This window comes from Ovis aries, chromosome Y (genome assembly GCF_016772045.2).
Source record: "Ovis aries strain OAR_USU_Benz2616 breed Rambouillet chromosome Y, ARS-UI_Ramb_v3.0, whole genome shotgun sequence".
NCBI classification, from domain to species: Eukaryota; Metazoa; Chordata; class Mammalia; order Artiodactyla; family Bovidae; genus Ovis; species Ovis aries.
Genome location: NC_082741.1, coordinates 9,084,483 through 9,228,661, shown reverse-complemented (window position 1 = coordinate 9,228,661; position 144,179 = coordinate 9,084,483). Strand labels below are relative to the sequence as shown.

At 43.0% G+C, this 144,179-nt stretch overlaps 2 pseudogenes; one reads left to right on the top strand and one right to left on the bottom strand.

Moving 5' to 3' along the window:
- Positions 1–44,785: 44,785 nt before the first annotated feature.
- On the bottom strand, positions 44,786–109,211 carry LOC132658885 (MYND-type zinc finger-containing chromatin reader ZMYND8-like; annotated as a pseudogene).
- On the top strand, positions 65,451–68,970 carry LOC132659065 (testis-specific Y-encoded protein 3-like; annotated as a pseudogene).
- Positions 109,212–144,179: the final 34,968 nt, after the last annotated feature.

Here is a 144,179-nt window from a genome sequence, read left to right as displayed (position 1 = left end):
TAAAGAAATAAGAGAAAGTCATTTATACTCAAGGGTTCCTCAGGTGGCAGTAGTGGTAAAGAATCCACCTGCTAATGCAGGAGACATGAGACACAGGTTCGATTCCTGGATCAGGAAGCTCCCCTGAAGGAGGCCATGGCAACCCACTCTGGTATTCCTGCCTGGAGAATCCCGTGGACAGAGGAACCTGGGGTCTATAGGATCACAAAGGGTTGGACATGACTGAGAACACAAATGTATTGATATTCACAATAGTGCTTGCTCCAGTAAGTAAATGTATGAGCACACAGCCTTGCACCCAAATGTGCCATCACTGAGGATTCAGCCTGGCAAATGCAGGAGGACACAAGTGTGCAGCCTCAGCCATTCACAAAGCCATCGAGGTACTGTGGCCATCATGTGATTTCCACAAACTGCAGAGCAGCCCATGGTTAGGCTCTGAATAAGAAAAAATATATACTTCTCCAGTTTACACAATAATTGCAGCCCTGGAAAACTTTTACTAAATTTAGGTGACAAAGTGCAGATAAGGGTTATTATGAACAACCCAGGTTATTATGAATGGGTTTGTACTTACTTAACTATCTGGCAGAACATTTGAAAATCATTCAAGCCTAAGGCATGTGATGAAGCAGGCACCTGCCCCCATGTGTAGTGCCCCCCATATCATGACAACAGTCAAAAATCACACCCCTAGATTTTTCACAGTCAGTCGTTCTTCAAGAACTAGGGTCGCCTAGTCTAGGGTCGCCCTCCCTTAGTGAGCCAGGAGGAGGTAGAGCTGACAGAGATGCCTCTTTATAAACTAAAGTGAAGTGGAGTGGAGTCTCTCAGTTGTGTCCGACTCTTTGTGATCCCATAGATTATACAGTGCGTGGAATTCTCCAGGCCAGAATACTGGAGGGGGTGGCCTTTCCCTTTTCCAGGGGATCTTCCCGACCTGGGCATCAAACCCAGGTCTCTAGCATTGCAGGCAGATTCTTTACCAGCTGAGCCACCAGGGAAGCCCAAGAATCCTGATGTGGGTAGCCTTTCCCTTCTCCAGGGGATCTTCCAACTCTGGAATCCTCCCAACCCAGGAACTGGCTTCTCCTGCAGTGCAGGTGGTTTCTTTACCTACTGAGTTATGAGGAAAGCCAAAAGTTCTTTTTTATTGATATCTTAGTTCTCCAACCAGAGATTGAACCCATGCCCCCTGCAGTGGAGGCACAGAGTCTTAACCACTGCACCTGCAGGGAAGTCCCGGAGGTGCCTCTTTCAATTTTATGTTTCGGGTGCCTCCCTCAGCTCACCCTACAGCCACCTGGCTCTCCCCAAAACAGGTGACCAGGAGAGCACATTTTGACCTAAATCCCTGCTCTGCCATTGTTGGCTGTGTGGCCTTCAGCCAGTGGCAGCCCTCTCTGAGCTGCCTTTTTAACTGTCACACCTTCAGAGAACAGATCCCAAGGGGGGCAGCAGAAGAACTGTGCAGAGATAGCCCTCAGTAACCCAAAGCTTGTGTGGTTAATACTCCCTGTGACTGTGGGGGATGAGGGGCTAAGGGAGAAAGCTAAATCCATCTTCAGAAGCTCAGAGGAGTGTCTCTCTCCAGGGAAGCCAGCAGAGAAAGAACACAGGAGTCTGAATTTGCACAGAACAAAGGGGAAAGTCTGAATGAGCAAAGAATCTAATTAAAAACAAAGCAAAGAAGAGGGGATTCCCCTGGTGGCTCAGTGGTAAAGAATTCACCTGCTGATGCAGGAGACACTGGTTCGATCCCTGATCCAGGAGGATCCCACATACCATGGAGCAGCTGAGCCCATGCATCACAACTACGGAGCCTGTGTTCTAGAACACCGGAGGCTTAACCACTGAGTCCACTTGGCCTGAGTCCGTGCTGGACAACAATAGAAGCCACTGCACGATAACCCTGCATGCGATACAGCAAAAGAGACACAGATGTGTAGAACAGTATTTTGGACTCTGTGGGAGAAGGCGAGGGTGGGATGATTTGAGAGAATAGCATTGAAACATGTATATTACCATATGTCAAACAGATCACCAGTCCAGGTTCGATGCATGAAACAGGGTGCTCTGGGCTGGTGCACTGGGATGACCCAGAGGGATGGGATGGGGAAGGAGGTATGAGGGGGGTTGAGGATTGGGGAGAGATGTATACCCGCGGCTGACTCATGTCAATGTATGGCAAAACCAGTACAATATTGTAAAGTAATTTGCCTCCAATTAAAATAAATGAATTTATACTTACAAAAAAGGAAGTCACTGCAATGAGAAGCCTGAACACCACAACTAAAGAGTAGCCCCTGCCACCGTTAAGTAGAGAAAAGCCTCATGGCAATGAAGACCAACACAACCAAAGATAAATACATTTTTTTTTATGGCAGAGAAGTTATAAAAGAAAACAGGAGAAATCTGACAAATAGAAAATACAAAGGAATCTAATATAAAAATAAAACCAAATTTCATACCAATATATGGGAATGAAGCAAAATTTCAAAGTCCGTGATTTTCTGATTTTTTTTCTCTTTTTTTTAAGCTGGCTGAATGTGAAAGATTCCTAGTACATAGAACAGTTGAAAAATACAGAAAAAAGTATTTATGTATATACTAACACTGAAAGTAGATACAGCAGTATTAATATCAAGGAAAAGAATTTTAAGATGAAAATCATTACTAAAAATTTGAAAGTATAAAAGTATTCATTTGAGCTAAATTTGCAAGAACCTAATAAAATACCTTAAACAAGGGGGGGAAAATGCCCACATTATGAAAACTCACCTCAATGTCTTGTATGGTCAAAGTCCACAGGAGCAGTGTATCACTGAATCCAGGCTATGGGAGTGGATGAGGTAGTCCCCAGCGAGGCCAGGTTTTGTGCAATGGAGTTTGTGTTGCCCGAGATGCTGACAATCGAGAGCTGTCTCTGTCTCATTTGCTACCCATAGAGCTGGGACAGCCCCAGGGACCTAGGCCGCTTCTGTCTTTGTTGCTCTTCCAATCCAAGTACTGCTCTTACCACACAGTCTAAGCTGCCCTCTCACCCCCTCAACCTCTGCACTCCCCCTGCACCAGGAAAGTAAAGGGGGAGGGAAGAGGGACCGACTCCTCTTCCCTTTAACAACACAGCTGACACGGGTCAACATGACTGCTGCTCAAATCCATTTGGCCAGATTGTTCAGTCAGAAAATCACACCTTGCCACAAAGGGAGCTGGAAGATGTAGATTTTATTCTCAGCCACTCCTGCCTAGCAAGGAAAGAAACAAATATGAGAGCACTTTCTGAGAGAGAAGGGAAGAACAAATGCAGGGAGCCAGTCAGCAGTCTCCATCACAGCCAGCAGACGGTGGGGTTGTAACTGCCACCCTACCTAGTCCCAGGCCTTACCCACTACTCTTTATTACTGATGTCATCATTTTATTTAATCCTCCAACCCTTCCCCCCACAAAGTGGGTACTATCCCCTTACATTTTATAGAGGACATGTTTGAGACTCAGAGAGGTTAATTAATTTAGTTAAAGTCACACAGCTGGTACATGCAAACTGCTATGTGTTTTGCTGCAAACACCTGGTAGGAAGGAGGTGGACTTAGGAATTTAAAACACTGTTGTTCCACACCCCTGGGCTGGTAAGAAGAGTGGAGTCCACTAAAGAAAACTAGGATACACCACCCTCATATGCCAAGCTCCCCTGAAAATTCCCACCAGTGTCTGAAGCAGCAGCCTCAGCCCATTAATGAGAAATTCTGGGCTCCAGCATCTCCCCTGGCCTGATGGATGGGCCTCATTAGCCCAGGCTGTGGACACCTGAGCAGAGTGAAATACCATGACAGAAAAGGGTGCTTTGGCTGTTCCAGCTGACACTGTTGTTAATATTTCCATTTTAGCAGGTTATTTGTCTCCACCTCTCCACCAGTGATAAATCCACCTGGGCTCTGTGGCCACCAGGCCTGGGAGGGAAGCTGCTGAGACAGTTCTTTCTCCCTTGCTCATTTCCTCCCAGAAAAATAAATTACATTGTTTAAACAGGGACTGGATTAGCCAGGCAGCCACCAACATCCATCCTTGCAGAGAATGAAAGGCTCAGCCAGGCTGAGGGGAAGAGAGTGGGGGAGCTGAAAGGCATGGAAGAGACGGCATCTGTTGCCCATGATGGATCATTTTCTACTTCATTTGGGCAAAAGAGAAAAAGATGTGTCCATTGAGGACTGCTTTGAGAAACTCACCTTCCCTCTTTTTCTCCCTCCCCTCCTTTTTTCATTCATTCCACAAATATTAAGTGCACACTGTGGGCCAAGAGGCATACTAGGCAGCAGTGAACATGACTTTCCAAGCTCAAACCCTCCTCAGGGGCTTTGCACTTTCTGTGCCTTCACCCTTGACTACCTCCCCCAACATTTGCATGGCCCCTGCCCTCCCATTCTCTGGGGCTTACTTAAATGTCACCCCTCCAGAGAGGCCTGCCCTGACCCAGCTATCAAAAGTATAGAGCCCCCAGAGGCAGGAAAGGGGTTTTTGTGTGTGTGTGTGCTCCTGGAACCAAAAGGACACTTGTATAGTTTCTACCCTGTAGGCATAGAACCTCACATGGCAGCAGATATACCACTGTGTATATGTGAAATATACACAAATACACCACTGCGTATACGTGGAATATACACAAATATACCACTGTGCAGATGTGGAAGTGGAGGGACTCACAGATATTCTTCAAGCACCCTCTGTTCACTCAGGAAATAATTGAAGGCCAGTGACTGTCTTGAGGAGGCTCAGTATCTTTTAGCTGTAATGAAGACTTAAACACTTGCTCACCTAACAAGATTAGAAGTGGGTGTACCTTAGGTTGTTTCAGTTGGTCCAAAAATTCACCAAATATCACTTTCCATCATTTTGCTCTACCTTTCTATACATCTTTGGCTGTTTCATTTCTGCTATATTGCCGCATGATTTCAAGCACTGCCACAGCTCCATACATCACATACTGACATGCCAGCATTCAAATGAAAAGGGAAAGTAAGGAGGAAAGAGATCTCAAGGTACTTCTGTCTAATCATGGAGGAAAATCATTTCCAAACACTCCCAGCCAACTTACTCGTTGGCTGCAATGGATCTCAAGTCAGAAGATTCAGTTCAATTCAGTTGCTCAGGCATATCCAACTCTTTGTGACCCAAAGAACCACAGCACACCAGGCCTCCCTGTTCATCACCAATTTCTGGAGTTCACCCAAACCCATGTCCATCGAGTTGGTGGTGCATTCCAAAGATCTCATCGACTGTCGTCCCCTTCTCTTCTTGCCTTCAATCTTTCCCAACAGCAGGGTCTTTTCCAATAGTCAGCTCTTCACATCAGGTGGCCAAAGTATTGGAGTTTCAGCTTCAACATCAGTCCTTCCAATGAACAGCCAGGACTGATCTCCTTTAGGATGGACTGGTTGTATCTCCTTACAGTGCAAGAAATTCTAAGGAATCTTCTCCAACATCACAGCTCAGAAGCATCAATTGTTTGGTGCTAAGCTTTTTCTATAGTCCAACTCTCACATGCTTACATGACCACCGGAAAAAAACATAGCCTTGACTAGACAGAATTTTGTGGTCAAAGTAATGTCTCTGCTTTTTAATGTAGTCTAGGTTGGTCATAACTTCCTGTCCAAGGAGTAAGCATCTTTTACTTTCATGGCTGCAATCAACATCTGCAGTGATTTTAGAGCTCCCCAAAATAAAGTCAGGCACTGTTTCCATTGTTTCCCCATCTATTTGCCATGTAGTGATGGGACCGGATGCCATGATCTTAGTTTCTTGAATGTTGAGCTTTAAGCGAAAATTTTCACTCTTCTTTTTCAGTTTCATCAAGAGGCTCTTTAGTTCTTCTTCTCTTCCTGCCATAAGAGTGGTGTCATCTGCATATCTGAGGTTATTGATATTTGTCCCAGCAATCCTGATTCCATCTTGTGCTTCCTCCAGCCCAGTGTTCTCATGATGTACTCGACATATATGTTAAATAAGCAGGGTGACAATCCACAGCCTTGACATACTTCTTTTTCTATTTGGAACCAGTCTGTTGTTTCATGTCCAGTTCTAACTGTTGCCTCCTGACCTGCATATAGGTTTCTCAAGATGCAGGTCAGGTAGTCTGGTATTCCCATCTCTTTCAAATTTTTCTGCAGTTTACTGTGATCCACACAGTCAATGGCTTTGGCATAGTTAATAAAGCAGAAGTAGATGTTTTTTTCTGAAACTCTCTTGCTTTTCTGATGACCCAGTGGATGTTGGCAATTTCACATATGGTTCCTCTGCCGTTTCTAAAGCCAGCTTGAACATTTGCACTTTCACAGTTCACGTATTGCTGAAGCCCAGCTTGGAGGAATTTAAGCAGTACTTTACTAGCATGTGAGATGAGAGCAATTGTGCTGAAGTTTCAACATTCTTTGGCATTGCCTTTCTTTGGGATTGGAATGAAAACTGACCTTTTTCAGTCCTGTAGCAATTGCTGAGTTTTCCAAATTTGCTGGCATGTTGTGTGCAGCACTTTCACAGTATCATCTTTATCATATCTTGAAATAGCTCAAATGGAATTCCATCACCTCCACTAGCTTTCTTCATTGTGATGCTTCCTAAGGCCCATTTGACTTCACACTCCAGGATGTCTGGCTCTAGGTGAGTGATCACACCATCATGATTATGTTGGTCGTGAAGATCTTTTTTTATACAGTTCTTCTGGTATTCTTGCCACCTCTTCTTAATAATCTTTTGCTTCTATTAGGTCTATACCATTTTTTGTCCTTTATTGAGCCCATCTTTGCTTGAAATATTCCCTTGGTGTCTCTAATTTTCTTGACGAGATCTCTAGTCTTCCCCATTCTATTGTTTTCCTCTATTCCTTTGCATTGATCACTGAGGAAGGCTTTCTTATCTCTCCTAGCTATCCTTAGGAATCTGCATTCAAATGGGTATATCTTTCCTTTCCCCTTCGCTTTCCACTTCCCTTCTTTACACAGATATTTGTAAGGCCTCCACAGACAGCCATTTTTGCATTTCTTTTTTCCTGGGAATGGTCTTAATTCTTATCTCCTGTACAATGTCATGAACCTCTGTCCATAGTTCTTCCATGACTCTGTCTATCAGATCTAGTCCCTTAAATCTATTTCTCACTTCCACTGTATAGTCATAAGGGATTTGCTTTAGGTCGTACCTGAGTCATCTAGTGGTTTTCCCCACTTTCTTCAATTTCAGTCTGAATTTGGCAATAAGGAGTTCATGACCTGAGCCACAGTCAGCTCCCAGCCTTGTTTATGCTGACTGTATAGAGCTTCTCCATCTTTGGCTGCAAAGAATATACTCAATCTGATTTTGGTGTCAACCATCCGATCATGTGTAGAGTCTTCTCTTGTGTTGTTGGAGAGGGTGTTTGCTATGAGCAGTGTGTTGTCTTGGCAGAACCATATTAGCCTTTGCCCTGCTTCATTCTGTACTCCAAGCCCAAATTTGCCTGCTACTCCAGGTGTTTCCTGACTTCCTACCTTCACATTCCAGTCCCCTATAGTGAAAAGAATATCTTTCTTGGGTGTTAGTTCTAGACAGCCTTGTAGATCTTCATAGAACTGTTCAACTTCAGGTTTTTCAGCATTACTGGTCAGGGCATAGACTTGGATTACCAGGATACTGAATGGTTTTCCTTGGAAATGAAGAGATCATTCTGTCATTTTTGAGATCGCATCCAAGTTCTGCCATTCATATTCTTTTGTTGACTATGATGGCTATTTCGTTTCTTCTAAGGGATTCCTGCCCACAGTAGTAGGTATAATGGTCACCTGAGTTAAATTCACCCATCCCAGTCTATCTTAGCTCGAGGATTCCTAGGATGTCAATGTTCACTCTTGTCATCTCCTGTTTGACCACTTCCAATCTGCCTAGATTCATGGACCTAGCATTCCAGGTTCCTATGGAATATTGCTCTTTACAGCATCAAACCTTGCTTCTATCTCCAGCCCTATCCACAACTGGGTGTTGTTTTTTTTTTTTTTTTTTTTTTTTTGCTTTGGCTCCATCCCTTCATTCTTTCTGGAGTGGTTTCTCTACCAATCTCCAGTAGCATATTGTGCATCTACCGACCTGAGGAGTTCATCCTTCAGTAATGTATCTTTTTGGCCTTTTCATACTGTCATAGGATTCTCAAGGCAAGAATACTGAAGTGGTTTGCCATACACTTTTCAATTCAGGAGGGATACATGACAAATCCCTGAAAAGCAGGGTTGAGGTTTCATAGCTTACTTATGTGATCATAATTCACCCCATAACTACCTCTCTGGCACAGTGCTGCCAAATTCAGGGTGCTGGAAGTAGGAAGAAGGAGGATGGCTGTTGGACAGGTAACAGCTTTAGTCAGTGGATGCATTTTCTGGTGAAGAATATGCAGTCAAATTTTTTCTCTAGAGTCACGATTTCTATGTGCCCCAGTCTCCTCATTTGTAAAACAAGATAGACATAGTATGCAGCAAGTATTGGGCGCATTTTACAGACAAGCAGCAGAGAAAATCACCCAAGGTTACCTAGCTAATAAAGGTAGATCAGAGCTTTGACAAGGGCACTCTTAAATATTTAACCTTCACTCTATGGCAGTGTTTCACAAATTTGTCCTTTCACATGAGTAATTTCTTTCCATAATCAACATGGCAATTTTTACACCAATGACAACTTCTGCTGTATCTGCATGCTGTCTGTACTATCATCTACTTTATGTGTCCCTTTAAGTCAATGCATTTATGTTTAAAATGAAAAGCTTCATTACATGACAGTAACACAGAGCAAGCATCACCTGCTGTAAAGAAAAGATAAAAACAGCCTCTGGGACCAGACCTATCTGTCCACATGGATGTTAGTGAGTGTTAAGGAGGGGTTGAAGATACAGTAGCATCTAGCCAAGACTTTCTATCTGAAATGTCATGATTGAGAACACATTTTTAAGGTGGAATAGCGTTCCTGCTGTCTGATTTGATGCCATGTTAGTGCATTGTTTCCCTGGTGGCTCAAATGGTAAAGAATCCGTCTCCAATGCAGGAGACTCAGGTTCTTTCCATGGGTCGGGAAGATCCCCTTGGATAAGGAAATCGCTACCCACTCCAGCGTTCTTGCCTGGAGAAGTTCATGGACAGAGGCGTCTGACAGGATATAGTCCATGGAGTTGCAAAGAGTCAGACACACCTGAGTGACTAACACTTTCAGCCCATGGTGTCTGCAATGGAGGGGAAAGGGGTCAGTCAGTCCACATGTCGGACAGTGCAGGATAAGCTATTAGAACAGGCTCAGAAGGAGATTTCCCTGGTGGTTCAGGGACTAAGACTCCACACTCCTAATACAGGAGGCAGAGGTTCCGTTGCTATTGGGGAACAAAGATTCCCCCGTGTCACTGGGCAAAGGCAAAAAAGAAAAAAAGAATTTAAAAAGCCTCCAAAGAAACAGAAAGGATGACCAGAACAGTAGGTACTGACCACATAGGGATTCCAGCATGATGTTTTGACTTGGTGACTTCTCCTAAGGGTCTCACCACAGGCACCAGATCCAGGGAGTCTGCAAGAGGTACCAGCACAGCTGTGACCACGTGTCTGACGTTCTATGTTCCAGCACAACATGCCTTTCTGGAGGCTTTTGCCATGAGGACCTGAAGGTGCAGAGGCACTCCCTGGAGCAGGATTACTTATAGCAGCACCCACGGCTTCACCACCTCCCATCAGAGATGCCGCCCACCAGCCCAGGCCCCTGGTTTTCCCCACCTCCCCCAGCAGATGATGGACACTAAGCAAGGTCCCTCCAGCCAAGAGGTGTCCAGTGACCATCTCAGAAATTGTTCTTTGAGCCCCAACACGGGTCCTGAGAAACAGTGCACCCAGCAGTGATTTTAGAATATTTAACTTTGGGGAAGAAGGCTGGCTTGGAGTCCAGACTTTGCTACAAGACTCACAGAAGAAAAGCAAGGAAATGCTGATCTGGGGGAGGGCTGGTTGATGAGAAGGGAACAGGCTTTGGGTTTTTTGTTTTTGTCTTTTTCCTCTTTAATATATGGACGAATCTCATTACTCTGGTATCATGCTCTTGAACCTGTGTGTTGCTTTCCTTAGCTGTAGATTTTTTCTCAGTTGGCATAGGAGTGGTACACAGTTCTAATTGAAGCGTCTCTGCTCCGAGTTGTGCTTTGGGGGGGACTAGCAAGAGAGGCAATTCGGGACTGTGGGGAAGACTGTTGCTTACTTTGCTTTTAAGGACCTAATCTGACATCATGTGAACAGTGCATGTGTCTTAGGCTGTCATCTTGTTTTCTGGGAAGAGAGGACCCTGGGGAGGAGGTGGTATTTTGCAACACAAAGCGGCATTAAAACCTTATTTACATTTTGAAATGGAGGAGGGTGTCACTACTTGATGGCTACCTTTGAGGCTTCTGAATATGTTGATCTTTTCCTCTTTCATTGCAGAAGTATAAAGTCCAACTAAAACTGGCTTAAGCAAAAAAAAAAAAAAAAAAAAAAGTGTCTCCAGGAACTTTAGTTCACATATGTCTTTAGGCATAGCTGGATCCTTGTGATCAAGTGACTTTCTCCTGGGTGGTTTTACTTCTCAGGCAGGCTCATCCTGTTGTGCCAGAAATGGCTCCAACAATCTTTCAGCAAAACAACACCAGGAGAAAGACCTGCTTCTGCCTCGAGGTTCTAACAAGAGCCTCTGGATTGTGTCTCATTGGCCAAACCTGAGTCCTGAGCTACCCATGGAGCTGAATTTAGGGTTCATTCTCTCATGAGCAGAAAGTTGGAGACTGCTGGTTCCCCAAAGGAGGAAACAGTAAGCTACTACTCAGAGAACTTGGGGGCTTGTATGGAAATAGAACTAACTTCCACGCCACTGGTAGTAGTTTAGTTTCTAGTGGATGAACCAAGAATTTGGTGTAAGAATCAGGAACGGAGCAGTTCCAAGGACATCTTGAGCTCTGTTGTTTGCTCACAGAGTTGAAAGTAGAGCATGGATCCATTTGACTGGATGCTAAGTCTAAGTATAAGCTCCTCCCTCTATTCATATTGGTAAAATCCAGGGTCTTCAATGGGTTGGCATCCATGTCAGTGGAGATGGAAAAATGACCTGATGATTGGAACCTCAGAGATAGAATCTGAAAATAGAAAGCCACCACCAATGGTGAGACAGACTCCTCGCTAGGCTCTGAGCTCCCTGGGGGCAGGTGCTATTTATTTCATCTGTGTTTTCCCCCAAATCAAGCATGGAATGATATTCTTGGAATCAATCCAGAGAATGGATACTACCAGAAATTGGAATTCCATTATAGATGGGGTTCCTATGACAAACCTACAAAGTATATTAAAAACATTACTTTGCCAACAAAGGTCCATTCAGTCAAACCTGTGGTTCTTCCAGTAGTCATGTATGGATGTGAGAGTGAAAGGTTATTGTTAAATCACGTGAAGACACCAGGATTCTTGGCCCCCAGAGGAGAAGAATTCAATCCGGGGCCAGAGATGAGGCTTGATCACTCAGAACTTTTGTGTAATAAAGTTTTATTCAAGTATAAAGGAGATAGAGAAAGCTTCTGACATAGGCATCAGAAGGGGGCAGAAAGAGTACCCCCTTGCGAGTGTTAGCAATGAAGTTATATACTCTCTAATGAATCCAAAGAATGTCTGGAGGTTGTAAAGACCTCACCAGACCTACTCCCATAATTTACATTTTAAGATAACAGAATTAGCAAGAATGTTTAATCCAGAGACTGTCCTCAGGCAGGATACATTAGTGTTATATAATCCTAAGGAATGTAGAGAAGGGGGAAAAAATTGTCCTTTCTTCCTCCTTGAGAATTCCAGACCCCTCTCTCCTTGGGGGCCCCTAGACTTCTTATCAACCTGCCTAGGAAATGACCCTCTCAAGAGTTGGGCCATGAAGAAAGCTGAGCACCGAGAATTGATGGCTCTGAACTATGGTGTTGGAGAGGACTCTTAAGAGGCCCTTGGACTGCAAGGAGATCGAACCACTCAATGCTAAACGAAATCAGTCCTGAATCTCATTGGAAGGACTGACGCTGAAGCTCCAATACTTTAGCCACCTGATGCAAAGGACTGGCTCGCTGGAAAAGACCCTGATGATTGGAAAGGTTGAAGGCAGGAGGAGAAGGGGATGACAGAGGATTAGATGGTTTGATGGCATACTCAATGAGTTTGAGCAAGATCCAGGAGTTGGTGATGGACAGTGAAGCCTGGAGTGCTGCAGTCCATGGGGTCGCAGAGTCAGACACAACTGAGTGACTGAACTGAAATATAGATGAGATAAAAGGATGATGGAAGTATCATTGAAATCAGTCAGTAAGGTAATTGGTTAGGTGAATGAGATATTTCTAAAAATGATGAATAGATGTTTAAAGATTGGGTAGGTTGATGTCTGTTTAAGTGATTAGAGAATGGGTAGATAAATGGATGCATAATTCTTGGGATGAATAGATAAATGGTTATATAGATTATGAGTGGTTGGATGATTTAATAGATAACTGAATTGATGACCAAATGGTGATATGATGAGATGGATGGATGAATGAATGCTTGTCTGGATGAGTGAATGGTTGCTTGGTGAGATGGAAAGCTGGATAGATGGTTAAGTGGGTGAATGAGTGGCTAAATGGATGGGTGGGTAATTGAGTGAGTAGTTGGATAGAATGACTAATGGTTGATGAGTGGTTGATAGTAATACTGTGATGGTTGGATATGTAGTTGCAAGAATGGTATAACAGTTAGATGGACAGATGGTTAAACGAAAGTAAAGAACCCCTAGAGTTAGCTGCCAAAAACATGGGTCCACCTCACTATAATCTGCTGAATTAGGTTTCTTCTAATGCGTGGAAGAGTTGTACTGGATGAATTGACATCTGGCTGGAGAAGAAAAAGAGACTGGAGCAGAGCCACCCAGGGAATCAGTGATGTGAATGCTCCTGAATCCTCCCTGTTTTCTCAATTGTTTGGTACCCTAGCCACTTAGGTACCCACTTGAAATCATGAGCTATCCACCCTTCTCTTCCAGCCACCATCACAACCTGCTCTCAGATAGAGAACAGAGTTGTGGTTGCCAAGGATGGAGGGGAGAGGGGTGGGCTGGAAATATGGGGTTGGTTGATGCAAACTACTATATTTACAGTGGATAAACAACAAGGTTCTAATGTATAGTACAGGGGACAATATTCAGTACCCTATGATAAACAATAATGGAAACTAATGTAAAAAAAGAATGTGTACATGTGTATAACTGAAACACTGCTGATTTGCAGACTGGGACAGCACTGTAAATCATATATATATCTATATCTATATCTATCTATCTATCTATCTATCTATCTATCTATCTATCTATCTATAAATTTTTTATTTTTACTTTATTTTACTTTAAAATATTGGTTTTGCCATACATTGGCTTGAATCCGCCACGAGTGTACGTAAGTTCCCAATCCTGAACCCCCCTCCCACCTCCTGCCCCATATCATCTCTCTGGATCATCCTTGTGCACCAGCCCCAAGCATCCTGTATCCTGTATTGAACATAGACTGGCAATTTGTTTCTTACATGATAGTATACATGTTTCAATGCCATTCTCCCAAATCATCCCATCCTCACCCTCTCCCTCAGAGTTCAAAAGTCTGTTCTATACATCTGTGTCTCTTGCTATCTCACATACAGGGTCATCATTACCATCTTTCTAAATTCCATATATCTGTGTTAGTATACTGTGTTGGTGTTTTTCTTTCTGGTTTACTTCACTCTGTATAATTGGCTCCAGTTTCATCCATCTCATTAGAACTGATTCAAATGTATTCTTTTTAATGGCTGAGTAATACTCCATTATGTATATGTACCACAGCTTTCTTATCCATTCGTCTGCTGATGGACATCTAGGTTGTTTACATGTCCTGGCTATTATAAACAGTGCTGAAATGAACATTGGGGTACAAGTGTCTCTTTCAATTCTGGTTTCCTTGGTGTGTATGCCCAGCAGTGGGATTGCTGGTCATAAGGCAGTTCTATTTGCAGTTTTTAAGGAATCTCCACACTGTTCTCCATAGTGGCTGTACTAGTTTGCATTCCCACCAACAGTGAAAGAGGGCTCCCTTTTCTCCACACCCTCTCCAGCATTTATTGCTTGCAGACTTTTGGATCACCGCCATTCTGACTGGTGTGACATGGTACCTCATTGTGGTCTTGATTTGCATTTCTCTGATAACGAGTGATGTTGAGCATCTTTTCATGTGTTTCTTAGCCATCCGTATGTCTTCTTTGGAGAAATGTCTATTTAGTTCTTTGGCCCATTTTTTGATTGGGTCGTTTATTTTTCTGGAATTGAGCTGCATAAGTTGCTTGTATATTTGTGAGATTAGTTCCTTGTCAGTTGCTTCATTTGCTATTATTTTCTCCCATTCAGAAGGCTATCTTTTCACCTTGCTTATAGTTTCCTTTGTTGTGCAGAAGCTTTTAATTTTAATTAGATCCCATTTGTTTATTTTTGCTTTTATTTCCAGTATTCTGGGAGGTGGATCATAGAGGATCCTGCTGTGATTTATGTTAGAGAGTGTTTTGCCTATGTACTCCTCTAGGAGTTTTATAGTTTCTGGTCTACATTTAGATCTTTAATGCATTTTGAGTTTATTTTTGTGTGTGGTGTTAGAAAGTGATCTAGTTTCATTCTTTTACAAGTGGTTGACCAGTTTTCCCAGCACCACTTGTTGAACAGATTGTCTTTACTCCACTGTATATTCTTGCCACCTTTGTCTAAGATAAGGTGTCTATAGGTGTGTGGATTTATCTCTGGGCTTTCTATTTTGTTCCATTGATTATTTCTGTCTTTGTGCCAGTACCATACTGTCTTGATGACTGTGTCTTTGTAGTAGAGCTTGAAGCCAGGGAGGTTGATTCCTCCAGTTCCATTCTTCTTTCTCAAGATTGCTTTGGCTATTCGAGGTTTTTTGTATTTCCATACACATCGTGAAATTATTGGTTCTAGCTCTGTGAAAATACCGCCGGTAACTTGATAGGGATTGCACTGAATCTGTAGATTACTTTGGGTACTATACTCATGTTCACTATATTGATTCTTCCGGTCCATGAACATGGTATATTTCTCCATCTATTAGTGTCCTCTTTGATTTCTTTCATCAGTAGTTTTATAGTTTTATATAGTAGTTTTATATAGTTTTATATAGTAGTTATATATATATATATATATATATATATATATATGTCTTTAGTTTCTTTAGGTAGATATATACTTAAGTATTTTATTCTAGTCGTTGCAATGGTGAATGGAATTGTTTCCTTAATTTCTCTTTCTACTTTCTCATTATTAGGGTATAGGAACACAAGGGATTTCTGAGCGTTGATTTTATATCCTGCAGCTTTACTATATTCATTGATTAGCTCTAGTTATTTTCTGGTGGAGTCTTTAGGGTTTTCTATGTAGAGGATCATGTCATCTGCAAACAGTGAGAGTTTCACTTCTTCTTTTCCAATTTGGATTCCTTTTATTTCTTTTTGCTGCTCTGATTGCTGTGGCCAAAACTTTCAGAACTATGTTGAATAGTAGCGGTGAAAGTGGACACCCTTGTCTTGTTCCTGACTTTAGGGGAAATGCTTCCAATTTTTCACCATTGAGGATAATGTTTGCTGTGGGTTTGTCATATATAGCTTTTATTATGTTGAGGTATGCTCCTTCTATTCCTGCTTTCTAGAGAGTTTTTATCATAAATGGATGTTGAATTTTGTCAAAGGCCTTCTCTGCATCTATTGAGATAATCATATGTCTTTTATTTTTCAATTTGTTAATGTGGGGAATTACATTGATTGATTTGTGGCTATTGAAGAATCTTTGCATCCCTGGGATAGAGCCCACTTGGTCATGGTGTATGATCTTTTTAATGCGTTGTTGGATTCTGATTGCTAGAATTTTGTTGAGGATTTTTGCATCTATGTTCATCAGTGATATTGGCCTGTAGTTTTCTTTTTTTATGGCATCTTTGTCAGGTTTTGGTATTAGGGTGATGGTGGCCTCATAGAATGAGTCTGGAAGTTTACCTTCCTCTGCAGTTTTCTGGAAGAGTTTGAGTAGGATAGGTGTTAGCTCTTCTCGAAATTTTTGGTAGAATTCAGCTGTGAAGCCGTCTGGACCTAGGCTTTTGTTTGCTGGAAGATTTCTGTTTGCGGTTTCCATTTCTGTGCTTGTGATGGGTATGTTAAGATTTTCTATTTCTTCCTGGTTCAGTTTTGGAAAGTCGTACTTTTCTAAGAATTTGTCCATTTCTTCCACGTTGTCCATTTTATTGGCATATAATTGCTGATAGTAGTCGCTTATGATCCTTTGTATTTCTGTGTTGTCTGTTGTGATCTCTTCATTTTCATTTCTAATTTTATTGATTTGATTTTTCTCTCTTTGTTTCTTGATGAGTCTGGCTAATGGTTTGTCAATTTTATTTATCCTTTCAAAGAACCAGGTTTTGGCTTTGTTGATTTTTGCTATGGTCTCCTTTGTTTCTTTTGCATTTATTTCTGCCCTAATTTTTAAGATTTCTTTCCTTCTACTAACTCTGGGGTTCTCCATTTCTTCCTTTTCTAGTTGCTTTAGGTGTAAGAGTTAGGTTATTTATTGGACTTTTTTCTTGTTTCTTGAGGTATGCCTGTATTGCTATGAACTTTCCTCTTAGCACTGCTTTTATAGTGTCCCACAGGTTTTGGGTTGTTGTGTTTTCATTTTCACTTGTTTCTATACATATTTTGATTTCTTCTGTGATTTCTTGGTTATTCAGAAGCGTGTTGTTAAGCCTGCATATGCCGGAGTTTTTAATAGTTTTTCTCCTGTAATCGAGATCTAATCTTAAAGCATTATGGTCAGAAAAGATGCTTGGAATGATATCGATTGTTTTGAATTTATCAAGGCTAGATTCATGGCCCAGGATGTGATCTATCGTGGAGAAGGTTCTGCGCGCACTTGAGAAAGAGGTGAAATTCATTGTTTTGGGGTGAAATGTCCTATAGATAGCAATTAGGTCTAACTGCTCTATTGTATCATTTAAAGTTTGCATTTCTTCGTTAATTTTCTGTTTAGTTGATCCATCCATGGGTGTGAGTGGGGTATTAAAGTCTCCCACTATTACTGTGTTACTGTTAATTTCCCCTTTCATACTTGTTAGCATTTGTCTTACATATTGCGGTGCTCCTATGTTGGGTGCATATATACTCATAAATGTTATATCTTCTTCTTGGATTGATCCTTTGATCATTATGTAGTGGTGTTCTTTGTCTCTTTTCACAGCCTTTGTTTTAAAGTCTATTTTATTGGACATGAGTATTGCTACTCCTGCTTTATTTTGGTCTCTATTTGAGCGGAATATCTTTTTCCAGCCCTTCACTTTCAGTCTGTATGTGTCCCTTGTTTTGAGGTGGGTCGCTTGTAGGCAGCATATATAGGGATCTTGTTTTTGTATCCATTCAGCCAGTCTTTGCCTTTTGGTTGGAGCATTCAACCCTTTTACGTTTAAGGTAATTATTGATAAGTATGATCCCGCTGCCATTTACTTTAGTGTTTTGGGTTCAGGTTTATACGCCCTTTTTGTGTTTGCTATCTAGAGAATATCCTTTAGCATTTGTTGGAGAGCTGGTTTGGTGGTGCTGAATCCTCTCAGCTTTTGCTTGTCTGTAAAGCTTTTGATTTATCCTTCATATTTGAATGAGATCCTTGCTGGGTACAATAATCTGGGCTGTAGGTTATTTTCTTTCATCACTTTAAGTATGTCTTGCCATTCCCTCCTGACCTGAAGAGTTTCTATTGAAAGATCTGCAGTTATCCTTATGGGAATCCCCTTGTGTGTTATTTGTTGTTTTATTCTTGCTGCTTGTAATATTTGTTTTCTGTGTTTGACCTTTGTTAATTTGATTAATATGTGTCTTGGGGTGTTTCACCTTGGGTTTATCCCATTTGGAACTCTCTGCGTTTCTTGGACTTGGGAGATTATTTCCTTCCTCATTTTAGGGAAATTTTCAACTATTATCTCCTCAAGTATTTGCTCATGGTCTTTCTTTTTGTCTTTTCTTCTGTGACTCCTATAATTCGAATATTGGAGCATTTCATATTTCCCTGGAGGTCTCTGAAATTGTCCTCATTTCTTTTAATTCATTTTTATTTTTTCCTCTCTGATTCATTTATTTCTACCATTCTATCTTCTGTTTCACTAATCCTATCTTCTGCCTCCGTCATTCTACTATTTGTTGCCTCCAGAGTGTTTCTGATCTCATTTATTGCATTATTCATTATATATTGACTCTTAAAATTTCTTCTAGGTCCTTGTTAAACCTTTCTTGCATCTTCTCAATCCTTGTCTCCAGGCTATTTATCTGTGATTCCATTTTGATTTCAAGATTTTGGATCATTTTCACTATCAATATTCGGAATTCTTTCTCAGGTAGATTCCTTATCTCTTTCTCTTTGGTTTGGTTTGGTGGGCAACTCTCCTGTTCCTTTACCTGCTGGGTATTCCTCTGTCTCTTCACCTTGGTTATATTGCTGCGTTTGGGGTGGCCTTTCTATATTCTGGGAATTTGTGGAGTTCTCTTTATTATGGAATTTCCTCACTGTGGGTGGGATGTATCAGTGGCTTGTCAAGGTTTCTTGGTTAGGGAGGTTGTGTTGGAGTGCTGGTGTGTGGAGCTGGATTTCTTCTCTCTGGAGTGCAATGAAGTGGCCAGTAATGGATTATGAGACGTCAGTGGTTTTGGAGTAACTTTGAACTGCCTGTATATTGAAGCTCAGGGGTGTGTACCTGTGTTGCTGGAGAATTTGCTTGGTATGTCTTGCTCTGGAACTTGTTGGCCCTTGGGTGGTGCTTGGTTTAAGTGTAGGTATAGAGGCATTTGGTGAGCTCCTATCGATTAATGTTCCCTGGATTCAGGAGTTCTCTGATGTTCTCAGGATTTGGACTTAAGCCTCTTGCTTCTGGTTTTCAGTTTTATTTTTACAGTAGCCTCAAGACTTCTCCATCTATACAGCACTGATGATAAAACATCTTGGTTAAAGATGAAGAGTTTCTTTACATTGAGGGACACCCAGAGTGGTCCACTGAGTTACACGGAGAAGAGAAGAGGAAGAGGGTAGTTAGAGGTGACTGGAACAAGAAGAGGTGGGATCAAAAGAAGAGAGAGCAAGCTAATATGTAGTCACTTCCTTATGTGCACTCCTCAGTCTGGACTGCTCAGAGGTGTTCACGGAGTTATACAAGGAAGAAGAGAGGGAGGAAGTAGACAGAGGTGGCCAGGAGGATAACAGAGGGAAATGAAAAGGAGAGAGACAGATCCAGCCAGTAACCAGTTCCCTAAGTGTTCTCCACTGTCTGGAACACATAGAGATTCACAGAGTTGGGTAGAGAAGAGAAGGAGGAGGGAAGAGACAGAGGCCACCTGGAGGAGAAAAAGGAGAGTCCAAAGGAGAAGAGAGTGGTCAGCCAGTAATCTCACTCTCAGATAAAACTGGGTACTGAAGTTTGGGTTTTTAAATGTACAAAATTGACAACAAATAACAAAAAACAAAGATTAAAAATCTAGAGTAGAGGTTGGATTTAAAAAAATACAATATTAAAGAAAAGAAGAAGGAGAAGAAAAAAAAGCCACAAGAATTATTAAACAACAACAACAACAACAAACATAAAGTGCATATACAGCGTTTGCTTTAACACTAGGGTGTTTTGGTTTTTTTTTTTTTTTTTTTTTTGCAAAGTAATAGTAGGTTATAAAAATAAAAATTAAAGGAGAAATAGAGGATTAAAAAATTTAAAAAGGTTAAAAAAAGAGGAAAAAGAAAAGAAAAGACAATCACACAACAATATAAAAAAAAGATCGTAAAAATAGTAAAGATATATCTGGCCCTTTCTCTGCTGTGGTGGGCAGTGTGGGGTCACTTCCAAGGTGGTTCCCTCTGTTTTACTTCTTCTGTTTGCTGGTCTCTTCAGTGTCTGACTTCTACTCTGTCACGGGGAGCGGGGGGGCAGTAGTGGACAGGTTTTTTTTCTTTTTCTTAGGCTTACTTGTTTAGTTACGCTGTGGGGAGGGAGGGATGCTGCAAACAAGTAACACTGGTACGTGCTTGCAGTGTCTCAGTCCCGCGGGGCCTGCCCCTGCTCATAGCGCATGCCACTCAGGCTCTACATTGCTCTGCCGGGACCCATCTGAGGCCGGCCCTAGGCTGCATGCACCTCCCCGGTCTAAGCCGCTCAGGCTTGGCACTCAGGTAGCCCTCAGAGGCACAGATTCGGCTGGACCTGTGTTTTGTGCCCTTCCGACGTCTGAGTAGCTCAGGTGTTTGGCGAGAACAGTCGCTGTGACTTATTGCCTTTCCCATCTCTGCTGCTCAGTTTTCTGGGTGTATCGCTGGCGTCCCTTCTCCGGTGGCTGATAACTGTCTAGAACTCAAAGAAGTCTTAGTTAGCAAAGAAACCTGCTTGCATTTTGGTAGGTAAATGTCTCTCTTGGGCTGCAATTGCCCCCTTCCAGCACTTATGGCTCTGGCTGCCTGTCACAGGAGGGGGGTGGTCTGCAGCCAGCTATTTCTGTTCCGTCCTTTGTTCTGTGTGCAGTCCTGGCGGTGTCTTATGTTCGAGCTTTTCGAGTGGTAGCTATCCCACAGTCTGGTTTACTAGCCCAAGTTAGTCCGCTCTGGTTACACACAGGGCGTTTGGGCCCAAATCTTACAAAGCACTGCAGCCTGCGCCTCCCGCGCCTCTCTGCCCAGCCCGCACTTGCTAGTAGTGAATGCAGGCATCTGCGCTGCTTTTCCATTGGAGGAGTTACTGTTAATCTGTTGGTTTTAATTATTTATTTATTTTTCCTTCCTGTTATATTGCCCTCTGTGCTTCGAAGGCTTGCCACAGACTCGGCAGCAAGAGTGTTTCCCGGTGTTTGGAAACCTCTCTTCTTAAGATTCTCTTCCTGGAACAGAGCTCCCTACCTCCTTTGTTTCCTTTTTTGCCTTTTATATTTTTTCCTACCCGTTTTTGAAGACAATGATCTGCTTTTCTGGGTGTCTGATGTCCTCTACCAGCATTCAGAAGTTGTTTTGTGGAATTTACTCAGCGTTGAAATGTTCTTTTGATGAATTTGTGAGAGAGAAAGTGGTCTCCTCTTCCTATTCCTCTGCCATCTTAGGACTGCCCCTCCAAGAAATTTTATTTTAAAAGGCTTCCTTTAGTCGCACTAGTAGTGGATTCTTTCAGCTGTCTACAAAGAAAGAGGTTTGGGGTGAAACAGACTTGTCTCTTAATCCTGAAATTAACTACCCAGGTCGTCAACTACTTTTCTATTGTGATGACTATATGTTGAAGGCTGGTGCTGATAGTCCAGTCTGTAAATGTTTCATTCTGAATTCTGGATGACTTGGAGCTCTCCGTGGGTAAAGATACTATCTTTCTCATTCTGTAAGAGAGAGCAACTAATAAATGTTGGATGATAGATCCATGGATGAATGGATGGTGGATGGACTGGTGGATGGTGGGTAGATGGATGGATAAATGGACACATGGATGGATGGGTAATTAAGATTCATTTTTTCCAGGATTCTTGCCTTCACTGTTTATCCAAAAGTATCTTTCAGCCCTCTGGAACCCTCTTAGAAGTAGAGTAGCTGGACTATGCAATACTCCCAAAGAAAAACCCTTTGGCCTTCTAGGCGTCTGAGCATGACACCAGAACTTCCTGGGCAGCTCAGGAGAAGGACAGAAAATCGAAGAAGTCTTCAGGTCAACCTCCAGGGCTGACGGTATTTGTTTCACAAGGGACTTAGAAGTCACAGAACTAACATGGGAATTTGTCAGTTGCAAATAGCATAAATACCACCAAAATGGCTTATAAGGAAAAAAAAAAAAAAGATATTTGGCCTACTTGACTGAAAGGTTCAGAAATGAGTGATCTCACACCCCACGACCACCAACACCCCAGGTGCAGAATTCAACAAATATCTTTAAATTCAGTCTCTGTCTCTATCCCTGCATATTGTTTCCTCTAACTTGGCTTCATTTGTAGACAATAATCCACATGGGGTAAAAAATATGGCAGGAGTGATTCAACAAAGATTTCTATTGATTGAACATTGGTTAATTCTTAGAAGGATAATTGCTTAGAAAGATTGGTTAAATTTATTATATGAGATTAAAATGTCCTTATGGTTGAAATATCTTGAGTTCCTTCTTCCTTAGTTATTCACAGCCAAATGCATCTCAGCATATATAGCACATAACAAACCATAGTCATGGTATTATACCACGTGGACTCAGATATCTACTCAGGAAATCAATCATTTAAGTTGAATGGATATTTTTTCCATCAGATATTACTTGAGCATGTATAATGCACTGGCAGTGTCCCAGGCACAACAGACACATATTTGAATAAGACACGGTGCTTGCAAAACAAACAAACAAATGAGAAATTTGACCACCTTAAAAAACTTACTAAAAAACACAAGTAAGTCTTCCCTGGTGGCTCAGTGGTAAAGAAGCTGCCTGCACTTCTTTCCTGCCTGCAGTAAATGCCAATTCAATACCTGGTTTAGGAAGTTACTACATGTCGAGGGACAACTAGATCCATGTACTATAACTTACTGATCCTGTGTTCAGAGCCCAGGAGCCCCAACTACTGAAGCCCACTTGCCCTACAGCCTGTGCTCCACAACAAGAAAAGCCACATGCACCACAACTAGAGAGGAGGCCCACTCTCCACAACTAGAGATAAGCCCTGGCAGCAATGAAGACCCAGTACAGCCATAAATAGATACTTATTGTAAAAATAAAAACATGAGACAAAAGTCAAATTGAAATTCAAATCACAGACAACAGTAAATGTTAATCCCTCTTGATATATAAAAACCTCTTAGAAATAAATAACAGACCAACAACACAAATAAAAACGATCAAAGGGCATGAACAGACATCTTAATATACATATTTCTAAGTGCAACTCATTCTTAAACATATACAAAGATGTTCAAGTTCCCTCATAGTAAGAGAAATGCAAATATATTGAGATATCACTTTTTGCATCAGATTGACAAAAGCTTGAATGTATTACTTGTGAAGGCCGAAATTGGCACAGCTCCTAAGGAGAGAAAGTGGGCAATATTTACCCAATTTGTAAGTTTGACTCAATAATTCCACTTCTGAGAATCTATCTACAAATATATTTATGTAAGCATGCATGTTCTGTATAGAGTTATTTTTTACAATACTGTCTGTAATAGCAAAGAATGAAAACAAACAGAATATCCATCAGTAGAGGGCTGATATTTACTGGCTGTGGGACTTTTTATTCCATTGGATGTTGGATCTTATTTGAAATCCAGTGAGAAGACGCCAAACAGTTTCAAGCAGGAGAAGGGCATAATCTGGCTTCTATTTTTAAGAATCATGCTGATCTGGGCGATGGGTACCCAAGTATAATCATCTGTAAGAAAATATCATGATGCACATTTGAGCTTTGTTCAGTAAACTGTGTGTAGGTTATGAAATGAGAAAATACCTTCACAATCATGAGAATGCCCATGACCAGCTGTTTTGGACCAGACACCCTGCCTCCATCCCTCTGGCTGGAAACCATTCTCCCCGAAGCAGATGAGGAGGGACAGCATCCCCAGGTCCCCTAAAGGGCCCTCATGGTCCTTCTTCACCTCTCCCCAGCCTTTCACCTCTCTCCTGATTTCGGTCCCCTCAGGTCTCCAAGCTCCTATAAATGGACCCACACAGAATGTAGCTTGGCCTCTCTACGCACAAGGATTTGGGTAGAGAGACAGTTCATTCCGGGTAAAGGGAAATCTGAGTTCAGAGCGCTCAGGCGTTCTTCCACAGCGCACACAACACCGACAGTGTTGCAGGCTCAGCACCCGTGAAGCTGTGCTCGCCAGTGACCACCTGAGGGCAGTGCGACACCGCCATTGGCCTGAACTTACAGGAATTCAGTTCAGTTCAGTTCAAGTTCAGTCACTCAGGCCTGTCTGATTCTTTGCGACCCCAAGAACCGCAGCACGCCAGGGCTCCCTGTCCATCACCAGCTCCAGAATCCATCCAAACCCATGTCTATTGAGTTGGTGGTGCCAACCATCTTATCCTCTGCCATCCCCTTCTCCTGCTGCCCTCAATCTTTCCCAGCATCAGGGTCTTTTCCAATGAGTCAGCTCTCCGCATCAGGTGGCCAAAATATTGGAGTTTCAGCCTCAACATCAGTCTTTCCAATGAACACCCAGGACTGATCTCTAGGATGGACTGTTGGATTTCCTAGCAGTCCAAGCGACTAGCGTCTATTAATATCATGGCTGCCGTCACCATTTGCAGTGATTTTGGAGCCCATAAAAAAAAAGTCTGACACTGTTTCCCCATCTAATTGCTGTGAAGTGACAGGACCAGATTCCATGATCGTAGTTTCCTGAATATTGAGCTTTGAGCCAACTTTTCCACCCTCCTCTTTCACTTTCATCAAGAGGCTCTCTAGTTCTTCTTCACTTTTGCCATAAGGGTGATGTCATCTGCATGTCTGAAGTTATTGATATTTCTCTCGGCAATCTTTATTCCAGCTTGTGCTTCCTCCAGCCCAGCATTCCTCATGATGTACTCTGCGTTGAAGTTAAATAAGCAGGGTGACAATACACAGCCTTGACGCACTCCTTTTCCTATTTGGAACCAGTCTCTTGTTCCATGTCCAGTTCTAACTGTTGCTTCCTGACCTGCATACAGGCTTCTCAACAGGTAGGTCAGGCAGTCTGGTATTCCCGTCTCTTTCAGAATTTTCCACAGTTTATTGTGATTCACACAGTCAAAGGCTTTGACATAGTCAATAAAGCCAAAGTATATGTTTTTCTGGAACTCTCTTGCATTTTCGATGATCCAGTGGATGTTGGCAATTTGATCTCTGGTTCCTCTGCCTTTTCTAAAACCAGCTTGAACAACTGAAAGTTCACCATTCAGGCATTGCTTAAGACTGGCTTGGAGAATTTTGAGCATTACTTTTCTAGCATGTGAGATGAGTGCAATTGTGCAATACTCTGAGCTTTCTTTGGTATTGCCTTTCTTTGGGATTGGAATGAAAACTGACCTTTTCCAGTCCTGTGGCCACTGCTGAGTTTTCCAAATTTGCTGGCCTATTGAGTGTAGCACTTTGAGGCTTGGGGTCAGAGCCCAGCTATTTCTTTTCCTGTTTGTGGGACCCTCACTCTCGGGACTTCAGCTTTCTCACCTGCAAAATGGTATTGAAGAGAAAAGCCACCTCAACGACAAGTTTCCATCATTGAATGCATTCAGATGTGAACAACACTTTGTTTGAAAGCTTCCTTTTCAGTCTCTCTGTATAAGAAATGCCTACTCCATCAAGACCCAGTTTAACACAGATATATGTATGTGTGCATATTATGTGTGTAAAACTAAAATATGTTCCACAAAGCAATGCTGACCTATAATACTATGACACATCCTCTTATTTTCCATCCTGTCCTGTTTTCTATTTGAAAGATGCACATTGACTCCATGACCCACTGTTTAGAAAATATTGGTTTAGTAAAAGGCTCTGCAGACCATGTTGTTCTCAGAAGTACCATTTTACAGCAGGGGAAACTGAGGCTCAGACAGTGTCATTTGCTTGTCTGTGACCCCCACCTGCTGGAAGGTAGCAGAACCCAGCCCCCAACCCAGGCTCACTGATGCCTAAATTAAGGCTCTTCCACACAAGATGCAAACTGGCAGCTCACAGGCCAGAACTGACCCACAGAGAAGTTTGACTATTTTTTACAATACGTTTGCAAATTTACTACAACTATATAAAACATAGTTGGAAGACATAACACAAAATATGAATTTTCAACTTATCACTAAAAGTGGGCAATCTGGCAACACAGGCACCTAAGTATGTACCTGACCAGCAGGTGCCACACCAGAGCTGCCACTTTGAGCTGCTCTCCAGGTTCATTAGTTTGCCCCAGTCCCCACCATGCATGGAAAGAGGAGCCTGGTAAGTTACAGACTCAGAGTCAGACATGAGTCTCAGAGTCGGGTCTCAGAGTCAGACACGACTTAGCAACTAAAAAATAACAATCACCATGCCATTTTGTGACCCAGACATGGAAACAAACCATCAATTGTCATAGTCTGTGCTTTTTATCAGAATGGAGAAATATTTTCAGAATGGAGGGGAAAAAAGGAAAAACAGGACTTCCCTGGTGGCTCAGTGGTTAAGAATCTGCCTACCAATATAGGGGACACAGGTTTGATCACCAATCTGGGAAGATTCCACATGATCTGGGACAACTAAGCCTTTGAAAACTACTGAATTTGCATTCTAGAGCTCATACTCTGGAACAAAAGAAGCTACCACAAGCACTGCAACTAGAGAAAGCTCTCTCATAGCTACAAAGATCCTGCACAGTCCAAAATAAATATATTTTTCGAAAAAGGCAAAACAAAAACTAAGGCAAGGGACCTACATTTACAAAAAATAGATGCACAGATCTTTTCCCTCATATTGAAATACAAAGAAAACACAGCAACATCAGCTTAAGCCCAAATCTGTTTCACTTGTTCTATTCCCTGACTTTTTTAGAGTTTACAACCCTCACCTTAACCAAAACCCTCTATCTATCTCCATGTGTTTTGCCCACCATCATGTCCCCAGCACCTGAAACTGCTCAGCCAAGAAAAAGTGCCTAATTAAGAATGAGTGGCTTTTATACAAAAACTTCCCCCAATATTAGCAGATATACAGTTATGGTGAGGAGCAGGCATTCTTTGGTCAACAGGATAGCTCAAGTCCAGCTTCTGCCAGAAGTAGCTGTGTGACCTCAGGCAGCTTCCTCAGTCTCTCTGGGCCTGATGTGTCCTCAGCTGCAAGATGTAGGTCATGAGGCACCATGTACATAAGTGACCAGCAATGTGAAAAATGCTGGATAAATGAAGTTCCCTTATCCTCCTTCATTTCATCAAGTTGAACCAAGGTCTGTAGTCGATCATGTTAACAAGTCATCTGGTGATCAGTTAGCCTGGCCTTGGGTTATCTGCAGGGCTAGAAAGGCAACTGTCTCCCGTTAACATCATGGCCTGTAAAGGAAGCCCTGGGCCAGATGGCAACATCAAAGATTCCATCCCCAGGCACAACTCTGGGTGAGAACTGGCTTTTCAACACCCAAGCATTCCTCTTGCTGCTCACCCTCTTGAACTGAAGAGGCCAGAGAGCTGAAAATTCCATTTCCCAGACTCCCTTGCAGCCAGGGATCGGAAGCCTTTAAGGACCCACTCATCAGCTGTGTCCACGAGACACCTGTACTTATGCAGAGTTAACAAAGGAAAAGGGGCTGGGCAGAGGACACTGGCCTACAAATGAGGAGGGCCTGCTGATCCTGTGGCAGTGGTCCCTTGGGGCCCAGTCCTACAGTGTGGCTTCCTCAGCCCTCCTGTGATTCTGTAAATACTCATACTGTTATCAGTCATACCCCAGGAAATTTGAACAAACTCAGGGACCAAGTGGAGGAGAAAGGAGGCTGAGGTGCTGTAGTCCACTGGAGTGCAAAGAACTGAAGAGACTTAGTGACTGAAGGTGGAGAAGGCAATGGCACCCCACTCCAGTACACTTGCCTGGAAAATCCCATGGACAGAGGAGCCTGGTAGGCTGCAGTCCATGCGATTGCTAAGAGTCAGACACAACTGAGTGACTTCACTTTCATTTTTCTCTTTTATGCATTGGAGATGGAAACGGCAACCCACTCCATTGTTCTTGCCTGGAGAATCCCAGGGACAGGGGAGCCTGGTGGGCTGCCATCTATGGGATCACAGAGAGTCGGACATGACTGAAGCAACTTAAGAGCGGCAGCAGTGACTGAAGGAAAATCAGTCTCACGCAATTATGGGAGCAGCTAGATCCAGCCCATGTGTTTGGGGTATGATATTAGCGATGAAGAAGCTGCGTGCAGAAGATGCAAAAGATGTGAGTTCAATCCCTGTGTGGAGAAGATTCGCTGGAGGAGGATAGACATGGCAACCCACTGCAGTATTCTTTCCTGGAGAATCCTATGGCCAGAGGAAGCTTGGCGGGCTACAGTCCCTAGGGGCGCACAGAGTCAAACATGACTGAAGCGACTTAGGACACACACATGCATGCACAATTTATTATGGGAATTATTAATAGGCCTCATAGGTCAGCTGTGGGAGGAGGTTGAGAAGTGAGGTCTGAAAAGGGAACTACCAACCAGGTAAACTGAGAGGCCATAGGGTCTAACTAGTCACCAAAGTGAAGCTGCCGAGGGTCAACAGTAGAGAAATGGATAGGGAACCACTGCCTCTGCAGCCAAGCGTCCAGTGACAGGCCAGGTGCTGATGCCCAGGAGCCAGGAGGAACTTTTGCATCCCAGAGGACAGTAAGGACACACCGGAACCTGCAGGCATGTCTGCAGCTACTTGTCACCACACAGAAACCTTGCAAGAGGAGAGACTGCTGCTCCCTTTCCACTTCCAAACTCTCTCCCAAGTTACCCTTTTGGTCAGTTCTACCTCGGAACTTTTTCATACTTTTCACGGGGTTCTCAGGGCAAGAATACTGAAGTAGTTTGCAATTCCCTTCTCCAGCAGAGATCACATTTTGTAGAACCCCATGAACAGTATGAAAAGGCAAATAATAATAGTAGGACAGTGAACTATGAACTCCTCAGGTCACTAGGTGCCCAACCTGTTACTAGAGATCAGTGGAGCAATTATTCCAAAAGAATGAAGGGAAGAATCCAAAGTGAATACAACATCCAGTTGTGGATATGACTGGTGATGGAAGTAATGTCCAATGTTGTAAAGAGCAATATTGTGTAGGAGCCTGGAACGTTAGGTCCACGAGTCAAGGCAAATAGGAAATGGTCAAACAGGAGATGGCAAGAGTGAACACCAACACTTTAGGAATCAGAAAACTAAAATGGACCTGAATGGGTGAATTTAACTCAGATGACTATTATATCTACTTCTGCGGGCGAGAATCCCTTAGAAGAAATGGAGTAGCCATCATAGTCAACAAAGGAGTCCAAAATGCAGTACTAGGATGCAGTCTCTGAAAGGACCAATAGACCTCTGTTCGTTTCCAAGGCAAACTATTCAATATCATGATAATCTGAGTCTGTGCCCCAACCAATAACGCTGAAGAAGCTGAAGTTGAACAGTTCTATGAAGACCTACAAGATCTTCTAGAATTAACACCCTCAAAGATGTCTTTTTCATTATAGGGGACTGGAATGCAAAAGTAGGCGGTCAAAAGAAGTCCATGGAGTAACAGGCAAAGTTGGCCTTAGAGTACAGAACGAAGCAGGGCAAAGGCTAATCGAGTCTTGCCAGAAGATTGCACTGGTCATAGCAGATACCCTCTTGCAGCAACACAAGGGAAGACTCTACACTACAGATAGTTAATAGTGAAATCAGATTGATTATATTCTTTGCAGCCAACGAGGGAGAAGCTTTATATAGTCAACAGAAACAAGACCTGGAGCTGACTGTGACTCAGATCATGAATTCCTTATTACCAAATTCAGACTTAAATTGAAGAAAGTAGGGAAAACCACTACACCATTCAGGTAGGACCTAAATAAAATTTCTTGTGATTATACAGTGGAAGTGAAAAATAGTTTCAAATGATTAGATCTGAAAGAGAGCCTGTAAAACTATGAACAGGGGTTCATGACATTGCACAGGAGGTAGCAATCACGACCATCCCCAATGAAAGGAAATGCAAAAAAGCAAAATGGTTGTCTGAGGAGGCCTTACAAATAGCTATGAAAGTAGGAAAGGAAAGATGTACTCATTCGAATGCAGAGTTCCAAAGAATAACAAGGAGCGATAAGAAAGCCTTCCTCAGGGATCAATGCAAAGAAATAGTGGACAACAATAGAATGGGAAAGACTAAAGTTTTTTTCAAGAAAATTAGAGATAGCAACTTTGCATGCAGGAACTTTTTATGCAAAGATGGGCACAATAAAGGACAGAAATGGCATGGACCTAACAGAATCAGAGGATTCTAAGAAGTGGCAAGAATACAGAGATTAATACCCAAAAGATCTTCATGACACAGATAATCATGATGTTGTGATCACTCATCTAGACTCAGTCATCCTGGAATGTGAAGTCGAGTGGGCCTTAGGAAGCATCACTACAAACAAAGCTAGTGGAGGTGATGGAATTCTAGTTGAATTATTTCAGATCCTAAAAGATGATGCTGTGAACATGCTGTACTCAGTAGGCCAGCAAATTTTTCCACGGGACTGGAAAAGACCAGATTTCATTCCAGTCCCAAATAAGGGTAATGCCAAAGAATGTTCAAAATACTGCACAATTGCCACTCATCTCTCACGCTAGTAAAGTAATGTTCAAAATTCTCCAAGCCAGGCATCAACAGTATGTGAGCCATGAACTTCCAGATGTTAAGCTGGATTTTGAGAAGGCAGAAGAACGAGATCAAATTTCCAACATCCATTGGATCATCGAAAAAGCAAGAGAGTTGCAGGAAAACATCTGCTTCTGCTTTATTGACTATGCCAAAGCCTTCGTGTGGATCACAACAAACTGTGGAAAATAAACCAAGAGAGAGGAATACCAGACCAGCTGGCCTGCCTCCTGGGAAACCTGTATGCAGGTCAAGACGCAACAGTTAGAACATGGAACTGGAACAGTTAGAACTGGACATGGAATAACAGGCTGGTTCCAAACAGGAAAAAGGGTGTTTAAGGCTGTATATTGACATTATATACATTATATATACATTATATATACATTAAGGCTGTATATTGACATCCTGCTTATTTAACATATATGCAGAGTACATCATGAGAAACACTGGTCTGGGTGAAGCACAAGCTGGATCAAGATTTCCAGGAGAAATATCAATGAGCTCTGATATTCAGATGACACCACCCTTATGGCAGAAAGCAAGAACAAAAGAGCATCTTGATGAAAGTGAAAGAGGAGATTGGAAAAAGTTGGCTTAAAACTCAAATTCAGAAAACTAAGATTATGGTGTCTGGTCCCATCACTTCATGACAAGTAGATGGGGAAACAACAGGAACAGTGACAAATTATAGTTTGGGCACAAAAATCAATGCAGACCATGACAGCAGCCCTGAAATTAAAAGATCTTGCCCCTTGGAATAAAACTTATGACCTGTCTAGATGGCTTATTAAAAAGCAGAGACATTACTTTGCCAACAAAAGTCCACCTAGTCAAAGCTTTGGTTTCTCCAGTAGCCATGTGTGGATGTCAGAGCTGGAGTATAAAGAAAGCTGAACACCAAAGAATCAATGTTTCTCAACTGTGGTGTTGGAGAAGACTCTCGAGAGTCCCTTGGATTGCAAGCAGATCCAACCAGTCCATCCTAAAGAACATTGATCCTGAATATTCATTGGAAGGATTGATGCTGAAGTTGAAACTTCAATGCTTTGGCTACCTGATGCGAAAGACTGACAGATTAGAAAAGACCCCGATGCTGGGAAAGATTGAAGATGGGAAGAGAAGAGGACAGCAGAGCGTGAGATGGTTGGATGGCATCATCGACTCAATGGAAATGAGTGTGAGTAAACTCCGGGTGTTGGTAATGGATAGGGAGGCCTGACTTGCAGCAGTCCATGAGGTTGCAAAGAATTGGACACAACGAAGCCACTGAGTAGACTGGCTGAACTCGAAATCAAAGAAAGGGGTTCTGGGAAATGTAGTCCCAGCCTAGCCAAATTAACACAGTGGAGCACAGACCACTTGACTTACTAACTCTTCTGGTTTCATTAGTAGGGTGAATTTACCTTTGGAAAACTGACCCGACTGATAAACAGATTTTGGACAAGTCTGCAGTGAGTAGTGTGTTGGGGCTTGCCTGGTAGCTTAGAGGATAAAGCGTCTGCCTGAGAGCGTTCCAGAAAAAAACATCTATTTCTGCTTTATTGACTATGCCAAAGCCTTTTGACTGTGTGGATCACAATAAACTGTGGAAAATTCCGAGAGAGATCGGAATACCAGACCACTTGACCTGCCTCTTGAGAAATCTATATGCAGGCCAGGAAACAACAGTTAGAACTGGACATGGAACAACAGACTGGTTCCAAATAGGAAAAGGAATACCTCAAGGCGGTATATTGTCACTCTGCTTATTTACCGTCTACACAGAATACATCATGAGAAACGTGGGGCTGGAAGAAGCACAAGCTGAAATTAAGTTTGCCGGGAGAAATATCAATACCCTCAGATATGCAGATGACACCACCCTTATGGCAGAAAGTGAAGAGGAGCTGAAAAGCCTCTTGATGGAAGTGAAAGACGAGAGTGGAAAAGTTGGCTTCAAGCACAACATTCAGGAAATGAAGATCATGGCATCTGGTCCCATCAATTCATGGGAAATAGATGGGGAAACAGTGGAAACAGTGTCAGACTTTATTTTGGGGGGCTCCAAAATCACTGCAGATGGTGAATGCAGCCAAGCTTACTCCTTGGAAGACAAGTTATGACCAACCGAGATAGCATATTGACAAGCAGAGATATTACTTTGCCAACAAAGTCCCGTCTAGTCAAGGCGATGGTTTTTCCAGTGGTCATGTATGTGAGAGTTGGACTGTAAAGAATTGATGCTTTTGAACTGCGGTGATGGAGAAGACTCTTGAGAGTCCCTTGGACTGTAAGGATATCAAACCAGTCCATTCTAAAGGAGATCATCCCTGGGTATTCTTTGGAAGGAATGATGCTGAAGCTGAAACTCCAGTACTATGGCCACCTCATGCGAAGAGTTGACTCATTGGAAAAGACTCTGATGCTGGGAGGGATTAGGGGCAGGAGGAAAAGAGGGAGACAGAGGATGAGATGGCTGGATGGCATCACTGACTCTATGGACGTGAGTCTGAGTGAACTCCAGGAGATAGTGATACAGGGAGGTGTGGTGTGCTGTGATTCATGGGGTCACAGAGTCAGTCATGACTGAGCCACTGAAGTGACTGACTGACTGACTGATGGCAGTTCTATTTCCAGTGTTTTGTTTGTTTTGAAGGAATCTCGAAATGATCTCCATAGTGGCTGTACTAATTTGCATTCCCATCAACAGTGTAAGACAGTTCCCTTTTCTCCACACCCTCTCCAGCATTTATTGTTTCGAGAGTTTTGGATAGTAGCCATCTGACCAGTGTGAGATGGTACCTCACTGTAGTTTTCATTTGCATTTTTCTGACAATGAGAGATGTTGAGCAATTTTCATGTGTTTGTTAGCCATCTGTATGTCTATTTTGGAAAAATGTCTGTTTAGTTGTTTGGCCCACTTTTTGATTGGGTCATTTATTTTTCTGGAATTGAGCTGCAGGTGTTGCTTGTATATTTTTGAGATTAATTCTTTGTCAGTTGCTTCATTTGCTATAATTTTCTCCCACTCTGATGGCTGTCTTTTTCGCTTTGCTTATAGTTTCCTTCGTTCTGAGAAAGCTTTTAAGTTTAATGAGGTCCCATTTGTTTATTTTTGCTTTTATTTCCCCTACTCTGAGAGGCGGGTCATGGAGGATCCTGCTGTGATTTACGTCAGAGAGTGTTTTGCCTATATTTTCCTCTAAGAGTTTGATAATTTATGGTCTTACATTTAGATATTTATTTCATTTTGAGTTTATTTTTGTGTATGGTGTTAGACAGTGTTCTAGTTTCATTCTTTTATGAGTTGGTTGAGCAGTTTTCCCAGCACCACTTTTTAAAGGCATTGTGATTTCTCCATTTATATTGTTGCCTCCTTTGTGAAAGGTAAGGTGTCCATAGTTGCATGGATTTATCTCTGGGCTTTCTATTTTGTTCCACTGATCTATGTTTCTGTCTTTGTGCCAGTTCCATACTGTTTTGATGACTGTAGCTTTGAGATATAGCCTGAAGTCAGGCAGGTTGATAGCTCCAGTTCTATTCTTCTTTCTCAAGAATTCTTTGGTTATTCGAGGGTTTTAGTAGTTCCATACAAATTGTGAAATTATTGGTTCTAGTTCTCTGAAAAATACCGTTGGTAGCTTGATATGGATTGTATAGACTCTTTAGATTGTTTTGGGTAGTATACTCATTTTCACTATATTGATTCTTCCAACCCATGAACATGGTATATTTCTCCATCTATTTGTGTCCTCTCTGATTTCCTTCATCAATGTTTTATTGTTTCCTACGTATAGGTCTTTTGTTTCTTAAGGGAGATATATTCCTAAGTATTTTATTCTTTTCGCTGCAATGATGAATGGAATTGTTTCCTTAATTTCTCTTTCTTTTTTTCTCATTGTTAGTGCATAGGAATGCAAGGGATTTCTGGGTGTTAATTTTATACCCTGAAAATTTGCTATACTAATTGATTAGCTCTAGAAATTTTCTGGTGGAGTCTTTAGGGTTTTCTATGTAGAGGATCATGTCGTCTGCAAACTGAAAGTTCTACTTCTTTTCCAACCTGGATTGCTTTTATTTCTTTTTCGGCTCTGATTACTGTCACCATAACTTCCATAACTATGTTTAATAGTAGTGTTGAGAGTGGGCACCCTTGTCTTGTTCTACTTTAAGGGAAATGCTTTCAAGGTTTCACCATTGAGGATAATGTCGCTGTGGGTTTGTCATATATAGCTTTTACTATGCTGAGGTGTGTTCCTTCTATTCCTGATTTCTGGAGGGTTTTTATCGTAAATGGATGTTCAATTTTGTCAAAGGCTTTTTCTGCATCTATTGAGATAATCATATGCGTTTTATTCTTCAATTTGTTACTATGCTGTATTATGTTCATTGATTTGTGCATACGAAGAAGCCTTGCCTCCCTGGGATAAGGCACACCTGCTCATGATGCGTGATCTTTTTAATATGTTGTTGGATTCTGTTGGCTAGAATTTTGTTAAGGATTTTTGCATCTATGTTCATCAGTGATGTTGGCCTGTAGTTTTCTATTTTGTGTGGCATCTCTGTCTGATTTTGGTATCAGGGTGATGGTGGCCTCATAGAACGAGTTTGGAAGTTTACCTTCCTCTGTAATTTTCTGGAAATGTTTGAGGAGGATAGGAGTTAGCTCTTGTCTACATTTTTGGTAGAATTCAGCTGTGAAGCCGTCTGGTTCTGGGCTTTTGTTTGCTGGAAGATTTCTGATTACAGTTTCAATTTCCGTGTTTGTGATGGGTCTTTCAAGATTTTCTATTTCTTCCTGGTTCAGTTTTGGAAAGCTGTACTTTTCTAAGAATTTGTTCATTTCTTCCAAGTTGTCCTTTTTATTGGCATATAGTTGCTGATAGTAGTCTCTTTTCACCCTTTGTATTTCTGTGTTGTCTGTTGATTTTTCTCCACTTTTATTTCTAATTTTGTTGACTTGAATATTCTCCCTTTTTTTTCTCGATGAGTCTGGCTAATGGTTTGTTAATTTAATTTATCTTCTCACAGAACCAGCTTTTAGCTTTGTTGATTTTTGCTATGCTCTCTTCTGTTCCTTTTGCATTTATTTTTGCCCTAATTTTTATGATTTCTTACCTTCGCCTAACCCTAGGGTTCTTCATTTCTTCATTTTCTAGTTGCTTTATGTGTAAAGCTAGGTTATTTATTTGACTTTTTTCTTGTTTCTTGAGGTAAGCCTGTATTGCTATGAACTTTCCCCCTAGCATTACTTTTACAGCATCCCATAGGTTTTAGGCTGTTGTGTTTTCATTTTCATTCACTTCTACACATATTTTTATTTCTTTTTAAATTTATTCTGTGATTTGTTGGTTATTCAGAAGCGTGCTGTTCAGCCTCCATATGTTGGATTTTTAAAATAGTTTTTCTCCTGTAATTGACATCGACTCTTACTGCATTGTGGTCAGAAAAGATGCTTGGAATGATTTCAATCTTTTTTAATTTACCAAGGCTAGATTTATGGCTCGGGATGTGATCTCTCCTGGAGAACGTTCCATGTCCACTTGAGAAAAAGATGAAATGCATTGTTTTGGGGGTGAATTATCCTATAGATATCAGCTAGGTCTAACTGGTCCATTATATCATTTAAAGTTTGTGTTTCCTTGTTAATTTTCTGTTTCATTGAACTATTCATAGGTATGAGTGGGGTATTAAAGTCTCCCACTGTTCTTGTGCTATTGTTAATTTTCCCTTTCATACTTGTTAGCATTTGCTTTACATATGGTGGTGCTCCTATGGTGGGCGCATATATATTTATAATTGTTATATCTTCTTCTCATATCGATCCTTTGATCATCGTGTAGTGACATTTTTTGTCTCTTTTCATGGACTAGATTTTAAGGTCTATTTTTATCTGATATGAGTACTGCTACTCCTGCTTTCTTTTGGTCTCTATTGGCATGGAATATCTTTTCCAGCCCTTCCCTTTCAGTCTGTATTAGTCCGTTGTTTTGAGGTGGGTCTCTTGCAGAGAACATGTATAGGGGTCTAGTTTTCGTATCAGTTCACCAGTCTTTGTCTTTCAATTGGGGCATTCAACCCACTTCCATTTAAGTTAATTATTGATAAGTATGATCCCATTGCCATTTAGTTTGCTGTTTTGGGTTTATACACCCTTTCTGTGTTTCCTGTCTAGAGAAGATCCTTAGCGTTTGTTGAAGAGCTGGTTTGGTGGTGCTGAATTCTCTCAGCTTTTACTTGTCTGTAAAGCTTTTAATTTCTCCTTCATATCTGAATGAGGTCCTTGCTGGGTACAGTAATCTGGGTTGTAGGTTTTTCTCTTTCATCACTTTAACCATGTCCTGCCATTCCCTTCTGGCCTGAAGAGTTTCTAGTGAAAGACCAGCTGGTTTCCTTATGGAAATCCCCTTGTGTGTTATTTCTTGTTTTTCTCTTGCTGCTTTTAATATTTATATATTTTTTGTGTTTGATCATGTTAATTTGATTAATGTATGCTTTGGGGTGTCTCACCTTGGGTTTATCCTGTTTGGGACTCTGGGTTTCTTGGACTTCAGTGACTATTCCCCTCCCCATTTTAGGGGTGTTATCCTATTATCTCCTCAAGAATTTTCTCATGGCCTCTGTCTTTTTTTCTGGGACTCCTTTCATTTGAATGCTGGGGCATTTAACAGTGTCCCAGAGTTCTCTGAAGTTGTCCTCACTTTAAAAAAATTTTTTTTTCTTTTTTCCTCTCTACTTCATTTATTTCTATCATTTTGTATTTGACCTCACTTATCCTATCTTTTGCCTCCTTTGTTATAATGTTGATTCCCTCCAGAGTGTGTTTGATCTCATTGATTGCATTATTCATTATTGATTGATTCCTTTTTATGTCTTCTAGGTCCTTGTTAAACATTTTTTACCTCTTCTCAATCCTTGTCACCAGGCTATTTATCTGTAACTCCATTTTATTTTCAAGATTCTTTATTTCTGAGTTATTTTTCAGGTGGACTCCCTATCTCCTCTTTTGTCTGGTTCGATGGGCATTTATCATGTTCCTTTACCTGCTGATTTACATGTTTTAAGCCCAGCTTTGACTAATGTCAGTGAATCACACACTTAAAAAGTGATGAAAGGAACAATTTTTGATACATCCCATTTATCACATTAAAAATAAAATAGAAACTACCCGAAACGATTATACCCTTTAAATACTATCTCAATACAGGTTTTTTAAAATGCCAACCATCCTGGCTTCCCAGTTTCTTCGGATCATAATTCAACACCCATACTCCTCAACTGCTCTTCATTCTCTGATCTCATCACCCCCATCTCCAATGCCAAATCTCTCATTCTGGCCTCAGTAACCTTTCTCCTCTTCTTTGAAGATCCAGACGGCCCCTCAGGTCTTTTTTATTTGTTCTCCCTTCTACCTGGGACGTTCTTCCAATCAGGGTACAGGCTCTGAGATCTAGCTGCCCAGCAGAATCACCTGATGGGCTTATGGATGCCCCAGCCCCACCTCAGAGAGTCAGATACCATTATTTGGGAAGAGAGGGTGGCACCTGGACATTTATTGTTGATTTAAAACTAGCCAGGTACTTCTAACATTCATCCAGCATTAGAAATCACTGCCCAAGACATCATGCTCAGTCCCCACCATCTTTAGGTTTCATTTCAAAGGCCAGTTCTGCAAGAGGCTGTCTCCAATCACACCGTCTACCTCCCTTCCATCCTCTACTTATTTGATTCTATCCCATCTAGGATTCTATCATATACAGATCTGCTTTCCCAGTAAGAATGTCAGATGGATGGAGGCAGAGGCTGTGTCCTCAGTGCTCGGCTCACAAAGATGCTCAGCACACAGCTGTTGCCTGAAGGAATCTCCACTGGTGCCCTCCTGGGTCTAGATCCAGCTTTAAGGGCTGGAGTTCTCCATGAAGACCATGAGGTGGAGATAGTGCCTGGCTGCATTAAAGGTCATCCCTAGACCCACCCCTGTGCAGGGCTGGGCAGTGGGGCCAAGGTGGGGGAGTGGACAGTAGTGGTATCAGGTAGTTGTGGGTGCCCATCCTGCCCTGCACCAAGCCATTGTTCAGGGACAGGTGCAAGAACCATGGCAGGAGCAAGAACCATGGCAGACAGCATAGTGGCCTCCCTCTTCCCCTCATTTCTAGACTCTGAGCCACTGAGCCCTGAAAACACCCAACTCAGACTAAAATCAGAAGGAGAAGGTCCTGCCCCACAGTCGGGAACCTCCAAGCCCTTCCCCTCTTACCTGGCAAGTCCCTGAGCCCTAGAAATAACCTCCTGGGATGAATCCCACAGACCTCTCACCTAGCTCATTACTTGCACACAAGGCTGGTATGCTGGCTGTCGCTGGTGTCTGCAGGCAACTTGAATATCCATCATCTGGGGGCTGTGACACGACCTGTCACCTTCTACGTGGCAGGCTCCCATACACAGAAAGGAACAGGGAAGCTCTTGTAAAGTCCTCTCTCAATCAGTCTCATTCCATTCCTTTCACAGCACTAGCCAGGGATGGCCTGAGGGGCCTATGCCCTGCTTTTGTCCAGCCATGGAGCTGAAGGGTGTTCACATATTTAAATGATTGGAAAAAAAAAAAAGCACTTTGACCCATGAAGATGAAATGAAAAGTGTGTGCCTGGGCAGAGTCAAGGTCACATGTTGCCCACAGAGCTCCTTTTAGCCCAAGCTGCCATCTTGGCCACTGAGAGACAAATTCACTCCTTCCCAGTGTTCTTCAGCGAGTGACCCAGGATTTACCTTCTGTCTCCATCTCTGTCAGAAAATCCCCAAGAACTGGACTTCCCAGGAAAGCTCCCAGTGGGGGCCGTTATTTATAAGGTGGAGAAAATTGTTCCTGACCTCTTGTGGCCCCATCTCCATCTTTGGTCCAAACCTGATACAGCCATCCCGACCAAATGGAGAACTGCACATTCGACGATGACCAAGGCATTTTTTCTAAAACAGTTTAATTTAAATAAGGTGAAGAATCTGAAAAAATTAGGGCATGGAGAGAACCCAAAAGAGCATACCACGTGAATCCACTGGTTCAGTCACAAAGAAATACCATCATCAAAGAAGATATTTAAGTTTAATACAAATGTTATATGAAGAAAATAAATGCTAAAAGCAATTACGCTTCACAAATAAGGCCAGCTAGGCTAGTTTTTTTGTTTGTTTGTTTTTTGGTTCTTTTGACAACTGCAGTTGACAGATGTTCTTTCCTGTTTCCTCCTAGTACTTTCTTTTCTTAATTTCTTTCCTAATATGAATAACTAGCTGGAAACTGTAGAGTTCACATCCTCTTATCAATAATGAAGAGAAAGGAAACAAAACTAAAATGTACAACACAATGTACTGGAATGATATTGGACAATTAATTTTTCTCATATACATACATCACCCTTTTGCTTTGTTCAATGCTTCTTGTTTTACACAACACACAAAATGGTTCTACAGCACATGTAATGTAACAGCACAGTGGCGGTCTCCTTCCTGTCAAACTGCCTTTGTTTCATGCCGACATGAAACCATAAAATTCCACCATATAAATATTACATACATGCTTCATCTCAGGCTCAAATGTCCTCTGCATGTGTCTCGCCTTGACTTCTCACTTCTGTGAAGCATGGTCATCTCTTACCAAGAAATTGTGAGTGTCTTTAAAGTATCCACAAAGCAAAGAACAACTGTTTCACAGCTTCTCACTTGAATACTTTCTAAGGTCTTCTCTTCTGCAAACTGAGCTGAGTGGGGCTTGCTTCTAGTTAATCATCTGTAAACAAGGGTCGAGTGTTTTTGTTTTTTCTTTTTTCCCTTTTATTGGAGTGCAGTCATCATGGAAATCACATCAAATTAATGAGCTCCTCCATGTACCCTTCCGGTGCAGAGAGCTTCCCTTTTATAGCATGGTAACATAGTATTTCAAAGGGGCCAATGGGTACATGTGATGTGTCCATAGCAGCACTGAACTCTGTGCTGGAAATTCATGATCCTAATATGCTGTGTACAGCCATACAGATGGAAACAGCTCATGGGGCATCATAGAGGAGGAGCTGTGCATTTCAAAGTGACCCTGGTGCCCTCTTGGTACCCCTGTGACAGATGGCTGGCTGGCCATCCTTTCTCCAGTATCCAAACATTCTCTTTGTTGTTGGGTGTGTTTTTTGTTTCTTATTCTCTCTCTCTCCCTTTCTCTCTCTCTCTCTCTCTCTCTCTCTCTCTCCCTCTCTCTCTCTCTCTCTCTCATAAGTTAAAGTTAATACAAATGTGAAAAGGGGAAAGTACTCTAGGCTCGATGACATTCACAAATTATAAATTTATTTAGTCAGTTTAGTTTAGTTTACTCGCTCATTGTGTTTGACTCTTTGTGACCCCATGAATCGCAGCACACCAGGCCTCCCTGTTCATCACCATCTCCCAGAGTTCACTCAGACTCACGTCCATCGAGTCCGTGATGGCACCCAGCCAGCTCATCCTTGGTCATTCCCTTCTCATCCTGCCCCCAATCCCTCCCAGCATGAGAGTCTTTTCCAATGAGTCAACTCTTCTCATGAGGTGCTCAAAGTACTGGAGTTTCAGCTTTAGCATCATTCCTTCCAAAGAAATCCCAGGGTTGATTCCTTCAGAATGGACTGGTTGGATCTCCTTGCAGTCCAAGGAACTCTCAAGAGTCTTCTCAACACCACAGTTCAAAACCATCAATTCTTTGGCGCTCAGCTTTCTTCACAGTCCAGCTCTCACATCCCTACATGACCACAGGAAAAACCATAGCCTTGACTAGACGGACCTTAGTCGGCAAAGTAACGTCTCTGCTTTTGAATATACTATCTAGGTTGCTCATAACCTTTATTCCAAGGAGTAAGCGTCTTTTAATTTCATGGCTGCAATCACCATCTGCAGTGACTTTGGAGCCCCCCCAAATAAAGTCCGACACTGTTTCCCCATCTATTTTCCAAGAAGTGATGGGACCGGATGCCATGATCTTCGTTTCCTGAATGTTGAGCTTTAAGCCAACTTTTTCACTCTCCTCTTTCACTTTCATCAGGAGGCTTTTTAGTTCCTCTTCACTTTCTCCCATAAGGTTGGTATCATCTGCATATCTGAGGTTATTGATATTTCTCCCGGCAATCTTGATTCCAGCTTTTGTTTCTTCCAGTCCAGCGTTTCTCATGATGTACTCTGCATAGAAGCTAAATAAGCAGGGTGACAATATACAGCCTTGAGGTATTCCTTTTCTTATTTGGAAACAGTGTTGTTCCATGTCCAGTTCTAACTGTTGCTTCCAGATTTCTCAAGAGGCAGGTTAGGTGATCTGGTATTCCCATCTGTTGAAGAATTCTCCACAGTTTATTGTGATTCACACAGCCAATGGCTTTAGCATAGTCAATAAAGCAGAAATAGATGTTTTTCTGGAACTCTTGCTTTTTCCATGATCCAGCGGATGTTGGCAATTTGATCTCTGGTTCCTCTGCTTTTTCTAAAACCAGCTTGAACATCAGGAAGTTCACGGTTCACGTATTGCTAAAGCCTGGCTTGGAGAATTTTAAGCATTACTTTACTAGTATGTGAGATGAATGCAATTGTGTGGTAGTTTCAGCATTCTTTGGCATTGCCTTTCTTTGGGATTAGAATAAAACTGACCTTTTCCAGTCCTGTGGCCACTGCTGAGTTTTCCAAATTTGTAGGCATATTGGGTGCAGCACATTCACAGCATCATTTTTTTTTAAGGATTTGATACAGCTCAATAGGAATTCCATCACCTCCACCAGCTTTGTTCGTAGTGATGCTTTCTAAGGCCCACTTGACTTCACATTCCAGGGTGTCTAGCTCTAGATGAGTGATCACACCATAATCATTATCCAGGTCATGAAGATCTTTTCTGTACAGTTCTGTGTATTCTTGCCACCTCTTCTTAATATCTTCTGCCTCTGTTAGGTCCATACCATTTCTGTCCTCTATTGAGCCCATCTTTGCAAGAAATGTTCCCTTGGTATCTCTTAATTTTCTTGAAGAGATCTCTAGTCTTTCCCATTCTTTTCCTCTATTTATTTGCATTGATTGCTAAAGAAGGCTTTCTTATCTCTTCTTGCTATTCTTTGGAACTCTGCATTCAGATGCTTATATCTTTCCTATACAGTCACCCCCAATTATGAAAAACTACAATAAAAACGGGGGGTGGGGAGATTGTCAGGGTATGTTCACTTTAAGGGATCCAGTATGTTTTCTTCCTTTGCGTGCCATTTCTCAAGTACTCTCTGTCCCTTATCAGTCCCTGGAAAACAGGAATGAGTAGAGCTGCAGGCAGTTCTCAGGACTGAGATCATGGGAAAAAGCACCTGCTTGGACTCCCTTCAGTGACTCCCCTCAGGCACTCTCTTCAGTGACCTTTTATTTAAAGGACTATCCATTTTGAACTGTGGTGTTGGAGATGACTTTTGAGAGTCCCTTGGACTGCAAGGAGATCTAATCAATGCATTCTGAAGGAGATCAGCTCTGGGATTTCTTTGGAAGGAATGATGCTGAAGATGAAACTCCAGTACTTTGGCCACCTCATGCGAAGGTTGACTTTTGGAAAAGACTCTTATGCTGGCAGGGACTGGGGGCAAGAGGAGAAGGGGACCACAAAGGATGAGATGGCTGGATGGCATCACTGCCTCGATGGACATGAGTCTGAGTGAACTCCAGGAGTTGGTGATGGACAGAGAGCCTTGGCGTGCGGCAATTCACAGGGTCGCAAAGAGTCGGACACAACTGAGCGACTGAACTGAACTGATCCATTTTGTTGCCAAGGGTGCAATTCCATTCTTTTTAATGGCTGAGTAATCATTTTTTTTTGAAGATATATAAGCATGCGTTTCTGCAAATAAAGTATCCTTGTTTCACTTGAGACTTGGGTCCCCTCTGTCACTTTTCTTGTCGAACCCAGCCCCCAGGTCCCTGTCCATGAAGACCCTGACACTCATGCACCTCATAACTGGGAGATGCTGTATCTCCCAACCACATTCCTACATGCAAGCCTCCTTGTCCCACCAGATTCCATACCCGACAGCATCACCAATCCTCATCTTCCTATGTGATGACATCACTTTGCTAATCCAAAACTTCAACAGCGCTCTCTGCCTGCAGCAGTGTTTTCCCAACTTGAACCTTTCCCCAGGTCAACCACCTCGGTGGCTTTGAACATCCAAAATCCCCCTATGTATGCCTCAGCTGATGTTTATAAAGTCACTTTGCACTTAAAGCAAACAGAAAGTCATATCATCACCAAAAGCAGGAAAGCATAATACCTGCCATACACAGACAGCGACTCTACAAATCAACATAATGAAAACCAAACTGTAGCAGGAAACTTGAGGTGGGTGCTATGCTGCTGCTGAAGTCTCAGGTCTGCTCTGCCTTTGTCAAAAAGAGAAGCTAGAAGAAGGGATGAGGAAGATGCCTCAGCTCCAAAATCAATGTGTGCTCAAGATGCAATCATAAGACCTAGCGAGAGTGAGAAGGGAATTGACAGGCAATTCAGTTATAATTCCATGCCTATTCCTATTCCTATTCCTCCTAAAGTCAGCTCATGTCACTCTCCCTTCATGTCTCCTGAACCTAAATCCCAGTTCCAGTGCCACTGGGAAACCTCCAGCCACTGAAACAAGGGGCATCATTTCTTCCTCCATGTACTCAATATGCAGAATTGGAGAGGGAAAAAAAAAAAGTTTGGTTTTCAGCGGAAGAAAATGAAAGAGAAAGATCCTGGAGCTGAAGGACCCTGAAAAAGCATAATTCTGCAGATAAACTGTTTTGGAATGCCCTAAGACTGGTGTGAGAGCATGCAAGGGAAAGCCCATTGGGCTAGGAAAGAAGACAGCATAAACTCCACAGAAGATGAAAACTAGAAAAGTTAGCGCCACCCGAAACAGGCTGCCAGGTTATCCCTTGAGAGGAAAGATTTTTACAGAAAGATCACTTACCTAGAAATGCTTTTTTCCTCTGAAGGCCTCCAAGGAATGTGGGTGCTGGGACCTCAGGGACAGTTTCACACAGTTTCATTCACTACAGTCATTTCTGAGGGCAGAAGAACTGCCCGAACCAAATGTATCTTCTACCTCACCCAAGGTCAGCAAAGAATCTGTCTTCTTTGATTCAAAACTCAAAAAAAAAAAAAAAATTCAAATAAGGTAAATACTGATCCCTTTGGAGAAATGCCACAAAGCTGCTTGCCCAGCCATCTGTCACCTCTACTGACTGGCCCAGGGTGCCCCGAATGATTCCTAGGGAGCCACAGTTTGAAAACCACTGACCTTAAACCTTCAGGCTTTCCCTGAGGACATGGCTCCCCTCTACCCTGGCAAAACATAAGAGTACATTCACCCATTAGGGGGCAACATATCAGAGCCTAGGTTGGAGCCTAAGAGAAAGGAGAGGGCATCTTCCTGGAGCCAGAGAGGTCAAGGGTGTAAAATACAGAAAGAGAGAGATGTAGGCAAGGCACTGTGGGAAACAGAGCCACCCTCCTTCCCCCACCCCCATCCCCACCCCCCCAAACTTCCCCCGCCCACCACTCAACCGACGGAAATCCAGGGATCCATGGACATGGCTCCAATGACACCGTCATGCCCCCTGTCTGGCATGCTCAGAGAGGGAAGGCCAGGACAGCCAGGGTGGCCTTAACCCTGTGCCCCTTTTTGCTCTGTCTCCCTGGACACAGAAATAGGGAGGCCCCTTACTCAACTATAGAGCCTCACCTTCAAGAACACTGTTCCTCAAGTCCCCCCCTCTCATATCTACTGCTTCTCTGGATTTCTACTTTATCTCAAAAGGAAATGCAGCCATCCCTTAGTACCCAAGATGGAATGGTTCCAGGAGCCCCCAAGGATACTAAAATCCAAGGATGTGCAAATTCCTTCTATAAAATGGCCTAGAAGGATGAACACAACTGTGCCTTTGTATCTGAGGGTTTCACATTCACAGATTCAACCAAACACAGAGGGAAATTTGGTTGGTTGCCTCTACAGGTGAGAAATCCATGGATAGCGAAGGCTGTCTATATATTATATCATATTACATTGATTCACTTTTATTTCACAATAACCTCTTCCTAGGCAATGATATCAATGAAGTCAAAGACGTTTGACTTCTGGGATGACTTGATGTTTTTCCAATACACATGAAGTAAAATCATAATGACTGCAAAAGTCAAATATGACCAATGTGTCCTCTAAAATACTGTCTGCATACTATCCATATACCACACCCTTGGAATATAAGAGATTCGATCTCTGGGTCCAATATGGCAGTCACCAGCTACCCATGGCTACTGTATTTAAAATAATTCTTATTAAATTAATTTAATAACATCTGAAATCCAGGTTCTGGGTCACACTAGCCCCAGTTCAAAGGCTCACAGTTCAAGTGCCGAAAGAGGCCAGCTGTTGAACACCTGGGGAGAAGACCTGCAGAGACTCTGTCACCTCTACCTGTAGCCTGAAGACAGACAATCTCCCACAGCATAGGAATCGCCATGGAGCTGGGAGGGGTACAGGTCTGAGATTCTGCTTGGCCCCAAGGTGTGTGGGATGGATCCTCACTGGGCCACTGTCCTTGCTTCTCTCAGCTGGTGTCCCCTTCTCATTCAAGGCACTGGTTTCCAGGGGTTGCTGCCTGAGTATTGGAGGAGGTGCCCTGGGATGACTTATTTAGTGTTTCTGTGTTCACCTCAGGGTCTATGTCCTGCTGACGGGTGGTAGCTGAGTGCAGAGGGGGACGGAAGCCACATATAAGCCGAGCATAATAGCTCCCAGGACTACAGGGAACCCTGCTCTGTGCAAACCACGTGTTAAGAGATGACACACAGCCCCACCAAGGTTACAGCAAGAGCCCAGAATAATTGGATCAAAGCCTTCCCAGACATAGGAATTCCAGACTGTGTGTGAAGATATGTTCATTTTTAACAAACTGTGATTTAAGTTTTATTAAATCATTCTGGAGAGAAAAGAATGTTCCTGAAGCAAACAGTATGGCTGTTCCAATTTCCTAATTTCCAAATGTAGGCCAGTGTTCACCCCAGTGCACTTGCTTTCACCCTGTAACAACATAGTTGAGAAGTTTTGACAGACCACAGGGACCACAAATCCTAAAACATTCATTCTCTGGACCTTTATAAAAAAAGCTTACCAACCCCAGCCTAGAGCTTCTCAAACTTGGGTCATTCATCTACCACCTTTGAAAAATGTGGCAATCTATTGACACATTCCCTTGCCACATTATTTATGTTATTTGTATTTAAATAAATTCTTTGAAGTGGATGCTTTTACTTCTAAACACAGAAATCTAATATTGGCCATAAATAGGCACTAACTATAAAATATTACAAATACATATTATTAATAAATTCTAACTAGATGTTGTTTCCAGCTAGAGTTTCCTGGCCTGGGATCTGCTTGCTGTCCATTAGAAAGAGATTTTAAAGACAGATTGGTTCCAAATCAACACTTTGCCCTTCACAAAAGAACTGGTGATTGTTTATAGCCTTGAGTCCAAGATGAGCTCCATGGCTTATGCACTGTACAATGTGCATTGTAGAATGGGGTAGAAGATGCATTTAATTTGTGTGTGTGTGTGTGTGTGTGTGTCTGTGTGTGTATGTGTGTATGTGTCTGCTTAGTCATTCAGTCATGTCCGAATCTTTGCAACCCCATGAACTACAGCCTGCCAGGCTCCTCTGCCTGTGGGAGTCTCCAGGCAAGAATGCTGGCAAGGGTTGCCATTTCCTTCTTCATGGGATCTTCTCAACCTAGGGATTGAACCCAGGGATCTTCTCAACCTAGGGATTGAACTCAGGTCTCCTGCATTGCAGGCAGATTCTTTACCATGTTAGCTACGAGGGATGCCAACACTGGTTTGGGCAGAAACAAATACTGTCCCCAGTAGAGAACCACAGCAAACCACATGAAACTAAAGTCATCTGGGCTATCATTACAAGCTCCATTCACAGTGAATGCTGCCAAGGAAACCAGAGGGTGGAGACAATGGTGCCTGGAGACTCACCTGTGTCTGCCTGCTGCTCTCATGTATGTAGGAGTCATTGGTGGTGAGTGAGTGTGGCAAGTGCTCTGCGGTCCAGGGGGAGCCAAGGACCCATCCACCACAGTCTGGGCCAGGGGGCACTCCTAAGGCCCTACCTGACTGGGTGCAAGACTTCATGTGCTAGGGCCAGTGGGCCTGGTGGCAGGGGTAGTCACAGTAGCTGGTGTTCCAGCAGCAGTAGGACATGGCCTCCTTCTTGCAGTTGGCACACCTCTGCTACTTCTTGGTCTCATCCACTGCCTGCCACTTCTCCAGTTCCAGTTGCTTCTTCACCTCAGCAATGAGCTGACCCTGCTCCTGCTCGAGGCTTGACCACATCTCTGCATGGTTAGCTCTGCCAGGGGCGGGGAGAAAGAGGATGCCAACTTCATCCTCATCACAGGCCATGGGATTGTTCACACCAGGTCAGAAGGTGAATCCTAAACGGGGGGAACCCCAGGGTCTCAGATGCCCTGGTCACGTGAGCCAGTGCAGAGAGTCACCCAGCTTCCCTGAACTCCAACATCTTCATCTGTAAAATGGCCATCCACCCTGCTCACCATGAATGTCAGCATGATTATGAATGTCAGGTTCCTGAGGATACTGACAATGGGGCCCTGTGGTGATTCTGCAGGAAGTGCTCACATAAATCCTCAGAAAAATTTCCACTCAATTCACTTCAAAATTTACCATTTGTATAAGCTTTTTTCTCTATTAAAAACTTATACAGCGCCTATGATTGGTACGCACTGTTGTAAACACTTTATAAAGAGGAACTCTTTTAATCCTTACTCTAATCTTAAGGAGGTGAATACTACTATAATACCCATTTCACAGATGAGGAAACTGAGACACACAGCTAAGATGAACAGAGCTGGGACAACAACTTAGATATACTTCCTTCTTGAAGTGTTTAGTGGCAGCAGATCTAATCTGCCAGACAGGGCATCAGGCCGGATCCTTAGGCTGACGGGACAATTATCAAGCCGCTCAGACTGCTGAGATCTCTCTCAATTTTACAACAGGTCAGAGCTCACAAGCAGGAGCAGCTACCACAGCTGTTGTGTTGCATTTGTTGCTGATGTTGGTATTTGGAAGAGAGGAAAAGGGGTTCCTGCCACCTCTTGCTTCATACCTGGTTTCTCCAGGTTAGACTCCCCAGGATGCTGTGTTCTCCCAAGGAGTGGTAAGTCGCCCCAAGCCTACTTTTGACTCAGTTCACATCTGGGCCCAACTCTAGACATGCCAAGAAGTTCCTATCCAGAACCTTTGTCAGTGCAGGCCAGGTCAGCAGCACTTACCCAAGTTGTATTTCATGTCCGAGAACTGTTGGTACAGCCACTGGAGATTTTGTAGCTCTGTAGACCTGTAAGGAGACAGAAAGACTCACAAAGTGCATCTGGGTGCCTGTTGCCAATAAATAGGGCTCGGAAGCTCCAGCTATCACTATGGGGTTATTGTCACGTGCTGAGTCAAAGGGTGGGAAGCCTGCTCTCTCCTGGCCTCCCCCAGATGGTTGCCAGTAAGTTAATTCAAATTCATGAGAAATTCTGCTTAAGAAAAACAAATACAAATGCTCCATCTTTTCTAACAGATGCTCCAGTAAAAGCCATTTAAGGTGAAAAAGAAGAGCAGATTTTCAAAATAACTAGTACAGAGCATGTTCATAAGTCCAGTTTGTTTGTTTGTATAAGTCCAACAAATTTACGCTAAGCGACCAACTAACACAATCAGCTATACAGTATCATACCAGCGACATCACCGCTGCTTTAATGCTTGATTCTGGACATCCTGGGTTTGAAATAAAGATACTGTAATACTGGACTTTATACAGTAAAGCACACAAAGCACAACCACTTGTAGAGGATGTATATGGGTGACAAGGTAAACAAGAGATGTGAACTAACTTACATGATTAGACATGGAAACATTCACGTCTTTCAAAATTTAAGTCTGAATTTGGCAATAAGGAGTTCATGATCTGAGCCACAGTCAGCTCCTGGTCTTGTTTTCGTTGACTATATAGAGCTTCTCCATCTTTGGCTGCATAGAATATAATCAATCTGATTTCAGTGTTGACCATCTGGTGATGTCCATGTGTACATTCTTCTCTTGTGTTATTGGAAGACGGTGTTTGCTATGACCAGTGCATGTTCTGGGCAAAACTCTATTAGTCTTTGCCCTGCTTCATTCTGCATTCCAAGGCCAAATCTGCCTGTTACTCCAGGTGTTTCTTGACTTCCTACTTTTGCATTCCAGCCCCCTATAATGAAAAGGACATCTTTTTTGGGTGTTAGTTCTAAAAGGTCATGTAGGTCTTCATAAAACCGTTCAACGTCAGCTTCTTCAGCATTACTGGTTGGGGCATAGACTTGGATAACTGTGATATTGAATGGTTTGCCTTGGAGACAAACAGAGATCATTCTATTGTTTTTGAGATTGCATCCATGTAGTGCATTTCCTATTGAGTACATACATTTATTTACATCTTAAGTAAAGTTTCCATATGGGTGGAACAGTCTTCATCAAGGTTAAAGCCAGACATGAGACCGTGTGGCCTGCCCTGCATACCAGGTGCAGAGGCCAAGCATGAGGGTGGCGGTCCTCCTGTCTCACGTCTTTTTGCTGGTTCCAGTTTCTCTGGTGTCTGGGTTGTTTCTCTCCACAAGATGGGTGATTGTGTCCCAGTATGTCCTGAGTCTCAGAACGTGTCCCGATGGTACTCTTTTGGGATGAGGCTCTTTGAGCTGGTACTAGTGTTATGCTCAGAGCAGGTTGACCCTTGCTTCTCCTCACTGCCTCTCCAACAACAGGATTTACTGCTTCGGGAATGGTCTGGGCAGGAGGGAAGGCAAGGGGAAAGGGGGTTTTAGCATTCCTGACCATCCCTGGCCATTGCTGCCCACCCCCTTCTACTTGATCTGTACCTGCTCCCCCAGGAAGCCACCTTCCTCTCCCGACTCCCCCCAACACACAGGGGAAAAATCCTGCCACCATTTACTGAACTGAACTTTGGGGTCTTTAAGGATTTAACAAGAGCTGGTTGGAAAAAAAACAGAAGGGCATCATGCTCAGAGGAAATAAAGATTAGTGGGGAAAGGTACTAACTTATTAAGGAAGATGTTTCTTATGCAGTACTTGGGTTTAGGCACCCTTGCTGCATGAGCAGACATCAAGTACCCCAGGCCATTGTTATGTTCAAACTTGGGCACTAAAAAAGGCACTGAGATTTGGCGTTCTCTACTTACTTCTGTTAATGGAGTTTCTTTCATCACTGTATAGGCAACTTGAAAACAGACTTATACCTAAACCAGCCAAAGGAAAAGGAGGGAGGACCAGAATGGTTAAACCCAGCTGGTTTAATGGTTAAGATCTACTGGCTCCCGGTAAGGAAAAGCTACAGGGCCAACTGAAGGATGAAAGAAACAGAGTAAGACCTTGGGGAGCTACAAAGACATGTGCGTTGTAAGGAGCTACACTGTGGATGAGTAAGATGTGACAACACTGAAGGAAGAGCCAGACGAGTTTTCTGTCCAGCTGGGAGATGACCCAGCCTGCAGGCTCAGTGGGGTGGCTGACTCTGAGACCCATCAGCACATCACTAAGATCCCATCATACCTTAGATCATTTACCAAGTTTAGACAGATTGGGACAAAACATTTTTTAACTTCTTGAGGTGGGATGATAATATTTGAACAAAAGAAGTTGGCTTCATTGACTATACCAAAGCCTTTGACTGTGTGGATCACAATAAACTGTGGAAAATTCTGAAAGAGATGGGAGTACCAGACCACCTGACCTGCCTCTTGCGAAGCCTGTATGCAGGACAGGAAGCAAGCATTAGAACTCGACATGGAACAACAGACTGGTTCTAAATAGGAAAAGGAGTATGTCAAAGTTGTATATTGTCACCCTGCTTATTTAACTTCTATGCAGCATACATCATGAGAAACGCTGGGCTGGAAGAAGCACAAGCTGGAACCAGGATTGCTGGGAGAAATATTAATAACCTCAAATATGCAGACGACACCACCCTTAAGGCAGAAAGTGAAGAGGAACTAAAAAGCCTCTTGAAGAAAGTGAAAGAGGTGAGTGAAAAAGTTGGCTTAAAGCTCAATATTCAGAAAATGAAGATCATGGCATCTGGTTCCATCACTTCCTGTGAAGTAGGTGAGGAAACAGTGGAATCAGTGTCGGATTTTATTTTTTTGGACTCCAAAATCATTGCCGATGGTGACTGCAGCCATGCAATTAAAAGATGCTTACTCCTTGGAATAAAGGTTATGACCAACCTAGACAGCATACTGAAAAACAGAGACATTACTTTGCCAACAAAGGTCCGTCTAGTCAAGGGTATGGTTTTTCCAGTGGTAATGTATGGATGTGAGAGTTGGACTATGAAGAAAACTGAATGGCGAAGAATTGATGTTTTTACACTCTGGTGTTGGAGAAAATGCTTGAGTGTGCCTTGGACTGCAAGGAGATCCAACCAGTCCATTCTGAAGATGAGCCCTGGGATTCCTTTGGAAGGAATGATGTTAAAGCTGAAACTCCAGTACTTTGGCCACCTCATGCGAAGGGTTGACTCATTGGAAAAGGCTCTGATGCTGGGAGAGATTGGGGTCAGGAGGAGAAGGGGACGACAGAGGATGAGATGCCTGGATGGCATCACGGACTCAATGCACGTGAGTTTGAGTGAAATCCAGGAATTAGTGATGGACAGGGAGGCCTGGCCTGCTGCAATTCATGGGGTCACAGAGAGTTGGACATGTCTGAGCGACTGAACTGAACTGACTGAACTGTGAAGCTTAGAGACAGAATCAGAGTGAGGCAGTAAGGGACCAGACCATCACCTAGCAGGGTGACTACTCTTATCATCACCTAGTGATAGGCAGGCATGGTGATTTCCTGAGCTCCGGTTCTGGAAGAGAAGAAGCAAAGACAGTGATAAGGACCTCCCAAGTTATATAATCACTCAGGAGAGAACGCTTCCTCATCACTTCCATCTGGGACCCAAAGCAGGTGTTATTGTGGAGGGCACAGCTGGGGTCCGCAATCAAGCTCTCTTATGGTTCTTGTCCACCTCTTCTTACACATTCCTCCCTACTCATGACACCCACACTGTTAGTCCTCTGGAAGGTCAGTGATGCAGCTGGTCATCACGACATGGAAACTCTGACAAAAATGCAGTGAAGTTACATTCAGTCTCCCCAGTTCTGTTGAAGGCAGAGACCAGCTAGGCAGCAGGGCTTAGCTTACTTAGCACAGAAGCCGCACCCCAGAGCCAGGCTGGCCACCTGAGTAACTGAAGAACCTGACCTCTCCCACGGACAGGACAGGACACGCGGGCTGGTTCAGCCAGTCACTGTGGAGGACAGTGGGTGTTACTCCAGGGCGCATCATGAAAAGAGCAAGGACGGAGCTCCTTCAAGAAGCCAGATCAGGAATCCCCTGGTTAGGGGAATCGGTGCTGGTTTGGACTTGGTGCTTTCAACCAGGTGCAAGTCCTGGTTAGGATTTGGTGCTTCCACTGCCAAGGGTACAGGTTTACAGGTTCAATCTATGCGTGGGGAACTGAGATCCCATGAGCTGCTGAGCGTGGTCAAAAAGAAAAAAAGAGAGAGAGAGAGAAACCAGACCATCCGTCCTCACTCTCTCATTATCTACTGCAGCTTCCAGTGGCCATGAGAGGCACAGCAAGGAAGAAACCAGGCAAAGCCAAGACCCATCACTCAGGAAAAGACACACCCATAAAGGAAACACACACAGAGACACTCACAAGGAGAGCTCTTTGGCTGCTGGGAAAAGTTCCCTGTTGGCTGCCATGAGGTGGGTTCATACTCATACTTCTGGGCTGGGTAGTTTCGTCGAGGCGGGTCGTCCATAGTGATTGGGACAGAGGTACGTTGTGTGTCACACCTGTTGCTAACTGGAGATAGTACAGCATCCTCAGAGACTGGCAGAGAGCTACAGTCTGGAAGAGAGCTTGAGTCTGTGCAACCCCATCAGCTCACTATCCTGACCTCCAATAGGCTACTGATCTTAGCACTGGAGAGCTGGTGGGTCAATGTCGCCATTTTCCAACTTAAGGCATTTAAAGAAAACTAACGCTTTTAAAAATGCATACTAAACCATGAACAGGATCACTGGACACTGCACTAGATTACAGGTGGGAGTAAGGCAACAGTTCAGTTCAGTCGCTCAGCCATGGTGCAGAGGGTGGAGTGGGGAGAAGAACATCCCAAGGAGCCTGATAAATCGGGTGAGGGGCGTGGGGGAGGGAAAGATCCTGAACTGTCAGTATTAGCGAGTGCTGCAGTATTACTCTAGAGTGTGAGCTGAGTTGGAGTTCCCTCGAGGCCTGACCAGGACTGTGAGCTCAAGCCTTATCATTTCCCCCCTGGTTGCACTCCACAGCCATCTAGCTGAAGGGTTGTGTCAAAGCAGACAGACCAGCTCATGTCTGACTCTCTAGGTCATCCCAGTGCACCAGCCCTGAGCACCCTGTCTCATGCATCAAACTTGGAAAGGTACCCAAATTGGAGGGGAAGGGGTTAGAGGATTAAATAAAATGATGACATCAGTAACAAAGAGTAGTAGGTAAGGCCTGGGATTAGGTAGGGTGTCAGTTACAGCCCCATCACCTGCTGCTGCGATGGAGACTGCTGGCTGGCTTGCTGCATTCCATAGGTCACTAGGTGTGAAATATGCTTGGAATTACAGATAGAGGTTTGTAACACTGTATGGGAGGAAGTGGTGAAAACCATCCCCAAGAAGAACTGCAAAAAGGCAGTGGTCTGAGAAGGCCTTTCAACTAGCTGAGTGCAGAAGAGAAGTGAAAAGCAAAGGAGAAAAGGAAAGATATATCCATCTGAATGCAGAGTTCTGAGGCATAGCAAAGAGAGAGAAGATAGCCTTCCTAAGGATTCAATGCAAAGAAATAGAGGAAAATCATAGACTGAGAAAGACTAGAGATCACTTCAAGAAAGTCAGACATACCAAGGGAACATTTCATGCAAAGAGGGGCACAATAAAGGACACAAGTGGTATGGACCTAATGGAAGCAGACAATACTAAGAAGAGGTGCCCAGAATACACAGAAGAACTATTGATAATGACTGGGATAACCACGATGGTGCACTCACTCAGCTAGAGCCAGATTTCCTGAAGCAAGAAGTCAACTGGGCCTTAGCAACTACCACTATGAACAAAGCTAGTGGAGGTGACGGGATTCTGGCTGAACTATGTCAAATCCTAAATGATGAGGCTATGAAGGTGCTGTACTCAATACCCAAGCAAATTTGGAAATCTCAGCAGTGGCCACAGTACTGAAAAAGGTCAGTTTTCATTCCTATCTCAAAGAAACGGCATGTCAAAGAATGTTCTGACTACCAACAATTGCACTCATCTCACACACTAGCAAAGGAATGCTCAAAGTCTCCAAGTCTTCAACAGAAAGTGAACCAAGAACTTCTAGATGATCAAGAGGGATGTAGAAAAGGCAGAGGATCCAGAGAGTATACAGCCAACAACCGCTGGATCACAGAAGAAGCAAGAGAATTCGAGAAAAACATGCAGTTCTGCTTCACTGAGTATGCTAGAGCTTTGGACTGTGTGGAAAATGCTTAAGCAAATACCAACGCTAGAACAACTTACCAGCCCCTGAGAAATGTGTATGCAGGTCAAGAACCAACAGTTAGAATCAACATGGAACAATGCACTGGTTCCAAATTGGAGGAAAGGAGTATGTCACGGCTGTCTATTGCCACTTTGCTTAGTTAACTTCTATGCAAAGTACATCAAAGGAAAGGTCGGATTCGATAAAGCTCAAGCTGGAATCAAGATAGCCGGGAGAAACATCAACCTCAGATATGTAGATATGCATATTTCAAATGTGTAGATGACAACCTCAGATATGCAGATGACACCGTTTGTCAGAAAGCAAGGAGGAACTAAAGTCTATACTGATGAAAGTCAAAGTGGGCAGTGAAAAATCTGGCTTAGAACTCAACATTCAAAAAACGAAGGTCATGGCATCCGCTCCCATCACTTCATGCTGAATAGAAAGGCACACAGTGGAAACACTGACAGACTGTACTTTCCTCAACTCCAAAATCACTTCAGATGCTGAATGCAGCCATGGAATTCAAGGACACTTGCTCCTTGGAAGAAAAGCTATGGCAAACCAAGACAGCACATTAAAAAGCGGAGACATTAGTCTACTGACAAAGGTCCATCCAGTCAAAGCTATGGCGTTTCCCGTAGTCATGGATGGGTGTGCGAACTGGACCATAAAGAAAGCTGAACGCCAAAGAATGGGTTGATGCTTTTGAATAGTGGTGTTGGAGAAGACTCTTGAGAGTCCCCTGGGTTTCCAGAAGATCAGCCAGTCAATCTGAAAGAAAATCAGTCCTGAATATTCACTGGCCGGACTGATGCTGAAGCTCCAACAGTGTGGCTCCCTGATGCGAAGAACTGACACACTGGAAAAGATGCTAACCCTGGGAAAGACTGAAGGCAGGAGGACAAGGGGATGACACAGGATGAGATGGTTGGATGGCATCACTGACTCAACGCACACAAGGCTGAGCAAGCTCGGGGCAGCTGGCGAGGAACAGGGAAGCTTGGTGTGCTGTAGTCCATGAGGTCACAAAGAGTCGGTCACGACTGAGTGACTCAACTGAACTGAATAATGCTTATGAGAACCGTCCACTATAGCTGAGTCCTGGCTCCAGCTCTATGAAATATTCAAGGTTTTGGAACAAGTCTGATACAGCAAATCTCCAGGAAGTTCCAACAACCCCAGAAATACCTGCATATTTCAGATGTTCATATGACAACCTCAGATATGCAGATGACACCACCCTTTGTCAGAAAGCGAGGAGGAACTGAAGAGTCTGTACTGATGAAAGTGAAAGTGGACAGTGAAAAAGCTGGCTTAGAACTCAACCTTCAAAAACTAAGCTCATGGCATCCAGTCCCATCACTTCATGCTGAATAGAAAGGCTAACAGAAATATGTCCTGAATTTCTAAGTGGTGACACTGCACTTAGTCTAGTCTGGCATCAGTTCAGTTCAGTTCAGTCGCTCAGTCGTGTCCGGCTCTTTGCGAGCCCATGAATCGCAGCACACCAGGCCTCCCTGTCCATCACCAACTCCTGGAGTTCAGTCAGACTCACGTCCATCGAGTCTGGTATGCTGAGGCACTAAAACCATAAAAGCTCGGAGGGCAGTGGCTACATTTCTTTAATAAATTTGGTAATAAGTCCCCAAGCCCTCCAAACATGTCTGAAGCAGCTCCCACCACCTCAGGAAGTCAGATCGTAGCTCAGAAATCTCCCTTTCGTTCTCCTTTCCAACTTCCTCCATGAAATCACCTACCTGTAGCATTTTCTGTCCCTGGCCTGGGAAAGATTCTCTGTTCTTAGAGTCTTCACTGAATTCCATGAGTGCCCATCCATTGTCCATATTTTGAGCTGCCTATAGACTGACTGGAAACATTGAGGAGTGGAAATGAGAGGCTGAAGGCAGGCCTGCACTGCGATTAATTAAGTTCCGTAGCGAGAAACTGCACTTCCTTTTAGCTAAGCTGAGTATTGTTAGTGATTTGATCATCTGGGAGATGAGCAGTTTCTCTCTGAAACTGACATTAAAGGCTTCTATATGGCTTCACTTTGGGTGTTCGTCTTCTCCAAGGCCTACTCTACCTTACTGTTACCTCCAGTGTTCTTATTTGAGCATGCCTTGGTCCTGATGTGCTGCAGTAGAGACTCCTCCAGGCATGGCTAACGTGGATGGTGGAGAAGTCTTGCTAGCAGTTTCTCGAGCTGGTAGAGGACTTGAAGTCTATACTCTTTATCAATCCTGGGGATGTGTCCCTGGCATGGCTAAAAGTGTTAATGGTGAGCTTGCCTGGAGCTGTGGTTTTGCTGCTCACAGTGGCCCTTGTTGGGGTTGAGGACTATGTACTTCTCCAGGGGTTGTGGCCTTCAGTCTGGAGTAGATTGTATTCCTGTCTTTTTTTTTTTTTCCCCCAGACATGTAGTTAGGAAGCTAGAATGGTGGCCTCTCTGGGGTCTCAGGAATCCAGAGGACTGGAGAGAAGAGCGCCGGCCATAGACAACAAACTCTGTTGTGGACAAGGTGACACCAACACACCCACCTGGCCAACTGTGTGGAGCAGGCCCAGGCAGCTCCAATGGTTTGAGAGGGCTTGAGATCCTCTAGGCTGCCTCATGGCTAATGCAGCCTAGAGTCTTGGTGAGGGGAGGTTTAGGGAGGCCTAGACCTCCCTCCTTACCATGATGTCATGGTGACCATGACATCACAATTGTGTGATTTCACTACAGCAATGGGCAGCGATGCCTTGGTCACTACCATTCGCCTCCTCAGATTTAAAAGGAGAGGACTGTGTCTTTTTAATGAGGTCAGACTGCCTTCCTGATGTGCTTATTTTCATCTACCACTGCCTGTGAATTATGCTCACTCTAATAGATCAACTTGACCCATGAAAGAGAAGTACATTCTAGCCCAGCTGAATCTCTAAAGAGACAGTGAAAGCTCTTAGGGAGCATGAGGAATCTGTGAGGATTATCAGTTGATTGGAAAAAGAGCTCTTTAGGATTTTCCATTCCCTGAAAATATATGTATGACAAAGTCAATATAATATTTTAAAGTAATTAACCTCTGATTAAAATAAATAAACTTTTTTAAAAAGTAAGAAAAGGATGCCTGTTTTGGAACTGACAGCTTCGTTTCCAGAGAAACTCCATGTACTGCTTTCCTAGTGTTGTCATAACAAAGGGGCCCATACCAGGTAGCTTCAATGAATATCTTCTCCAAACCCTCGGGATCAAGTCAGCAATCAAAGGGTAGGCAGACGTTCTTCTGATGTCTCTTTTGGATTGTGACTGGCCATTTTTTGCCTTTATCTTCACATAGTAATGTCTCTGTGTTGATTGTGACTGATCTCCTGCTCTTATAAAGTCTGCAAGCAATAAATGCTGGAGAGGGTGTGGAGAAAAGGGAACCCTCCTATACTGTTGGTGGGAATGCAAACTAGTACAGCCACTATGGAGAACAGTGTGGAGATTCTTTAAAAAATTGCAAATAGAACTGCCTTATGACCCAGCAATCCCACCTCTGGGCATACACACCGAGGAGACCAGAATTGAAAGGGACACATGTACCCCAGTGTTCATCCAAGCACTGTTTATAATAGCCAGGACATGGGAACAACCTAGATGTCCATCAGCAGATGAACGGATAAGAAAGCTGTGGTACATATAGACAATGGAGTATTACTCAGCCATTAAAAAGAATACATTTGAATCAGTTCTAATGAGATGGATGAAACTGGAGCCAATTATACAGAGAGAAGTAAGCCAGAAAGAAAAACACCAATACAGTACACTCACACAGATATATGGAATTTATAAAGATGGCAATGATGACCCTGTATGCAAGACAGCACAAGAAACACAGATGTGTAGAGCGGACTTTTGGATTCAGAGGGAGAGGGGGAGGGTGGGATGAGTTAGGAGAATGGCTTTGAAACATGTATACTATCATGTAAGAACCGAATAGCCAGTCTATGTCTGATCCAGGATACAGCATGCTTGGGGCTGGTGCACGGGGATGACCCAGAGAGATGTTATGGGGAGGGAGGTGGGAGGGGAGTTCAAGTTTGGGAACGCATGTACACCCGTGGTGGATTCATGTCAATGCATGGCCTAACCAATACAGTATTGTAAAGTAAAATAAAGTAAAAATAAAAATTTAAAAATATAGGAGGAAAAAAAGTGCCAGTCTTATTAACCCAACTACCTATATAGAGACCCTATTTCCAAAAGGGGTCAGAAATAAATACGGATGAAGACAAATTTCAGAATTTATAACCAATCTAGAAATCCTCTCCTCAAAGACATAATGGAAGGAAAGCATTTCTATTTTGGAGTAAGTATTAAAATATAATTTGATGCACATAATAAGCAAACTACTAAAAGACTGACAAGACAAAAGATATACTCTACATATGCATCCTAGAAAATCAGCTCATTACAAAATTTTCAAAAGAGTAAGTAGTCTTTGAGTAAGACTGGATGACAACCTTTGTCACACTTGGTCTAAATTCACCTGGTAACTGGGGGAGCTATCAGTCTCTGCTAATTTGCTTTATACAGAAGGAAAAACTGCTCATACTTTTCTGAGTGTATTTGGTTTAGAACTGAGTCATTCTCTCAGAGAGTCTGTTACCCTGCATAGACTTGAAAGATAACTTGCTTCTGTAACAAAATACCCATGCAACCAACATCTTTAGGTCAAGCGATATTGAAACACTGGAGTTTAAAGCAGAGAGATGCTTTGTTGCAGAGCCATGCAAGGAGATGGATGGCTTATGCCTTTAAAAATCACAATCTACCTACAGAAACAAAAGACCTACATATAGAAAACTATAAAACACTGATGAATGACAACAGTAGATGGAGAAATAGACAGTGTTCATGGAATGGAAGGACTAATATAGTGAAAATGAATATATTATCCACAGCAATCTATAGCTTGAATGCAATCCCTATTTAGATACCAAGGGTATTTTTCAGAGAACTAGAACCAATACTTTCACAGTTTGTATGGAAATCCAAAAAACCTCCAATAGCCAAAGCAATCTTGATAAGGAAGAATGAAAGTGCAGGAATCAGCCTGCCTGATTTCAGGCTATACTACAAAGCAACAGTCATTGACAGTACGGTACTGGCACAAAGACAAAAATATAGATCTACGGGACAAAATAAAAAGCCCAGAGTGAAATCCATGCAGCTATGGACACCTTATCTTTGACAAAGGAGGCAAGAATATACAATGGAGGGAAGCCAATCTCTTCAATAATTGATGCTGGGAAAACTGGTCACCCACACATAACAACAAAACTAGAACACTTTCCAACACCATGCACAAAAAATAAACTCAAAATGGATCAAAGGTCTAAACGTAAGACTACAAATTATAACACTCCTACAGGAAAACATAGGCAAAACATTGTCTGATGTAAATCACAGTAGGATCCTCTATGGCCTACCTCCCAGAATAATGGGAATAAAAGCAAAAATAAAACAAATGGGACCTAATTAAACTTAAAAGCTTTTGCACAATGAAGGAAACTATAAGCAAAGTGAAAAGACAGCATTCAGAATGGGAAAAAAATAATAGCAAATGAAGCAACAGAAAAATAACTAACCTAAAAAATATACAAGCAACTCCTGCACTCAATTCCAGAAAAGTAAGCGACCCAACCAAAAAATGGGCCAAAGAACTAAACAGACATTTCTCCAAGAAACACATGCAGATGGCTATCAAATACAGGAAAAGATGCTCAACACAACTTATGATCAGAGAAATGCAAATCAAAACCACAATGAGGTACCATATCAGGCAGGTCAGAAAGGCTGCTATCCAAAAGTCTACAAACAATAAATGTTTGAGAGGGTGGGGAGAAAAAGGAACCCTCTCACACTGTCAGTGTGAATTGAAACTAGTACAGCTACTACGGAGAACAATGTAAAGATTCCTCAAAAACCTGGAAATATAACTGCAATTCTTCTGCTGGGCATACACACCAAAGAAACCAGAAATTAAAAGACACGTGTGCCCCAATGTTCATTGCAGCTCTGTTTACAACAGATAGGACATGGAAGCAACCTAGATGTCTATCGGCAGACAAATGGAGATGAAATTTGTGGTATATATAGACAGTAGAATATTACTCAGCTATTAAAAAGAATGCATTTGCATCAGTTCTAATGAGGTGGATGAAAGTGGAGCCTATTATGCAGAGAAAAGTAAGTCAGAAAGAAAAATTAACGCATATGTATGGAAGTAACAATGACCCTATATGTGAGACAGCAAAAGAGACACAGATGTAAAGAACAGACTTTAGCATTCTGTGGGAGAAGGCAAGGGTGCGATGGTTTGAGAGAATAGCATTGAAATATGTATATTATCATATATGAAACAGATCTCGCCAGTCCAGGTTCGATGCATGAGACAGGGTGCTCAGGGCTGGTGCACGGGGACAACCCTGAAAGACGGGATGGGGAGGGAGGTGGGTGGGAGAATCAGGATGGGGAAACCCATGTGATTCATGTGAACTTATGGCAAAAACCACCACAATAATGTAATTAACCTCCAATTAAAATAAAATTTTTAAATGAGGTAAAAAATAAAGATTAGAAAATATTGCAACTGGGAATAAAACCACAGCATATCAGAATTTGTGAGATGCATATCTAGAAGTGCTTATAATTTAAAATGCTTGTATTAAAAAAGAATAAAAGCCTAAGTCAATGCAAAGAAAAATCGCAAACTCCCTCAAAGCTTTCAGCAAAGGCCACATATAGGAAACATGAGGGAGGGGTGTGATTAGCTGTTGCAAACTTCTTGTTGTCAGATCTTGCGTTCTTGAGGTAAGGAGGTGGTCAGCTAACTGTGTCCTATAATCCTCAATGGAAACAAATATTATTCCCTATGCCCTGAAAGGAGATTCCAAAGATTCACTTTTACCTTCCAAGGTCCTGGTTGCAAGGAGGGGGTCCCTGTATACCCTGATTATCCTGTCTGAGAACATTCATCTAGCACCCAATCTTGTTAATTCCAGCAGTGCCCAGTCCCAGCTGGAAGACGCAGATCTCAGTTCTCTGTGCCCTTCCCTTACCAAGGCCCCCACACACTGCCCAGCCACCTTCAATGAGGGAACCAGGTACCCAGCATGCAGCTGACCCTCAGCCTCCTCAGTCTACCCAAATGGGGAGATGGGTCCTGTACACTGTGACCCATGGAGACTGCCACAACCATTCAGACACAGAGGTGGGGATGGGACATGTTGGCCATTGTTTTGAAACCTGGGCCAGGCCAGTGAGTGGATCCAGCAAGGGCTCCAGGACTCTGCAGGACACAGCCTGTCTTCAAGCTTGTCCAAGCTCCACAGTTCATTACCCAGCCCAAGGCCCAAGGGCCTGGAGGGCTCTGTGGGAAGGCTGTAATATATCTTTCAGTACATTCTGCTGAGAGGCTTTCTGTTGGTGGTGTTGGGTTTTGTAACTTCCCTAATGGTCTTGGGCTGTTTTCCATCCTGCCTCTATTACACTATCTTCCTTGATGAGCTTATTGAACCCGTGAGTAAAAGTTGGTAACTTGGGCCATCATGGGCCATTTCCACTAGCCTGACGACCACATTGTACTCTGTTTCTGTAACGCAGGGATATGAACTTCACAATGTCATGTGATGTAAAGGCTTTTGTCTGCCTCTAACTGAACTATTTAACTTAGCATAATGCCCTCAAGGACATATATGGGGCTACCATTTATTTATTCACTGCTGGAATTGTAGTTGACATGTAAAGTGTTTCTAACAATTATATTTGGACTACAGATGCATAACAGTGTTGCTTTAGTTTCTGCTGTACGTATGTCACACTGAATCAATTTTAGGTGTACATCAGTTCAGTTCAGTTCAGATGCTCAGTCGTGTCCGATTCTTTGTGACCCCATGAATTGCAGCACGCCAGGCCTCCCTGTCCATCACCAACTCCCGGAGGTCACTCAGACTCACGTCTCTCGAGTCAGGGATGCCATCCAGCCTTCTCATCCTCAGTCGTCCCCTTCTCCTCCTGCCCCCAATCCCTCCCAGCATCAGAGTCTTTTCCAATGAGTCAACTCTTCGCATGAGGTGGCCAAAGTACTGGAGTTTCAGCTTTAGCATCATTCCTTCCAAAGAAATCCCAGGTCTGATCTCCTTTAGAATGGACTGGTTGGATCTCCTTGCAGTCCAAGGGACTCTCAAGAGTCTTCTCCAGCACCAGAGTTCAAAAGCATCAATTCATCGGTGCTCAGCCTTCTTCACAGTCCAACTCTCACATCCATACATACGTCCCGTCAATTTTGGGTTTCCTTCCCATTTATGCCACCATAGAGCAGTTGAGTCCCTCTCTTCTTTTACTTTTCTCAAAACATACTAGTTTTAAAAATTTAACTGGGGGTTAATTACAATACAATATTGTGATGGTTTCTGTCATGCATCAACATTAATAAGCCATAAGTGCACAGGTGTCCCACCCATCCTGGAGCCGCCCCCACATCCCTTCCTACGCTATTCTTCTGGGTTGTTCCAGACTCCTTGCTTCGCATGCCCTGCTTCATGCAGATGAAAACGTGGATGATGATTTATCTACACAAAATATGTAATTTTCTCTATTTCACATGTGAGAAAATGGGTGCAGATGTTTCTACCTGAAATAGGAAACTGGCATTTCACATTTGAAAATCTACTTGTGTAATTTTCTTCATCATATGTGGAATCTTGTCTGTTTCCCAGAGGTACACCTGTGCACATGTTTTCCTACACGAATGGGGAATTCTATATATTTTAGATATGAAAAGTTGAGCATATACTTCCCTTCTTGAATTCTGAAACTGTATACATTTCCTATATGAAAATATCAATGAAATTTTACTGACATGAAGTGTGTAATTAAGATCTGGGGAAGCGATATGGAATTGAAATTATCTCTATTTCATAAACAAAATTCTGGGCACCACCATTTCCTTGTGAAATACTTAATCCTTTGTATTTCTAATGTATAAAACAAGGACTGTCCACCATGAAATATGGAGTTCTCTATATTTCCTGTATCAAAATCTAGGCATTCTTCTCCTTCATGAAAGTTGGACTTCTCTATATTTCATATCTGAAGACCAGAACGAACATTTTCCTGTTAGAAATAAAGAAATCTATGCATTTCATAGATTTCAGGAACCACTGGTTCTTCAGTCTCTGAAACACCTGTTAGCATTTGTGTCTCTGTGTGTTGCACGTGTGTGTGTATGTGTGTACTTGTATCACCTGTTTGTGTGTGTGGGTCTGTGAGTGTGTCAGGTCTAAGGTAGGTGCTCAGTGTGAAACACCAGACATCCTAGGAGACAGAGTGTGAGCAGTGGAAACTGTCCAGGCACTTAACCTGAGTGTGCCCACCTTAACTATGGGGTCTGGAGGTAGAGTAACTAATGCTCAGGAGGGGCACTTTGGGCCACTTGAAACACTTACAGGAATACCTCTGTTCCTCTGGGAAGTGCATCCCCAGGTGCACATCCTTAACTAGCCAGGTGCCTCCTCTAAGCCGCAGGCCGGGGGTAAATGCCAAGAGCTGACAGACAGTAGGCCAGGGGCTCCAGGGGGGCTAGGCTAGGGGTTGCACTGTGGGGCTCAGACAGCTGGCCGAGGAAAGTGCACTGCTTCTTCCTCAGAGGATGGCTGCATTCTTGACACTGCTCAAGCCTAAGGCACAAGTTTACGGATGACTCTAAAGCATGTGCACATCCGTGAGGTTGGCATAAGCCCTCCCCCAACCCGCCCACCTTCCCCCACCCCCTCCACCGTGCACTCCCCTCCCAACCCCCCAACCCTGCCCGCTTCCGTCCTACTCCACCCACCCCCAACCCGTGGCTTGCAGTTTGGATCGGAAGTGAGCAACTCTGGACCTGAGGTACCCGGGAAACCTGTCTGACCTGTGTGGATCCCTGAGCACACGGAGTAGCCCACTGCCCCAGGGGTACCCAGGAAACCTGTCTGACCTGTGTGGATCCCTGAGCACACGGAGTCGCCCACTGCCCCAGGGGCAATTTCAAGCTTGAGGATGATTGCAGCGGCAGGTGCCCTGGCTCTCCCAGTCGCTCCTCAGGCACTGCTACATTGTTAGGCAGGCAAACGGCTTGCGAGGACACGCCCCGTTTGCACTGGACCGGGTGTGGCCGCTCTTCACCTGCTGCCAGAAGGCCCAGAATTCCAAAGGGCGTGTCCAAAGAGCTAACGCCTTTAGGCTCCATTTGATTGGTTCTGTGATGAGGTCTGGAGGTCAGGGTGGAGAGTTCAACCCCTTCCCGCCGCCATATTAGACGTGCGCGGCGGCACAGGGTTCTGCGCATGCGTCTCTTCCTTTCCCTGTTCGTTGGCTGTGGGCAAGTAACCCGTTGAAGTACCACGTATACTGCGGCGGGTGGGCGGACTGTGCGGGCTGTCTGCTGTGGTCTAGTGTCCAGCTTGTTTGCAGCTTGGGGCTACGGCGAGAACAACATGGAGAGTGAGACGGGGCCAGAGGAAGGCGGCAGCACTCCAGGATCCCGGATCTTAGTTGTGAGCCTGGGTCTTCACGAGGGAGGGGCCCTGGGGCCTACCAGCCTGGTGGGGGCGGCAGAGGCGATGCAGGCCCTTGGTGGTGTGCCAGGCAAGGAGGCCGCCCTTTTCTGGGTGGAGGAAGGTGCGGCCCTGGAGGAGGGAGACGTGGGGGGAATCAGGCAGGAATTAGACAGGATTCGCTGGTGTAAGACATCATGGAGGACACGGAGGTGGTCGTGTACCAGGAGCAGAAACAGGTGTCCTCGGAGGAGCAAGGCCAGAAACATCCAAGGCCCGGAGACCCGAGTGACCGGCTTGCGCTGGAGGCACTGGTGGCCCTGCAGCTGGAGTTGGATCCCGTGAATAAGAAAGCCCAAAGGGCGCATGCTCGCCTGAAACATAAGACCTGCCAGAGGCGGAGGGTGCATCTAGAACACAGAAGTGCCATCATCCAGGGAATCCCTGGCTTCTGGGTCGAAGTTGTATCCCTTGGTGTGGTGCTTGTGAATTTATTTATTTATTTTTTTAACCTGGGCTACTGCAGGAGCAGTTTACAGATCTGGCACTTCTGGTACAAAATTTACTTTTTTGGATAATGTGTATTGGTTACCGTCCTGCATATCTGTTGCTGAAAGTAGGTGTGATGTCCTTGCGTTCTGGTTAGCACAACCTATACTTGGGCTTTATTTGCAGAGGTCTCAATCAGAATTGTCATTAGCACCAGGGACTCTTCAGAGAAAAGGCTTGTCTGGAATCCAGTTCTCCGAAAAGCTGAGTGAATTTGGGGGTGAGGTTGTGATGAGTAAGTGGTCATACCTGTTCTAGCTAGGAGTGCTTGTTTTGCACAAGTAAGCTAACTTTCAAGGGGCTGCGATGAAGCTTATGCTGTTAGGAAGAGAACCTCCAGATAGTGCATGCATAGGCACAGCCTTGGACCTTATTCAGCATTCATACAGTTTGTGTCAACAGAAATGTGACGAGTTAACTAGTAGCAAGTTGAAGTCAAACAGTGCCATTCTACTCTTTAGGCTAGCTTTGTTTTTCCAGCACTTTTCCCTCTAGCATCTAGAGGCTCCTTGACTTAAAGCAGTTTATGAACCACCCCCAAATGTCAATTTTGATGAGCAAACAAGATGAGGACATGCTTCACTTCATGACCAACTTGAAGGTCAGGCAGGGGACACTGATGATTGTGGAGGGGAGGTGACTGGGCGGGGACATGGTTTATCCCTAAAACGTGGAAGGACAGCTCTTCTGTAAAGAGGTTGCCCACCTACCCCACCCCCAGCTCCCCACACTTTGTCCTGGCAGGTGGAGGATTTCAGGCACCCCACCCATCACTGCAAGATCACATTGTCCTTTCGGAGGAATAGGTATTTCCAGAATGAAGTGATTGTTAAGGAGTATCTGATTAACATCACTGGTAAGAAGCAGCTCCCTGGATTTGGGAGGTGGGGGCAGAAAAGTGTAGGTTGAATTGGAAAGTGATTTAGATCTTTCTCCCATATGCCTTTTCCTGCAGGATATCAGGCATCTTGTTCAACTCCAGTTCAGTGGTACCAGGGGTTTGAACGTAAGGCATACAGCCGCAGGCACCATGACAGCAGCGTTAACTTCTTCAACTGGTTCTTTGACCACAACTTCTCAGGGTCTGACTGGATTGCTGAGGTGGGGTCCCATGTAGCCACTGGGCCAGAACTGGTGATAAATGTTGGGAGTTGGTGGTGGTACATGGGAGGGCTCATGGTCTGGCCAGCCCTGTGCTGACCTTGCTCATTTCCCTGGCAGATCATCATAAAGGATCTGTGGCCCAATCCTTTGCAGTACTATGTGAAGAGGAAGGCTCCACCACAAGAGGTACTGGAAGGACAAGAGGTGAGGCACCCAGGGTCTGAGCACTGGCATATGTGTTGTCCGGGAACTTGGGTCGTTTATTTCACTTGTGGAGAAACTGAGACTCCGTGGAATACACAGTGACACCAGGGCATGAAGGAATCACCAAGAGACAGGACTGTAGTGAAGAAGGGGTTCTAACTAGAGAAGCTTGAGGCAGAGGAAGTGGCCTGGCCAGGCCAAAGTCACTCCAGTTTAAGTCAGCTGCACATCTCTGAATTGTCATTCCGTGGCCAACAAGTCCACCCTCAGGCTCCTCTTAAATTGGGACCCACCTGCTATTCCTCATGAAGTCCACTTTCCAAAAAGGTCTGTGAGTCTCCTTTGTGCAAGGCGGTTCCCCCACTGACCCATCATTTGATTCCATTTTGATCATCACACTTGTTATGTGTTTTAAATTTCTTTCACACCTTTTTCATCTGCCACCCTCATTCTGAGAATACTGACCACTGTGCTGGATTATGGAGAACAGTCTTTTATTTATTTTAACTGGAGGATAATTATTTTACAATACCATGACAGGTTTTGCTCTGCATTGGCCAACATGTGTCCCCCCAAATGCTGAACCCATCACCCACCGACCTGCCCTACCTGTCTTTCTGGGTTGTCCCACAGCATGACTTTGGTTGCCTTACTTCATGCATCAAACTTGGCACTGGTCATCTGTTTTACATAAGCTAATGTAAAGTTTTAGGGCTATTTTCTCATATTAACCCACCATCACCGTCTCCCACTGAGTTGAAAGTCTGTTCTTTATATGTCTCTGTCTTACTTACTGCCCTGCATGTTGGATGTTCGGTATCACTTACAAGGTCCTCAACTCCATATATTTGTGTTAACGTACAGTGTTTGTTTTTCTCTTTCTGACTTACTACACTCAGTGTAATAGGCACCACACTCATTCCATTTCATTAGAACTGACCTAGATTTGTTCCTTTTTAGAGCTGAGTAACACACCATTGTGTATCTGTACTCCAACTTCCTTATCCCTTCATGTACCCATGGACATGTAGGTTGCTTCCATGTCCTAGCTGTTGTAAATAGTCCTATGGTGAAGACTGGGATGTGTGTGTTTTTTACTCTGTGCTTAGAGGAAATGTAAAAGTTCACAGACACTCTTCCCTGGAAACTGACTTGAAAGATTCAAGGTGTCTTTAGTGTTTTAAGAGAGGATAGGTTTACATATTTCTTTCTCCTATGTTTTGAAAGGAACCCGCTCCCCCCAGATTTTGAGAAACTTGCAATGGAGTGTCCTCATTTACCTAAAATAGAAAACCAAAGAAGCTGCTTCACATGAAGATCAATGGCCAGCATAGTTCTCTTGGATGGGAAATTGATGAAGAGTGGTCTGGTGCTGAAATGGATTGAGCGGGAGACACAAATAAACCTGAAATAATTGTGAAGGATAAATAAAAAGCATCTACTGCCTGTGTCTGCGCATTGTTTGGGCAGGATTTCAGGACAAACACTTCAGCTGCATGTAGGATTCTCAGTTTACTGCGCGTGAATTACCATCCATGGAGATTTGTAGAGGGGGTTAAGTCATATGTTGGGGTTGTGTCGGGGACGCAGTTCTTCCTATGGGGAGGGGGTTGGGGAGGATGGAGAAAGAAGATGAAGGGTCCATTAATTGTGTGTATGGAAGTTTTACAAGAGAAATGTGGATGTTCATGGAGAGGGTCTGGTGAACAAGGACCAGAGATTGAAACAGTGGAACACAAAATTTTGTTGGAAGGTGGTGCCCCAGGTAGCTTCTCTGTCGCATATCATCAGACATTTTAAGAGTACAGGACAAAGAAAAGGCCTTCACATTCAACTCACTATGAACCTAGAAGGCCATATGTATATGAGCATGTATATGAGTGCACAGTCAGCTTTGCTGAGAGTCTGCTTCCCAGAGCTAGGTTTCCAGGTAACATCTTAGGGAATCAGGTATAAAGTATATGGTGAGGGGCTGTGGCCTAGGGAGAAAGTGAGGGGTGGGAAGGCAGTGAGGATATTAGTTTCTGGTAAAAGTGACCAGGGGAAAAGATAAATTGCAAGGAGTCAGATAAAGGAAAACTAATCCCGTCATAGATGTTTGAGGTCATGTGAACTCTTGTTTTTTCCAGGAACTCAGTTTAGGTACAAAGTGTGCAGGGGTAGAAGTGAGGGGAGTGAGGATGTTAGTGCCAACCTACCCAGCCATGTGCTCTGTGTCCCATGCTGCTGCTGCCATGGCTCGGGTAAATATTCCTTTTTCAAGGAAAGCTTAAGCTATTTGCCCAAGGGCCTCTATCAGGCCAAGGTGTAGAAATAACATTTTTCTCACGAGCCCTCTGGTGACAGTTTCCCTTCCTTGCTGAATGGCTCAGCACAGAATGTTTTCAACCACAACGGACCTGTCTTTCATCTAGGGCTTTGTCGCTACTCTGTTCAAGGGCCAATGGGAACACCTGAAGCATATGGAGCTCACTGAAGGACTGCTCAGCACTTAGGGTGGTCCTTCTGAAGTAGCTGACTGCTTTCCAGAATTGTGTCCACGTCTGGATTGGGCAAAGGACAGACTGGCACAAGTAGGGTAGGGAGAGTTCAACATCTGTACCCCAAGTGTTGCCCTCTCATCCCAGATAGAATGGCTCCAACATGGGCATGCCTGAGGGTGATGTCCCACATGAAGTTCTGTGCCACATGAAGTTCTCACTCTACAGCTTTTCTCCCTGAAGCAGCATCTCTTCTAAGGGCAAAGGGTAAATGTTGAACATCAAAGTTCACAGGTTTATGGATGTCCACTTCAAGATGCCCTGAATGAGATTCCTGCTCAGGACCAGCTTTTCCATTTGAATATCTACACCCCAGCTTTGCTCCTACAGAGATGCATCTGCAGCTCTAGAAGGCAAGGCATGGCCTTCTCTGGGTGATTTCTGAACAAGCGGCCCAGGAGACACTGGAAACATGTCTTCTTACTTTCTTAATCTGTAAACTTCAAAGAATCCTTGGGGCTCTGGCAGGCTGGTACCTGTCTTTCTTAGTGCTAGTTCAAAAACAAAGCAGAAACAGTGGTGTAGTAACTCTACAGCAGGTGTGAGATAGCATATTGGGGCATGGATTTCGGGACCTTAGACTGGGTCATTCTAGGGACTGCATGGCATTTATCCACATTCAGAAGTTTTAAGCATTGCAAAGAAGACAGAGACAAGAAAAGTTTAGGACAGTGTCCCCCAGCGCCTAATATTTCCTACCAGTGCTTCAGGACCAGGGGTGACTTTAGCTCTAACCTGTCCTGCAGTGAAGTGCAGAGATAATCATGGATCGGTTAGTAAATCCGAACTGTGGATGGTTGACTGGATAGTCATTCTCTGGAAACTTGCCATGACTTGTGTCCCAGACTCCTTAAGGCTTTCACTTGGGCCCTAAAGTCTAGGTGCTATTAGATTTGACTGCACACTCGGATGTGTTGTGTAAGGTTTTCTTCCACTGCATATCAATGCATGTGAGATTTGGTGGATTAGTGATGAATGCATGAGCATTCTGGCTCAATCAGCCTGAGCTGCGTTTGCTTCCTGTGCCCTGGATGTGTTCATGTTTTTCTATGTTTAGAATGAAGACTGGGTGTGTCCATTGTGTTTGCCCATGATTGTGAGTTGATATTTCTTCCTGTGAGTCTGCCTGTGCCTTCTGTCTTCTTTCATGTTGCACCCATGCTTGTGCCATTATGCACAGCTCTGCTGCTGTATCTGTCTTGCACGTTCCTATTCAACATATATGCATTCTATTGCTCATATTTACTCCTTTTTTTTAAGTTTGTGTATCTTTGTTAGACTGCATGTGAATTTGACCTATTCTTCATTCCTGGATCAAATGCTTCCAACATCTTGAATTGTGACTTGTTTAAAGACTTCCATGATATTTGTACACATCAAGAAATTCTTTATCACAGGGACAGTTAACAGTGATCCACATGTGGAAACAAGAATACCCATACACTTACAGTAATGCCTGATGGGCAAGAATATCACTCGTTGAAGTGAGAATATTAATTAGGATCACAGAGGGCAAAGATGTTGCTGGAATGCATCTGTCAGGAAATATTTTATCTGTCAGGAAAGATTTGGGGTTGACTTGTTAAGTGTTCTAAAAACACTACTGCAGGACTGAAATACATTGACTTTTACCCCTACCCATGTATTCTTGCCTTGATCGTTAAACTGACATTACCCACACAGAATTTCTTCATGATTGTCAGTAAATCATCACACACATGAGAGGAATTGGGGCTTGCCTTTCTGTAAAGAGAAAGTTGTTAAGGAATACTTGTCCCAGGGAAAAGGCGTGCATGATCAATTTCAAGTTCAAAGTCCCTTGCCATTTCTGTTGTGTTTCTGGAAGGAAAGCACAGGGAATGGAACCACACCAACCTGATTGGCACTGTGAACCAGTCTAAGGCGACAGAAGTAGAGAACACAGGCACAGGTCACTCAGCTGTCCACAGTGAGGACTTCCGACCCTGCCACATCCTTGCATGTCCATCCCCCTCATGAGCAGATCCCATTCACCTTCCAGAATATATCATAGAAGTAGAAGAGGACACTGACTTGCTCAACTAGCGAGTGAAAAATTAACCGGGGCCAAAAAGAGAGTGGTGCTTACCAAAGTCCGTTATACTGAATAAGTAAACCAATAGTTCTGCATGTCTGCAGGTTTCTTTTCAGAATTCTTTGTGAGTGTGTGTGTGTGTGTGTGTGTGTGTGTGTGTGTGCATACACACAGGCACATGCACACATGTGTGCTTGCCAAAATGAGTGTGTGAACTCTCTGAACTGGTTTGGCTGAGGGATGGAAGAATGGACACTGAAAACATGAAAGAGCTTGTGTAAGGTACAGAGATCTTGGGGCAGCAGAAACATTGATGCCCTGGAGAAAAGCCCAAGGATGTCACTCACAGAGCAAGCCATACATGTAAACAGGCGTGTAACTGTAAACATGTATCAGAAAGGAGAGGCAGAAAGGAGAGGCAGGCCAAAGGCACCTAGGGGCAGTCACAGAGGATGCGAAGAAGCAGAGGCAGAGAGGGCCAGATTCCCAGACACAGAAGAGGGGCTACACACGCCCCAAGACACCCGGCTACAAAGGGTTTTCTGTTCTCAAGTGAAGGAGCATTCTTTCCATGACAAGACCAGCAATATGAACACAGCTTGCTGTTTTCTGTAAGGTTTGGGGAACTGATGGTCTGTAGCATAAGCAGCTGCTACATTCAGAGTTTGCCAGTTTGAAATATCACTCCTTAAAAGGGTGTCTTCGGTTGATCCTGTCACCCCTCCCTGTCCTACAGGCCTGGGCTGATGGGGTAGGCTGGGGTGTGTTCTCACCTGGAGGCTGGATGAGAACAGAACTACTTTGAAAGGGCCTCTGCACAATAAGTGGGCAGACTTCAATTCCTCTGGTACTGGTGAGCCATGGCTCTTAGTGGGACACTCTTCTTAGCATCTCTGTATTTAGAGATGTTTCATCTGAAAATCTCTCTCTACACAGAGAATTTGTGTCACATTTTGACATGTGCCCAAATGTGTTCTTTTGAAGCACGGAACTCTATTTCACGTAAGAATACACGCATTAAGTTTTCTTGAATGAAATATGGAATTCTCTATATTTCACCTGTGAAAATCTCACCACAAAGCTTCCAAAACTAAAATGAAATTCTTTATATTTATATAAAAATGTATGCACATGTTATTTTCCTACATGAAGGTTGGAATTCTATGTACTTCACATATGAAAAACTGGGTGCTGACTCTTCCACATGAAATCTGGAATTTTGTTTATTTTGCTTATGAACACCAGGCCACTGATTTTAGTACAAAAAATATGGCATTTTGGTGATTTTATGTATGTAATTTGAGGCAGTGATTTTCCTCTATTGAGTACGGATTTCCTTATATTTCACATAAGAAAATCTTGGCAGAGACTTATTCCATGAGATAATGAACTTTTATATTTCATTTAGGAAAATCTGGGTCTTGATTTTCCTACATGAAATCTGCAGTTGTCTGCATTTAATGAATGAAAATCTGGGCACTGATTTTCCTACCTGAAATTTGGATTTCTGTACTTTGGCATTTGAACATCTAGGCACAGAGCTTTTTCCTATGAAATATGACATTCTTCTATTTCACATTGCATTGGGGATAAACAAGGTAACATGAAATATGGAATTTTTCAGATATCTCATTTGAAAATCTGTGTGCTGACTTTCCTTCATGAAGTACAGAATACTGTATATTTAACAATGGAAAGAATTGGCATTGATTTTCCTACAATAAATATAGAATTTTCTATTTCATACATAAAGTGATTTTCACGCTTAAGGTATGAATTCACTATAAATTAAAATATGAAGTCAATGCTAATTCAAGGTGATGAACAGGCAAGTAAAAATCCTTGAGGATGCGACCACACCTAATAGTTGAACCCTTCCTGTTCTGAAACTCAGAGACTTGATAAAAATTCTTCTTTTATTCAAAATGGGGGATGGAAATACTAAATAAGAGACATACCCCTAAGACTTGGAACTTATCTCTTCAGCCACACTGACTCTTCAGAGGAGTTGCTCTAAAAAGCCACATGTAAGAATAATCAGTTTGTGGACACCCAAGAGCTGTGGTCAGCAGGCCTGGTGTGAATTCAGAAGTGAGCTCAAAGCCAGGTCAAGAGGGTATTCTAGATCCTGGCTGCTACCATTCAAATGCCAATTAGACATCCACGGATTATGTGACCTTGGAAAAGCTGTTTGACCTGGCCAGATCTCAGTGTGCTCATCTATAACATGGGTGTGAGGACGTCCGTGAAACTCCAGTGGTTGAGACCTTGCCTTCCAATGTGGGGGATACAGCTTTGATTTCCTAGTCAGGGAGATAAGAGTCCACAAGCCTTGTAGTCAAAAAACAAAAACGTTTCCAAAGAAGGAAAATAAAGCAATATTACAACAAATTCAATAAAGACTTTAAAAATTGTGCACATTGGTGAATGGAATTGTTTCCTTAATTTCTTTTTCTACTTTCTCATTATTCGTGTATAGGAATGCAAGAGATTTCTGTGTGTTGATTTTATATCCTGCAACTTTACTATATTCATTGATTAGCTCTGGTAATTTTCTAGTGGAGTCTTTAGGGTTTTCCATGTAGAGGATCATGTCATCTGCAAACAGTGAGAGTTTTACTTCTTCTTTTCCAATTTGGATTCCTTTTACTTCTTTTTCTGCTCTGATTGCTGTGGCCAAAACTTCCAGAACTATGTTGAATAGTAGCGGTGAAAGTGGACACCCTTGTCTTGTTCCTGACTTTAGGGGAAATGCTTTCAATTTTTCACCATTGAGGATAATGTTTGCTGTGGGTTTGTCATAGATAGCTTTTATTATGTTGAGATATGTTCCTTCTATTCCTGCTTTCTGGAGAGTTTTTATCATAAATGGATGTTGAATTTTGTCAAAGGCCTTCTCTGCATCTATTGAGATAATCATATGGTTTTTATTTTTCAATTTGTTAATGTGGTGAATTACATTGATTGATTTGCGGATATTGAAGAAATATTCCTAAGTATTTTATTCTTTTCGTTGCAATGGTGAATGGAAACAATTCCATTCACCATTGCAATGAAAAGAATAAAATACTTAGGAATATATCTACCTAAAGAAACTAAAGACCTATATATAGAAAACTATAAAACACTGATGAAAGAAATCAAAGAGGACACTAATAGATGGAGAAATATACCATGTTCATGGATTGGAAGAATCAATATAGTGAAAATGAGTATACTACCCAAAGCAATTTACAAATTCAATGCAATCCCTATCAAGCTACCAGCCACATTTTTCACAGAACTAGAACAAATAATTTCAAGATTTGTATGGAAATACAAAAAACCTCGAATAGCCAAAGCAATCTTGAGAAAGAAGAATGGAACTGGAGGAATCAACTTGCCTGACTTCAGGCTCTACTACAAAGCCACAGTCATCAAGACAGTATGGTACTGGCACAAAGACAGACATATAGATCAATGGAACAAAATAGAAAGCCCAGAGATAAATCCACACACATATGGACACCTTATCTTTGACAAAGGAGGCAAGAATATACAATGGAGTAAAGACAATCTCTTTAACAAGTGGTGCTGGGAAAACTGGTCAACCACTTGTAAAAGAATGAAACTAGATCACTTTCTAACACCGCACACAAAAATAAACTCAAAATGGATTAAAGATCTAAATGTAAGATCAGAAACTATAAAACTCCTAGAGGAGAACATAGGCAAAACACTCTCAGACATAAATCACAGCAGGATCCTCTATGATCCACCTCCCAGAATACTGGAAATAAAAGCAAAAATAAACAAATGGGATCTAATTAAAATTAAAAGCTTCTGCACAACAAAGGAAAATATAAGCAAGGTGAAAAGACAGCCTTCTGAATGGGAGAAAATCATAGCAAATGAAGCAACTGACAAACAACTAATCTCAAAAATATACAAGCAACTTATGCAGCTCAATTCCAGAAAAATAAACGACCCAATCAAAAAATGGGCCAAAGAACTAAATAGACATTTCTCCAAAGAAGACATACGGATGGCTAACAAACACATGAAAAGATGCTCAACATCACTCATTATTAGAGAAATGCAAATCAAAAACACAATGAGGTACCACTTCACACCAGTCAGAATGGCTGCGATCCAAAAATCTGCAAGCAATAAATGCTGGAGAGGGTGTGGAGAAAAGGGAACCCTCCTACACTGTTGGTGGGAATGCAAACTAGTACAGCCACTATGGAGAACAGTGTGGAGATTCCTTAAAAAATTGCAAATAGAACTACCTTATGACCCAGCAATCCCACTTCTGGGCATACACACCGAGGAAACCAGAATTGAAAGAGACACATGTACCCCAATGTTCATCGCAGCACTGTTTATAATAGCCAGGACATGGAAACAACCTAGATGTCCATCAGCAGATGAATGGATAAGAAAGCTGTGGTACATATACACAATGGAGTATTACTCAGCCGTTAAAAAGAATTCATTTGAATCAGTTCTGATGAGATGGATGAAACTGGAGCCGATTATACAGAGTGAAGTAAGCCAGAAAGAAAAACACCAATACAGTATACTAACACATATATATGGAATTTAGGAAGATGGCAATGACGACCCTGTATGCAAGACAGGGAAAGAGACACAGATGTGTATAACGGACTTTTGGACTCAGAGGGAGAGGGAGAGGGTGGGATGATTTGGGAGAATGACATTCTAACATGTATACTATCATGTGAATTGAATCGCCAGTCTATGTCTGACGCAGGATGCAGCATGCTTGGGGCTGGTGCATGGGGATGACCCAGAAAGATGTTATGGGGAGGGAGGTGGGAGGGGGGTTCATGTTTGGGAATGCATGTAAGAATTAAAGATTTTAAAATTTAAAAAATAAAAAACTAAAAAAAAAAATAAAATAAAAATAAAAATAATAAATAAAAATAAAAATAAAAAAAATAAAAAAAAATTGTGCACATTAAACAAGAATGTTACTGGTAAGAAGCCCAATGAGATATTAGACTTTCATGCAAAAGACATTAGATTTTCATTCAAAAACCTGCTTTCATTCTACAACTATGTAGCAATTACTGTTCTAGGCCCCAGTAGGAGGCAGAAGGGATTTCCCAGAGACTTGCGATTCTGGTGGTGATTTTCACTCCTTGGGTTCTACAGACTTGAATCTGCAACTCACTGCAGAGCACTCTCATCCGACAGCAAGGAGATCTGCAAGCTTCACTTGCCCAGATTAAACAGTGAGCATAAAAGCACTTGGCAAATAAGAGAGAAGTAGAGAGGAGGGCTGGGGTGGTGGATGGGACACTTTGGGAATCTGGGAGTAGCAGATGCAAACTATGATGTATAAAACAAACAACAAGGTCCTTCTGTATAGCACAGGGAACTACAATCAATATCCTGTGATAAACCATAATGGAAAGGAATATGAAAAACTATGTGTGTATATAACTGAATTATTTTCTTATATAGTCAAAGTTAATACAACATGGTACATCACCTATAGTTCAATAAAATAAATTTTAAAAGACAGAAGACAGAACCTAAATGGAGAGTGTGCCCACAAGTGAACATAGAGCAGGTAAGCCTGCCCACCACATCCCTAACAAGGACCATGCCAAGAGAACAGGCAAGTTGGAGATGGATTCCACCACTCCCCGGTCCCCTTTAATTCCTGGAAAGATCCAAGGTTGGCCCTCCCCTATGCAACCACTGGCACTCACATTGCTAGTGTACTTGGCAGTGTCTGCAGCGACATCAGCTGAAGCAGTAGTGATGGGTGGGCTGACCGAAGAAGCAAGGGTGCTCATGGATACTGAGCTGGTCACCAGGGGTGAGGAATAGGTGCTGGTCACCAGGGTGATTGTGGAGGTGAATGGGTTCTGTGTGATCTCTTTCTGCTGGTCACCAGAAAAAGCAAAGTTCCTTGGTCACCCACCACCTGGGGAAGGCTGTCCCATCTGGAAGTTATGGTGGGAGCAGGGCCCAATCCACACTCTTCAAGTTTCTCTGTTTTCAAGGGACAAAGGTTGTCACATTGGCCAAATTTGAGCAAGGCTCCACGGAGCCATTACTCAGTAAGTCCTCCACCTGGGTCTTTAAGTTTCCAACAGCTCAAGGCTGCCTCTTAGGATGACCTCCCTACCCCTTTAAAGTCCCCACCTAAGAAAACTCAAGGCTGCCAATAGAACTGACTATTTGCTCCAGTCAACACTTAAGGATAGGGCCCATTGCCCAGTCTCTATGGGAGGGCAGAAGCCTACCTTTAAGAGGTACCAGAGTTACCAAACCCAGATATTTCACATGGACCAACACCCCCTTCCCACTTTGTGTAAAAGTGTCACTTTGTGACTCTATAGAGTTCCCATGATTCCCCCTGCCTATTCCCAGATTCTCCCTTTAAAACCCCAGTCCCCTGTGTACACATTTGGGGTTGATGTCAGTTCATGCTGGACATTTTGCCCTACTGCGATAGTAAATAGCAGATTAAGATCTATCCTAACTACCTCAACTAGTTTTGAACAGTTTTGTTTATGTTTAACAGCACAACCTGGGAATTAGGAACCATACTATCAGTGAGCTCCTTCTTGCCAGCTCCCGAGTTCCCCTGGAAGGCTCATTATACTTAAGTGTTATGAATTCAGGAGCCTGGAACTGCCCATCCCAGTCTGAAAGATCCCAGACCCTGTTCAGTCATAGCAAAACTGCGGACAGCAGGATCAATCCGGCTGTATTCCCATACTCTGTGTTCAATCTTTGGGTCTTCCTCCACCCCAAGTTTGAAGAGTTTCACTGGGAGCCAGTTCCATATCTGGCTACTCTTTCATTTCACAACGTGCTGAAACTCTTACCAGTTCTCCTCCTGATGGTGCACTCAGTATGTGAGAGTTTCAATCCAAGAGCCCAATAATGAAGAATCTCAATGCAGGGTTCCCCATGAAACAAGACCAATATCAGTCCTCATGAGAGCCAGACAAACTAGTCCCCATCAGATCAGCACTTTGTTCCGCTTTCGTACACCCACAAAGAAACTCCAGCTGGGAGCTGTCATTCGTCACTTTGGCAATGGTTCTTGACACTGGCTCTTCTTGTACTGGGTGGCAGGTGCTAATCCCTTGGTATTAAGGTATCCTTTATCATCCACTTCACACACTCTACTCTTTCAAAAATAATGCCCAGGGGTTCGTCAACATGCACAAAGATACTTATACAAAGATATTTATTGTAGCAATGCTTACAACAGATAAAAACTGGAAGCAACCGAAATGTCTATCTGTAGGCAAATATTTTATTAAGTAAACTGTGGAATATTACACACCAGTCCAAAAGAAAAAGAGAGTTATATATGCACTCAAATGGATTGACTTCCAAAACATGCTGATGGGTGGGGGGAATAAAAGGCAAGGATAGTACAATTTTTACGTTTTCAAAGGGAATAAAAGGCAAGGATATTACAATTTTTACGTTTTCAAAGAGAAAAACAGTAATAACTTTATGAAGTCATTTATGTATATATATATGCATACATGTATATATATATGTGTGTGTGTATATATATGCACAGGTAGATAAATATATATGCATACATGAATTAGAAAAAGATCTCATGGTTAAAAATACCTCTGAGAAAGGGTGCGGAAAGAAACAGAGAGTCAATAAAGACAACAGATTTTTATGTGTCTAGGCATCCATTTCACCCCATTTTAAGAAGATGTGTATATACTGTATATCAAATGAAAATGAAAAAGAAAAAATGCAAGCTGCAAAATAATCTTTAAACATAATGCCAAATGGAATGCGTCAGGCCTCCAGGATACAGTGGACATGTAAACAAGGGGAACTAAGCAAATTAAACAAGGACTATTTTTCTTCTGACCATGTGGCAAAAAAGAGGAGGGTACCATGGAGAACAGAGCAGGGAGGCTTGGCACCTTTCACAGCCTGTCTCTTCCGATATCTTGTCCCCTGGGAAGACTGAGGCTGCTGCTGCTGCCGCTATATTCTGCACATGCCACTTTTAGGAGGGCTTTGGAAACCTACTTGATGGGTTCCACATAGCCTGCTGCTTGGCCAGGGCCGTCTCCTTCGGTAAAAGTGGCCTCAGCCTTTTCACCGGGCTTCCCATGGTGCTGGTGGAAGCACCAGCGGCTGCCGTGACTGTGCAGGTGGTGATGGTGCTGGCCGTGACCCCAGCCGCGGGATTTTGGGAGGATGAACGGGTGAGGACCAGCATTTCACGGGGCGACTGGCTGCCCGCTGTTGTGGATGGTGGAGCGTTACTACGACTGAAGCCAATACATGAAAACACAAAACAGAAAGTAGACGGGACTCAGACGGACCTGCAGGGTCGCCGTGCCACTGAGTTCTATGTAACCATCCCAGGCTGCCATGCCAAAGACTTCCACATGAATGAGAACATTCTCACTTTATATCCTTAGGCCACTTCTGCAGCATGTTCTACCTTAAAACATCAGCTTCCTTGGGTCAGGTGCTTGTTCACATTTGAGATACTTGCCAAAACCTCTGAGGTTCTGAGGCCAACTGACCCAGCCCCTGGCCTGGAGTTGCCCACCTGCTAGCTGATGACCCAGTGGATGAACAGAATCATTGAAAGTACCTTGTTTTACAAAGATAGAGTCCAGTAAGCACTGAGAAGGACTAACCAAAGTCCATCTGGACATTAACAGGAATGCTTTCCTTGGCCAGGAAACCTACAGAGCATGTACCCCAAGGAAATTGACAGCCTCCCAATGCCCAAAGCACTGAATAACACTTCATCACCGAGAAAGAAGGGCATTGTTTTCATCTCTTCTAATTCCTTCCAGAATAGTCTCAGCATGGTCCTGGCACCTTGACCCCTAAACTCAAGGCAACTCACACCAGGAACAGAACAATCCCCAGCAAAATGATATTTATGGAGAATTTAGAAGAGTTGCTTTTGTTTTGACTGCAGTTATCCACATTGCATCTTTTATTCCGAGCAAAAATACTGTATTAACCTACTGTCAGGTAGTCAAGTTTATGTCCAAAATTGAAATCATTCTTTTTTTCTTTTTCAAAAGAGCTGCTGCTTCAGATAAAAAATATATGATGGCAGTAATTGCATGATCAGGTCTTGGGAATGACAAAAATAATAAATACAAGTGACTAGAGTTTGAACAACACTGCCCTTCAGAGTGTATATACTGTGAGGAAATGGGCTATGAGTGTGGACAGCAGGATTTCAACAGGTAACAGGGCAAATTTGGAGGAGAACTGTTTTAGACAAGACATGCCCAGGAATAGGCAGAATTTTGGTGAACGAGGACAGACAGTGAGCAGGGCTGGCCAGAATGCAAGTTAGAGCCAGAATCATTGAGCAGTGGAGAAGGGGTGACCACAAGAATATTCATCTGTGAGGGGAAGAAGGCCAGCTCTGACTGCAGGGGCTCCAGTAACTGGAGAGATGACCATGCATCCCCAGAGAGGATCCTCTTGTGTTCACACATTTTTAAAAAGGACTGAAAGTGAAGTCACTAAGTCATGTCCAACTCTTTTCCAACCTCATGGACTGTAGCCTGCCAGGCTCCTCTGTCCATGGGATTTCCTAGGCAAGCATGCTGGAGTGGGTTGCTATTTCCTTCCCCAGGGGATCTTCCTGACCCAGGAAAGAAACCTGGGCCTCCAGGACTGCACGCACATCCTTTACTATCTGAGTCACCAAGGAAGCCCTTAACACCTCTTTTAGGGCCCAGCATGTTTCTGCTGCATGACTCCATGCCTGTCATCTTTAGATTTCTATCACCCAGAAAAGACAGGAGTTCTTGATTACTCTAGGGGAAAGTTTCAGTTAACTGTGGGACCATGACAACCAAGGAGTGTGAAAGGAAAAGTGTGCTGACAGGCTGATTTTTCTGCCTGGGGCTGGGGTTATCTTGGTCGTTACACAACTGACTCGCCCTCTTGCTCCTCTGGGGAAGAATTCAGCCAACGTCCTGGGCAGGAACACAGATCTGGGGGCTGGGAGCAGATCTCTACCTAGAGTGAGGAGTCCCCATCCTTGCCTAGGACGAGCTTTTGGATATCAGTCACAGCCACTGCCCCTTCCCCTTGCAGGGGCAGAAGTGGCTTTGAGCTTGGCCCTTCTGAAAGGCAGAGCTCCCACAGGCAAGGCTTCTAACCTGCAAAAGCAACTTTAGTGCCTCTCATTTCGGTCATGTGATTAAATAATATTCTATCTTTGTTGTTATGCTAGCCCGATAGCTCCATAGGCAAAGGGCAACCATGAAAAGATCCTTTTCCTCCCTCATCTTGCAAAAGCAAATAGCTGGCTTTCTGGCATGTTTACCACTCTGATAGAGTCCCACTGGAACTCTTTCCAATTAAAGCAAATAAACAAACAACAACAGAAACAGAAGTATGCAATCTGAAAACATTCCAGGCTTGACACACCCTTGGGCAGTTTTAATTTAAACACTAAAACATTTTAATTTCTGAAGGATACTTGCAAACTTCTTGTCCTAGAGTTTTATTGTGTTTCCCTGTAAACCAAGTTATTCAGCATCTTTTCTCCACTAAATTTTCCTACTATACTGTTCCTTCTTAATCTCTTTTATATTTCTAATTAAATAAATAAGCTTTCCTCACCTACGCCGTTCACCCTTCAAATTTCCCTGGATCCACCAGGGCTGGACCCCTGCTAGTGGCACTGGGAACAGGCTATTCGAAGGCAGGTTCTTCGGAGCAAATGCTCCCCCCAGAGCACTCTCTGTTGCTCCCCGTGGAGTGATTAAGTCACTCCCCCCGGAGTACTTTCGGTTACTCCCCCAGTGTTGAGTTTTCGGGATGACTAGGACCCCACTCAGGGTGCTGAAGACCCCCCTGTAGTATAGACAGGGTGAGTAGGAGTGGGAAGTGTTGAAGGGTTTAAGAGAAACCTGGTTTTGTAGAGGTTGAACGAAATCTGCTTTCTTTGGGTTGAAAAGAAAACCCACCTAGCCAAAGTAAAACCCTTGACGAGGCAGATTTTTCTATAAGGCTTAATTTTATGACATGGGTAACAGTGAATCAAAAGAAAGACAGCTTTTTATAGGAGTAATCTTGCAGTTGCTAACTAAATGAGGAATTAAAGTTAAGAAATCCAATATTCTTTTTTTTTTTTTTTTTTCATTTGTACAAGAACAATGTCCTTGGTTTCCAGAAGAGGGCACTGTTAACTTAGACACTTGGGAGAGCATAGGGAAACAATTAAAAACTTACCATGCTGAACATGGCTCAGAAAAGGTGCCTACTGAGGCCTTTTCCTTATGGAACATAATTAGGGACGCTCTAGACCCTGCCCCTGAATCTGAAAAAGCACATCTTAAAGAGGAAAGTGCAGACGAAAAGGTATCTATCAAAGAGGAGGGTGAGGAAAAGGAGGCTATACCTAGCCATCGGCAGTTGAACAAAATGTTAGCTGCAATGACTGCTCAGAAAAAGGCAGAAGATAGAGATGAGAAAAAAAGATCAGGTTTTTGATGATGAAGACTTCGAAGAAAAAGTAACTCAATACCATTGTAATGAGGATTGGCCTTTGTTAAATAAAGATGCTCCAAGGAGTTTAAGGGAAACATCCCCTATCAGACTAACCGCTCCTAGAAATTCAAGAGAAACTTCCCAATTAGGCCTGCTCTCAGGAGCTCAAGAGAAACGTCTCCTATTAAGTCATATGCCCCTAGGAGCTTAAGGGAGATATCTTCAGTTAATACATCCATAAGATCTAAACATCAGACAGTTTGAAGATCTTTGAAATACAAAGACAAAGTTATGGCATATTTTGGCCCTCTTCTGCCCCCCCTCCCTCTAGGGGCAAAGGGGCCCCCACTAGAAGTTCCCAGGAGAAGTGTCCTTTGTAGCCCTAACGATGATTTTGATCCTCATCTGGAAGCTTGCTTTCCTGTAACATTTGATAGCAAGCAAGGGGAAAGGGCAGGAGCCATCCAATGGGAACCCATTCAAATGAAAATGGTCAAAGAATCAAAACATGCCTGTGCTTCGTATGGGCCTATGGCCCCATACACTTTACAATTATTAGAAATTTTAGCAGCCAGCTGGATGACACCCTATGATTGGAAGGCAGTTGTTAAAGCTTGCTTATCTGGAACACAATTCATACTTTGGAGAACTGAATATGAGGACCTAGCCCCCAAAAAGGCTGGTAGCAACCTAATATAGGGTCCAAATATATGGTCCTAATGTATGGTCCAAAACATATTGTAAAAAATATATTGATAGGGAATAATGAATATGCCTTACTTACAGAACAAACGAAACTAGATAAAATGACCCTGCAACAAGTAGCCGCCTGCGCTACTGCGACTTGGTGATCATTGCCTGAAGGAAATGAATCAACCTCCTCCTCCTTCTCTAATATCAAACAAAAACCTGAAGAGCCATATGAGGATTTTCTCTCATGGCTCACAGAGGCGGTAAACAGAGTAATTTCTAATTCTGAGGCAGCTAATATAGTGACAAAACAACTGGCATTTGAAAACGCTAACTCTACCTGCCAGGCTATTTTACATCCTGTAAAGAAAACTGGAACTCTAAAAGATTATATCAGGCAATGTGAAGACATAGGACCCTCAATGATGCAGGGCGTTGCCATAGCCGCAGCAATGAAAGGAAATTCTTATCAGCAGACAGTACAATCCTTCTTTACAAATAAAAATGACCAAGTGCAGAGTAATTTCAGTAACCAACGTAGAGATACCTTCCCCAAAGCCTGTTTTTCCTGTGGCCCAGAGGGACATGTCTTCCATAACTGTCCTCAAAAAAAAAAAAAAAAAATCAGCTCTTATCAGGCAAAGACCGCCCCACCAGCTGTTTCCACTTTGCAAAATTTTCCCGTCCCCAAATCTCCTTGTCCTCATTGTCAAATAGGATATCATTGGGCAAAAGAATGAAGGTCACAATTCCATAGAAAAGGAGCCTTTTGGGGCCTTAACCAGCAGTCGGGAAACGGATTGAGGGGCCAGCCTCAGGCCCCAGCGACAATTGGGGCAGCCTCACTGAACCCATTCATTCCCTTCGTCCCGTCACAGAACTCATCAGAGCAACCCCAGGCAGCGCAGGACTAGACCTCAGTTCCATCACCTCAACAATATTAACACCAGATAGCCCCACTATAAAAGTCCCTACAGGAGTTAAAGGCCCATTACTGGCAGGTTTAATGGGAATTATATTAGGCAGAAGTTCCTTAGCTATGCAAGGTCTCACAATTATCCCTGCCGTAATTGACTCAGATTATACAGGAGAAAATCAGATAATGATTTCACCCCCAACTAAAACTTTCCAAATCCATCAGGGACAAAGAATAGCACAGCTTTTACTTTTGCCTTGCCACGCTGCCATATGGCACACTACTACTCAGAGCGAAAGGCAAAAGAAAGGATTAACAGAAATTACTCAGAAACGTCCTATGAAAACTATCCTGACTAATGGCAAGTCTATTGTGAGGTTATTTGACACAGAAGCGGATGTTTCTTGCAGCTCAGGAAAAAACTGGCCCAGCTCCTGGCCCACACATACTACTGAAAATGACTTGGTGGGGATAGGAAGAGCCCCCAGAGTAGCTAAAAGTGCAAACACTTTAGACTGGCAATTTCAGGATACCTGTGGACCTTTGCAACCTTATGTCATTCCTTCACTCCCCTTTATCCTGTGGGGGAGGGACATGCTGCCTCAAATGGGAGTGTTACTTTTCAGCCCTGATGATAAAGTGTCTTCTCAAATGGTGCAAATGGGCTATGATCCATCGAAAGCATTAGGTAAACAACAGACAGGAATAATTGAGTCAATTTGCCCAACTCCTCGACAGTTACGTACTGGATTGGGCTATCCAAATTTATCATGGAGTCCATTGTTTTTGCTGCTGACCCCATTACATGGAAATCTCAAAATCCAGTGTGGGTAGAACAATGGCCTCTGCCTAAAGAAAAATTACTGGCAGCTAAAGTGTTAATCTTTGAACGACTAGAATTGGGACATATTGAGCCCTCCAGTAGCCCCCGGAACACTCCTATTTTTGTTATTAAGAAAAAATTGGCAAATGGCGGCTTTTACAGGATTTAAGAGCAATTAGCGCCATCATGGAAGACATGGGAGCCTTACAACCTGGGCTCCCTTCCCCAGTAGCCATTCCAGAGGGATATAATATAATTGTGCTTGATTTACAAGATTGTTTTTTGAATATTGCCCTAAGCCCTGAGGATAAAAAGTGACTTGCCTTTAGTCTGCCGTCAGAAAATCTTAAACAGCCTTACTTCCGGTTTCAGTAGAAGGTTTTGCCTCAGGGAATGAAAAATAGCCCCACCCTATGCCAGAAATTTGTTAATGCTGCTCTAGAAGATACTAGGATTAAATATGAACAGGTATATATGATTGAATATAGGGATGATATTTTAATAGCTTATCCTGATAGAGCTCATTTGCAATCTGTCCTCTAAGATTTGACCCAGGCATTGACAGATAAAGGTCTAAAAATTGCCCCAGAAAAAATTCAAATCAATCTGCCTGTAACTTACTTAGGAAGAGTCATAAATTCAGAAATAGTGACTCAGGCCCCGCTACAACTGAGAAAAGACCATCTTATTACTTTAAATGATTATCAAAAACTCTTAGGTGAAAGAAATTGGATTAGGCCATATTCAAAATTAGCCACTGCCAAATTGAAACATCTTTTTAACATTTTACGCGGTGATCCCGATCCAACCTCTAAAAGACAATTAACTGCTGAGGCTCGAGAGGCCCTAGGCAAAGTAGAAGCAGCCTTATCGAATAGTTATGTAAAAAGGATTGATTTGACGGTGACTTGGCAGTTCCTCTGTCTAGCTACTCCAACGGCACCTATGGGAGTTCTGTGGCAAAGCGGCCCTCTAGAATGGGTCCATCTTCCCGCCCAAGCTAAAAAAAGTTGTAGCTTCTTATCCCTGTCTAATTGCCACATTAATACTAAAGGAAGGAAGCAGAGCATTGAATTGTTTGGTAAAGAGCCATCAGAGATTGTAATTCCATATAATAAGGAGCAGCTTGATGCTCTTCCAATGTTTGATCAAGACTGGCAGATTGCTATAGGGAATTATTGTGGTCAAATTTTGCATCATTTACCCTCACATGTTTTTCTAAACTTTATGTCCAAACATCCAGTTATTTTTCCTGTTAGGTGTAAACAGTTCCCTATTCCAGATGCTCAAATAGCCTTCACTGATGGGTCAGCAAATAGCAAAGCCTCCATAGTTACAAGAAATCATCAGAAAGCTTGGGAAACACAAGAAACTTCAGCTCAAAGAGCTGAAATCACAGCTCTTATAGAGGCCTTTTTATGTTTGCAGAGGAGGAATTTAACCTTTACTCTGACTCTCAGTATGTGGTCAGGCTGTTTCCACACATTGAGACTGCAGTTCCAGCCAAAAACAAAACTGCTATCTTTCTTTTGTTAACTAGATTACAGCAGCAAATTTGGGAAAGAAATCGACCATTTTTTATCGGCCACATTCGGGCTCATCCCGGTCAGCCTGGCCCTTTAAACGCTTTCAATGAATTGGCAGATTCACTAACCAGGATTTCAGTGTCTTCTGTTTTCCAAGAAGCCCGAGCTTCTCACTCACTTCATCATCAGAATGTCAATGCCTTAGGATACCAGTTTCAAATTCCTCGAGAATCTGCCCAAGAGATTGTTTGTTCTTGTTCACATTGTCCTACTACCATGAATACTTTGCCCCTGGGAGTTAACCCTTGTGGTCTCAAACATAATGCACTCTGGCAAATGAATGTAACTCATGTCTCTTCATTTGGAAAATTGTCTTTTGTTCATGTAACTGTGGATACCTTTTCTCATGTTATTATTGCAACTGCTCATACAGGGGAAGCAGTTAAAGATGTAATACAACATCTTTTTACATGTTTTTCATATCTGGGCCTGCCAAAAGCTATAAAAACTGATAATGGTCCTGCTTACACTTCTAAATCTTTTCAGCAATTTTGTACAAAGTTTCAAGTTAAACATAACACGGGCATCCCTTATAATCCACAGGGACGAGCCATTGTGGAAAGAGCACATCAAACACTAAAGATCCATATTCAAAAACTAAAAGAAGGGGAAATTAAATACAGTTCCCCCCGTCAGATTTTGCAACATGCTCTTTTCATAATAAATAACTTAAATGCTGACTCATCCGGAAACACTGCAATGCTTTGCCATTGGTGCCCAGAGCAATCGAATGCAAAACCACTAGTAAAATGGAGGGACCTATCTGGACAATGGAAAGGTCCTGAGCCTTTATTAACCAGGGGTCGAGGGTATGCTTGTATTTTTTCACAGGACGCAGGCTCTCCGATTTGGGTTCCAGAAAGACTGATTCGCCATGTCTCAGCTCCCCAGATACCAGATTCCCCCACTACCACGATCTCTAAAAAGGAAGAAGCCACCTTTGCCCCCTCTCCCTCTGCCAGCACAGGACATGCTGCTGACCCTGGGACAGCAGACATCAGAGATTCCAGATGAGCAAGGAATGGAGCCACCCACTAGACAGATGTCACAACTTCATATACGGGATATTGCTCCCCCTAATTCTTTGCCTCGCAGGAAATCACCAGGACGCCCAGCTCAGTCTACCCAACTAGCCTCCGTACCCACCTGGGGACAGATTAGGGAGCTCTGTCACCAGGCACAGGGGATAGTTTCCCTACAGGGGTCTTCAGTCTCTCCTGAAAAGGTGTTTATCGCCATGCTTGCTTTGCTCTCTTGCCAGGTAAGCACCTCTCCCATTCCAACCAAATATTGGGTGTTTCTCCTGGATCCTCCAACTTTCCAAGTTGTTACTTGGAACAGTGACCCCATACAGGTTAATACAGACCAATCGTGCCTTTTGGGAGGATCTTATACTTTCTATATAAAAGACCAATACCCTATTAATTTCAATTATACCTTTAAGAGACTAGCAGATGATTTTCTTGTTTACTTTAATTTTCCTTCTGGCCATACAGGAAACTTTGTTACCAAGAAAGGATGTGTTGGAGCCTCTAAAAGAGCAGTTATGACAGACTCCCCAACCTCTAAATTTGCATCTAAAGGGGAGTGGTCTCTTTAGATATTACAAGCTCCTATGCCTGGGGTCCTTGACCCCTATAAATCCTTGTTTCTCAAAGCTCCATCAGAATATCCAAATTGTGACGATGTTGCTCCCTCAGATATCATATGGAAAACTATAGATGATCATTTAGGATATCCTACTTGGAAATCTTGTGCTTATAATTCGAGAATTGATCACAGAATACCGGAGGAAGAAATTATACAATTCAGGACTGGAGCAACCCAATTCCAGGTCAGGACCCAGTGTCTGACGATGACTTTATCAATAGATTGGACAATTGGAAAGAATATTCAGTTTCTTGGCCATTAGATGCCACTAGATGACATCATAATCAATTCGTTCCCTCTATGCTATCTTATACTGCTAAAGGCAAAACCTTTCGGCAGCCAGAAACTTGGAGAGCCCTTGCCGCTACAGCCCCTATTACTTTAACCAGACCAGAAAATAACTCTATTTACTCTATTTTAACTTGTCCACCCTCCCCTTATGTTTTTCTTTATGCTAATGACTCTGGGTTACTTAATATATGACTGAATTATGCAGGAGGATTCAATGTACTGTCTTGTGAACAATGTATGCTATCTTGTTTAACTCCTCAATATAATGTCTGTTCTTTTGTGATTTAAAAACGTCCACCCTATCTCATGGTGCCTGTAACTGTAAGCATGTTTTGGTATGATAACCATGGCCTTTCTGTACTGCAACAGCTACAAGATTTAATGCGGACATGACAGTTTGTGGGCTTACTTATATTGGGAATATCAGCTTTGATAACTGCAATTACTTCTGGTACTGTGGCAGCAATAACAAGCACTCAACAAGTGCACACTGGCCAATATGTGGATACTGTGTCCCAAAAATGTTTCTTTAATGCTGGCAACACAGGAAGTTATAAATAGGAAACTAGAAATGAGAGTTGATGGCCTAGAAGAACCAATAATGCATATTGGGACTGAATTACAGAATCTAAAAGTAAAAATGGCCCTTTCATGTCATGCTGACTACTGGTGGACATGTGTTATGTCCCTGAAAGTAAATGAGGAAGATTTTGAATGGGAAAGAATCAAAAATCATATTTTGGGTGTTTGGAACAGCTCAGATATTAGTTTAGACTTAGGGAAATTTCATAGTCAGACACAGACCTTGGAACACTCCCGATTAGATTTTACTGCCACAGGAGAAGCCAATGACTTTTCCCACACCTTCTCTAACTTCATTTCTGGAAAGACTATTCTGTCTACTGTTTTCAGCTATGTTGCTGTGGGTGCTCTAATCTTGCTCCTCATAATCATTCTTCCTTGTATTGTCAGGATTCTTTGGCAGAGCGTTCAGAATCTCACAACTGTACTGCACCTGACTGTTTTTAAAAAATAAAAAAGGGGAAGATGCTGGGAGCCAGCACGGGAGATCCCGCCCATGATAAGTTCATGTGGAGAGGCCTGATGGGCAAGGCGATTCAGGCCTCAGGGGTTCCCCATGGATTTTCTGAGCATCTACCCCACAAAAACCAGACTTTGCCTGCCTTATTGTACTGTGCTTTTCCACTCTTTTGACACTCTCTGGAAAAAGTTAACTTAGGGCTTCAGACTTCTGCCTTTGAAAGGAATGTTTCAGCTCAAACCCTCTCTGATGTCTCTCTAACTTGCCTAACAGGTTTCCTGGACAGTTTTTACAACTTGTGAATTGTTCACAGGCCCCCAACAGCGAGAGGCACGAAGCTTAAAGCATCTTAAAGATACAGAGCCTTTTCTAAAGAGCTAAAAATCATATTTTAGCTTTTCACTTTTCACTTTTGAGTCAATGACTGCTGCCAGGCCTCCATAATTTTTATCTTTTAGGCACCTGAAGGATATTAATAAATGTAATGGGGATATAGAAATAGGAATAGTTTTGATGTTAGCAACACTAGACTTTTGAGTAAACTACTATTCTTTGTTGTAAATCACTGTACTCCGTTTACTTGTTATAAATTGTTGTACCTTTGCTATGTAAGAATGTAACTTTATTTAGTGCTTTCTGAGAGTGGCACCAAACTTTGTGAAGAACAACATAAATAAGTCTGGTTCACTCATTCAGTTCAGTTCAGATGCTCAGTCGTGTCCGACTCATGAATCTTGAGACCTTGAGACCTCATGAATCTTAGCACACAGGCCTCCATGTGCATCACCATCTCACGGAGTCACTCAGATTCACGTCCATTGAGTCCTTGATGCCATCCAGCCATCTCATCCTCAGTCGTCCCCTTCTCCTCCTGACCCCAATCCCTCCCAGCATCAGAGTATTTTCCAATGAGTCAACTTTTTGCATGAAGCGGCCAAAGTACTGGAGTTTCAGCTTTAGCATCATTCCTTCTAAAGATATCCTAGGTTTGATCTCCTTCAGAATGGCTTGGTTGGATCTCCTTGCAGTCCAAGGGACTCTCAAGAGTCTTCTCCAACACCACAGTTCAAAACCATCAATTCTTCGGCACTCAGCCTTCTTCGCAGTCCAACTCTCACATCCATACATGACTACGGGAAAAACCATAGCCTTGACTAGATGGACCTTGGTTGGCAAAGTAATGTCTCTGCTTTTGAATATGCTATGTAGGTTGTTCATAACTGTTCTTCCAAGGAGTAAGCATCTTTTAATTTCATGGCTGCAGTCACCATCTGCGGTGATTTTGGAGCCCCCCCCCCCCCAAAATAAATTCTGACATTGTTTCTACTGTTTCCCCATCTATTTCCCATGACGTGATGGGACCAGATGCCATGATCTTCGTTTTCTGAATGTTGAACTTTAAGCCAACTTTTTCGCTCCCCTCTTTCACTTTCATCAAGAGGCTTTTTAGCTCCTCTTCACTTTCTGCCATAAAGATGCTGTCATCTGTATATCTCAGGTTATTGATATTTCTCCCGGCATTTTTGATTCCAGCTTGTGTTATTTCCAGTCCAGCGTTTCTCATGATGTACTCTGCATAGAAGTTAAATAAGCAGGGTGACAATGTACAGTCTTGACATACTCCTTTTCCTATTTGAAACCAGTCTGTTGTTCCATGTCCAGTTCTAACTGTTGCTTCCTGACCTGCATACAGATTTCCAAGAGGCAGGTTAGGCGGTCTGGTATTCCCATCTCTTTCAGAATTTTCCACAGTTTATTGTGATCCACACAGTCAAAGGCTTTGGCATAGTCAATAAAGCAGAAATAGATGTTTTTCTGGAACTCTCTTGCTGTTTCCATGATCAGCAAATGTTGGCAATTTGATCTCTGATTCCTCTGCCTTTTGTAAAACGAGCTTGAACATCAGGGAGTTCATGGTTCACGTATTGCTGTAGTCTGGCTGAGAATTTTGAGCGTTACTAACTAGCTTGTGAGATGAGTGTAATTGTGTGGTATTTTGAGCATTCTTCTGCATTGCTTTTCTTTGGGATTGGAATGAAAACTGACTTTTTCCAGTCCTGTGGCCACTGCTGAGTTTTCCAAATTTTCTGGCATATTGAGTGCAGCACTTTCACAGCCTCATCTTTCAGGAGTTCAAATAGCTCAACTGGAATTCCATCACCTCCACTACCTTTGTTTGTAGTGATGCTTTCTAAGGCTAACTTCACATTCCAAGATATCTGGCTTTAGATTAGTGATCACATCATCATGATTATCTGGGTCATGAAGATCTTTTTGTACAGTTCTTCCGTGTATTCTTACCACTTCTTCTTAATATCTTCTACTTCTGTTAGGTCCACACCATTTCTGTCCTTTATAGAGCCCATCTTGGCATGGAATATTCCCTTGATATCTCTAATTTTCTTGAAGAGTTCTCTAGTCTTTCCCATTCTGATCTTTTCCTCTATTTCTTTGCATAGATCGCTGAAGAAGGCTTTCTTATCTCTTCTTGCTATTCTTTGGAACTTTGCATTCAGATGCTTATATCTTTCCTTTTCTCCTTTGCTTTTCACCTCTCTTCTTTCCACAGCTATATGTAAGACCTTCCCAGACAGCCATTCTGCTTTTTTTCATTTCTTTTCCATCGCAATGGTCTTGATCCCTGTCTCCTGTACAATGTCACGAACCTCATTCCATAGTTCATCAGGCACTCTATCTATCAAATCTAGGCCCTTAAATCTATTTCTCACTTCCACTGTATAATCATAAGGGATTCTATTTAGGTCATACCTGGTTGTCTAGAGGTTTTCCCTACTTTCTTCAGTTTAAGTCTGAATTTGTCAATAAGGAGTTCATGATCTGAGCCACAGTCATTTTTTGTTGACTGTATAGAGCTTCTCCTTCTTTGGCTGCAAAGAATATAATCAATCTGATTTCAGTGTTGACCATCTGGTGATGTCCATGTGTAGAGTGTTCTCTTGTGTTGTTGGAAGAGGGTGTTTGCTATGACCAGTGCATGTTCTTGGAAAAACTCTGTTAGTCTTTGCCCTGCTTCATTCTGCATTCCAAGGTGAAATCTGGCTGTTACTCCAGGTGTTTCTTGACTTCCTACTTTTGCATTCCAGTCCCCTATAATGAAAAGGACATCTTTTTGGGGTCTTAGTTCTAAAAGATCTTGTAGGTCTTCATAAAACAGTTCAACTTCAGTTTCTTCAGCATTACTGGTTGGGGCATAGACTTGGATAACTCTGATATTGAATGGTTTGCCTTGGAGATGAACAGAGATCATTTTGTCATTTTTGAGGTTGCATCCAAGTACTGCATTTCAGACTCTTTTGTTGACCATGATGGCTACTCCATTTCTTCTGAGGGATTCCTGCCTGCAGTAGTAGACATAATGGCAAACCCTTATCAGAGAAAAGGCTGTAAAATGCTAATTGGCTCTCTGTCCAGAAGATGATGTAAATCACCTAACACTTGTGTATACAAATAGGTATGCAGAGAGAAAAGCTTGGTTTTGATAAGAGTCAGGCCTGTTGATGCTGTGTAACTTTGTATTACCCATTGATCTCCATGTACAATGAAAAGTATAAAAAGCTTTCTGAACAGTAAAGGATGGACCAGTTTCTTGGACTAGTCTCTCAAACTAGTTTCTTGGAAATCTGGTTTCCCCCGTGTTTTGCTCTCTCTCTTTCTTTCTCTCTCTCCCTTCCTCTCCTTTTCTGGCTGAATTCCCATCTGGAGCAGGGAGGCTCACCACGTCTACTAGCTTGCCCTGGCTTTTAAGTCCCATGAGAGAGGGAGCCCAAGGCGGGGCTCCCTCTGCTATTGAAACGAGTGCCAGTGCCCTAATGTATGTGATGCAAACTTCTTGTCCAGGAGTTTTATTGGCTTTCCCCATAAACCAAGTTATTCAGCCTCTTTTCTCCTCTAAACTTTCCTACTATACTATTTCTTCTTAATTTCTTTTATATTTCTAATTAAATAAATAACTTTTCCTTGCCTACGCTGTTCACCCTTCGAATTTCCCTGGATCCACTGGGGCTGGACCCTGGCAGATACTGATGGTTTACTGGGGGCAGTGGTGGGGGGTCAGGGGGTGGGGGGAAGGAAAGGCCATGTAAAGTTTCATTTGTCCTGAAACTTTAGGGGTATATATCACTGCAGATGGTGACTGCTGCCATGAAATTAAAAGATGCTTACTCCTTGAAATAAAAGTTATGACCAACCTAGAAAGCATATTCAAAAGCAGAGACATTACTTTGCTGACTAAGTTCCGTCTAGTCAAGGCTATGGTTTTTCCAGTGGTCATGTATGGATATGAGAGTTGGACTGTGAAGAAGGCTGAGTGCCAAAGAATTGATGGTTTTGAACTGTGGTGTTGGAGAAGACTCTTGAGAGTCCCTTGGACTGCCAGGAGATCCAACCAGTCCATTATAATGGAGATTAGCCCTGGGATTTCTTTGGAAGGAATGATGCTAAAACTGAAATTCCTGTACTTTGGCCACCTCATGCGAAGAGTTAACTCTTTGGAAAAGACTTTGATGCTGGGAGGGATTGGGGGAAAGAGGAGAAGGGGACGGCAAAGGATGAGATGACTGGATGGCATCAATGACTCGATGGACATGAGTCTGAGTGAACTCCGGGAGATGGTGATGGACAGGGAGGCCTGGTGTGCTGCAATTCACAGGGTTGCAAAGATCAGACATGACTGAGCGACTGAACTGGACTGAACTGAACTGAATCACCTGTAGTCTCATAAAGAAGTGAACCTCTTAAACCTCAACACTCCAAAGTGATCCCACCCAACTACCCTACTTATATTAGATTTAGGTAACTGTCTTGTACATTAATTAAGGACTTTTAAAGAGAAGGCTGGAAATGACAGATGTGATACAGGTTAAGTGTAGTCACGGTCCTGAAGTGAGCTCACTTAACCTCTGCTCTGGGATCTCTAGCAAGAAAAGCCATCTTTCTATTTGAGGATTCTGATTCTGTGTATAAACTGCACTTAACTGAAGATCAGTTGGAGGTTACCAAGCACTCTCCAAAACACTCATCACTTAATAAACTTATGAGTCAAAGCATACCTTTGAAAAGATGCTCAACTGCATTCTGACATGAAGTCTGTTCTTTAAGACTGAACTCATACTCATGTTGCTCTGGATTTCAACCTGTGCGAAGTTCCTCTATCTGAGTTATTGTTTCAAAATCATGCGTTGCTTAAAAGCCCCACTCAGAGGTTTCTAGAGAAACTTCAGTCAGCCACCAGTGAAAGAAAAAGCTCAACTTCATTTTATCAACTGGAGTACTTTTCTATTTAGGGTGTGAAACGAGCACTATTCATGCACTCATATGTTTTTCCATTTTCACTTTGACTGCCAGGAAGCTCGGAGCCAAATGGAAGCCTGACGGTGCTAATTCTGAAGGCTGAAATAGTTATTCTCGTGTACAAACATTCCCCCAGATCTCTCACTATTCTATTTTCATCTTTCTCACTGTCTTGATTTTCATTTTATCAGTGTATCACAAATCCTTTCTGGAAGGGGTGAAAGCAACCACTAAACAAAACACCTATTTGAGAAAGAGAGGAATAGTATAAATGAATCATTCATAGGAACACCGTCACGGGCTGCTGCTGCTGCTGCTGCTAAGTTGTATCATTCGTGTCCAACTCTGTGCGACCACCAGCAGCCCACCAGGCTACTCTGTCTCTGGGATTCTCCAGGCAAGACTCCTGGAGTGGGTAGCCATTTCCTTCTCCAGTGCATGAAAGTGAAAGTGAAGTTGCTTAGTCATGTCCGACTCGTACTGACCCCAGGACTGCAGCCTACCAGGCTGCTCCATCCATGGGATTTTCCAGGCAAGAGTACTGGAGTGGGTCGCCATTGCCTTTGGGACACAACAATTCCACAAACTTCATGGAACAAATGCCACCCCTGTTGCTTTCTACAACATCAGATGTGGTCCCTCAAACCCCAATCCACACAGAATTGGATGTTTCAGATGCCATTCATAATTTTAATGGATGGGGTGGTGATCCATCCTTCCTGACTGACTCAACTGCCTCTCTCTCTTGCTGCCCTGTGTCACTGAGAGATATTCCATCCTCTTTCAATGAACTGCTGAACTGAGGTTCTGGAACAGTTCACAATGATACAAACACAGAGGAAAAAATGCTCAAAACCCATCCCCCCTCTTGCTTTAAGCAGCCAGACTAGGAAAGCCCCAGGGAACACAAAACTGAGAAGATAGCTCCTGTCAGAAGTTGTATGTTGTCTGTTTAGTCATTAAGTCGTGTCCAACTCTTTGGTGACCCCAGAGACTATAAAGCCCACCAGACTCCTCTGTTCATGGAATTCTCCAGGCAACACCACTGGAGTAGGTTGCCATTCCCTTCTCCAGGAGATCTTGCTGATCCAAGGATCAAATTCGTGTCTCCTGCATTGGCAGATGGAGTCTTTACCACTGAGCCACATAATGAAACCTGACTATCCCTGTACATAACTCACAAAATACAAGAGGTTTTATGGCTATAATCGCCAATTTGTCCTTAAGCCATGTCCCTTTGGGTCCTTAATTAATTCTTATCTTTCTTGGGCATACCATCTCCCGCTTGCCAAGCCAGCTGAGAAATTCACTGATTGCTTCGCCAATGGGCCAAATATCCTTCAAATATTCCTGTTCTGTGGGGGGTCTGCCTGCATGCCTGGGGTGTGGCAGGTTTGAGAGTAGTCACTGCTGATTCAGTCCCTAACAGCAGCAAAGGGGAAACTGCTAAGACTCAGGCAGCAGTTCACAGCTAGGGGAGATTTTGCTTTGTCAAGACAATTTTGCAGGCCACCACTGGGTAGATGCTACTGATATCCAGTTGGTAAAGGCCAGAGATACTGCTAAAGGTCCTTCAATACACAGGACAAAGAATTATCTATAATAAAAAGTCAATAGCGCTAAGGTTGAGAAACATCAGGCCCATGTTAGTTACATGAAAATATGGCAGACCATGGGCACACACGGTCCCTTGGATTTCTAGAGGCCTAAAGAACTCAGAAGTCTGGTCCCACCGACCCGAAAGGGCTTATAGTCTAGTAAGAAAATGTATTTTGAGATGCCTGGGCAGTGTGAGGGGAGGTAAGGTAGAATAAATTCATCGAGGTCTTTGACCTGAACACTTTCACCAGTGTCAGTCTTGTCCAGTGTCTTAACATTGACAAACTCTTTAGGCATGTATGTGAACATACTGGAAAAAGAAACTGCTTAGGTTCAAAATGACTTGACTGCTAGAAGCAACTGTTCCTTTCTAACAGACTTCTTTTCCGGTGCTCAAAATCAACCACATTGGGTATCAAAAAGGTAAAAGGTAGGCAGGCCCAGCTTAAGTCCTTGTCCTGCTCAGTAACTAGCTAGGTGACCAGGAGCTAACCCAAGCTTTGTTGTGCCACACTTTATGATGTCAGAGGGTGACATGATATGTAACACTACAAATGGCAAGGTGACATCCTCAGACCAAATCAAGAAGCCAGAAACTGGTACAGTCACTCACCCTCCTCATTGGGAGACAGTTCTTTGGCTTCCTTCCTAGATTTTCGACCCTCCTACACCGAATGGTCTTTTCCTAAATCTATTTGAATCAGAATCCAGGCCCAAATGCACTGTTGGGGATTCCATTTCACCTTTTCCCTTCAGTGTATCCTTTGTGGGATGAGGCAAGGGTTTTGCTTTGTCCGAAAAGTCCTTCTCAAGCTGGGGGCTCGTCTTCTCCTAGACTGCTCTTGGGTCCACTTTCTCACTGGCTGGTGACATGCTTTCAGCTCCTCTTCCATCTCCACTGGGTTCAGCAATTTGGTGTTTTTTTCTTGACAGCACATGGCTTTTTGTACATCTGAGCCCCCTCTTTTCTTCAGCATCTTCTGGCTGAGACCTCTGCTCCTTATCACTCATAGCGTCATTTCAATTACTATCTGACTTCTCAGAATCCCTTGAATTGCTATGGTCGACAGGCATATAAACATCTGCTGAGGTTTCATGTATGCCTAAGCAAACAGACAGATAAACCTGGGGGGAAAAAAACAACAACAAAACACAAAAACAACAGCATGTGGTGTAGTCACAGAATAAAGAGCAGGACCAAAACCCCACAAATATTTTCCATGCTCACTGCTGGAATTAAAAGGAATATACATGGCATCATACTGGCCTGGTGAGGTTAGCAGTACACTTAAGTTGCAGCTGACTACAGGGAACAAATGGAACTTGCCGGGAGAGCGTCATTTACTGACATTCAAAGATGACATAGGACCAGACCAAATGAATTTCTGATTTATCCAGAGCTCAATCTTGCCCACCTATGTAACACACCGGGACACAGAGAATGGGAGGTGTGGAAGCAAATGCTACATAGAAGTTGTTAAAACTCATTTAACATTTAACTGGACATTTTCAGTTCAGTTCATTTCAGTTGCTCAGTTGTGTCTGACTCCTTGAGATCCAATGAACTGCAGCACATCCAACTGCTTTTCTATTTGTAATTGAGTCCGGAGGAAAGCACCCATTTCCATGCCTCAAGCAAAAGGAAAAATGATAAAACAGTAGGAGTTTCCTACATATACAAGCAAAAATGGGAAAATCTCTTTTCTAACGAGAATTTCATTTAACCCATGCGGGGGGCACTCCGCAGAAAAAGAGGCAGTGGAACTTCCCTCAGCAAAGCTGAGGGGTCCCGAGGAGAGGTGAGCCTACTGTCCGCTAACCCAGCCCCTCTGAGCAAGAGACAATCGGACATCACACGGGTTCCATCTGAGCAGTTCCACTTTATTGCCACAAAGTCTTGGTTTATATAGGCAAGCATGGGGGTTCTGTGAGGGACTTCCCATAGTTGCACCAATCACGTTAAAGGTCAAATTATAATATGCCATAGTTACACCAATCACGTTAAAGGTCAAATTATAATATGCATATAAGGTCAAGTCAAGAGCTTAACAGGAGTCTATGGCAATCACACACTGTCCACGTGTACAGAAGTCAAGAGAGCCAATCAAACACTTTAACATAGACCACGCCCCTATCTCTTCTGCTGGACGCCATCTTGGCTTCCAACCGCAAAAGCTAGCCCCTTTTTTTAAGGTTTCCCATGTAGGGCCCCTCATTTCCTCTTTTGTTATTTTATTTAAGCCCTCAAGAAATTTGTATTGATGTTCTGTAGAGCAAGGTGTAGAGCTGTAGGTGGCTAACCTCCAGCCTCACCAGCCCCTCTCACGGCTGTGCCTGTCTTAGGTTGCCCTCCTCTGAGGGTCTTACCCGTCATTGGCTATCCAGCCACCTTTTGGGGGCTAGGTGGAATCTCTCTAGATGATGGGTATCTAGAACTCTATTTATCTGTCTCAGTTAATCTCTTGAAGGGCTAAATTAATCCAGGGGTTTTGTGGGTACCTAACATGGGGCTCCTTTTCCATGACCTGGGCAAGCATAACTATTTTTTACTGTAAGTGCCTATTGCGGGCTGTGAGTTTTACGTTTAACATTACAACAAACAGAATAACAAAAACAAGCAAATAGAAGGCATTTTTAAACTAGGTAAATGGACTTTGTACCCAGTCCCATAGGTCCATTGCTCCCTTTTTCACCTGTTAGAGTCTCATTTAACACTGGAAAAGCTGTCAGACAAAAGCTGGGGTATCTCACATCGCAGTCTATGTCCACCAAGACACTCAACGTCTCAATCGCTCTGGCGTGGAGATCAAGCTGTTGTTGGAATCCCATTATGGTGAATCTCAGGTGTTCAAGCTGGTTTGAAATCCTTGAGCAGAGACAGTGGATATATTGTTTATAAGCTCGATGGTCTGAGCTTGTTGAACTCTCAGCACGGATGCTGACACTGTTGTACCCTCATGGTTGATGGCCTTGTGTGTCGTTAAACCCAGACTTTAAAGATTCTAAAAACTGTTGCACAGCCATGGCAATGACGAAGGTCAGCAAGGAGAGGATATGTAATCCGACAATCGCCAGGAGCAGTGTCCACCAGGGTCGCCGCATCGATGATCTGAAAGGAGAGAAAAGATCGCCTCAGAACTTTTTGTTCTTGGGCTCAATATGTGAGTGTCTCTTTAATCTGTCAGATTTTGAGATTTGACCCCTCTCTTGTGGTGTAAATTTAAGATTCCTTGCTGACACCCATATAGGGCTGGGGTCCCCAATGGGGAATATGCATCCGAATCCTCTTCCCATTGTAAGGAGTGGATGGGGCCCCTTCCACTGGCCAGTGATAGGACCTTTCCATCTCACTTGTATTTCAGGTTTTGTTTCTTGGTTAGACCAATGCTTTTGAAAACATGGTATCGGTTCATTTTTTGAAAAATTTAAAATGTTTAGAATAAAGAGTGCCAATTCCAAGTTGCCGGTGAGGGCTTATTCCCCCTTTTTGTTTTTGTAATTGAGCCTTTAAATTTTGATGGTGCCACTCAATTATGGCTTGGCTTGTCCCTGGGGGTTATGTGGGATTCTGGTGTTATGACGAATGTGCCATTGTTGGAAGAATTTCTGTAACCTCTGGCTGATGAAGCGAGGGCCATTATCTGTTTTTATTTGATGGGGAAGGCCCAAGGTCACAAAACATTGTAAAAAATGGCTTTGAGCATGTTTTGCTTTTTCTCCTGTGTGGGCAGTAGCCCAGCAGGCATGAGAGTAAGTGTCAATAGACACAAAAAGATACTTAAGTTTTCCAAAAGGAGAATAATGGGTCACATCAGTTTGCCACAGCACATTGGGTTTTAGCCCTCAAGGGTTTACTCCTGGGGGATGTAAAGGTGGTACTTGTAGATAAGGAAGACAGGATTTACAAGTATGTATAATTTTCTTTAATTCTCTAATAGGGATCTATGGAAACCTTTTATGTAGCCCTCTCCAATTTATATGAGTAAGATCATGAAGATCATAGGCATCTTGTAAGTTACAAGCTTGGATTGTAAGGGAGGCTGCTCTATCGGCCAGGGAATTTCCCATTGAAAGCAATCCAGGTAAATGTTGATGACCCCTAAGATGGTGTACATAAATGGGGTTAACTCGTTCAAGTAACAGGGTACATGCTTGTATCATAAGGGGAGTAATAGGATTGTTATCTAGCTGTATGTGAGAATTTAGCAATCCTGGAAGCAAGTTTAAGACTGTCAGAAAACAGATTCATGGGTTCAGGGACTTTTGTGAGCACCATGACAACAGCCAAAAAATTCTTTAAACTGTGCAGACCCCTCACAAGGCCCAAAATACTCTCGTATATGTTCATCTGGCTGTTGTGATTGCTGTGGTGGCTGGAACACGATGACTGCTGCACCATTCTTTGCTCCATCAGAAAAAACTTTGAAGATATCTGGTATAGGCTTAAAGAGAAATAGTTGGGGCGCCTTCCAATCTAGGCGACCGAAAGAAGTAACCCATTTGTGTGGCCCATAATGACAGTCAAGGATGCCTAGGTACCCCTCCAGGGCTAAAGCTATTCTCCCATTGTTTCTTTGAATCCATTCAAAATCTGATAGTCTATGTGGGATAACAATCTTATCAGGTTCATGTGCATGGCATCAGACTGCGATACCTCTTCCCTTTTGTATTAAGTCAGCCATTTGATCTGTACAGGTATAGACTCGGGGAGTTCCCCCCAAGGATATGTGAACCCATTGTAGAGGCTTCCTCCCCGCCCCCCAGACCAAGGCTGCCATAATTAAGGACGGACTAGGCAGGACCCACAATTGTAGATTCTCTTCAGGTGTATACCTGGTAAGCTGGGCCACACTGAGGGCCTTTTGTCTTGAAAGATCTTTTTATGGGAAGGTAGAAGGGCTGTCTCATCATTGGGCAGTCTATCTTTTAATAGATAAAGAGGGGCAAGAGTTGACCTGTCGAAACAGGGGTCTGGCGTCATAGCCAATTGAGTTCTCCCAAGACCCGTTGTAGGCCAGTCAGGGAGTAGGAATCTTGGATGTATAGCTGAGGTTTTAGGGGGATCACACCTTCTAGGGACAGCTGAGATCCAAGAATCTTAAAAGGCGGGACAACCTGGACTTTGTCAGAGGATATATGGAGTCTCCCTTTTGATAGACACTTTCATAAAATTTCATATGCTGCTGACATCTGTTCAGCAGTAGGGGCACCCAAGATGATATCCTCCATGTAAACATACAATTTAATACATGTCAGACTTCTAACTGTCTGGAGAAGATCTTTTACATAATTTTGACAATAAGCAGGGGTGTTTGCCATTCCCTGTGGTAAAACTGTCTATTCAAAACGCTCATCAGTCCCCTCGAAGTTAGTGGAGGGTACTGAAAAACCAAACTTTTCACAATCTTGGGATTGTAGAGGTATAGAAAAGAAACAGCCTTTAATAGCTATTACCATAAGACATAAATTACATGGATTACTAGATTATTACATAGATAGCTGGTATCCAGGGTAAACCCCTTAGTGGTGTCCCTTGGATGATCATTCTGTCATTGATCTTTCTAAGATCTTGTAACATCCTCCATTTTCTCGAGGATTTCTTAATTACAAATATCGGGGTATTCCAAGGGCTAGTAGAAGGGCGGATATGTCCCAAATTTAGTTGTTCAGAGATGATTTCTCTAAGGTCTTGTAGCTTAGTGGATGGAAGTGGCCACTGCTCTACCCATACTGGGGGTCCAGGTTTCCATTGTATAGGAGGGACCTGGGGGACAGTGGCCCTTAGGATTGGGGGGGGGGCACCTTCCATTGGGTTAGAGGCTCTCCCTTGTGAAGTTCATCAAATTCAGGATCTCTCCTACAGTTTGGTATGGGAGACTGTTTATAATGTTGATATTTTTCCTCATTAAGGTCATCATAAAAGCCCTTATAATCAGTGGTAACTTATACATCTGCTTGTCCCAAAATATCCTGGCCAAGCAGATTTGCATTCAATCAGAAGCTATCAGGGGCCAAACCTCTCCTGTAGAACCATCAATATCTCTCCAGGGGAGCTACTCAGCAGTCTCCTTAGATTGAGTATTCCCCCCAACGCCCAATAATTGAGGCCCAGGGACCAATTTCCAACTAGGTGGGACCTCCTCTGCCCTGAGGATGGCCCGATCAGCTCCTGTGTCGATCAGACATTGAAATCTCTTTCCTCCCATGGTAATATCCATTTTAGGCCTTAATCCAGGCACAATAGGCACAGTCCATTAGGCTCTGGGGGGCTCTTTGGCCTTAGTGATCCCCATTAGCCCTGTAGGGGGTTGGAGCGAGCTGCATCTAGGGAAGGGTTTTTGAAGGAACTTCTGAATATAATCTGGAGAGAAATGAGGTCCCCTTTTGGATGATGGGGCTGGGGGTTGCCCCTCATCTAGTTTAGAGGCTTGCCTTCGTTCTCAAATTTAGATTTGCACTCTGCCCTCCAGTGATATCCCTTCCTACATCGCAGGCATGGAGTAGTGGGGGGTCTCCGACCAGCAGGCCCTCTCCCGCCTTGAGGGCACTCCCTCTTAAAGTGTCCCTCTTGTCCGCAACCAAAGCATTGACCCAATTTTGGGGGGACTAGGGGGTCCCTTAGATGTGGTCCCCCCAGAGGCTGTCATAGTGGAGAGGGCCTTGGTCATCACCTCGGCAAGAGCTTCAGTCTGAGCCTGAAGGGCAGTCGAAATAGAACGGGGGTGATGGCTCTGTGTCCCCACGTCTTTGGTGGCTACAATCCATCACTCCATAGAGTGGTCTTTCTGTCCTGTGCAAGCCAACTTATGGTATGAGTTCATCCCTTCCCAGACTAATAGCCCAACAAACTGATCTCTCAGGGGCCCCGGAGGGAATTTCCTCTGTATACTCTTTTCCACCCGATTTATGAAGTGGAGAGGTCTTCATTATTTTTTTTGAGTGATGCCCGATATAGGGGGCTCACTGGGGCCCTCTGCAAGCTTTTTTCAGGCGGCCAGGCATATGAACGGCACCTGATCTGTATAAGGAGCAGGAATGGTGGCCAGTTGAGGTCCCATACTCCATTGATCTGCCATCCCTGACAGCATCCCAAATGTCACTGGGATAGCAGGGTTGGCAGCTTGATTTCTTTTTGCCTGAGCATGACACTCTTCCTTGAGAAAGGCACACCATTTGATATAGGTGTTCCTGGGGAGCACTGCCTTACATAGCATCTTCCAGTCCTGGGTCATACAAGGTTGATGAGCCAGGCCCTGGAGAATAGTTTCTGCCCACGGGGAGTTCGGGCCATCCTCTGCCACTGCCTTTTTGAGCTCTTTTAAATCATTGGCCTCCCGGAGGTACCAGGCTGCCAGCCTATTCCACCCCAGGTTAACATTTACAGGAAAGGCTTGAGTCGGGCCAGTAAAGGGCAGTGAGCATCTCCAAGGGTTCCTGGGATAGGTCCTCCCTTTCCAAAGTGACCTCATTGTCTTTCCCACCCAAGGTGCTCCCAGAATTTCCTCAAATGGGGGAGGCAGGGAGGGGCACCGATCTCTCCCCTGGGCTCCCGGTCTCGGGACATCAGAGGGGTCTCTATTTTCTTTCACCCCTTTATCATCCCCAAAAGGCTCCCATGGCCCACTATTCGCTCTAGAGTATTTATTCCCTACAGTCTCTTTTGCTATATTTTGGTCGGACATGACTCGTTCCTCGTCTAACTTTTCCCATTGTTTTTCTGATTTTGAATTGGGGGTACCCGTATCAGTGGCATGCTCCTCACCCCGTGAAAAGCAGAGCTTGCAGGCCGAATGGTCAAACAGAATCCTAAGGGGGGCTCCTCACAGTTTTGAACCTCTCGCTGCATGGCAAGTGTTTGTACTCGATACCAAGTGTCCCAAGAGAACAGATTGGCCGAAGCAACCCAGGGGGCTAACTGTACAATGGTCCCCCAGACCTTAATGGCCTGGGCTTCAGAAATCTCAAGTCCCCTGCTTATGAGCATATATCTCAGTGCCCTGAGTGCAGGCTCATCAGATTTCCCGATATTATTTCCCATGCTGCCAAAAGAGAATGGAAAGAAAAGTCACTGAAGACAACTACCAAAAATCCTACCGGGAGTGGTGGCGGCCAGAAAGCTGGGTTTGTGGTATGCTTTTGAAACTGTTTATGTACCTGCATTGTTGCACGGAAGTTTTCTTGCTGGGGTGGGCACCCTAGAGGTTTCTAGCCCATTCCGTGACCCCCTTATCCTGTCATGGGAGTCTTCAAGTGGCAGGCGCCCTAATGGCCTTTAAGTGCCTGACCCGTGCCCAGGGAAGATTCTAGGACATGTCCTCAGTTAAGAAAGATTAAAGGGGAGTTTCACCCGGTTGGGCTCTAGTTACTGAGGCTCACTTGTTGCAGGGCCTTCAAAGTCTGCCAGAGTGTGGCCCTAGCCAGGACTTATCAATTGCCTCCACAACTGTTTGCCTGTTCACTGAAACTCCAGAAAAAGGAATTAAGGACAGATCAGAAAAACAAGAAAAGACAGAAAATAAGTCAGGAGAGTTTTTTGCCACTTCCCTCAAAGGAAAAGGGGGACTCACCTTGAAATCCGGATTACCTTGGGTGATACTCCTCTAAAGGGGAGCTCCGCGCTGCGACAAGCCTAGGGTCCTTCGTCGCTCCTCTATCAGAGCTGCACTGTGACACCACCTCCATCCATCCGCTTCACATGCCCCACGTTGGGAGCCAGTTTCTGTGGGGGGTGGGGGGCGCTCCACAGAAAGAGAGAGGCAGTGGAACTTCCCTCAGCAAAGCCAAGGGGTCCCGAGGAGAGGTGAGCCTGCTGTCTGCCAACCCAGCCCCTCAGCAAGTGAGAGACAATCAGATGTGACAGGGGTTCCATCTGAGCAGTTCCGCTTTATTGCCACAAACTCTTGGTTTATATAGGCAAGCAAGGGGGTTCTGTGAGGGACCTCCCATAGTTGCACCAATCATGTTAAAGGTCAAATTATAATATGCCATAGTTACACCAATCATGTTAAAGGTCAAATTATATAATATTTATATAAGGTCAAGTCGTCATGACCTTAACAGGAGTCTATGGTAATCATGCACTGTCCATGTGTACGGAAGTCAAGAGAGCCAATCAAAAACTTTAACATAGACCAAGCCCCTATCTCTTCCGCTGGACACCATCTTGGCTTCCAACCGCAAAAGCTAGCCCCCTTTTTTTGAGGTTTCCTACGTAGGGCCACACAAACACATTTATGTTTTCTGCTCCTGGTAGTGAGTCTCATCCATCTGTAGGTAAATAATCCGATACCCTTCAATTTTGAAAAGAAGTCCCCATCAACTCTGTATTGTCTTCATTCTAGAGCAATGGTTACCCGCTGTGGGATCACCGAAGAGAAAACCATAAAAGGGTAAGAACCACAAACAGCCCAGCAGGATCAGGAGTGAACGATATCCACCTCCTCCAGGACTCAAATGGAAAGAATCTAAAAACCAAATCTGGTTTAATTTCTGGATCTCAGGGCTGGTGCAATTAGTAACTAAAGGTTGGCTAACAGAATGACAAGCATGGCCACACATGCTTGGATACTGGAGCCCAAAGTAGGTGAATTCAGATCCTGCTCCTCTACTTCTATTAGTTGTGTGACCCTGAATGAGTAAACTACCTGTCTGAGCCTTTGTCCCTTCCCCTGGATAATAGGTTTGATAATAGTATCAACCTTCCAGGACAATCTACACACAGTTCAAGGGGCATAGGAAGTCCTCTGTAAATCCTTAATAACAATAACAAAATGAGGACCTAGACAAGCTGCCTGCAAGGACCCAAGACACACACCTCACTGTGTTTTGCAACTCGCTATATCTTGTCGAGATTTGGCTGGAATCTGCTGTGAATCTGCCCCTTGGGAGAGAGGAGAAGAAAAAGGAGCAGACTGCTGCTGGACAGACTCACTCACCTCCATCAGGTCCAACTCAGTCTTGCTTTGATCTTGAAGACACCACCACGCTCTTGTGAGATCAGGAACTGGAGGGAAATAGCAAATAACACTCATCACTTGGCTTCTTCTCGAAAACACATTCTTGCATTCAGGAGGAAAAAACTTTAAATACCTCCATCGTTTATCCCAACAATATTATCTACTCGACCTCCTGGGGTGACTTGGACATAAGAGGCTGAGAGAACATTTGGCAGGTTTCTACTGAACTATCACCTGGGTTGCTTTCAATACGGAAAATGCACTACTCCAGCCAGATGGTTGGTTTCCATGAAGCTCAGCAACATTGTGGATCCTCCAAAGTCAAAGAGTACACTATTTTCAACCTCAACAACAGCTAAAAATGTGATACTGAGTCTGGCCACTTTGCTTTGAATTTCAAGCCCAGATCAGCATGGGTTTGTAACCTAAAGCAGTGCTGAGCCTCACAGAGAATATGCTGATAAAAGATGGGGAGCTCAGCTCATTTACCCAGAGACTTTGTTCTTCGTCAACCTGGTCTGAAGCTCAATATAGAAAGAAAGGGAAAATAGGAATTTCCCTGGTGGTACAGACGTTAAGACTCCATACTCCCAAAGCAGGGGACCCCGGTTTGATCTCTAGTCAGGGAACTAGATTCCATAGGCCATGGCTAAGAATTTGCATGCCACCATTGATGGTCAAACATCCCGCGTCTCACAAATAAGACCCTGCCTAACCAAATAAATATTTAAAGAAAGGGTAAATAGAAGACAGGCACACACTCCAGCTGGTATGCTGTACCTCCTTTTGGCTCCTGGTATCTATCTGAGGAATGCGGACCGATTAGCCTTGGACAGGAAACTGTGTCTTCCTGCTCAGGAAAGATGTCAACTCCTCCTCAAACCAGGCATGGGCAAAGGCCTCTACTTAATGACTCAGGTCCAAAAGCCCTGCCTGCCCCTACCACCACCCCAACCCCCGCATGTCTGCTGTGGATCCTTGTTTGACCAAGCTGGCCCAGAGTCCCAAGGATCCATGAGCATGCATTTCCTGAATTTCTTCTGCACATCCTCTGCCGCTGCCTCTGCTGCTGCTGCTCCTAAGTCACTTCAGTCGTGTCCGACTCTCTGCAACCCCATAGACGGCAGCCCACCAGGCTCCACCGTCCCTGGGATTCTCCAGGCAAGAACACTGGAGTGGGTTGCCATTTCCTTCCTCCAATGCATGAAAGTGAAAAGTGAAAGTGAAGTCACTCAGTCGTGTCTGACTCGTAGTGACCCCATGGACTGCAGCCTACCAGGCTCCTTCGTCCATGGGACTTGCCAGACAAGAGTACTGGAGTGGGCTGCCATTGCCTCTCAGTTCAGTTCAGTCGCTCAGTCGTGTCCAACTCTTTGCAACACCATGAATGGCAGCACGCCAGGCCTCCCTGTCCATCACCAACTCCCAAGTTCACTCAGAGTCACGTCCATCTAGTGACCCCCAAAACATAAAAAGGGGACAAAATGGTGAAAGCAGCAAGCCCCAGAAAACAGTGAGAGACTCTGCAGGCAGGAAGCATGGGCTTTCATCCTGACATCCCCTCCAATAGACCCGAATGCACTTGGGGTCTGATAAGGTGTGCCAAGTTCCTCTGACTGATCCCTGAAAGCAGGTCAGGAAGGATGTGGGATCCCTCCAGGATCCATCAAGGACAAAGATGAGCCATCTCTGAGCTAGGTCCACTGGCTATGAACTCATTACCTGCTTCTTCCATCTCTTTGCTACCCCCACCCAGAATGTCACCTCCAACCACCAACCTGGTACAAAGACCAAGATACAGACTGAGTGCTGGACTGCAGGGCTCATCCAAAGCCTTCATTCTCCCCCTTAACAGGACCCTTGCACTGTGCCCAGCACCCAAGAAGGGGGGATGCTCCTAATACCACACATCAGAGATTTACCCTCTTAAGGGGCCACAGGTAGTCACCCCAAAGCCACACCCAACCCACTCATAGAAGACTGGAGCCACAAATCGCTCCAACTTCATTCATCACCATAACGAGGGAAGATTAGGAAGGGCCCTGCCCCAAGGACACACTTGGGTTTGGCCACCAGGGAGATTCCAAAAGTGAGCTTTCAGAGCACACTGGGACAGCATCCTTGTCAGTAAAGAAATGGCTCTAAAAACCCTGAACCAAGGGTGCACGTGTGCATGCATGTGTTTGTCTGGTGTGTGTGTGCACATGCTGATCGCGGGCCTTTCAGAGAGCCTCTCAGGGCTAGGACTGAAGATGCTTGCAAGGAGAATGGCTGAATGCACAACTCCTTTTGAGGGAAAAGAATATTCATTCAATTTTACTGGAGAGGCATCTTACAAAGTGAATAGACAGCATGAAAGAGGGGAAAAAAGAGTAAAAGAAGAAGGAGGAGGAGGAGGACTGAAGAACATGGAAAAGAGGAAGGTCCAACTAAACAGCTGCATGATTAGGACTTCAACAGCTGAACTGACAATATGACAGTAAAAGGGGGGAAACAGGAGGCCCATCTCATTATTTCTGCTCTCAGAAATGAGGAACCACTGCATTCCAAAGGGAAAACACAGGCAGACTTTTCATGCAAAATGTTGGAAAAGAATTATCTCACAAAAATACTTCCCATGAAGCAGAGTAGCAGCAGATAGTGGTGCTGTCCATGTTAGAGGAGGACATCCTGCTCTCTACAACATTCCTATGTGGTTAACAGATTCCAAACAGCTGTCACCAAAAAACACAAATGACCATATCAGGTAGGGGTCAATCAATTTTTTCCATAAAGAGCCACAGAATAAGTGAATTTTTTCAGGAGTATAGGCTCTACTCCAAAAGTGCCATAATTTAATGCGTGAAATGAATGTGGTTGCATTCCAATAAAGTTTTATTTACAAAAACAAGTTGGGGGCCAGATTTCGTCCACAGGCTGGAAACTGTGCCAGCCCCTGACTGCTAACCTTGGCTTAACATTGAAATCACTCCCTGTCCAGTCCAGAGGTTTAGAAGAATAACCCTGACTGCTTGAGCACACTCCAAGAGACTAAATTCACTGGCAAGTGGGAAGGCCTAAGCATTGTCCATATAAACATTCCTCAGGTGTTTACAACTGGCAGGTAAGGCTGTAAGCCCCTGTATTGGACCAATGTTGTCTGTGAGTAAAGACAATGCCTCATGATTTGTGTTAACCCTTGTGCACCTTGTGTAAAACCTTCGGGTTCATACAAACAGATCTACACATCACCATAATAATCAAGTATGAGCATGTGTGTGTAGCTGTGTGTGTCTACGCTGCATTTTTAGTTTGTTTTTGCTCTTATTTTGGCCTGTGTGCTCAGTCATGTCTGATTCTTTGAAACCGCATGGACTGCAGCCCACCAGGCTCCTCTGTCCATGAGATTTCCCAGGCTGGAATATTGGAATGGATTGTCATTTGCTTCTCCAGGGGATCTTCTTGACCCAGCGATCGAAACCACGTCTTCTGAATTTGCAGGTGGATTCTTTACCATGAAGCCACCTGGGAAGCCTAAAATGCATGTTGCCGCCCCGTGTGTGTCTACACTAAGTGCAGTCTCTTAATTTTAGCCTAAAAACTGAATATTCATAATCAAGGGGAATGAAAAACAAAGCACTTCTTTTCACAATATATGGGGTCAATGAGCTATTGTAATGTTTATCCTAATGAGAAACCACCAAAAGCCAGGGAGGCAACTTTTCTAGGGTCGCTGGGAGTGGACCTTTAGGAGTTAAGTGTCTCAAACTTTCCACTGTGTATGGACTCAACTGTCCTCCACAGAAAGAAAAACGTGAGTTTATCAGGACTTGTCAGAAAATTAGCTTATCAAGACTCCTTCTACCTCTGCCCTTCTATATCTGGAATATCTGCAGAATCCAACCTGGCTGTCAACATTTGAACTTCTCAGCTGATAGGAAGACAGCTTAGGCTATAAATGCAAATCAGGGATTAAAAGAGAAAGAAAGAAACACATCCACATTAGAGAAATGAGGCATGAATCTTACATTGCTGAAGGGAACATAAATCGGAACCACCCCTGAGAGGGCAATCTGGCAATATCTCTCCCAATAGCAGCAGCACAGAGCCTGTGACCCGCAGCTCCACTTCTAGGAACATATCCTGTGGATTCACTCTCACCTGGGAGGTAGGGTCGCCATCGAAGATGTTTCCAACAGAAAAATGGGAAACTACTGAATAACTAAAGTGTCAGGATGTATAAGTGACTGTTCACCTTTAAAAGGAATAAAATACAACCACTAAAATAACACCGTGATAGCTCTGTGTGCGGTGATATGGAAAGTCCATCTGTTTAAGGAAAATAGTAAAGGACATTAGCGCTGGAGTGGGGGAGAAAAGGAAGAAAGGAAATGCAGAAATATTCTTGATCTTCTTATGTGGACATTTGGGCCTAGCTGCTCTGTGCAACCCCATAGACGGCAGCCCACCTGGTCCCTGGGATTTTTCAGGCGAGAACACTGGAGTGGGTTGCCATTTCGTTCTCCAATGCATGATGAAGTGAAAAGTGAAAGTGAAGTCGCTCAGTCGTGTCTGACTATGAGCGACTGATAGACTGCAGCCTACCAGGCTCCTCCATCCATGGGATTTTCCAGGCAAGAGTACTGGAGTGGGGTGCCATTGCCTTCTCTGTGGGTGGGGGTAAAGGGCCAGGAGCAGTTCTGGCATGAAAAATGTTTGACAGCAATCCTGACCTCCACCCACTAGATGGAAGTAGCACTTACATCCCAGCTGGGACAATGAAAAGGGCTCCAGGGGATTCCCTGGCGGTCCAGTGGGTAAGACTCCATATTGCAACTCTGAAAGCGCAGGTTTGATCCTGGGAACTAACGTCCCACATGAGGCACACAGTGCAGCCCTCCCCTGGACTCTCTGCTTCAAAAGTGTCTGCATCCTTGTTCAGTCATGTCCAACTCTTGGCGACCCTATGGACTGTAGTACACCAAGCTCCTCTCTCCATGGGGTTCTCCAGGCAAGAATACTGGAATGGGTTGCTAGTCCCTCCTCCAGAGGATACCTCAAAAGTATCTAAACATTGCTAAATGGGGGCCAGATCACACAGACTGAGGCTGAAAAGAACTCCATAAGGAGGCTAACTAGAGCCAACAGGGACAGAGGATGGACAGGTTAAAAAAAATAATAAAAAAAAAAGACCCAACACTGGTCACTCTATTTTTTCCCACAGGCTGGGGCGGGGGAGGGGGTGGTGATAAAGCGGAACAAATGGTCAGAGGTTACAGGTATAGACTGGCTTTTCATTAATCGTCTTTCTGTACTTTGGCTTGGAGAAGGGGATGGCAATCTACTCCAGTCTTCTTGCCTTAAGAATTCCATGGACAGAAGAGTATCGTGGACTACAGACCTTAGGATCGAATTTTGACTGCTTGTTCCCTTGTGCATTCAAAGCATATAAAAACATGCTTTTTGTTCAATTATGTGATTCCACAAAAATCAGAACACACTACCGAACAGCCAATTCATCCTTGTGGTGTCTCTGTAGAAGAGAACCTAAGGCTCCAGCCATAAGAGGAACAGTGGTTAAGACCTTGCTTTCACTACAGGTGGCACAGGTTCCATCTCTGGTCAGGGAACTAAGATTCTGCATGCCATGAGTCATGCCACACCTGCAAAAACGTTTTACAACAAAAATATAGGCACTTCTTTTTAAGTTAAAAAAAGAAGAAGAGAAAAAAGAAACCACACTTCTGAGAACTCAGAGTGCACCTGAGGGTACCAACGGGTCCTTGCATGTTCAAATAAGGAGTTCCCACCAGGTAACCTGAGTTGGAGCTCCTCAAGCCACTGTCCCATCACTTCTAGGCTGCAAGACCAGGTGACTGTGATAAACGAGGGCTCAGCCTCTGTGGGGAGAGAGACTTGCTCCAGCTCCACCACCTCTGCTTCTGCAGTCCCATCATTGGGGCCTCCTCTCCAGTCCTCAGTTCCTCCATCTGAAAATGGCATCCCAGGACAAGATGAGCCCAGAGGGCAATGACCACCAGAGTCTGTGGCTTCAGGCTGGTTCACTCTATCCATCCCGGTGGCTTCCCGTTCATCCCTAAAACCTGGTATATTCAAAGGGCTCCAGATAACACACCCCCAAGTGTTTCTTCTCTGCTTGTCTCCTGTTCCTTTCTCAGCCTCCTCTGCTCATGTTTCCTAGTGCCTACATGCACAACTCAGCTGCCTGATGGCAAAGAACCCTTCTGCTAAAGCAAGAGACACAGGTTCAATCCCTGGGTCAGGAAGGTCCCTGGGAGATGGAAATGGTGACCCACTCCAGTATTCTTGCCTAGAAAATCCCATGGACAGAGGAAACTAGGGGCTACAATCCATGGGGTTGCAAAGAGTCACACAGTACTGAGCAACAAAACAACAACAACATGGGCAACTGGCTCAGTCCTTTCACTTTCCCTTTATGCTCTGGGCCAGGGTCTCTGAACGTTAGCACCACTGCCATCACGGCAGCATAATTCTCCGTCATGGGGACTGTTCCATGCACTGCAGAAATTTAGCAGCATCCCTGGTCAGCAATCACTGCCAGCAGCATCCTTCATTCCCCACTTCCCCTAAGTTATGAGACCTACTGCTTTGAATCCAATCCCATGAATAAATCTATATTCTCAGAATTACATGTTCTGCCCTGACCTGGCCTGATTCAAGACTCCAACTGCCCTCATGTCCTCTCCAACTAGGAATCTAGCAGGCAGCTCAAACTTGCAAAATTGAAAGCTGAACCCATGGCCATTTCTTGTGCCAAACCAAATCTGTCAACCCAGGCATGATGCAGCAAATCTCTGTTGCAGGGCCTGCTCCAGATGTAGCAACAGCCTCTTCACCAGGCAGCAACAATGACTCCAGCAATCATAAAGTGGCTGGACCAAAACAGAAATGAAGCTCCACCAGGGATGTATCTGGAGATCAATGTAAAGATCTGACGCTGTAAAGAACGGCATCGTATAGGAACCTGGAATCAGATGTACATGAATCAAGGTAAGAAGGATGGGGTCAACAGGAGAGAACAAGAGTAAACCTCAACATCTTAGGTTTCAAGGAACTAAAATTGATTGGGATGTGCGACGTGCAGGTAAATAACCCAGATAAGTATGATGGTGTGATCCTTCACCCAGAGCCAGCCATTGCGAAGTTTGAAATCAAGGGAGGTGATGGAATTCCAGCAGAGCTACTTAAAATCCTAAAAGACAATGGTATCATGGTGGTGCTGCACTCAAGACATCAGCAAATCTGGAAAACCTAACAATGGCCTGGAAAAGATCAATTCTTTCCCCATTTCCCAAGAAGGGTAGGACTAAAGAACATTGAAACCACCGCACTATTGTGCTTGTCTCCCATGATAATAAAATTATCCTCAAAATCCTTCAGCTAGGCTTCAGCTTTACATGAACTGAGAAATTCCACATGTTCAAGGTAGGTTTAGCAACATCAGAGGAACCAGAGGTCAAGTTGTCACCATTTGCTGGATCACAGAAATAGCAAATTAATTCCAGAGAAAGATCTACCTCCTTTTCACTGCCCACTCGATAAAGTCTTTGGTTGTGTGAAGTATAACAAATTATGGAAAACTCTTCAACAGGTGAGAATCCAGGACCATCTTTACCTGGACCCTCAGAGATCTGTAGGCAGGTCAAGAAGTAACAGTTAGAACCAGCTATGGAGCAACTGACTGGTTCAAGATTGAAAAAAGATGACAAGACTGTTGATTGTCACCTTGCTAATTTAACTTAAGTGCATAGCACATCATGAGAAATGCCAGGCTGGATGAGTTACACCTAGAATCATGATTGTGGGGAGAAATGTCAACCACCTAAGATATGCATATGAATACCACTCTAATGATGGAAAACGAAGAGGGACTAAAGTACTTCTTGATGAGGGTAAAAGAGGACAGTGCAAAAGCAAGCATAAAACTCATTATAAAAACACATACACACACACACACACACATAAAACCCAAAAAAACAACCAAACAAAAAAAATCACAATATCCGATTCCATCACTTCATGGCAAACAGAAGGGGGGAAAGGGAAAGCTGTGCCAGATTTCCTCTTCCTGGGCTCTCAAAGTGCTGCAGATGGTGGCTGCAGCCATGATATTAGAAAACAAATGCTCATTGGCAGGAAAGCTATGACAAACCTAGACAGTATGTAAAAGAGCAAAGCTATCACTTTGCTGAAAAAGGTCCATACAGTTGAGGCTATGGTCTTTCTACAGGTTACATATGGTTGTGAGAGATGGGTCATAAAGGAGGCAGAACACCAAAGAAATGAAGCTTTCTGAACTGTGGGGCTGGAGAAGACCCTTGAGAGTTCCTTGGACAGCAAAGAGAACAAACCAGTCAATCTTGAAGGAAATCAACCCTGAATAGCCATTGGAAGGACTGCTGCTGAAGCTGAAGCTCTAATACTTTGGCCACCTCCTGTGAAGAGCCAACTCACTGGAAAAGACCCTGATGCTGGGAAAGAAGGAAGGCAGAATGAGAAGCCAGAGACAAGGATGAGAAGGTTGGATGGCATCACCGAGGCAGTGGATATGAATCTGGCAGACTCTGGGAGATGGTGGAGGACAGAGAGAACTAGCCTGCTGCCATCCATAGCTACACGAAGTGTCATACACGACTTGGCCACTGGACAACTAGAAGGGAGTGACATAATTTCATTCTTTTACCTCTAGCTGTCAAGATTTTCCAGCATCACTTATAAAAGAGCTTATCTTTTCTCCATTGCACATTGCTGCCTCCTTTGTCATAGATGAGGGGGCCATTTCGGCATGAATTTATCTCTGGGCTTTCTATTGTGTTCCATTGGTCCGTATTCCTGTTTCTGTTTCAGTTCCATGCTGCATTGATTACTATAGCTCTGTAGTAAAGACTGAAGTCAGGGAGTCTGAATCCTCCATCTCTTATTTTTCTCTCTCAAGACAGCATACTTCTTTAAGGTCTTCTCTATTTCCATACAAGTTGTAAAAAATTTTTTTTTCTATTATCCGTGAAAAATGCCATTGGTACTTTCATAGGACTGGCACTGAATCTGTAAACTGCATTTTGTAGTGTAGCCATTATCACAATATTTGATTCCTCTAGTACATGAGAATTGTATCTCTCTCCATCTCTTTGTGTCACCTTTGTTTCATCCATGCCTTATTCTTTTCTGTGCACCAGTCTCTTCCCAGCCTAGGTAGGTTTATTCCCAGGAATTTTACCCTTCTTTTTGCCATGGTGAATGGGACTGCTTCCTTAGCTTCTATTTTTGATTTTTTTTTAATTGTAGAGGAAAGCAAGAGTTTCTGTTTGTTAATTTCATATCCAGCAACCTCCCTAAAGTCCTTGATTAGTTCTAGTCATTTCCCATTAGCATCTTTGGATTATCTGGGCATAGTATCACGTCATGTGCAAACAGTGACAGTGTCACCTCTTCTTTTCCACTTTGTCTGAAAATTGTTTCCTTCTTCTCCTCTGATTCCTGTCACTCGGAGTCCCAAGTCTATACTGAATAACAATGGTGAGAGTGGGCATCTTTGGCTTATTCAGAACCTTAGGAGACATGCTCTTAGTTTCTTACCATTGGGAATCATGTTTACAGTGGATTTATCCATATGTGGCAGCCTTTATTAAGAAGATTGAAGATTTCCTCTGATCCCACTGCCTGTCCAGGTTTTCCCATACACCCATCAGAAATGGGTGTTGAATTTTGTCAAAAGTGTTTTCTGCATTTTTATCCTAAACAGTTTCAGGACCTCTCCTTGGAAAACTTAGTTATCTTTCAGTGTTCTTTCTTCCTTTTATTCCCTAATGCAAAGAGCTGACTCGTTTGAAAATGCCCTGATGCTGGGAAAGATTGAAGGTAAAAGGAGAAGCGGTCAGCAGAGGATGAGATGGTTAGATAACAACATCCACCCTATGAAGATGAATCTGAACAAATTCTGGGAGACAGGGAAGGGACGTCTGGCAGGCTAGAGCCCATGGGACTCCAGAGTGTTGGGTATGACTTACTGACTGAACAACAGCACAAATTCTCTCATTCTGTGATTCACACTAGTATTTATTCTTGACTACTTCCTTTTCTAACCCACTTCACCCTATCCATATCTCAGTTATGTTTAATTTTATTACTTTTCATGCATGAAGATTCAGCCACAAACCACTGTCTTTATTGCCACCCACCTGGCCCCAAATGTGTGGGTTTCTCAACTGGAGATGACTCAGTGGTCTCCTGTCCATTCTCTAGCATCTACATATGTTTCTGGCACACTGTCTACCTTGCTACAATCACCAGCTAAGCCATATGGCAGAAATCAGGATCTTGAGAAGAGCCTATGAAGACTCTGAATTATATCTTACTCTCAATCTTCACACTGTTCCTTTCACTCTATTCTGCAATCACAGTGACCTTCCAGTCTGTGCTCTGTTCTTCTTGGTCTCACTGTCTTCTATGCCATTTGTTCGGCTTCTCTTGCTTTTTCGTTTTTGTTAATGCCTATGGGATCACTGCAAATGGTGACTGCAGCCATGAAATTAAAAGACGCTTACTCTTTGGAAGGAAAGTTATGACCAAACTTGATAGCATATTGAAAACCAGAGAATTTACTTTGCCAACAAAGGTCTGTCTAGTCAAGGCTATGGTTTTTCCAGTGGTCATGTATGGATGTGAGAGTTGGACTATGAAGAAAGCTGAGTGCCAAAGAATTGATGCTTTTCAACTTTGTTGTTGGAAAAGATACTTGAGAGTCCCATGGACTGTAAGGAGATCCAACCAGTCCATTCTGAAGGAGATCAGCCCTGGGATTTCTTTGGAAGGAATGATGCTAAAGCTGAAACTCCAGTACTTTGGCCACCTCATGGGAAGAGTTGACTCATTGGAAAAGACTCTGATGCTGGGAGGGATTGGGGGCAGGAGGAGAAGGGGACAACAGAGGATGAGATGGCTGGATGGCATCACTGACTCGATGGACAAGAGTCTGAGTGAACTCCAGGAGTTGGAGATGGACAGGGAGGCCTGGTGTGCTGCAGTTCATGGGGTCGCAGAATCCAACACAACTGAGCGACTGAATTGAACTGAATTGATGAGATCTTATTTTAACTTCCTCATCAGCTTTTTCTGACTTTACAGTTTGTTATTAGATTACTGTTTTAGATTGACCTGTTCTATGTGCTTTGATAACTGCCTTCCCTGACTGGAGCAGTCAATCAACTCCCAAATCTATTTTGCTTCAGATTTTATTCCATCCTCTTCGGGAGTAGAGGTCTGTATTTGAAACTTACAACCTACATAATGGAATCGATAAGAAACATGTTTGTTTAATTTGCTAATCTAAGAAACTTAATAAACTCTGGAGTCACAGACAGATTATTGAGATCCTATCCCCCCAAAAAAGAAGAAGAAGAACTATTGCCAGGGTCCAGCCCCGGTGGATCCAGGGAATTCGAAGGGTGGATGGCGTTGGCGTGAGAAAACTTATTTATTGATTGATATAAGAAATATACAATTAGATTAGGAAGACATAGTATAGTAGGAAGATTAAGTGGAGAAAGAGGGCTGAATAGCTTGGATTACACGGAAGACCAATAAAATTCCAGATAAGGAATTGGCACCATCTAAGTTGGGCCACCGGTGCTCACTTGAATATCTAAGGGTACCTCGCCTTAGGCTCCCTTTTGCGTGGGTCTTAACAGCCAGGGCAAGTAAGTAGACCTGGCGAGCCTCCGTGCCCCAGATGGAAATTCAGCCTGAAATTAAAGTGAAGAACAGAGGGAGGGAAAGGGAGAGAAGAAGAGAGAGAGAGACACGGGGGAAACCAGTCCAGCGACTGCCTCCGTCCTCTATTGTTCAGAAGGCCTTTTATACTTTTGATAAAACATGGAGATCAATGGGTAACACAAAGTTATGCAGCGTTAGCAGTCCAGACTCTTATCAAAACCAGGCTTTTCTCTCTGCATACCTAATTGTATACACAAGTCTTAGGTAATTTACATCATCTTCCAGCCAAAAGAGCCAATTAACATTTTACAGCCTCTTTTCTGTTAAGGGTTTGTCAACCAGAAGACTTATTTGTGTTGATCTTCCCAAGGTCTGGTGCCACTCTCAGAAAGCGGGAAATAAAGTTACATTCTTACACAGCAAAGATACAGCAACTTATAACAAGTAGAGGGAGTGCAGTGATTTAGAGAAAAAGAGAAGCAGTTAACTCAAAAGTCTAGTGTTGCTAACATCAAAACTACTATGTATCTTTTTCTAAATCCTGCTTACATTGAGTAACATCCTTCCAGGTGCCTAAAAGATAAAGAATATGGAGGCCTGGCAGCAGTCATTGAGTCAACAGTGAAAACCCTCTACCAATATAATTTTTAACTCTTTAGAAAAGGCTCTGCATCTTTAAGATGCTTTCAAGCTTTGTGCCTCTCACAGTTGGGGGGCTGTAAGCAATTCACAAGCTGTAAGAGGTCCCAGGAACCTGTTAGGCAACCTAGAGAGCAATCAGAAGGGGTTAACTGAAACATCCCTTTGCAAATGCAGAAGACTAAAGCCCTGAATTGACTTTTTTCCAGAGAATATCAGAAGAGTGGAAAAGTAGGCAGATTCTTATTTTTTGGGGGGTGGATGCTCAGGAAATTCCAGGGGGAAAACCTGAGGTCTGATTAGCCTTGCCATCAGAGCTCTTGCCGCATGACCTTGTCACAAGTGGAATTCCTCACGCTGGCTCCTGGCAAACTATATTGTTTAGAAGTTAAAACAACCAAATTTGGGTGTCTATCCCAAGATCAGCTAAAAAGAAATATCATCAGATTCCAAGAAAAGCGTATCTTTCCATGACCTGTGACCAAGGAACATCAAAAAGGCTGAAAAAAAAAAAAAGTAGTATCAGAGGCCTGTATCAAGGATAGTAAATAGCAGCAAACAGTGGCATTTCACCTTAAGAAAAATTGAAACCAGAGCATGAATATGTTTCATTTTCCTTTTCTTGGCAAATGGTAGTAGCTCTTCTGTGGTGGGAATGGTTTCCATCGAATTCCCTATAAGAAGAGTCCATGTTTGCTACTCACAGGACTAAATGGTGAGAGTCTTCAGGAGAAATGGAATGAGGGAAGCAAGATGTAGCACTGGGGAAAAATCTAATCTCAAGCAGAAACCAAGCTGCACCATGCTTTGTCTCACTTTGTATTACATCACTTGCTTCCATGTCACAATGGGTCAAAATTTCACCCATAGATGTGGGATTTTCACCTCTGGGATGAGGAGGCTTTCATGTGACCAAAGGCAATTTTCCATAACAGGGAACTTTTCAGAAAGATTTGTGGCCAGGATGTAAAGTTGACGGATGCCTAGTCAAAGGGACCTGGGTGGTGCACTAAAAGAGGTATAGTCTGGTGCAGTCTTCCCAGCAGGCCACACTGGCTCTCTTTTTTACCACTGATCTTCCTACTTATCGTATGCCTGATTCAGAGGCTACCTCTGACTCTTGGACCACTAGAATTTGCCATGAAGCAATTCTCTAATCCAGGCTTCTGCAATATGTGTACCATGAACTTCCAGATGTTCAAGGTGGTTTTAGAAAAGGCAGAGGAACCAGAGATCAAATAGCCAACATCCACTGGATCATCAAAATAGCAAGAGAGTTCCAGAAAAACATCTGTTTCTGCTTTATTGACTATGTGGATCACATTGACTGTGTGGGCTTTATTGACTATGTGGATCACATTGACTGTGTGGATCACAATAAACTGTGGAAAAGTCTGGAAGAGAGGGGAATACCAGATTACCTGAGCTGCCTCCTGAGAAATCTGTATGCAGATCAGGAAACAACAGTTAGAGGTGGACATGGAACAACAGACTGGTTCCAAAGAGGAAAAGAAGTACGTCTAGGCTGTATACTGTCACCCTGCTCATTTAACTTAGATGCAGAGTACATCACAAGAAATGCTGGGCTGCAGAAAACACTAGCTGGAATCAAGACTGCTGAGAGAAATATCAATAACCTCAGATATGCAGATGACACCACCCTTATGGCAAAAAGTGAAGAACTAGAGAGCCTCTTGATGAAAGTGAAAGACATGAGTGAAAATGTTGGCTTAAAGCTCAACATTCAGAAAAATAAAAGCATGGCATATGGTTCCGTCACTTCATGGCAACAGATCGGGAAACAGAGGAAACAGTGAGAAACTTTGTCAGGGAATCCTGGCAAAGGGATCAAACCTGGCTCTCCCACGTTGTAGGCAGATATCCTACTTTCTGAGCCGTGCACATCAAGGACAATGGAATACCGTGAATTTCACCGACTAACGGCCATGTTCAATGTCCAGGTCCTGGGTCCAATTGTCCTATTGAATGGTTCCTTTAATGGCTGCTACTAGTAATCCAGGCTCTAAAGTGAAAGTGAAAGATGTTCAGTAGTGTCTGAGTCTTTGCGACCTCATGGATTCAGCAGTCCATAGAATCCTCTAGGCCACAATACTGGTCTGGGTAACCTATCGCTTCTCCAGCCGATCTTCCCAATTCAGGAAGTCTCCTGCACTGCAGGCAGATTCTTTACCAACTGAGCTATCAGGGAAGCCCATTCTAGGCAGTGAGGACAACCTCTAAAATGCATCCCCTATGCAAAGCATTGCACACAGAATTAGATACTTATGAGTAAGAAGGCTTCTAAGGAAGAAAATAGCCAAGTGCTTGGTATTGAAAATATCTATATATGAAAGAGTTTAGAGGTTCCAGGGGGATGCCTTGATTATGAAGCTTGCAGGGAAAGGAAAAATTAGAAGACAGAGATTTGCAGGCCCACATTCATTCCACAATTCAGCTTCAACAGCTAAAATATTATTGATTGTATACACTGTCCTCTGAGGCAGAAAAAGTTAAAGCTTAGAGTTGCATTATTGCTAACCTGATCCAGTATCTTAATTACATAGATGAACAAATAGACATACAGGGATGTTGCTTGTTTAAGCCCAGTAAGTTATTAGTATGAATCTTCCTAAGACAAGTTCGACCTGAGAAAAATTGCAGCAAATCTCCAAGCTACTGTAAGGCTTATGTTTCCATAAGGCTGGACAAGGGAGTACCCTAAGCAATCTGATACTATATATAAGCCACTATTATCATTGTCATCATTTTCCATATCATTACTATTTTTTTTTTCTCCTCAGCAGCAGTAACTGGCAGTTACATGCTATTGATCACACTCCGATTAGGCAGAGCTTTTCAACAGTAGTCCAGGGCTCTTGATGTCTTGATGTCTCTTGATTTCTTGGATGAATATGTCAAAGATGAGCAGTAAGTTATAGGTCAGATTTTTGTCCTACCTGAGGCTATTCATCAGAAAGAGAGAACCTATGTATAACTATGTCAGGAATTTGTAAGTGCTATGAATAAATACGCTCAAGTGCTCTTCACACTATTAACAGCTTAGTCTAAATAGAAAGGATAGTGAAAAATGACTGTAATGAGTATACAGACCCCAGCCAGACTATAGGTCGTGATGTATTTGTTGAAGCTTCTAGATGTTTCTGTAAACTTCTGAATATGAAATTACATGTGATTTACACCTGTAAATATGATCAGGATTTGGTAGCAGAGACAGGAAAAGAATGGAAGGGCAATTCAGGCACAAGGAAGAATATTGACATGGTACAGAATAGGGAAATAATAAACCATGGAGACTCAGGGCACCTGAATGACAGGTTATGTCTGGACATGTGCAATGGGCAGGGACAGCAAAAGAGATTTAGAAACATCATAATATGTAGGTAGTGAAACTCATTAGAAAAGCTTCCGTGGAGGAGTGATGTTATGATATCTCTTCTGTGGAGTAGCGATAATAACAAACGGACTTTTCAGGACCCACTGCTCTTTCATCTCAGAATGCTGTACCTTCAACGTGCCTAAATTAGCAGTAACAATGGAAGAGACTGATGGTTGGCCTAGTCCCTAATTCAGGACATAACAGCAGCTCCAGCTGCAGGGCAGCAAACTAGTGGAATTTTCTCCTCCCTGAACATTTCTCGAAAGGTTAGGATATAAGATGGAATAGGTGTTAGGACCTAGTGAGGGAACATTTTGCAGCCATTCTTGAAATTCTGCATCAGCAGCCATAGTTCTGCATAGTTCTAGCAGCATGATTAAAAGCATATTTACTTCCTTCAGCTGTTCACTACTGGAATTTGACACCAACAGCCCCTGTAAGACTTCCTCATGGGCACTGGTGCTTCTAGATACACACCAGCCCCTCTCCAACCCAGCACCAAGCTGCATTTATTATTTTAACTGTAGGTACAGAGACTACCACTGTGTCTCATACCTATTGGTCTTGTTGCAGACCATGTCCAGGGAAGGTAAGTTCTAAAAACTTCTTAATCTGCAGTTGGTTCTGTATGCTTATGGGTTCTGTGTTCATTTGAGACTTGCCAATACATGGTCTCTAGAATCTACGACAAAGAACATAAACCCTAGACGTATTGGCTTATGCCTGGAACCCTAAGGGGATATCAGTGCCATTAGCTCATGGGCCTGATACTACCATCCCCAAGGCAACACAAGATCTGCAGCATCATTATCTTTGTGTGGAAGTTTTGGGAGATGAAGTCTAGAAAAAAGAAATATGAAAACATAAAAAATTAATTGTGTTGGACACAGAAATTCACATTCCTCTTCTCTGCACCCTACTCCATCTATCTGCCTATTTCTCCTCCTTCAGGAATTGGATGATGGGAAAGAATGGATTTTTCTGTTTGTTGGTGTGTTGTTTCCACCCCCCCCTTTTTTTTTTTAAATGCGACTCAATGAATTGAGAGGTAAGCCAGATTTCTAGAGTTTAAGCTTTTTTTCAATCTGTCCCTCTATGCTTTGACTCATCCCAGTCCACAAGATCATAAAATTATCTCATTCACAAGTGTACCTCTGGAATTTCAGAAAGATTCTCTGTAGCAAAGAGATTGTACAGGTTACTTTGTCTTGAAAGAGATGCAGGAAAATACATGGGTTAAAGTTTTCTTTAGCTCTAAATATCTAACTTAATAGAGTAGGGAATAGCAAACCACTCCTGTTTTCTTGCCTGGAAAATCCCATGGACAGAGTAGCCAAGCAGCTTACATTCCATGGGGTTGCACAGTCAAACATGACTGAACAAGCATGCACACACACACACACACACACACACACACACACAGACAGACATCTAATTTACATTAAGATACGAAACTGTCCCGTTTTAGAAAGTATTACATTCAGTTCACATTGATGGATGAAGCCTTTTCTCTAAATTATCTCTGTTCCTTTTTTACGGACTGCTGTCTGTTTCCTTTCCTTGAAGAGAAAGAATAAAAAAAAAATTTTCTTCCTACGTGGAGAGACTTTTGCTTTATTTCCTGTATAAACATTTTGGAATTTCTTTCCTGTTACCTGAAATAAGGATTTCTACCTTGTCTTGGCTTTAGGGGCTCTGGTCCATTCGTACATTTCTATTCGGATCTGTGAATAATGACGTCTAATGTAATGTTTCCTGTGTCTAGAGCAATAGGGAGTGAAATGGAAGGCTCTGCAACTGAGACGCAATGGTAACCTTAAGAACCCCATATATCTTCCTCATCTAGGAGCAGCAGGCTACTTTACAACTTGAACAGATCTCTCAAAGCACTAGAGAGCCACAAGAACTCATCTCCCAAGTGTATGTTGCTCTGTTTCCTGTTTTTGCCATGCTGTCGTGCCTACTTTTATGTCACAAGTAAAAGAAGTTTTTGATTCCATTGTATTCCACAATTATTTCCATAGCAAGAATGTGAATCTCCCACATATTCCTTTCTCCAAGCTAATATACCCTGTCCAAGAATGTATCAAGAAGGCTGAAAGTCCATTCTCTGAAGGAGTTCCAGAGTGTTAGTGAGGTTTTCACAGGCTTTTCACATATTTGCCTATTTCATACGGTAATAAGATTCATAAGAAGTCATGAGGTCACGATTGTCTCCAAGAGAAACACATCAGAAGTACTTCTTGAGGTATCTGGGTGCTCAGGAGAAGCTGACGTTAGCAAGATGAAAGCATGGACTCCACAGTGACATATGTGAAGGTGTCAGAAGCAATGGGCTAGACTGATTGATAGTTATAGTAAAACAAAAAGGGATGGCCAGTAAGATTAAAAGTGATCCTGTCAAGAGTCTAAGCAAGAAGTTGAAATCTGTGGTTTCCATTTGAGAGCAAGCAGGATCGTCATATGCAGGCAGTGAGGGGGAAGACTTAACAAGAATTAACTGAAAGGAATAGGATCTTATTGATATCTATGACAAATGAACTATGTATAAGGGTTGCTGATTTCTCCTCAGAGCTTACCTCACACGGTTAAGCCAATCAGCAAACTCACAGCCCACTCTCCCATGGCCTTTCTTTATTTACAACAGTCCTCAGAAGCTTAGCATGTCTGGACTTCTGCCTTTTACCTCCCTTTACATTCACTCGTGCACGTCTGATATGGTAGGAGGAGTTACTATAAAATGGTCCATGTTTAGTGGCAGGAAGTCATTCAGCACAATCGTTTCAGATGGAGAACTGAGAGAAAAGTCCTAACACAAAAATGTGGCTTCCAAGTTAGTGTTATCTTCATTTTGTGTAAGGAGAGATGTATTCAAAGATAAAGGAAGAGAAATCCCAGATAGGTGTTTATATGATCTCGTAATTGAAATGTCATGAGGATGCTCCAACAAACCTCTCATCCTTATGTACTGGGAAACAGGTGGAATGGAAACCACAGTTACAGAAAACTAACCATACTGAAAACTTGAGTCTTAGCCTTGTCTAACTCAGTGAAACTGTGAGCCAGGCCGAGCCAGGCCATGTAGACATTCAAAAGGAACTGGTCGTGGTGGAAAGTTCTGACAAAATGTGGCCTACTGGAAAAGGGAATGGCAAACCACTTCAGTATTCTTGCCTTGAGAACCTCAGGAATCATCTGAAAAGGCAAAAAGATAGGACACTGAAAGATGAACTCCTTCGATCACTAAGTGCCTAATATGCTTGGAACAAAGACAGAGGTTCATAACATTGTACAGGAGGCAGTGATGAAAAGCATCCCAAGAAGAACTGTAAAAAGGGAAATTTTTGTCACTCAATAGCTGAGTGAAGAGAGAATGAAAAGCAATAGAGAAAAGGAAAGATATATCCACCAGAGTGCAGAGTTCCAAAGCATATCAAGGAGAGAGAAGATAGACTTCCTAAGCATTGAATGCAAAGAAATAAAGGAAAACCATAGACTGAGAAAGACTAGCAATCTCTTCAAGAAAGTTAGACATACCAAGGGAACATTTCATGCAAAGAGGGGCACAATAAAGCACAAAAATGGTACAGACCTAACGGAAGAAGATATGAAGAAGAGGTGCCAAGAATACACAGAAATATTGATAATGACTGAGATAACCACGATGGTGTGCTCCCTCACCTAGAGCCAGACTTTCTGGAGCAAGAAGTCAATTCGTCCTTAGGAACCACCACTATGAACAAAGCAAGTGGAGGTGATGGAATTCCGGTGGAACTATGTCAAATCCTAAATGATGAGGCTATGAAAGTGCTGTACTCAATACCCCAGCAAACTTGGAAAACTCAGCAGTGGCCACAGTATTGGAAAAGATCAGTTTTCATTCCTATCCCAAAGAAACGGCACATCAAAGAATGTTCCGACGACCAACAATTGCACTCATCTCACACACTAGCAAAGGAATGCTCAAAGTCTCCAAGTCTTCAACAGCAAGTGAACCAAGAACTTCTAGATGCTCATGAGGGATTTAGAAAAGACAGAGGTTCCAGAAAGCAAATTGTCAACATCTGCTGGATCACAGAAAAAGCAAGAGAATTCCAGAGAAACATGAAGTTCCCCTTTACTGAGTATGCTAGAGCCTTGGACTGCAAGGATCACAAAAAAAACCCTGAAAATGCTTAAGAAATTGCCAACACCAAAACATCTTACCTGCCACCTGAGAAATCTGTATGCAGGTTAAGAGGCAACAGTTAGAATTGGACGTGGAAGAATGGACTGATCCCTAATTGGGGGAAAGGAGTACGTCAAGGCTGTCTATTGCCACTTTGCTTATTTAACTTGAAAGCAGAGTACATCATACGAAAGGCCAGACTCAATGAAGCACAACCTGGAGCCAAGATAGCAGGAAGGAGCATCAACCTCAGATATTCAGATATGCATAACTCAGATGTGCATATGACAACCTCAGATATGATTATGACACCGCCATTTGTCAGAAAGCGAGGAGGAACTGAAGAGTCTGTACTATGAAAGTCAAAGTGGACAGTGAAAAAGCTGGCTTAGAACTCAACATTCAAAAAACATGGGGATGATCCAGAGAGACAATATGGGGTGGGAGGTGGGAGGGGGATTCAGGATTGGGAGCTCATATACACCCGTGGTGGATTCATGTCAATGTATGGCAAAACCAATACAGTATTGTTAAGTAAAATGAAGTAAAAAAAAAAGAAAAGAAAAGAAAAAAAAAAGATTAAAAAAAACCCCAAAACACCTAAGGTCATGGCATCCGGTCCCATCACTTCATGCTGAATAGAAAGGCACACAGTGGAAACACTGACAGACTTTACTTTCCTCCACTCCAAAATCATTCCAGATGCTGAATGCAGCCATGGAATTCAAAGGCGCTTGCTCCTTGGAAGAAAAGCTATAACAAACCTAGGCAACATATTAAAAAGCAGAGACACTAATCTACCAACAAAGATCCGTCCAGTCAAAGCTATGGCTTTTCCTGTAGTAATGGATGGGTGTGAGAAGGCCATAAAGAAACCTGAATGACAAAGAACTGATGTTTTTGAACTGTGCTGTTGGAGAAGACTCTTGAGAGTCTCCTGGATTGCCAGAAGATCACCCAGTCAATCCTAAAGAAATCAGTCCTGAATATTCATTGGAAGAAGTGATGCTGAAGCTCCAACAGTGTGGCTACCTGATGCGAAGAACTGACTCACTGGAAAAGATGCTAACACTGGGAAAGACTGAAGGCAGAAGGACAAGGGGATGACACAAGATGAGATGGTTGGATGTTATCACTGTTTCAATGCACACGAGTATGAACAAGCTAGGGGGAGCTGGTGATGAATAAGCAAGCTTGGCATGCTGTAGTCAATGGGTCACAAAGAGTCGCACACGACTGAGTGACTCAACTGAACTGAATGGAATAATGCTCATGAGAACCGTCCACTATATGGCTATGAAGTAGATCAAGTGTGGGAACAAGTCTGATATAAAACGTCTCCACAAGTGCCGCTGCTGCCGCTGCTGCTAAGTCGCTTCAGTCGTGTCTGACTCTGTGTGACCCCATAGACAGCAGCCCACCAAGCTCCACCGTCCCTGAGATTCTCCAGGCAAGAATATTGGAGTGGGTTGCCATTTTCTTCTCCAATGCATGAAAGTGAAAAGTGAAAGTGAAGTCGCTAAGTCATGTCTGAATCTGTGCGACCCCATGGACTGCAGCCTTCCAGGCTCCACTGTCCATGGGATTTTCCAGGCAAGAGTATTACACTGGGGTGCCATTGCCTTCTCCAACAAGTTCCACAGCACCCCCCAAATAGCTCTTGAATTACTAAGTGGTGACACTGCACTTGGTCTACTCTAGTACGCTGAGGCATTAATATTGTAAAAGCTCGGACACCATATGTCCATATGTCCATGCTTCAGGCATGTCTGAAGCAGCTCCCACCCTCAAGAAGTCAGACCGTAGCTCAGAAATCTCCTCTTCATTCTCCTTTCCAACTTACTACATATCACCCACCAGTAGCATTCTCTGTCCCTGGCCTGGGAAAGATTCTCTGTTCTTGCAGCCTTCACTGAATTCCACAAGTACCCATGCATTGTTCATATTTTGAGCTGCCTGCTGACTGACTGGAAACATTTGAGGAATGGAAATGAGAGGCTGGAAACAGGTCTACAGTGAAATTTATTAAGTTCCATAGAGGGCACCTGTACTTCTTTTCAGCTAAGCTGAGTGCTGTTAGTGATTTGAATCCTATTAACCTCATCATCGAGGAGATGATCATTTTCTCTCTGAAACTGGTACTAAAGGCTTATAAATGGCTTCACTTTTGGTGTCCCTCTTCTCCAAAGGCCTACTCTACGTGTACTGTTATGTCCAGATATTCTCAGTTGAGTATGCCTTGGGCCTGATGTGCTGCAGTACAAAGTCTTTCAGGTGTGACTAAGGTGGATGGTGGAGAGGTCTTGCTAGCACAGTTTCTCAAGTTGGTAGATGACTTGAAGTCTATAGTCTTTATCAGTCCTGGGGACGTGTCCCTGGCATGGCTGAATGTGTTGATGTTGAGCTTGCCCGCAGCTGTGCTTTTGCTGCTCACAGTGGCCCTTGTTGGGGTTGAGGACCATGTACCTCTACATGGGTTGGGACCCTTCAGTCTGGACTGGATTGTATTCCTGTTTTCTTTTCTTATTTTCCAGATATGTAGTTAGGAAGCTAGAATGGTGGCCTCTTCGGGGTCTCAGGAATCCAGAGGACTGGAGAGAGGCATGGCAGCCATAGACAACAAACTCTGCATGGACAAGGTGACACCAACACGCCCACCTGGCCAACTGTGTGGGGGGCAGGCCCAGGCGGCTCCAGTGGTTTGAGAGGGCTTGAGATCCTCTAGGCTGCCTCATGGCTACTGCAGCCTAGAGTCTTGGTGAAGGGAGGTTTAGGGAGGCCTAGACCTCCCTCCTTACCATGATGTCATGGTGATCATGACATCACAGCTTTGTGATTTCACTACAGCAATGGGCAGCAATGCCTTGGTCACTACCATTTGCCTCCTCGGATTTAAAAAGAGATGTATGGGAAGGATAAAAGGAACAGACTCTATCTTTTTAACGAGGTCAGACTGCCTTCCTGATGTGTTTATTTTCTTCTGCCACTGCCTGTGAAATATGCTCATTCTAATATTTCCTAGGTCAAATTCACCCATGAAATAGGATTACGTTCTAGCCCAGCTAAATCTCTAAAGAGACAGTGAAAGCTTTTAAGGAGGATGAGGAATCTGTGAGGATTATCAGTTGATGGGAAAGCAAGCTCTTTACCATTCTCCATCCCCTGAAAATATGTGTAAGAAAAGGATGCCTCTTTTGGAACGGACAGCTTCTTTTCAAGAAAAAGTGCATGTACTGGTTTGCTAGGGTTGCCATAACAAAGTGCCCCATACCAGGTAGCTTCAATAAATGTTTTCTCCAACTCCTGGGGATCAAGTCAGTAATCAAAGGGTCAGCATATCTGTCTTCTTCTGACGTCTCTTTTGGATTGGGACTGGCCCTTGTTTGCCGTTATCTTCACATAATAATGTCTCTGTGTTGTTTGCAACTGATCTTTTCCTATAAAGTGCCAGTCATATTAATCCAAATACCTATGTAGAGGCCCTATTTCCAAAAAAGCTCAGAAAGAAATTATGTCTTTTGGAGTTTTACTACATATAAAGTATGGAAATCCAAAATACCTCGAATAGTCAAAGCAATCTTGAGAAAGAAGAATGGAACTGGAGCAATCAGCCTGCCTGACTTCATGCTCTACTACAAAGCAATAGTCATCAATACAGTATGGTACTGGCACAAAGACAGAAACATAGATCAATGGAACAAAACAGAAAGCCCAGAGATAAATCCATGCACCTATGGACATCTTATCTTTGTCAAATGAGGCAAGAATATACAATGGAGAAAAGACATCTCTTCAACAAGTGGTGCTGGGAAAACTAGCCAACCACTCACAAAAGAATGAAACTAGAACACTTTCTAACATCATACACACAAAAAAATTCAAGATGAATTGAAGATCTAAATGTAAGACTACAAATTATAACACTCCTACAGGAAAACATAGGCAAAACACTCTTTGATGTAAATCACAGCAGGATCTTCTATGACCCACCTCCCAGAATAATGGGAATATAAGCAAAAATAAAACAAATGGGACCTTATTAAACCTAAAAACGTTTGCACAACGAAGGAAACTATAAGCAAGGTGAAAAGACAGCATTCAGAATGAGAGAAAATAATAGCAACTGAAAACAGTTCCTGACAGCAGTTGAAAATGAAGCAACTGACAAGTTAATCTGAAAAATATAAAGCAACTCCTGCAGCTCAATTCCAGAAAAGTAAGTGATGCAATTAAAAAATGGTCCAAAGTACTAAACAGACATTTCTCCAAAGAAGACATACAGATGACTAACAAATACATGAAACGATGATCAACATCACTTAGTATCAGAGAATTGTAAATCAAAACCACAATGAAGTACCATCTATTCATTGTCACAAACATCTGTTTTTACCACAAATATCTATTTATTTAATGTTTATTACCAAACCTCTATTTATTACCACAATGAGGTACCATCTATTTTTTGTCTACAAACAATAAATGCTGGAGAGGGTGAGAAGAAAAAGGAATCCTCTCACACTGTTGGTGTGAATGCAAACTAGTACAGCCACTATGGAGAACAACATAAAGATTCCTTAAAAACTGGGAACTAGAACTGCCATATGACCCAGCAATCCCTCTTCTGGGGATACACACCGAGGAAACCAGAATTATAAGACACAGGTGCCCCGATGTTCATCGCAGCACCATTTACAATAGATAGGACATGGAAGCAACTTAGATGTCCATAGGTGCCGGGGTCCAGCCCCGGTGGATCCAGGGTGATTCGAAGGTGGGGATGGAGTCGGCGTCTTTGGAAAAATACATATTTAATCACAGATATAGGGAGATTAGAAATGGATAGTGTAGTAGGAAGATCAGTGGAGAAAAAGAGGCTGAATAACTTGGATTACGTGGAATAGCATCCATGCTCCAGATGGGAATTCAGCCAGAAAAACGGGAGCAAGAAAGAAGCGACATGGGGGAATCAGTCTTTCCGGAAACTGATCCGATTTTTTTATTTTTGGGTTTGCTTATATACCTTTTGTTACACATAGGGATGAATACAGAGTCACGTGGGGGTCAGCAGTCCTGACCTTTGTCAAAATCAGGTGCTTCACATAAATGTATAAAAAAAAGGTCTTAGGGATATTACATCATCTTCTGGCCACGAGTGAGACCTGCTTACATTTTATGATCCTTTCTTTCTGATAACCAAAAAACATTTCTTCCAAGGGTGTTTTTTCTTAAACCAGGCACCACCCTCCAAATAAAGTTACATTCCTATAGGGTGAGGGTGTAGTGAGTTACAATCAAGAAAGGAATTTATTCAACCCAAGGTTAACATGATTAGTCTTAAAGGTTAATACTTATTTCTCCTATATGCTTAAAGGTTAATACTTATTTCTTCCTATATGCTAGTTATATTCATTATAAGAGTAGGGAACATGGAGATTTAGCAGCAAACATCAACCCAACAAATGAAAATCCTTTCACCAATGCTCCCCTTAAGATCTATTTAGTCTTAAGATATGATAAAGTTACATTCTTACACAGCAAGGACACAGTGATATAAAACAAAGTACAGTGATCTATTACAAAAGAGAAAATCCATTAACTCAAAAAGTCTAGTATTGCTAACATCAAAAACTACCATATTTCCTTTGCTATATTCCAAATACATTGATTAATATATTCCCAGGTACCTAAGGATATAGAGGCCTGGCGGCGATCATTGACTCAACAAGAAGAGAAAGTCCTACGCTAATTAAGACTCTCAAAATACTCCAAAACTCTCTGTGCTGTTTATGGTTGAGAGGTAGTAAACAATCATGTGCCTAGTGGCGGCAGTAAGGATAATCCTGTCACACAAGCTAGTCTGTCAGCAGAGAGGTTTGACCTGAGACATCCTTGTCCCACCCAGAGCAGGGAATTAGCAGCAATTATTGACACAACAAATGAAGAGACCCTTCACCAATATAATTCCTAACCAACTATACTAATCATTTTAACTCCCCAAAAGAATTTGCCTTTAGTAAGTCTAAAACATCTCGTGCCTCTCAGGTTGGGAGGCTGCAAGCAATCACATGTGGCCGGACGAACCTATACAGGTGGGCTAGATAACCTTCAGAGGAGTCCGTAAGCTGAAACACTCTTGTCACGCCCAAGAACTTTTATTGCCTTGGAGCTGCACGTTTACTCCTTCTCCGAGAGAAACAGTTATGGGGGAGAGCCCCCCGTAAAGTCAGAGGTGTAGGTGAGAGCATAAAACAGACTCTGGTTTTGGGGTTAGATGCTCGGGAACAGGGGGTGTCCTGAGGCTTGATCACGCCTTTGCGTATGCCAAGCCTCCTTCCTCATGACCTTTGCCATGGGCAGAATTCCTCACACTGGCCCCCGGCATATCCCCCTTTTTTGTTTAATATAATGAGGTACAGCTCAGTTGAGAGTTTCTGAATGCTCTGCCGAAGAATCCTGACAATACAAGGAAGAATGATTATAAGAAGCGAAATTAAAGCACCAATGGCAACATAACTGAAGACATTAGACAGAATATTTTTTCCAGAGATAAAATCAGAGAAGGTGTGGAAAAGGTCATTAGCGGCTCCAGCGGCAGTAAAATCCAAACAAGAGTGTTCTAAAGTCTGTATCTGATTATGAAGTTTTCCTAAGTGCAGGCCAATGTCAGAGCTGTCCCAAACACCTGAAATATGATTTTTAACTTTTTCCCACTCATAATCTGTCTTGTTTATTTTCAAAGATGTCACACATATCCACCAGTAATCAGCGTGGCATGACAGCGCCATTTTCACTTTAAGAGCTTGCAACTCAGTCCCAATATGCATTATTGCCTCTTCTAAGGCATCTACCCTCATCTCTAGTTTTCTGTCTATAATTTCCTGATTTGCTAGCGTTAAAGAGACAGTTTTAGACATAGTATCAACATATTGAGCAGTATGCACCTGTTGAGACAATGAAACTGCTGCTACAGTAACAGAAGTGATCGCAGTTATCAAAGCTGATATCCCCAAAATAAGTAAACCCACAAATCGTCGCGTTCGCATCAAATCCTGCAGTTGCTACAACACAGCAAGACCATAATTGTCATACCAGTGAGTAGTTACAGTTACAGGTATCATAAGATATGTCAGGCGTTTCAACACCACAAAAGAGCAAACATTGTACTGAGGAGTTAAGATAAAAGCATACATTGTTCACAAATCACTACATTAGGTTCACCTGTGAAATTCATATGAACATTAAATTTTTCCGCATCATTAACAAAAAGAAATACATAAGGGGAGGGCACACAAGCTAAAAGAGAATAAGTAAAATCATTTTCTGGTCAGAGTTCGTGCTGCAGCAGCTGTCAGTCCCGCCGGGATCTCGATGCTTATCTTGCCTCTCCTGCCTGCGGCCACCAGGTCGCTGCCCTCTCTCCCTCACTGCAGCAGCTTCAGGCTCAGCACTGGGCCCGGGCAGCCAGGCTGGCCCTGTCCACGGCTCCTGGCGTGCAGCTCTTCCGTGCAGCAGCAGGTAAAGGAGTGCCCTTGGAAGCAATGGGGGATCCTGATGCCTGGGGATCCAAATTGGCGAATCTGCGTCCTGTGGAAAAATACAAGCACACCCTCGACCGCCATGGGTCGGGACCTTTCCATTGTCCAGAGAGGAGATCCTTCCACTTTACCAATGGCTTTGCATTTTGTATTACAAAGAGAGCATGTTGTAAAATCTGATGGGGAGAGCTATACTTAAAATCCTCTTCTCTTAGTTTTTGAATTAACAAAGCATGATGTAAAAGTTGACCACAATAATTTCCTATAGCAATCTGCCAATCTTCATCAAACATTAGAAGAGCATCAAGTTGTTCCTTATTACATGAAATTACAATCTCTGCTGGCTCTTTACCGAACAATTTAATACTCTGTTTTTTCCCTTTTAATATCAATGTTGCTATCAAGCCTGGATATGAAGCTACCACTTTTTTAGCTTGGGCGGGAAGGTGGATCCTTTCTAAGGGACAATTCTGCCACCAAACTCCCGAAGGTGCTGCCAGGGTTGCTAGGCAAAAGAATTGCCAGTTTACTGTTAAGTCAGTTCTTTTTACATAACTATCAGATAAAGGTGCTTCTACTTTGCCTAGGGCTTCCCAAGCCTCAGCAGTTATTTGTCTTTTAGAAGTGGGGTTAGAATAAAAAGAGGCTTTCATTCAGCAGTCGTTAATTTTAAATAAGGTCTAATCCAGTTAATATCATCTAGAAGTTTTTGATAATCATTTAAAGTAACAAGACGGTCTACTCTCAATTGCAGCAGGGCATGGGTCACTGTTCTGAATTTATGACTCTTTTTAAGTACGTTATGGGCGGGTTGATTCGAATTTTCTCTGGGGCAATCTTTAGACCCCTATCTGTCAATCTTGGGTCCAATCTTGGAGAAAAGTTTGCAAATAAGTTCTATCAGGATGAGCTATTAAAATATCATCCATATATTGAATCATATATACTTGTTCATATTTAATCTTAGTATCTTCTAGAGCAGCTTTAGCAAATTTTTGACATAACGTGGGGCTATTTTTATCTTATTTTGTAATTTATTTATTTATATATATATATATATATATATATTTTAAGCATCCCAAATATAACTTACTTTTATTAAACAGGGGAAAAATCAACATACTTTCCAAAGAGGCAGTTATCCCAGTAACTAATGTAACATCAGTTTGTTTGACAAGGCATTTAGAATAAGCAAGCAATTAAATGCTTCAGGTAGGAACAGAACATCAACAAACTTTAGATCCCAGAATCGTTACAAGCCAAGTTAGGCATTGTTTTGCTTAACAACTTAACTTTAATGTAAATATATATTATTTAGAATATTAGCTTCTGAATTACATAATGACAACTTTATCACTATAATTAAAACCAGGATTTCTGAAACCTCCAAGTAATCTTTTAAAGTTTTCCAATATGGACATAAATTAACCCTTATTCTTGTCTACATATGGAATTTGAAATAACCGTCGCAATACATCATTTTCACAGGAAGAATTTTAAGGCTTCTGGCACGTAAAATGTGCAAAATCTGTGTGACAATAATGTTATAATTATATACAGAAAATATTTAAAGTTCTCCTTGAGCAACTTAAGTTCTAAAGATTAAAAAACTTAAGTGTCCATGGTAATAAAATATTAAAATACTATGAGCTTTTTTTTATAAACTTGACACTGATTTTGTAGTTACATAAAGAATGTGCAAGATAAGACCTGAACACTAAGGGATTTATCATTGAAATTAACTGTTAAACCGAATATACTTATTGATAGCATTAGTTTCCTAGATCAAACTTTCAGCACAAACAGGCTTTAACATAACTTAAAAACAATTCCAATTAAACTGTAACGTAGAGGCAGCAAATGTCAGATCTATGTTTGCCTAGCCATTTAGGTGTCACATAAATAAGTCTGAATCCTAATTTATCCTTTTGTCTAAGTCACCATAGTAGATAATGTGTTGATAAGTGGGAAATAAGTGAAATCAACAAAAAATGACTATTTTTCATTTGAGAAAATGAGTCATCAACACCTTGTCTTAAAGTTCTGAAGCAGCATATTTAGTTTTTAAGGCAAAAAGGCCAAACTTATTATTATAAATTATAAATTTTGGTAATTTTTTTTTGCAGGAAAAGTCACAGCACATATTTTTATACTTTAGTAGATAATATATTAGTGTATATCTCAATATACATTTGCTAATATTTTCCATCAGTATGAAGTTGGGCAGGGCTATTTTTCATTTCCTGGGGCAAAACCTTCCACTGAAACTGTAGGTAAGACTGTTTAAGATTTTTTGATGGCAGGCTAAAGGCAAATCGCTTTTTATCCTCAGGATTTAAAGGAATGGTGAAAAAGCATTCTTGTAAATCAATTACGATTATATGATATCCCTCTGGAATGGCTATTGGAGAAGGGAGCCCAGGTTGTAATGGTGTCAGCAGCAAAAACAATAGCCTTCATTATAAATTTTGACACCCCAATCCAGTACATAGCTGTCGAGTTGGGCAAATTGGCTCAATTATTTCTGTTGTTTACCTAATCTTTCTGATGGATCATAGCCCATCTCTAGCATTTGAGAGGTCACTTTATTATCAGGGCTAAACAGTAACACTCCCATCTGAGACAGCACGTCCCTTCCCCATAGGGTAAAGGGGAGTGAAGGGACTACATATGGTTGAAAAGTTCCACAGGTATTCTCAAATCGCCAATCTAAAATTTTTTGCACTTTTAGCTATTGTGGGGGGTGAGGGCAAATGAAACAAAATTTGACTCCTGAAATCTATCAGAGCAATTTGTCAACCATCACTGTTTTGTAAAAGATTTACAGTTGATCCTTACTGAATGGAATTACTATATTTGTTGCTTCTTTTTTAAAATTTCCACACTTTTTTCTTTTCTTTTATAATTAATTGTGCCACCAAACTGGGATAAAATAAAACTATTTTTCTTCGGGTCACTGGTAGATGGAACCAATGGGCCTTCTTGTCACAAGCATCTTGTAGGAGTATGTTTTGTGGCAAGAATAATTTAATCTCATCTTTTGGTAATATTAATCCTAATTAACTGATCATTTAAAGCCTCATCTGTCTCACTAGTCAACTGTTTCTTAGAACTGGGATTAGGATCGCTTCTTAAACAATCAAACAAAAGCTTTAAATCTGTAGTAGTCAGTTTTAAATGGGGGCATATCCAATTAATATCACCTAATAATTTTTGGAAATCATTTAAAGTTAGTAAACAATCTCTCTGCAGTTTTAAAGGGGCATTATCAGTTTTTAAAACTTTTGAGAGCAGACCTAAATATAAGAAGCAAGTAAAGAGCTGTTATACAATATCTTTATAAGCTTTTCCAATTATCCTTTTGTAACCTAAATCTGGTCTATAGCTTTTTAGATGACAAGCAACTATCTAATCTTTGCTTGAATATCTCTCACAACGGGGAATTCACTACTCTCCAAGATTTTAAACTCCCTCACCTTTTTCTCTGCAGCATTTCCACTTTGCATACCATTTTTTAAAATCCCATCAACTCATTTTCAGTAGTATGTGTTGGCCAGAAGCTGGGCCAGTAAAGATCTTTTAAGGCCTTGAAGCAGTAATTTCTTGCACCCAAAAGGCTAGATTACTAGATCCAAATCCTCTGGGGCTCCTAGCTTAAGAAGTCAAGGTTTTTCCTATCCGAAAGCAAAAGCTGTGCTTTTTTTTTTTTTTTTTTTTTTACTAATTTGCACAGTTTTAGTAGGCGGCGAGATCAAAGTTTTATAATTTCTCCAGTATAATCAGAATCCACAATACCAGACACAACCGAAATTCTTTGAAAAGAAATCGAGCTAGGCCCTAGCACAAGTCCAGAACGTCCTCAGGCAGGTGGCTAGCCAAGCCCGTTGGAATCGGAGTTACCGCCACAGGAGTTAATATTGATGCGGTGGTGGAACTGAGGTCTAGGCCTGAGCTACCTGGGGTTGATTGGCACGGCTTGTTGTCTCTGTTTAGCAGGACACTGCCGACAAAATGCCTCATTTGACCACAAGAGAAACACTTTTCATTTTTAGAATTCTTTTTGTTACGATTACCTTTTCTTTTTCCATTTTTTCTCTCTCTCTCTTTTTTTTTTTCTTTTACTCTTTTTTTTTGCTTGGGTGAGGCCCCCGCCCAGGGGGGTTTCTGCAAGGAGCAGGCTCTGCTTTAGACACTTCTTTGTTTAAAAAAATTGTCCCTATCTTTTTCAACCTTAGGCAATGTTTTGGGAGGCTTTTGAACTGATCTGAACTGAACTGAACTGAACTGGGAGGCATAAGCGGAGGTGGGGTGGTCGCCTTAAATCAGAAAATGTTGGATAAATTTTTAAAGGTTTGCATAGAGGGGGAGGGGGCTTGCCAGGGTGCCCGGCCGCAGCGTCCTGTAAGTCCTCTCCTTCCCCGGGAGGTATAGTGTCCCTCCTTTTGTTCGCCAATGGCAGAAAATATGATCTGCATAGAAGGTGGAGACCCACTGCCATCCACCGCTATAGCCTCTCCCATAGTCTATCTAACAGCCTCATGACAGCGATCCAGAACATTTCTAATCATATTCCACAGAGCAAAAGCATTTACAGGCCCATGGAAAGTATAATAAGTTTTTAGCTGTTTCCTTAGCTTCACCCAAGTATCTGAGTTTACAGTGTCCTTGTCCGGAAACCAAGGACACTGTTCTTATACAAATGAAAAAATGACTGAATATTGGATTTGTTAATTTTAATTTTTTTCTTACTTAATGACTGCAAAATTACTCTTATAAAAAGCTGTCTTTGTTTTGATTCACTGTTACCCATGTCAGAAAATTAAGATTCATAGAAAAGTCTGCCTCAACAAAGGTTTTACCTTTGTAAGGGGGGTTTTCTTTTCAACCCAAAGAAAGCAGGTTTCTTTCAACCTCTACAAAACTCTTAAATACTTATTTCAACTTCTCTTAAACTTTTTTTTTTTTTACTTTATTTTACTTTCCACTACTCTATTAGTTTTGCCACACTTCTTTTAACTTTTCTTAAACTCTTCAACACTTCCCACTCCTCTTCACCCTGTCTATCCTACAGGGGGGTCTGCAGCACCCTAAGTGGGGTCCTATCCGTCCCGAAACTCAACACTGCGGGAACAACAGGGCTGATGACCCTGGTTGTTCTGAGCAATAGGGCTGATGACCCTACTTGCTCCATACTAGGGGAACAACAGGGCTGATGACCCTAGTTGTCCAGAGCAGTAGAGCTGATGACCCTACTTGCTCCAAGGGGGTGGCAATAGGGCTGATGACCCAATTGCTGGGGAACTTACCATCGAATAGCCCGTTCCGGGCGCCACTTGCCGGGGTCCAGCCCCGGTGGATCCAGGGTGATTCGAAGGTGGGGACGGAGTCGGCGTCTTTGGAAAAATACATATTTAATCACAGATATAGGGAGATTAGAAATGGATAGTGTAGTAGGAAGATCAGTGGAGAAAAAGAGGCTGAATAACTTGGATTACGTGGAATAGCATCCATGCTCCAGATGGGAATTCAGCCAGAAAAACGGGAGCAAGAAAGAAGTGACATGGGGGAATCAGTCTTCCCGGAAACTGATCCGATTTTTTTATTTTTGGGTTTGCTTATATACCTTTTGTTACACATAGGGATGAATACAGAGTCACGTGGGGGTCAGCAGTCCTGACCTTTGTCAAAATCAGGTGCTTCACATAAATGTATAAAAAAAAGGTCTTAGGGATATTACATCATCTTCTGGCCACGAGTGAGACCTGCTTACATTTTATGATCCTTTCTTTCTGATAACCAAAAAAACGTATTTCTTCCAAGGGTGTTTTTTCTTAAACCAGGCACCACCCTCCAAATAAAGTTACATTCCTATAGGGTGAGGGTGTAGTGAGTTACAATCAAGAAAGGAATTTATTCAACCCAAGGTTAACATGATTAGTCTTAAAGGTTAATACTTATTTCTCCTATATGCTTAAAGGTTAATACTTATTTCTTCCTATATGCTAGTTATATTCATTATAAGAGTAGGGAACATGGAGATTTAGCAGCAAACATCAACCCAACAAATGAAAATCCTTTCACCAATGCTCCCCTTAAGATCTATTTAGTCTTAAGATATGATAAAGTTACATTCTTACACAGCAAGGACACAGTGATATAAAACAAAGTACAGTGATCTATTACAAAAGAGAAAATCCATTAACTCAAAAAGTCTAGTATTGCTAACATCAAAAACTACCATATTTCCTTTGCTATATTCCAAATACATTGATTAATATATTCCCAGGTACCTAAGGATATAGAGGCCTGGCGGCGATCATTGACTCAACAAGAAGAGAAAGTCCTACGCTAATTAAGACTCTCAAAATACTCCAAAACTCTCTGTGCTGTTTATGGTTGAGAGGTAGTAAACAATCATGTGCCTAGTGGCGGCAGTAAGGATAATCCTGTCACACAAGCTAGTCTGTCAGCAGAGAGGTTTGACCTGAGACATCCTTGTCCCACCCAGAGCAGGGAATTAGCAGCAATTATTGACACAACAAATGAAGAGACCCTTCACCAATATAATTCCTAACCAACTATACTAATCATTTTAACTCCCCAAAAGAATTTGCCTTTAGTAAGTCTAAAACATCTCGTGCCTCTCAGGTTGGGAGGCTGCAAGCAATCACATGTGGCCGGACGAACCTATACAGGTGGGCTAGATAACCTTCAGAGGAGTCCGTAAGCTGAAACACTCTTGTCACGCCCAAGAACTTTTATTGCCTTGGAGCTGCACGTTTACTCCTTCTCCGAGAGAAACAGTTATGGGGGAGAGCCCCCCGTAAAGTCAGAGGTGTAGGTGAGAGCATAAAACAGACTCTGGTTTTGGGGTTAGATGCTCGGGAACAGGGGGTGTCCTGAGGCTTGATCACGCCTTTGCGTATGCCAAGCCTCCTTCCTCATGACCTTTGCCATGGGCGGAATTCCTCACGCTGGCCCCCGGCACATAGGCAGACAAATAGAGCTGAAAGTTGTGGTATATATATATACAGTAGAATATTACTCAACTATTTAAAAGAATGCATTTGAATCAGTTCTAATGAGGTGGATGAAACTAGAGCCTATCTTGCAGAGCAAAGTAAGTCAGAAAAAAATTTAAGCATATATATGGAATTAAGAAAGATGGTAACAATGACCCTATATGCGAGACAGAAAAAGAAACACACATGTAAAGAACAGACTTTGGGACTCTGTGGGAGAAGGCAACAGTGCGATGCTTTGAGAGAATAGCATTTAAACATGTGTATTATCATATATGAAATAGATCGCCAGTCCAGGTTTGATGCATGAGACAGGGTGCTCAGGGCTGGTGCACGGGGATAACTGAGGGATGGGATGGGGAGGGAGGTGGGAGGGAGGGTCAGGATGGGGAACGCATGTACACCCATGGCTGATTCATGTGAACATACAGCAAAAACCACCCCAATAATGTAAAATAACTAACCTCCAATTAAATAAAATTTTTTAAAAGCGGTAAAAAATTAAGATTAGAAAATATTTTAATTATGATAATAAAAACAGTATATCAGAATGCATGAGATGCATATCTAGGAATGCTTATAATTTTAAATGCTTGTATTAAAAAATAATAAAGGCTTAAGCCAATGGGGGAAAAAATAAACGCAAACTTCCTTGAAGCTTTCCACAAAGGCCACATATAGAAAATGTGAGGGAGGGGTATGATAAGCTGTTGCACACCTCTTGCTGTCAGATATTGTGTTCTTGAGATAAGGTAGTGGTCAGCTAACTGAGTTCCTGTAAACCTCAAGGGAAAACAAATATTATTCCCTATGCCCTGAAATGGATTCCAAGATTGACTTTCAGCCTCCAAGGTCCTGGCTGCAAGGAGGGGGTCCCTGTGCAGGCCGATTATCCTGTCTGGGAGCATTCGTCTAGCACCCAATCTTGTTACTTCCAGAAGTGCCCCATCGCAGCTGGAAGAGGCAGTTCTCAGTTCTCTGTGTCCTCCTCTTACCAAGGCCCCCACACACTGCCCAGCCACCTTCAATGAGGGAGTTAGGTACCCAGGATGAAGCTGGCTCTCAGCTTCCTCAGTCTATCCAAATGGAGAGCTGGGTCCTGTACACTGTGACCCATGGAGATTGCCACAACCATTGGGACATGGAGGTGGGGATGGGAGACGTTGGCCATTGCTTTGAAACCTGGGCCAGGCCAGTGAGTGGATCCAGCAAGGGCTCCAGGACTCTGTAAGACACAGACTGTCCTGAAGCTTGCCCAAGCTCCACAGTTCATTACCCAGCCCAAGGCCCAAGGGCCTGGAGGGCCCTGTGGGAAGTCTGTAATATATCTTTCAGTACATTCTGCTGAGAGGCTTTCTGTTGGTGGTGTTGGGTTTTGTAACTTCCCTAATGGTCTTGGGCTGAGGCCTGCAGCTCTGATTTACATCCTGCCTCTATTACAATATCTTCCTTGGTGAGCTTATTGCACCTGTGAGTCAAAGTTGGTAACTTGGGCCATCATGGGCCACTTCCACTAGCCCGATGGCCACATTCTACACTGTGTCTGTAACATAGGCTTTCAACTTTTCAATGTCATGTGATGTAAAACTGTTTGCCTTCCTCTAACTGAAGTATTTAATTCAGCATAAAGTTATGACCAAGCTGGATAGCATATTGAAAAGCGGAGATACTACTTAAGGTCCATCTAGTCAAGGATATGGTTTTTCCAGTGGTCATGTATGGATGTGAAAGTTGGACTGTGAATAAAGCTGAGCATCGAATAATTGATGCTTTTGAACTGTACAGTTGGAGAAGACTCTTGAGAGTTACCTGGACTGCTTGGAGATCCAACCAGTCCATTCTAAAGGAAATCAGTCCTGGGTGTCCTTTGGAAAGAATGATGCTGAAGCTGAAACTCCTGTACTTCGGGCACCTTATGCGAAGAATTGACTCACTGGCAAAGACTCTGATGCTGGGAGGGATTAGGGGCAGGAGGAGAAGGGGATGACAGTGGATGAGATGGCTTGATGGCATCACTGACTCAATGGATGTGAGTTTGCGTGAACTCCAGGAGGTGGTGATGGACACAGAGGCCTGGCGTGCTGCAATTCATGGGGTCACAAAGAGCCAGACATGACTGAGCAACTGAACGGACTGAATGTCCCCAAGGACATATATTGCAAATGGGGGTACCATTTATTTATTCACTTCTGGAATTATAGTTGAT